The sequence below is a fragment of the Aptenodytes patagonicus genome, chromosome 5 (genome assembly GCF_965638725.1).
Source record: "Aptenodytes patagonicus chromosome 5, bAptPat1.pri.cur, whole genome shotgun sequence".
NCBI lineage: Eukaryota > Metazoa > Chordata > Aves > Sphenisciformes > Spheniscidae > Aptenodytes > Aptenodytes patagonicus.
The window spans coordinates 56305240-56449418 of NC_134953.1; the positions used below are offsets into that span (position 1 = coordinate 56305240).

The following is a 144179-nucleotide window of genomic DNA, read 5'->3' on the forward strand; positions in this document are numbered from 1 at the left end:
ATGGCCGCTCTGTGCACCACTCGCCGAAAGGTGAGCGAGGGGTTCTCCTTTACCGAGTTAAAAATATCAACCAAGGGATCCATTTTTGGTGGCCTCAATTATTGTTTATTTCTTGGTCTTTGTTTCATTCTGCTGTCACTCCATTACCGCCTCCACAGAGCTGTCCCGAATTGCCGGAGTGCAGGGGCGATGCCCATCACCCGTGGCCAGTGGATATTCTCGCTTCCCATTGATCTCACCAGGATCTGAGACCACTCAGGGACATACCATGAAGGTTCTCAAGTTTGCACCAGCTATGTGAGAGGGGCTTCTCAGACTAAACACCAAATACAGGGAAAGGACAATAACATCTCTGACCGCCAGTCCCCAGAGAAGCCCCAGCAGTGTTTAAATAATCTGAAGAATTAAGCACAAAATTGACATCAGCCTCAGCAATACTGACTATTCCCCAACAGCACATGTCGCCATATGATCTGCAGCATGTCATCACAACCATGAATAACACAATCAGCTTGGGCTCCTGGAAGGAAAATGAAGTCAGAGGCATTGGTCATGCATAAAGCATCCCCAGACTGTGGTTTGTCACACCTTAGATGTGCAGCATGGGAAGAAAAGAAAGCCTACCTAAAATCAGACATCAGTTTCAAAATTACATCATCAGAAAGACTGTCTTGGCTGCCTTTGAATTAAAATGTAAATGTAACGGGGCTGGGGGCTGCCCTTTATCAAAAGTAGTCCACTTGCATTCCAGTGTGTTGTTCTTAGCTGAAAATTTCTGTATGTTCTCAATGGACGCTAAAATTAAGCCAGGGTTGAGCTACTCTGGGGAAAAACAAACAAACAAACAAACAAACAAACAAACAAAAAACTCCTAAAGGTAGATACAAGTTTCTCAAAGGATATTACAAAAATATCCAGGTATTAATGGTGTACTACTGCAGAGTATCAGGCAGACAATTAATTGACCACAAAAGCCATCCAAAATGGACAAACACTGAGTAACCAAGTAACCATTAAAAAGAGCACTAGATATTTTTCATGCAGAATTCCCCAAAACTCACCAAAGTTCCCTGAAGTTTATGTACATTAAATTCCATATACAAGAAAGCTAGAAAGCTTTGTACTTTAACTCTTGACGAAATCACAATGTATCACCTGTGAAAGGAAGTATGACAGACATAGAAATGTTAAATGGATTCTTGTATCAGTACTATCAGAGTGATTACCAAATAAATATATAATTATGAGACACTTAAAGTATTATGAGAAATAAAAGATCAAACATACCTCATTATCAGGGAATATGAGCTGAAACGACAGACTATATCAACATGTCATGCTGAGAAGGTAAAGATCATGTTACCGCTGAATTTTTCATATCCCCCAAAGGTCAAAATCACTTCACCATAAAATTTTCAGTGTCACAAAGCTTATAAGTTGTAAATGTGTTTTTGTTCTAGTCTAGTCATGCACATAAATTATTGGAACCCTTAAATTGTTAGAACATCAAATAAAAAAATCAGGATGTGATAGTTGTCATCATGACATTAGAGTGAATATTTCTGAAAATCTAATCCATTGGAGATGGTCATAATTACTGTAAAATTGCTTCTGAAACTAATTTGTTCATGCACACGCAAATGAAAGAGAATTACATTTCCCTTTTCTCTTTTTCTTTTTTTTGTTGTACAAAGGAGAGAAAAGACACCAGCCTCCTTTAAATATTAGGGTTTTACTCAGGTTTTGATCCCTCTTTGAAATTTGCTAATCAAGGACCTTGTTAAGGAAGCAGACTTCATGCTTGAAATCTTATGGAGCTGTAGTGAAGACGTTAATTTTAACCACAGGTTCAGAGCAGCCCTGCTTTTCTGTGCCGATTACAGTAATGTAGCCTGCAGATGTGCCCTGCGATCATACCTAAACACGTAAGGTGCAGAGCAGAGGAGCGTGCAGTGGTCTTGCAATGGCTCTTTTCTGTTCAGTGATCGCATGCTGGAGGAGAGCTCATCGGCTTGGAACGATGAGCTGTTACAACGATCGCCTGCACCATACCTGATCAGCCTCTTGTCAACAAACAGAGTGACACATGCTGTTTTCTAAGAATAACCAGAAACTTTGCATGTCCTGTTAGTGCCTGCGTTGGCTTTGTTGATCTGATGCTTTTGCACGCAGCAGCAGACCCTCGGGATAAGGCTCAGAGGAGTACTTCGGGCTATCGGCAAAGAAAGATTGATTATTGGCTTTCTTTGTTCTTCCCTCGCTTCATGTGACTTACATATTTTTGCATTTTGTGTACCTTGCTTCTGCCAAGAATTGTCAGGAACGGCTTTTATTCAGTTTCAAAGTCATGGTGCAAAGTCAAGCCAAACAATTTCTCAGAAAGCCAGTACAATATATTGAGAATGATCCATTGGTATCTCTTAATTCTAGCACTGTTTGGCTACAGCAGTGAGACTTTGCAAGTGAGTGAACCTGCTGGCTTTCATGTCCTGCACTTCACGCTCACCGTCCAGCTCCCTGCCGCAGGCAGCTGTAGGCCAGGTGGGCAGCACGGGTGCAGGGGGGCTGGGGGGCTCGGCTCTATGGGGCAATGGACAGCCGCAGGCTGGGACTCAAATCTTCCAGACAAATTTCTGCAAGGTTGGTATTTCTGCCACCTTGGAATAGAAGATGAAACTACAAAATCTCACCGTACTGAGAGATTTGTATATTGCCCTCTCTTTTCATATGGTCTTCCTCACGAGCTAACCCTCAATTAGCAAGCCTCTTTGGTTATCTCATGTTGTTTAAGACTTTCTGGTTTCATTTTGAAAGCCACAGCTTTACCCCAGCTATTTGCAACAGGAAGAAAAACACATTCAGTGTCTAGGCCTGAGGTGTGATTTAAAAGCAATTCTAAAGCATGTAACGAGTCACCATATTAAGGAAAGTGGTTTTTTCTCTCAGAGGTATGAGTTTGTGCATTTGTATCTTAAATATTTATCCCATGTTTATTTGATAAACTGACTTCACAAATTGCAGATAAGGGAGTCAATTCTATTGTAATTTTGTTCTTTAATCATTACAAATTTTCCTTCTTTATTAATAATATTATCATTCCCTTGTCATTATTTCAATGTCTTCTTTCTCTGCTAGTGATAAATGAAACTTAATTGAATTTAATACTGTAAACCATAGGAGCAAGCCCATTAGCTAGCCTGAGCTACTTGAATTGTACTCATTGGTATAAGTTAACTAACCAGACAACAAGGGAGTTTACAACTTAGTTGCTGATTCAGTCGACAGAGACTAAGATCTCCTCCCCAGTTTTTTACCAGTGTCAGTCCCAGGATATGAAGTCTTCAGCACTGGCATATTATTTATGAAATTAATGAAGCCCTGTCATTGTAAGACAAGATAGAAATTTTTGGTACTCACTGTTAATGAGATATTTTGCTTCATGTTGTCGAGCACAAAGGTGCCATGAAGGTTACTGTGGACTAATGAATAGGTATGGAGTAAAAGGGATGAGTTTGGATTTTCTGCAATTACTGGGACTTAAAACTTCCATTTTAGCTGCACGGTACCTTCATGTGGGAGATCAGGTTTTCAAGAAGGGGAGAGGTGGGGGACCTGCTTCCACGATCTGCCCACAGTGCCTGTAGCCTGTAATGTTTTCATTGTCTCCACTAAAAAGGTGAAGCGGTTATGATACACAGAAAGTCTGCTAGATTTTTTTTTAGACTGGGAGTATTTTTTGAAACATTACCCTGAAAGGAATCAGCTCATGCTTAAAAACAAGGCTTTTGATTTCTTCCCTTACCGGTGGGTTGGAGAGTGACGGCACATGACAGGGTCCTTCATAGTAAAATCCTACAGAAAGAACACAGTTTCTTGAAAGTCATGCTCAGTCTCGACGAGAATAGCATTTGGGCAGGGTGTTTGGATTTGCAATTTCAAGGGTGAAAAAGAAGTGTTAAAATACTGAGCTAAAGTGTGTTTAGTCTTCCAGCATAAATTACACAGTTGCTTAATATTATTTACTAGTGTAAAAAATGTGCTTATAACATTCAGGCAAATATAGCAAACATCCAAATGCACATATTTGATAGATCTCTCAAAGAAAACAAGGTATGTACTGGTATCCATGACAACAAAGCCACTAAGATCCATGGGTATGTGAGCAAGATACTGTTTAGCATTATGTAAATTTAAAATAAACTGGTTCTGTTAAGGGCAGATTTTTTCATGCATACATATTAAGTTTATTATCTATCCCCAGTTAGGTGTCTTGATGTTTGGTGGCCACGATGCCGGGGGGTTTGTTAGGAGGTAGGAGCCCCCAGGCTCGCTGCGGGAGGGGGCAGCCCCAGCACCTCGGCTCTGCAGGCAGCCAGGAGAGCGGCTGGCAGCCCTCACCGAGCTGTGGGGATGTCAGCCGGGCTCTGCATCCTCTGCATCCTGTAGCGGCACGTCGGAGCAGGCTGAAAGAGAAGCAGAGGTGGTGCGCTGCTGGCATCGGCTGTCCTGCTAGCTGGGGCTGGCAGAAGGCTATGCACAAGGCTGACCAGCACTTGAAGTCAGGTCCAGTCCCAAACAACCTGACAGTCCTGCCCTTGTCCCCCTGCCGCAGCTTTCCTCCCCGTGGAGGCCACACACAGCTCCCATGGATGCTTCTCCCCTCTCCATCACCCAGCCCTGCACAGAGGCAGCGTTTGTCCCCAAGCACAGCCACATTTTATGTGAAATAAGCAGCAGGCAGACCCTGGATGAACAGGTTAAGGGGGGGGGGGGGGCTTCTAGGCACAGATCTAGGCTCGAGAGGAAATATTCATGTCAGAAATTAAACCCTGTGATGTGCTAAGAAGGGAATGGTGCCAGCAGAAAATCAAAGGCACTCCTCTGACCCGTTTCTCTGCCTCGTTTCAGGTGTCACCTTTTTGGATGTGGACACCTGCCATATAAAGAAGCACCAGTTCAGAGCTACCTTAAACTGATGTTAAAGTAAAAGTAAACTTGAAAATTCAGGGTAGCCCACCACAAGACCTGCAGCTCTCAAAGCACTGAGGAAAAGAATAAGGTTACCTGTGAAATTAGTGTCAGCCGGTCCTGTGAGCAAGGGCTGGCTCTCCTTGGATGGTTCTCGCCAAACTCAGGTCCTTTCTGGCCCATCAGTGCTTGCCAACAAACAAAACCAGTTAGTTACCTCTGGATTAATGCAGCCACAGCAGTGCCTCAGCAAACCTTCAATTTTAGATCCCGTAAGCCAGGAAACTCACATGGAGCTCTATCTGCAAGAATCAGAGGAAAAGAACAAAGACAACTGAAATATGGCCACATGTTGCTTTACTTGGGTTTCCATTGTGGTTCCACTGAGCTTTTTTCATTTCTGATGTGCTCTTATTCATGAATGGTAAGGGACCTCTTCAGGCATAATAGTGACGATAAAAATCTTTACACACCACTGGAAGTTATGGGTCTTCCCATGAAGTCTCCCCTTACAAACAGTGGCTTTCAAAAAAAACCATCATGGGTGTTTTTCTTTGCTTGTCAATATATGGGAGGAGGGCTGCTAGCCCAGCTGAGTGGCAGCCAGGGGACAGTCGCTGTGCTCTGACACAAGGAAACATTCAGGTGCAGCAAAAAGGATTTACAAGAAAGGTGGCCTTGCCATGGAGATATATATGGTTTCTGGCAGGTGGAGCCCTGTTCAGTGCCAGGGGCGATAAAAAGATCTGATAGCCTATTTAAAGCATGTGTCTGGGCCCTGCAAGAAAAAACTGGGTCTAAGTTTTTTCCCTCTACCACAGGTACAAGCCTAGTGGATTTGGAAGAGTCACATTTGGCATAAATCCAACCTCATTATGCCCAATCCTGTCCTACCCGATCTGCCAGGCCAACATCTGATATCACTGCTCGAGGAAAAGTAAATTCAGATTTCCCTCAACAATTTCAAGAGGCAGAATGCAAATGTGTGCAGATGTGAAGGTCAGCAGTAACACCGGGTCCTGCCCATGGTGCCTGAAACATGTCAGCACATCTTACCAACGCATTCCTGAACATGGAGCAGTCATGGTGGTGTCTCAGACGCCAAAGGGACCAAGCAGAGCTCTCGACATGGCTCTGTGGCTCTCACAGCCACCTGCCCCACCACGGATGTTTTTTTCTGGACATGCTTTAAAACATGAAGTCCTACACACTGCTGTTTCCGACGTTTGGTCTTGAGGATAGATTGAAGGTCAGCCTTAGCCAACAGCTTGGACCTGCTCTACATCAGCATGAAAAAGACTCGACAGACAGAATACACGCCATCTGTTATTCAAGCAAGAAACTTTAGATACTGCCGAATCTATTTTTAGGGTAAACAGTTTATTCTATTGCCTCAGTTTCATAACTCTTTATTTCTGACATAGCAAATTCTCAAGAGCAAAAGTGAGTAGAAAATGGGTAACTTTGGGACAGAAGTTATGATGTCCTTTGAAGTGAGGGTCACTGGATAATGCACATGAGTACAGCTTCTCTCTGAAAGGTTTTTTGGGTTTTGGTTGGTTTTTTTTTTCCACAAATAGCTTTTTTATTTCCTGAGAAAAAGGCTGTGTGAACCCAGAGTGCCCGTTGAAAAATCTGTTGTTATGTTTATGAACTGTACAACTGGCCAGATTTTGTGACATGAGTACCAATTTAGCAAAGGAACAAAACCAAAACAATTTATGCCTGGGTGAAAACGATGTATGCAAAATGTCAGCTCAGGGCAAATTTTTACAGATAAAATATAGTAATTATAACTCCTGAGAGCAAGTTCATAATGGAATCGTTGGCACGACCTTAACTACAGTAATAGGAACAAGATGCCATTAGGTGTTGACGAGGATGAATTAAGGAACACAAGGCTCTGTGCGATACCACCAGCTCTCCAGCATCCAAGAGATGAGGGCATTAATGCCAGCTGCCCATCAACAGCTGGCAGGGTGGAAGAGCCAGCTCTTGGATTGTGGGGACTGCACTCCCTGTGGCAGGGCTGGGCCAGGACCCCCACACCCCCACCCTGGGGAGGGGAGCAGCTCCCTGCCACAGCCCCACGGGGCTGGTGCTCCCACAGGGATGAGGGGAGGCAGAGATGTGGCTGTTTGCTTGGGTCATAGGCAGGGAGCCGGTAGCTCACTTATCTTCCTCCTCACCAATGTTTTTGTGTCTTCACACCGCGGGATTGATACGGGGCCATTGTATGACGTGGCCGTGAGTACCACGCCTCAGTGCCAAGCGGCAGCACCTTGGACCATGGACAGATTCATCAATATTTGCGTGCGTACATCACCTCGCCTTTGTGCTGCTACAGGAAAAAATCACTTATGGAAATTGTGGGCTGATGGGGATGCCCCAGTTACCTGCACACTCCCCTCTGCCACAGGATCAGTGAAGACTTACTGAATACCCACAACTACCTTTTTGATTGAACTGATTGCCTCCAGGATTTTTCTCCTGGCTCCCATCCAGTAATACGATTAACGTGAGCTGCAGCACGGCCCTGGTCAAACCCGCCGGTCTGTGGGACGGGATGTTTCGGGTCGCTCACAACCACACCAGCGTGAGCCCCTGCCCCGAACCCCCTCCATCCCCAGCATCGTCCTCCTCCCCGGTGCATCAGTCTGCAGCTCTTCCGTATGCTTACTCTGTTCAGCCCTTATGCAGTGGGAAGGGAAATCAACTGCTTCGCAGACTGCTTCACTGCCTGGACTAACACACCCTGTCCTTTTGTATCTGGTGGGGCTGCGAATTTTCAGCACGGTATAAATTAATTTAGCCTGCAGTAGTAAAGTGCATTACAGAGATGATTATATTCCTGTACTAAAGTGTATGCACCTTAATAAAAGCCCACCTAAACTACATATGGAAAAGGTAACACTGCAGACTTATCTTTTTTTCTGTATTCTTTTATAACCTCCATTTGCTTTTGTTCTCTTTTTTTATCCTTTTTGCTTTTATGTTTGCAAGTGATAAATTTTTCCATGTTTTACATTTTATATGTAGTTTATCTCTTTATTTTGTACTCATTTTGCATTGAAAATGGAATGAGTCTCTAGAATAATACAGCCGATATTGAATTTTTTAAATTGCTATTGGGTATATACTGCATGAGGTGGTTATCTGATCTCTAACTTAACCATGTGAAAATATTGCTATGGGGAAAGCTGGCTTGGTAACAATGAGACCCCTATGCTTTCATAAAATTTATTTAACTATAAACCCATTATAAAGCATTAATATAGATTTCTCTTACTTTCTGTCGCATTCAGGTCAGATTTATTGTATACCATTACTGAATTCACACCAAAAATGAATTCATAAATGTACAGTCTCTATGCAGGATGCTATTTAAGCTTATCAAGATATACTACTGCACTCAGGATTTCCTAGCTACCAAAGTCAGTAAAAATAAACAAAATGGTGGTTTTGCTGTAGTTCAAAAGTTGAGATTCAGGGGCAAGAGAGAACATTATGTATTTGTTCTGCTAGAAATAATGGTTGTCTAAAGCAGAAGGAAAGCCAGTAGATTGAAACCCTAAACATTTCCAGTACCTTGGACAACCCTTCCCACAGCGCTGGAATTTCAAACGCCACACCCACAACTCACTCATGTCTACCATAGCTGTAAAAATAAGCACAGCACTTTTTCACAATAATCATCTATTGCCAGTATACTATTAGTATTGTTTTAATGCTTTGTATAAATATTTGTCTCCTGTTCTTTAATGGCAGTTCTGCAATGTTAACTTAACACAGCACTACGCAGTGCACGGTCGTACTTGGCACAACAAGCAGCAATCCTGTTGATGGAAATCCTCCGCTCAGTGTCAGTCCGGATAGATCAGCCATTGCACAGGGAGAGTGGAACCATACATCTACTAAATGCTCTTCTGCCAACAGCCCTCATTACTGCCACAACCCACCAAATTACTTCTCAGTGCTGGATTTGAAATCCAAGTGCATCACGGTGATTGTAATGAGGAAAATCCAGACTCACCCTGCTGGCAGTAACGCATCCATGTGCACTCAAACCAGGGTGACTGGGCACAAAACTCTGCTCTATGGGCTGGACTCATGATCCCCAAAATTGTGTCAGCTCAAAGCAGAGATGCCTCATCTGGCTGCAGTAAGAGCAGGTCGGAAGGGTGGGTCCTGTGGGGTGATCCAGAGCCGAGGCTCCGCTCTGTCCCAGTCATGTCAGAGCTGTGCCGCGTAAAAGCCAACAGCAACTCAGGCACGAGGCATCAGGCCTGTGCTGGCTTGGGCACCCATTACTCATCAAGACGAGCTGCTGTTGAAGAGGGTTTCCTGCTGGACATGTTTCTGATTTTCATTGGACTGGATTTACCTACATAGCATTCAGCCTGCAGGACATTTTGATACAGATGACATGTCATGACAAGGCATGTCACCCTTGCTTAACGTCTGCAGGCGTGGGTGTTTCACGGGAAGCTTGGAAGTGGCAGTCTTGTAAAGTTCCTTGTGTCACAACTGTGTTTTTATTACTACACTAATTCAGTCTGTTAAGGGGTTCTAAATGAAATTATTTCTTCTGGAATTTTTACTGAATGCAGTATTGATCACAATGCAGAACAATCATAATGTTAAATTGTAATCTCCACCATAACCGACCCTCAGATCACACCGTCTGCAGAGAATCCTGACAAAACCAGATGGCTTTGGCCCCGTCTGACTCCAGTGGAAGTGAAGGAGAGGCAACAGCTTCCACTGGTAAGTGCCCAGATGGACAAATCCAAATATATATGGACACAGGGGAAAGGAGGGAGTTTGAAAGTAAACTGTCCCCTTTGAGACATTTTTATGTTGATTTCTTTTCATATTGCTCAATGTGAGATATTTTACCTTAAGGATGTTATATATGAAGTTAGAGAATTACATTTAAATAATGTGAATCTATAAAGCGCATTTTCCCATTCTTAACTCACCCTAAAAAGAATTTTGGAGGCATTTATGTCAGGCTGTAGAAGCAAGCGGGGAATCTTTATCTTCTGTGTAACCTAATCACTCCATTTTTCATCAGTTTATCTCTATAGGACCATCAGAATTGCCATGCTGTGTAAGCAAATCCAACGCATCTGCTCCAGCACCCACTTCCTTAAGTGTCCAACATCAGAGGTTTTACAGGGAAGGCGATAAACCCCCTCAGCTGATAGTTAACAAATACAAGACATACAACAAAGCTACTGTCATGCAATGATAATTTATGCTCTGATGCTTCTAGCTAATAATATTAAATATTATTAAATATTTTCTATATTTTCCACTGTTACAGTGTGTGGAAATTCTTAGTATTTTTGAATATTGGATGCTGATAATGACTCAGATGACAGCTTTCAGCAGTGAATTCAATAGATATTCATTCTTGATGTAAAGTAAGAGCTGTTTTAAATTGGTTGCCACCTCTTTTATGAGACATAAACTTGTGCCTGACCCTCCCTGGATCTTTGCATTTATTACTCTACCAAAAGAAAAGATGAATACTTTTCTTCCTTTTGATTTTGGGGGTCATTCCAATTACCAGTCGTTAAACCTCTGAAACCAAAGTCAACCACAGCATAAATCAATGGATGGATCTGGTCCGTTAGCTTCTTTATGTATCAAGGGGAAGTAGAGATCACGTTTGATTTTTCAGGCAGTTACCTGTCTTTGATTTCAAAGGTGTTTCTCTGGTATAAAACCAAGGTAACAGAGCGGAGAATTAGTCTACCTGAACATAACATCACTTTCCATATACTGATGTGAGGTACAGCTGTTTCAGCAGAGAGTAAAGGGTTAAAAAGGTAAGATGCTGAAGAAAGTGAGGTGAATACTTGCACAAATAAAAAGCAAGTATAGCAGAAGCCTTTGAATGTTAACCTTCCTTTGAGTGTAATTTTTCTTCCATTATGGAAATGGTTAATATAAAAGCATTTCGTATTTGTTTTTCCAGAAATTTTTGCTCGAGTACATTGCATATTCCCAATAGAGAAAAGTAATATCATACAATTGATGAAAGCGCTGCGCAGAGCCACGCTCGTTCAAGTCTCTGCAGTTGTGGTATACACTAGGATTTTCTGCATCTCATTTCCCTGCATGAGGTGAGATCCACAGCTAAAGTTACCTCCTGGATTCCTAGTTGGAAGCGTACTGATTTGAGTGAGTTACACTGATTATAGCTGGTATAGCCAGCCGTATTTTGGAATTAGATCTTAAGTCTTGCATGTTCAGCTGTATCCAATGAAGCTGATTTCCCTCACCACCGTGAAGTGAGGATTTGGCCCTTCATATTAATTCTAATTTGGTCATTCCCAGTTGACTCCAAAGGATCACCGAGTCCTTCTGGGAGGGATACAGTGATGTGAAATCCCAAACTTCACAATCAGGAACCTCACCATCAGAGCTGTAGGAAAGCCTGCCCAACGCCTTGCACACCTGATCTTTAAAGGAATGCATATTTTGACTCATTCTCTAATTTACCTCATCTCCAGGGTTTCTTGGGATTTCAAGCAAGCAGAAGTAACCATCATATCAAACTATAGGGCATTCAGCACAGGGTAGTTTTAATGTCACCCATCAGAAGAAACACAGTTCCTCAAAATCCAAACTTCTCTTTCAGGGTTGCTGAGAAAGGGTGCTGAGCAAAGTTTGTAAGGAGCTCTGCAGCAATGGATGGGAGGTAAAACACTTTTCCCCACTGTCACTCTGATGGCCTTCTCAGGATGTTGGGAACTCAGAAGGTTTAATGCAGATTTCTTTATTCTGTAACTGTTAAGGAACATCAGATAAGGCTGTGGGTGTCTGTAGACTGGCACACAGGCACCAGGAGTCACTGCAGACAGGACATGCTTCGTGGCAACATCAGCAAATTCAGACTGCACAGAGGCCTGATGGAGAGACGTAGTGTGTGTCAAACATGCTCACCGTGAGCCAACAACATGACCTTGTGGCAAAGGAGGCCAATGGTACCTGGGCTGCATCAGGAGGAATGTTGCCAGCAGGTCAAGATAGGTGGTCCTTCCCCTCCACCCAGCACTGGTGGGGCTACCCCTGGAGTGCTGTGTCCAGTTCTGGGCTCTCCAGTGCAAAAGAGATGTGGACATGTTAGAGAGAGTCCAGCAAAGGGCCACCAAGATGCTGAAGGGACTATGACGAGAGGCTGGGAGAGCTGGGACTGCTCAGCCTGGAGCAGAGCAGGCTCAGGGGGATCTTACCCATGTGTATAAACACCTGCAGGGAGATATGCCCTATAAATAAAAATAATTTCAGTTTACAAGATTAAATATAGATCATTATTTTATTATAATTGCAGGCTCTTTCTCATCAATATGCTTTCACTAATCCTATCACGGGCACTACCAGTACCCTTCATTCCAGATGATCTTTCCAGTAAGGCCTTTTTGGCCTTCTATATCTTGATTATATTAATTGGAGTCTAACTACTCAGTTTAAGAAAAGTAGCTAAATTGGTAAATCAGTTTTCCTTGACAGCCCAGACCTACAAGTCGCTGGGCATTGTCTGTACCTAGAGGCTAGGAATAAAATTAATAGAAATGTTCTGACAACGATTTAAAGGGGAGAAAAAAAACCTCAAGTGAAAAACTTTAAAGGTAATGGAAGTTTTGCCATTTTGTTTAGCAGGGTAAGGAGTTTGTCTGTGGTATTTCTCAGCTCGTTCAGCTAGGACTGAGCAGAATCTTGCTGAAAACCTTTACCGCTAATGCCACATTAAAGATGGTTGCTGAGGAGCCTGCCCCGTCCAACCGCATGTTTACCTTCCCCTCATGTGGGTTGTGATGATACTGGTACCCATATGGTGGGCATCACTGCCCCGCTCGGGACAGTCAGCCCCGATTGCCAAACAGGGCCCCCTCCCCAGGGCAGTGCCGCTCTCCCCTGGGGAATGCCAGGCTCCGTGCGGGGAACACAACAGCTCTGCTCTGCACAGAGAAAACTGACATTTCAGGCGTGGGTGCCTCGGACAGGGCTTTGGAAATCACGCTTATTCTCCTCCATAACAGCAGGCTGAATTTCAGAGGCACCAAGCAGCAATAGCTCCCACTGACAGCTAAAATGCTGCCAGTCTGTATAGTTTCTTAAAAATCGAGGTTTTGTTGTTTTTTGGGTCTTTTTAATAAAACTGCTTGCTACTTGGGGGTGGGAGAGAAAGGAAAGAACTTTCCCAGCTTTCAATCAATTTAAAAGTTAATGAAGATACTGACCTAGATCCTCTGGCCCTGCTAAGCATGCCTTGGCACAGATGTAGAATTCACCAAGGACTACTGATCCATGGACCAGTCTTAGTTAGAACAGTCTGAGTTTAAGCATTACCTCCATTAAGATAAGAGACTGCTCCATCTTCTGCCCACGCTCTCTGCCCTCGCTTGCCTTTGAGCGGCCGCCCTGAGAGCGGAGCTGGACACGAGACCACACGTTCTTCATGCATTTCGTTCCCTTTAGCTCCTCAATGCCCTTCATGAAGTCTGGATATTTTCAGTCACTTTTTGTTTAACATGTAGATTTTGCCAGGCTGTATGTAAATACAGTCATTTCTAGCACACTGGTTTTGGTTGTGGGTAGATACTGGAACTCTGTTTACCTATGCAACCACATGGTGTGACTGGCCTTAACGGCAGTTACCTCTCTGCATTAGGAAGGGGTATTCTCAAAGCCTATGATCAGATATTTCCCAAGTAAATCATACAAGACCAGAATTATATATTGGGTGTCAATGAATCAAGTGAGATGCAAATTGAAATATAAGATTTTTCTCTGTAATGTACAATAAAAATTCAATGGTTAGCAGTTGATACAAAGCATATAAATATGTTTTCAAATAAGTACAACAGCTATGAAATCAGGAATCAGTAAGTCATAATGCATTTCGGCACAATACTGATGAACTCATTTTTCTGGCACGTATGAAATAACTAGCTCATTTTAATTCTTTATAAATAACAGGTAACAGCTTGAGAGGCATGCTCCATGCAATTCATTTTTACGACTCTGTCTCCTCCACACTTGATGCTCCCATGACGTTGGGGTCAGGAGGAGAGGGTGTATTATGCATTCTTTCTTGCTTTCCTCCTCTTTGCTGCTTTATAATGTGGCTATCAGTTAAAAAAAAAAATAAAGACAGCAGTTTAGTGCATCAGAGTACCAGTTGACTGATGTGGCCAGAGATCATGTCATCAGTAACTTTTCTGCTATTCATTTCATTTATCCATGCTTCGTATCTCTGCTGCTGCTTTCTAATCATCACTCCCACTAGGCATTGTTTTCCTATTGAGGCAGCAACTAAATGAGCTGAGAATTACATCTATATTACATCAGCAGTGGGCATTGCAGATATTACCAACACATTAAAAGAGAAATTCAAATGAAACAAACAAGAACATGTTCTTTCCTATTCCAGAAATTGATCCTGATTCCACAGTTTAGTGGCTGAACAGTGTTCAGGAGAAAGAGATGGGTTTTGTCACAAACAAGTTATTATATGAGATCATTAACTGAAATAAGATTACTGTTACTCTATAATTTCATTTTTCTTTGTTCTTAGAAGTTTGACTAGGCTGGAAAAGGGTGGATACTTTGTTGTGGTAACACTTTAAGGCTCTAAAATGTAGAAGTCTTGGTTGTCAAGGGATTACACTTTTGCATATAAGGAAGGCCAGCAAAAATAAGCACTGACCTACTGCTGATGGAGGTAGTCCGTGTTTTTCTTGGAGACACAATGTTGTGCATGCCCCCAGCCATTCAAGAGGTAGCACCACTGTAGCGTGGGAAAGAGTCATTCCTCTGCCTCCTCCAGAAAGGCACTAGATGAAGGAGATGTCAGAACAGCTGCAGCCCTGGCTGCATCCACTGTGGTGCTTTCGCCATTTCTGCAATGCAAGTGAAAAAGCATGTTCTGCACCTCCTGAATCCTGCGGCTGTTTCAGAGGGAGCCTAATCAGAGGTGCCTCTGAGTGGCCTAATGTGGGTCTGATGAGGGTCTAAATGAAGGTGGTGAGCTGCACAGCTAAAAGCAGCAGCCAAGTTTCTTTTTTCCCACAAGGAAACTGGTATAATAATGATTAAATCAGGTCACCATTCAGAGAGAGCTGTCAAGTATCTCATCTCACCTGAATGGGCACCTCCTTCATCAGCAGCAGTGAACTCCCCCACGGACCCTGAGCAGCATGGGTGGGCAGCCCCCAGCCCCCCAGCTGGAGCCCTCCCTCCCAGGCAGTGCCGGGAGCATCCTCCTCCCCGCCAGCCGCTGGGCTGGCAGCAGCATCCTCCCAGGGGGCTGGTCCTCCCACCCGGTGCAGCCACGGCGCAGCTCTCCTGGAGCATCTCCATGGGGTCCAGTGGGCTCTTCCCACGTTCACTGGTTGTCTCGGTCCTTCCCCCCACGCCCCTACCAAAGCATTGTGCTCTTCAGTGTTTTTCTCTGTTGCTGTAGCTCCTCTCACCCTTGGCATATATCATTCCTTTCTGCCCACTCTGTGGTGTAATCACATCTTTCAGAAAGGTCATATTCCTGCAAACGCCTCTTCCCTCATCTCTCCATAACCCGAGGAGCAGAAATACGTGGCTACACTTAAAACCTGGAATGCAGTGAGCAGCACATGGGACAAAAGCAAGCAAAGCCACAGTGGTAAGATGTACAGTGCCATGCACCTTGCCCTGATGCCACTGGGGTGGCAACAGCCTCTCCCCCCCGCAGCCAGTTGCCCCGGCGGTTGCCGGACCGGCACTGGCCCCAGACCTGTGCTGCAGCTGCACAGCCAACACCACTGGCCCCAGACTGTGCCATGCAGCTGTGGGGACAAGGCCGAAGCTGGGCTGCGCTGCTCAGTGAGACGCAGGACAGCATAGGGATGAACAGCTCCTGTAAGGACAGAAACGTGGTCAGAGCGTCAGTGCCGGTGGCCTGAGTCCTGTCTCTCCATCGCGTCGGTCTCACAGGCTTGGGGAGGTCTGGATCCGGTGTTTGCCGAGGCTCTGTACGGACCCTTGATCACTGCTTAGTAAGTTTGAAAACAATTAGCTTTCCCCTGTTTCTTAGAGTCTTTAGCAGGAGGGGAATGCCTCGTCATTTGATATGCACAGCAATAGCAAAATAAATGCAAAATGACAGCAACCCACTGAAAACAAGGTGTGTGTACATTAAAAATCACAGCGTCATAGGAGACGTAAGTTTGTTGTGGGGTGGTTCTGTGTAGCTGCCAGATGGATAATGAATGATGAATGAATACATATTAAAAAATTGAGTGACATGGCAAAAGTAAGACATATAAGAGTCTCCTTTTTCACACTTGGGCATTGTTTGCTCTGTGACAAAGGCCACCTTGTAATGCTGAGACTGAACTCTTGTAATGCCAGGACTGATCCTCCACCCTTATATTGCGGTAGAGATAAGTGGTGTGAGCTGTGCAGTACCTGGGCTTAACATTCCTTAAGGCCTCTACCGCAGCAGTTACGGCTGTTCACCCTAATTTGGCAGAGCTGGTGCAAAAAAACGAACAATCGTACCAAAGTACCACCACCTCTATGCCACCAGGACTGCTTTTTGAACATGGAGAGAGATGCAGCAAAACCAGGCAATCGTCAAATGGATTTTCACAGCCTCAGGTCATGGCTGAACCTTCTGAAAAGAGGCAGAAAGAGGAGCCCCGAGCTGCAGTTATGAAGTGCAGATCCTCCGGAGAGGGGCCCGACAGGGGCCACCGCCCTGCTGGGCGTCATGCTCGGCTGGGTCTACAAAGTGCTCATTGAACCGGCATGCTTTGGATTTGCCTTGCTAACCAAACAGAATTTGAGGTAAAATTTACAGACAGTAAAATAAAGAAGATTGCATTTGTCAAGTGTAAATAAAAATGTTGAAAATATGGTTAGAATTTAAAAATTAAGAAAAAATGCAAATGAAAGCCTGAACAACTTTTCTACAGTACTCAGGGAGGAAATATTAACATCCAGGTGGTGCTGTAGCTATCCTCTCAACAGAATTGGGCCACTTACATGTTTTAAGAATCATATTTAGACAATTGTCAATGACTGTTCAACCGAAGCTAACTCTAAAGTAGCAAATGATAAAGCTGAATGGTTATTCAACTCCTGCAATGTCAGTTCAATCTAAAAATGCTTTCTGAGGTAAAGAAAATTTATACCCATGACCTTCCTTTCACGCATTTACATACAAATATTGCACAATAACCTCTAGTAAGCAGTCAAAAAACAGCTTCTGATTTCCTTTGCACTTCACCGGTTAAGTGTTAACAACGGTTATTTGTAACCCTATCTGCAGCTTATTGCATGCTCTAAAGTTACTTTAATTGAAAGTTAAAACAGTAGTAAATGCTTTACCTGACCATTTATAACTCATTAACTCAAGCTTCTCCCTGCTCACTGAAAAGCTGTCGATTTTGTATGGTGCTTCCCACCACGTGTGACCTTGAAAAATCGTTGGGGTGACCCTTGCCACACACCCACACACTCAGCTGTGCTTGCCATGCCCGTGAACACAGCCGTTGGTGCACCGCTCTGCTGCACTCCTCTGACACTCTCCCTCGTGCCTGTGCTCCTTCAGTTGTGTTTGCGTCCTGGGGGGTTTCTGCCCTGGGAAGATAAGGAATCAACGCGTACTTCCTTAAAGGGAAATACATGCAAAAAGTTGTGCTGGGAACATCCTGGTGCGCAATGGCTGCTCCCGGGGCTATGCCGCCGCTCCTGGAGGTGGGAAAGGAGGAGGTGGGTGCTGCTCCCAGGGGAGGACAACTGCCGGGGATGGCCAGGGAGGGGTGGGCAGAGGGCAGCCGCTTCACCAGCCTGGTACCACGTCCTTCTCAGGTTGTTCTTAGCTTGAGGGAAAAGAGCTGATGAATCCATTCAGGTTCTTGTGTTGTACTTGGATGGTCCATCCATTCACCGCTCCTGCTTCCGGCGCTGGTGAGATTCTGGTCCTCCAGAGACATGAACAGATCCAGGCAGGTGGGGGTCAGTAACAGAGTGGGTGTCTCCTCAATGGTTTCATATTTCTAATTCTTAGAATTTTGGTGCCAAAACCCAGCTCATTCAAATCTCCCTATACAATTTCCATTACAAGTCCAGTTGTAGGATGCACAGAAAGGCATTACTCTGCTGCCCGAGCTGTAGCTGTGCAAAGGTGATGAAAAAGAAGCATGGAGAATCTTTTCCTAAAACCTCTTATTTTATTGTTTAACAAAACTTCAGGTTCCCTCCTGATCAACTCTGAAGGCCTCCCTCTTTCTCTTTCACTTCATGAGGTTTTTCACTGATGCTAAAAATCATCTGAATCAGGCCAATAATGTTTATATACAGTTTTCAGCTGGACTGCAAGAGAATCCTCTCGTTTCTTATAATCTCTTAAAAACATAAGCACCACCTAATTGTCTATGATCTGTAACTTTCTTGGGCACTGAATATGCCCCATGCTTCTGAAAATGATGTCCTTTAAAAAAAAAAAAAATTCATGTATGACAGATATATTTGAAACTCTTGTTAATATCAACCAGTATTTTGACATCAAGCCTTATATTGTCCCTGGCGTTCATGTTTCTAATGGCAGCACATGTGCACCTGCTGCAAAGAGATAAAGCCTCCCATTTGTTACCTCTTTGCAAACAGGTGCATTGCACGTGTATGTATTTTAATAGAGTTTTTGGCAGATGGCACCATCCCAGCTGTTCTGCAGTAGTGAGAGGAGGCTGCTGCTCACCACTCTGACATGAGAAATCCTCTCCATCGAGGAACATGCGCGTGCCCCAAAATACAGGCTGGGTTTCGAGGTAACGCTAAGGATAGTGGAATATTACAGCCTTTGCCTTGTTGGTATTTTGGTCAATCATGGTATGATGCTTTTTTTTCCCCATGTGTTACCTAACCAAAGATTTTGAGACAATCTGAATAAATATTCCTGCAAATGTTTTCAAATCCAGCGATTAGAAGCCGAGGAAAAACACAACAAAGTATTTGGGATAATGTTGGCCATCATTCTTCTGTTTCAGAAGTTTCAGTCCTTCCATCAGAGCAGAAATAATATCACCTGACCAACTGCTGGCTGAAATAATGAATAGCAGCTGATTACCCGCTGATCCAACGTGTAAATATTAGACAATTAAATTTATACTTATCTGTGTACTTTTCAGCAGAGTTTAGTCTGTGTCCACATTTTCTCTTGACTCCTTTCCCTTTACCATTCCCCTTGCTCTCTCTTGCCTCTCCCCATCCACCGTCTCTCTCTGCCCCGGAGAGGAGCGGGGAGCCAGGACCGCCTGCCCCACCGGAGACTCAGCATCCCTTACCCTGCTCGTCAGATCTGCTTCATTTATCCTTTCACCAGACAGCTTATTTTTCCAAGCTTCGATGTATGAATTTCTATGTTGTAAATTGCTCCTGGTCTACTCCAACGGATGGTCTCCCGTTTGCAGCGAACAAGAAGCCGAGGGCTAAGGAGCGGTGACACATTGCTAGAGGTCTGTTCCCCAAGGAGGAGCAGAACCTCCTGCCACACTCCTCTGTCCCTTTGGCACTCAGACCGATTTTCTTCGTCTTGCCATTGCCAGCTGAACATGTGCCCATGTTCCATTACTATAATTCTGGAAACGTGTAAAGATTGCAAACCAAAATCTCTGCAAATATTTACTTTAATGTTTAATGAATTTGCTTCAGCTGTGTTTACCCTGCTTTTGTATTCACTTTCTCCAAACACTCATGCATGAAAGCCTCGCAAATATGATTCAAGGCTGAAACAGTATTCAGAACAAGAATTTCCTCCCCAGTTTCATGCACAGCACTGCCCCAGCAATGCCGACCCCTCCAGTCACAGAAAGACGCATTATTCAGACTTCAGAGGAGTGACTGTTCCTGCTGGGGAGGAAGAGAAAGGGACATGGGATGGATATATGGGAGCTAAAATCAGATTAAATGTAAACTGAAAGAGTCATGGCTACATTGTATGGACCCACTACACTTTTTATGATTAAATTTATCATCCCAAGGTTTGGGTTTAGGTGAAGCTAGAAATCTTGAAGACAGTGATTTGTGGGAGTCCTGGTTGGGAGAGCTTAAATTTTTTCTGTCCTAAAAACTGTTACCTGGTGAAATATGTGTTCCTCACTTGACTGTTCTTGCTCATATCTACAGCTCTAATATGGGCAAGTTATGCTTTTTTGTTGAGACCATCAATATTACTTGCATTTTCCCTTCATCATGTAAGCCATCGACAACTTTTTCATTTCTTTTTTTTCATATACTTTTCACTCTCCTGAATTTACTTGCATCAGTCAACATTTTGATAAATATCATGTAAGCATTGTTGTATCCACATTCGTACACTTTTATGTTGTAATTTGCTCAGCCCTTCAAAAGCCATGTGCCATGAAGGCGTAGTGACTGGTGTATGAAAACCTTGATCTTCAGAGTTACTGGAAGCTTTTGACCTAGCTAAAGCATTTTGTGAATCTTTCCCCACATTCCCAGTTTGTTTGAAAATCTGCGTTTGTGATGCTAATTTCTAAAAGCCTTGCTCTTTATTTATTGCATGCAACTGGCGTTTTTCTGCTTCCTCTTGTGTGTTCTTTGCTGAAAATGAAATCAATTGCAATAGCTTCCTTGAATCAGGAAATCAATTTTCAATAGATTCTATATACACTTTTCCTACTAAATGATATTTTGCAACAAGCAAAAGATATTTTGCCTGCATGATCATGTTCTATATTCTTGTACTGTATCTTGGATATATGTCTTTCACTAGCAAATATTTAAATAGCATGTATTTTGTCTTTGTCCCTAAGCTTGATTCTATCCAACTTTTATAGAGCTGTAAAAGATTGTAAACGTGGCAATAGCTCGCTTTTCCAGTTATTTTTAAAGGTTTCCTCTCCCGTCAAGTTTCCGTACCAAGTACAGAACCTCCTCTTTTCTCTAGAAAGTGTGACAGTAATTGAACAGTGTCTTGCTGTTTCAGCTAGATATCCAGCTAGACCTAGTTAAGCGTGGAAGTGGGGAGATGTTATTCCAGCTCTTTTCAGCTTTTCTGGTTGCTAGCATCTATGGCAGATGTCTCGTCCCTGCAGCAATATGGATTTGCATTCCGTGATAGTATCACAGTGGTTTGAAAAACAGACGAATTAGTGTGTAAAAACTCAGGATTTTCTTTTTCTCCTAGAAAAAGTGATACTCACCACACTTCAGCCTGTTTCTGAGCTGCCTGTAACAGTACAGCTGATTCCTAAATTGTGGCTCTGTTAGGATAAAAGACTAGTGCAGTCGCACTGTGCAGGATACGAGGGACCGCATCCCTGTGCAGAGCTGATCCTGCTCAGGGCAGCCTGTGTGCAAAAACGTGCTCACAGCAGCAGCTCTGTTGCGTGGCTCTCACTCTCCTAACCAGCCACATTTAAAGGTATTTTAACTCCTCTTAGGCATGTGGATCCTTCCCTGCTGATTAGCGTCACAGATACCGTCTAAATAATCCCAATTTGCGCTGCATTGCACCGCATCACTACCTCAGTGTTACTGACTTCACAGAATCTTGACATACTTGAGCTGACCTTTCCAAATTGGGGTGAATGTAATGTTTTGTTTAGAACACACACATTGAGTTCCTTTTTCACTTGGCTGCTGGCTGTGCTTCATCTTGATCAAACATAGAAACAAACAAAGAAAATAATCAAAGCTTCGGTTTTGTTAATTCCTGGTATCTGTTCTTCATAAGTTTGCCTTCCATTTTCCGTTTTATGTACTTACTACAAAGTCTCTCCCAGGAAACTGAGATCCATAAAGCTTTTTCAAAGTTTGAAAGAAAAGCTTACATCTCCAGACATCCTTCTAGCGTAATAATGAATTTCAATCCATTGTTACTGTTCTGTCACAATAAATGGATTTTACTGAGCCCTTTTAGAGAGCCCAGAAATAAATGTTAGCTGTACTGTACATCCTGAACTGTAACCACGCTCGCTCTTCACTGAGCATATGTTTACTTCTTTTCGTGGTGACTGATAGAGTGCTGCCTGCTTCTGCCTTTGTAATGGTTGTTTTAAAATCACAAATTCAGAAAGGCACACATCCCACCAAAACCAGTGTGCTTCAGCTTCCGTCGTCTGAGGAGATCGGTTCTCAGACTGTCTTCAGGTCGTTTATAAGACCCGCCTTCGTCCCTTGCACCCTGCCAGTCCTGGGGAACCCTCCAGCCAAGCAGCCTGATCAGGCCACGCCAGTGTCTTCTCCCCAGTGCATGAGACAGTCCTGTGTCTCCCTGCCTGATGAAGGGAGCGTTGGTGATGCCGAGTTTTGGAGCAGGGGAGGGCACAGCTGAGGAAAGCATCCCTTGTACGTACCTTTGACTTCGGGTCCCTGCTCAGTGGCACTGATTTGGCGGCACCAGGCTTCTCCTGCTCTCTGCTGTTCCCAGTGCCACCGTTTTTCCCCAGGAATCACCCTTCTCGTGAGCTGCACCTGGACAGGGGCCCAGGAGAGAGGCTGCTGCCTTATGTCACATCAAGATTTGAGAGAGTGCCCCAGCTTCAGGACAGTGTGAATGGGAGTCCCGACTGGGGCATCCTTCATGTTAGGAGGCTTTCTTTGGAGCGTTTCCTCTTAAAACAAAAACAAATACAAAAAAACCAGCCATGAAGTACCTGCGTCTTCATGTCAGCCACAGGCTCCTCTTCCTTTTGCTGTGTCTCCTTACATGAAAAAGGGTATGTAACCACCCATTAAAATGCTTCCTTCCAGGTTTGGTCACAGCCACATGTCTACCTGGAATAAAAATTAGTGAAGCCATCAGAAAAGTAGAAGAGGATAAAGAGGAGCAATCTCATTCCCTACAGCCACGCAAAGGAGAAGCAGCCTCTGTGTTTCTGGCCAGCGTATGATCCCAGGATCAGGCAGGGGAGCAGGCAGGAGGGAAAGGAAGAGAGGGAAGGCCAAGAGACAGTGTCCTGACCGGAGGAAAATATGACCCTGTTATGGATGGTAGGAAAGCAAAGAGCTGCTTTGGAAATGCATCATACATGCCTCCCCGCAGGTGTAGACAGGCATGACTTTCTCTGTCTCTGCGTTGAGGTTGCTGGAAATGAAGAATGCCCGTGGCGCTCTGTCTGAGCCAAGCGGTTTGCTCACAGGGCAGAGAGTACTGAACACAGCGTTGTACCGACACACACACAGCCCCAGCACCAGCCCGTCTCCCAAAGGGAAAATAACATCTGTCTGCATCTGCCCGGAGAGGCACTGCTCTGGAACAGACTGACAGAGGCGCTCGCCACGGGCTTCCCTCCATGGGTCCTCTTGAGCCACCCTGCCAGGGCATCCCCAATTCAGTCACATCCTCTGTCTCGAGTCCTGAACGCAGCTGAGAAATCATCACTCAGCTCAGGCCTTATCTCAGCATTTTGAGGAATTACATTTATGCTTATGGTGCACCAATCTTCTGGTTTGTATATTTCTATAAAGAGAAGAGAGAGCAGGGAATCATAGCAAGGGTTTTAAGTCAGGATGTGTTGTGTTAAACTATTAAATCTGTGTTTCTGCACCTGAGCAAGCACCACAGTTAGGAGAGGTGTTGAAAACCTCAATTTGCAGGAAGCTCGGTGGGACTCCTGTACATGAGTCAAAGCACAGGTACTGGCTCATGATTTATTTAGCCTGCTTTCTCTGCTACACACAGTCTGGTAACATGTCATTCAGAAACACTGCTCAGGGTTTGGAAGGGCAGCACAGAAATGTTTTTAACTGTTTTGAAAGCCGGAGTCTTTAATGTGAAGACTGTTCTGCTCACATGTATATGCTTTTGCAGAAAAAAGTCAATATTACAAGAAAAGTAATTTGGACGCTGACGAAATCAATTAAGTACTATGGCTCACATCAGAAGTTTGTACAGAGTAATATCCCCTGGAATCAATGCCCATTGCAGGATACAACCATTTATAATTTCGCGCTGATGTTGCAATAATCCGCTGCGAGGCTAAGAATGAAGGACCTCAGAAGCTGTAAATAGAGTGAAGTGAATCAGATCACCTTTTAGTCTAACTAGTAGCTATCCTTACTTGAAATCTATTACCCTTATTTTCTGCAATTTACTGATCTCAAACTATGGTTTCCCAAACCCTCATATCTTACAGTTCATCTTCTTTTCTAAAAAAACTTCAATTGAGAGTGTCATGTTGAACAAGACATGAACCTGAAATAATTCTGAAGACTGGAAAACAAACTTAAATTCAAAATAATCTCTTTCTACACAGCCAGGAATGAAAGCATATCATTTTTCTCATATGGGGGGTATTTTTCAAACACCGTGCTTAGTCTCTTGTTCATCCTGCTCCGCAAATAATAAAACCAAAAAGAATCATTTAAGTCATCACTCAGCTTAGGACTATGAGACATTATGTGAGTCAACAAGCCCAGTCCTCTGCTGTTAGAACCAACCATTTCAGAGTCTGGTATGTATAATGTGGGCCATAACTTTGGTTGACTAGTGCATAAATTTCAGCTGGAACGTCACTATGTATTCAAGACTTTAAGGAACAGATAATCTATCAATCTTTTTATAGCTTACCTTCACTTTAAAAGTGAAGTTAAACTTTTAAAAGTTGCAGGTGTCCCAGATCTACCAACATCTATCGACTGGCCTCTTCACCTTCTCTTGGATTATTATAGGACTTTTATTCTCTTAACGTAAAGTAGGTGCCTTCTAAAACCCCTGTGTTCTCTCTCTTTAGCCAAGCTTTGCATTTTTTGCCCTAGTGACGACAGTGTAGGTGCTCACCTTAGTTTTTAGCCACTGTAAACCCTGATTCCAATTCGAAGTCACAGTGTTGTGAGTATGGCTTATGTTCCTAACTCCTTAGTGACCTCAATTTTGTTATATTAAATAAAGGTTATGTGTTTGTGTTCAGTTTTCCAAATTATAAACAACTCCATCAAACCTTGTGAACATGAGTCGCACCAGGAGTTTTCCCAAGTGAAAGTCCTGTAGTTCAGGTGGATGGCAATGTGAAAATCCTAAGAATGCAACTGTCTTTCTTTATGGTGCATAAGAAAACTATGGTTATGGAATATCTCAAGCAGTAGTGCACAGACTGCACCAAGATTCTATTACACTGAATGCATCCTTTCAGTTTTGAGAAAAAACTCTGAAATCACTGGCCTGGCATTTCCAGCCTGCAGAACCGAGAGAGAGAAGCTGATTCTTTGTTGTTGGTTAGCTACCTTCTGCAAAAGTGCTCATATTTGCTACACTGGCATGAAAAGGAGAGTCTTTCTATAGCCAGTTCTGAGCATGAGTAGCTAAATTTCATTTGTGTATCAGGAGGGAACACTTCAGTTCTGATAACTATATGCTGTCAAATGTGTTGGCATTGCAGTAAAATGACACATCGTTTTGTATAGTCAATATAGTATGAAGAAGAGGAGCAGGAAATAAGTGCATTTGAAAGGCATTTATGGATCCACAGAAGGAAAAGCCCGTATGTGTATAAATATGCATATAGGTGTTTAATCAATGCTTGGGGAATTAATGAATTCCCTTAGCAAATCCCTAGTTTGTAGGGATGATGTAGTTTGTTGCATAAAGAGCTGCTTGCATGCTGAGAGATTAAAGGGAGGCCACTGGAAAGCTATGGTTAATAAAATCATGGAATAGTTAAGTTGGGAGGGACCTCCAAGATCATCTAGTCCAAAACCTTCCCCAAAGTTGGACTGACTTCAAAATGAAATGCCTGTATGAAATCTAGTAATAGTATAAAAAGCTGGCTTCAAACCTGGCTTCAAATCTTTGGCAGAAGAATATTTCATTTCATATGGCAAAACCTACCAGTAGATTAGACTGAGCCCCTTACAAAACACACAAGAGAAGACGTTTTGGACTAGATGCAATTTTGGTCATTTTGATTGACAGAGCTTCAATCCTTTGCTTCTCTATCCCTCCGTAAAGAAGTACCACGGAAGAGGAAGGACTGCTGCCAACAGCTTTAATTTCAAGTTCCACAGCCCAGTCAAAAGCCATGAAATGGGGACTGGTATTAGGAGAAAGGTAGATTTTCAAGATCAAGGTTTTGAAGATTCACTAAGCCACATTTGCAGTGTCACAGTGCTTGTAAAACCAGTAGTGTCTCCTAAATGGCCAGAGAACGTGTCTGTCTTGAGAGGTGTAACCAAGAATGTCAAAGAAACTGATTTGATTTAATGCTCACTGCCATTCACTGGGGATTAAAAGACTGTGAGAGGGGAAAAGGGATCTCTCCTTTTTTTCTGTCTTTCTTATTCCTTTTTTGGTCCATACGGATTGGGCACATAAAACATAAAGTAAGATTAAAAAAGGGATGTAGACCTGATAAAGCCTGTTACTCCCAAATGGTTTAGTTCCACAACGTATTGACAAGCACAAGAAACATACAAAACTATCTTAATTTGTAGTGCTATGTAAGATAACAGAGTCGGCAAAAGGAAGTATTATCGACTCCAACATTTCCCATGCTTTGTAACTGTTTGCTCTTTTCCTCTGTACTTTTGGCAAAGTAAATCTAATTTGAATTATCTCTCCAGAATTAACATGTGCATTTAAGCTAAAACGAGTGTTTCCAAAGGGTATAATTGATCCATATCACAGAGACCCACAATGAAAGAAAATGCAGAGATAATGTAGCATGCTTACAAACTGTGCATTGCATCCCCCTCTAGTGACCAGTCTCATATAAACCTTGGTAGGGCTGACTGGAAACTTTCTATCTATCTGAAGTATTTTCATATATATATCAGAGAAGTTATGGGTTTGGGTTTTTTTCAGTAAGGCATGAAGTTTGTGGAAACTCTCCTGGGGAATTATTAAAATTTTCCTTTTTACATGCAGCTGTTTGATAGTTGAGGAATGTAGGCTCCTAGGATTTATCGTAACTTATAATGCAGGCCAGCTTAGAGGATAAATTCAGAATGGGACACGTCAGTCAGGTTATTTAGTTACTTACAGGGGAAAAAAGTCATTTTCTTTGCACAGCACATTATGAAATGTCTGCTTTCCATCTTAATTCAGGACAAAATCAAAAGTTGCAATCTTGAAAATTTCCAGAAATACCTGGGCTTATGTCCAAACCGGCTCTCATAAATGAGTTTATTTCCAAGACCTTTGAGGCTTAATTTTTGGGGGACATTAACCTAGTCTCTGTTTCTATATTACTAATTTTCTGCAAATGCCTCCATCCCAGTGTCCTTTTGTTAATAATTCTAACACTTATGCATATGCATCTTATGGATAAATCTGAGTGAGTAGCAGAAAATCAGCAAGAAGTCCTTGAACTTCTTGTCATTCTTGTGCTGCTGTGTTCTTCTTAGGTAGTTGTGTTGAGATAACGGGGTTTGAGAAGATGATGCAAAACGTCTGGAGTCTTTATAAAATAGGTGTAGGTAGAAGATTGCCTGAAGGACTGTGTACGTATTCTGCATGAGCTTTTTCGACTTTCTGACCACAGTTGACTAGAGGAATTTTGTTTTGTAGATCATTGTGGTGACATGTCAGTTGCAGATTTATTATGCGTTACAAATTTAATGCATGCGCTGGGCACATGCAAGCTAAAAGCCTTCCAGAGAGGGCTACATTTTGGTAGTGTGGGTTATGTCATAACCGTTTAGAAGATTATGCCAGTACAGTCAAACAGCCTTTTGGCTCCTTCAGTGTCAGAGCAAAGTAACTGTCTCACCAATGAGGAACACGTCTTCTTTTTCCAAAACATATGATCTGGTTCAGCCACAATTCTTACCCTGAAGCAAGAATTTAAGGGAGTCGAATGTCCTGTGTTACGTGGGAGTTCAGGTCGGATCAATGCTGTAGTCCCTAAAGGCCATTGCAGATTTGTTCCCTGTTGTCTTTTTCTGAAATCCTCTTCTAGTCTTGTTTTAAATGTCACATTGTAAATTGGCTTCTGTCATTTCTCTTGGCAAACTTATTCTGGAGGAAAAACCCTGACTGAGTAAATAATTAATATTAGTTAGTTGCATTACATTAATTAAAATGATCAATAATTCTGTGGTTCTGAAGTTATATATTAACATTGATTATGCCACCATCACGACCAACAGGTATATTTATGTATATCATAGGCAGGCCAGGAGTAGAAATAAGAAGTGGTAGATTTTTGTTTAACTTCTCTTCATGTGGCTGGCCTTTGGCAAATCACAGCTCAGCCCAGATTTACATTTGCTACTGAGCTACAAACTGCTGAAATAGGAATACCAATGAGGTAACTGTTTCTTAACACTGCTACCACCGAAAGAAGCTATCTGAAGCTTCCAAATAAAGTTACTTGCTAGCTATTAAGTGCTACATCAAGCTGTTTTGCCAGAGGTTCGGACTCTGGCAAACAAGCCCCGCCAGGCTCATTTGGGAAAGCAGCGAGTGGGCTGCAATGTGCCCCTTAGATCTGAGCTCAGAAACAAGCAGAAACACTGCCAAGAATTACCCTGCCCTACTGCCGACCTTCAGAAGTCAAAATGCTTCCTAAGCTAAGAGACATGCAGCCGAAGCAAGACGTGTCTGTGCTCAAAGACACAATCCTCACCTCCAGATCTCATTAGTGGTCAGGTTTCTCGACTGGGGCAAGACTGTAGAGGACAGAGCGGGATGAACGGTGGTGGGAACTGGATTGCTTGGTGAAGCAAAGAGTAGGCAGTGCAAAGATTATCAATACAAATACTCCCTCAGCTAAAATGAAAACCAGAATTCCCATTATGGCCAATCATGTTTGTGTATTTTAGTGTTCCTTTTCTTAATTTTTCAGGAAATTAATGCTTAGCAAATCTTGTTTCACTGGTGAGTGGCACATAAAACTCTCTGGAATAATGGCACAGGATTCGCCTTCTGCAGTCTGCTCCACCAGTGAGCAGAGTTCGCTGCAGACCCAGCCAGACTCCCTAGACTTCTTTGCTCAAACTAGAGCAACACATATGACTGCACTTCAGAGGTGCCCAGCTCCGTCCCCATGTATTAACCACCCTGGAAGCCAATGCGTACACGCTGGTGAGCACGCAGGAAGCAGGTTGTGCTGTTGCAGCCTCTTGAATGCACTGTGAGAAATAGGTTCGTGCTGCTTCCCCATCCTGTCAGCCTGGGATCGTCTCCAGCGGTGAGGTACAGTGCTTGCAGGTGCAAGCGGTGCAGCTTCACACCACCCCAAATGAACTGAATCAAACCTTGTCTGTCCCCTTGCCTTCCTGAGACTCCTTCTTCATTCAGACAGGAACTCACCTTAGTGGTCACCCTGACTCAGAACCCCATCCTTCACATCTGGCCTCTGCCTCCAGAGAGATCAGGAACCGGAGGTAGCTGGCAGGAGGTTGGGTCATTCAGAAGTTAGGCAGAAAGTGGCAGGGCGGTGACATCGTTTTTCTGTGTACTTCACTGCCCTATTGCCCAGCTACCGCTTATGTCAAATGCCAGGACTCTCGTCGGGAGTGCTACGCCAGTGCTTCTGGATGGCTAGAAGCCAGATTTTGCCCGATGTATATCCCCCCTGTGTGGGGACACATTCCCCCCAACACTTCCTGGCTGCCCAGGCAGCTCTGGCTGGCTGTGCGAACAAGGGCAAAGCGTAGCCACTATCAGATGGCAGGAGGTTATTTCAGTCCTCAGCCTCAGGCGTTGGCTTCAGCCCACCCCAGCCAGCAGCCATGTTTTGTCCAGCTGCCTGTGGCACTCCTCACAGAGATAAAAAGAGGGAAAATGCTGCCGGGGAACTGCTCGGGTGGGTGGAGGGACAGATCCGGCAGCTGTGTGTGCTCCTCCGGGTGCTGCAGCTCACTCCCCACAGCCGCATGGAGCTGGGGGTGCGGGGGACAGGTACTGGTGGCTGAGGATTCATGAGTTCAGAGGAACTGCCACTTAAACCCAGTGTGCATTGAATCGTGATGACTTTACCTGAATGTCTCACCGCTTGGAGAGGAAGAAAGAAGCATCTGAAATTACACAAGTCCTCAGCGAAAGTACTGCAGAGCTCCTAAGCACTCAGTTCTCATTTCTTGATTACTTTTCTTTATGTATGTATCTATGTTTGCGACTGGCTTTCTTCATGACCTTACAGAGCTTTTGAAAGGAGTTTGCTTGTGAGCCAAATGCCTTTAAGCCACTTGGCTAGCTCTAGAAAGCCAGCAGCAGCACTCCAGCACAGCTGGGGGCTGCCCTGCCCAGCGCTTCTGCCCCACAAGCCTGGGGCAGCCCCAAGGCTGCGGCAGGGAAGAGGAGGGGGCGATCGCGCCTCTGCTGCTCGCTGCAGGGGGGTTATGGCCGAGGGTGAGCCCTGCAGCTGGTCAGAGGCATGTGAAGGTCAGTCTTTGTTGCTCCTCCTGTGAAAAGCAGTGGAGAACTGGGTCTACTCTCTCCTGTAAATGTGATCTTAAAAATGATGCAGCAGAGTGCTGTCCGTTCTGTCACATGGTTATAGAAAATCATTTGTGCAATTCTCACACGTTTCTCTTAGAAACAGAAATAGTGACAGAAGAGGTATACTATAGAGATAAAGATGACATAAAAACCTGTCAGTAATTAGACATTCACTTTGAAACTCTTCTGTAAATTTCAGTTGCTATCAATTGCTATTTACTTAAGAAATGAAATCTCATTTCTATTTTTTTCAGTTTGGGGTTTTTTTCTTAATGAAATTGAAAAATTATGACTAAGAGCTGAGGCAGAGCTGGAAAGGTTAAGTTTAGTTTGTTATAAACTGATGTGTGCTTAATTTGATGGCTATTTGTTTACTCTCAAACTATGGGGTATGGCAGAGACAAGAGATTACAGCTATTTGGGTTCTTGGCAATATCCTTTTAGTAACTATTAAGGAATGAGATATCTCTGAACAAGAGTTTTACCTTACCCTTTTTGGAGGGAAGTAAGTTCCAGCTGTCCTATAGCTCTGAATCTTTTCCTGTACAACGTTCATCAGGGAGACAGAGCCAAGAGCTTGGAAGTCACTTGGTTACGTATCGGTAGTACGTTGATAGCTTCAGGGAGAATACAGTGTCGTCTTCTTTTAGGGTTAGACATCATCATTAATAAATGAAAAGAAAATTAAATTCTCAGAGAAGAGAGAGTTCAGCAGTGCCTGGACAGGCAGAGAATCCAAAGTGTCCCCGATGTGTGCTATGGACTGTACATACGGGCATCTTTACAACACTGTTTCTAACTTGAATGCAGTCTGCAGAGTCTCAGAAGCTCTGCTCTTAAATGTGGATAAAATTCAGCCCAGCTCTGTTTCTCCTCCTTCGATGGAGCTGATGTTTGTGCTACACGTGCTGGCACACTCACTTCCTCCAAAGCCCTTCCTCTCGACAGGGGTCTCAACCTCAGAAATCCAGACTACCTTTCTATAGGCAATGGCCATCCAACTGCCAGGTGATGCTGGAGAAGTGAGGCTTTTGAGCCATGAGTTTCAATCAAGGTGCCATAATTGCAGCGACTTTAGAGGAGCCCTTGTTTTAAGCTCTATATATTGCTCTGAGAAAGAAATTCTTTCCTCCTCATTGAAAACATAAGCTGGGTACTCATTGTAAATGCCAGCCACCTTGGAGCACAGCTCGTGTATCCGCTTCCCCACCGCATGGGTTGGAATAGCACCACAGCTTTATATGCTGATATTCTCCAACTGTCGATGTATGTATAGACAGAGACCCGTTCATCCTGGGACTGGTTCCAAGTCCCCTGATATATTAGTTGAATTGAAGTCTCCCTGGAAATGCCAAATACATAGGGATGGGGTTTTCCCACCATAAGTTCCTACGCAGCCAGAATTTCTTCTTATTTCCATTCTGCTTAAGCAGTAAAGTTTATGGAGACTCACCCTCAATATTTTATTCCCTAGCAGCACATATTGTTTCAAACATTAATTTTCAAGTCAACAGAAGGCATTTCCAAATGCCAACCCCATGTGAAAGATTCCTGAGCTAGTTGCAGGTGAGCTGGTACAGCTATCCCAAACACATATCCATACTCCTGCACGAGAATACCAATCCTGAGCTAAAAACATTGGTATGCTGTCATGGCAGTCTGCCCAGAAGACTTACTCCTGCCCCTAAGGAGGGCTAATTAGTTCAGGTTATTATTATTATTATTATTATATTTTGCTTGCAAGGCTGAGAACTCCTCTCTTGTTCACTTACATTTGATCTACTCGAAATCTCCAGAATTCAGGAGTTGATACTTTTCTCACTTGTTTCATCTAGTCTTTTATCTGTTCAGTCCAAGTTCAAGGATAAAGTGCCCCCAAATGAGAATTCATTGTTTTCCAAGGGTAATGTTACTTTTTTCTCTTATTTGAAGCTATCAATGTGAAAATGTGCAACAAATGCCCATTTGCTTCTTACCTAATCTGACTATCTTCCTTTTTACAGTTTCAGTGTTAGAAATACTCTATTTTGATTTGGTTTGGTTTGGTTTGCAGCTCTCCTGCCGACCTGCTCACAAGATGACACCTTTATAAAATGGATAAGAAATATTTATAGTCTTACGTTGAAATCTTTGTGTAGTTGTTTTGTTCATACTTGGAAGCTTATTTTTTTAAATCCTCTAATTAATAGAAAGGATACATGCATAGGGTTAGATTTCCTCCCAGATGTTATCCATATCCCTCACTGTCTTTGAACAAATAATATGTAAATAAAGCTGAATTTTCTTCACATTACCTTCAATAAATGGGTTTAAACCACCACACAAATCCCACAATTCACCTCTTTGGTTCTAGTAGTTTTAGGACAAATCCAGTAGATTTAACTTTAAGCCTCCAAATATCTCTGCTGACAATCTAAGGTAAAGTCCTGGTTATCCAATCCTTTACATTCACTGAGCCCTGCAGTTGCTATGGTTTCAAAGATTTCACAGAAATCAAAACACTTTGATAGGTGTCAGTACAAGTAATTGTCTTTGATAAATGATTTCTCTGATCTCTAGATGTCCTGACAGAGATTGCCCCATACATGTGCTGACCAAACAAGAATTTTTCTGCATTTATTCCTTTCTTCCTAACTCCAGAAACTACCTGGGGCAAAGATGAAGACTTTATATTGAAATAAAAATCTAACATATATGTCTAACATGAATATCACATTTTCCTGGGATTTCTTGCTGTCTGCAGTTCAGTTAGAAGACGTGAACGTGAGCCTCACCCCGGCTGCAGTACACCTGAAATCCGGGGCATTTTCCACGGTGCACAGGCAGTTCTAGCTGTAGCACCTGGAGGCAGGGTGAGCAGGGGCAGGGAACAGACACAGGTCAGCTCTGCAGCCCTCACACGGTAACTCCAGCATTTCTCGGAAGCGTTCCTGTCTGCGAAATCCTGCTTGGTTAAACCACAGCTCCAGCCACAGTCCTGAGAAGCGTGGGCTCCGCTCTCCACAGGGCACCACCCATCTCCCCAAATCCTTCCCTGCTGCCGTTCATAGTTGCAACCACCAGTCTCCCGGGATGCTAATTTCATCGTATGGACCAGTTTGCCTAGAGAGCTTCGGAAAGAGATGCAACAAAGAGGATCCACTACCACAGTCAAAATGCACTGTAATTTTTGCAAGTATAATTTTTAAGGACAAATGCAAAATGTGGTTCTTTTGATGTCCAATAATGAACAATACTTTATGCTTGCGATTATGCCCATCAAACAATGACAAGGAATATACATTTCACAGACAATAAGGTGAAACAGTAAAAAATCACTAAGTGCTCCTGACTTATTAAGCAAATGGAAATCTGGCACTTTACCCGAGGCTCAGTTCAGGTCCAAAGTAACTTAGCACACATTATCAGTTGTACTCTGCTAGCTCTCAAAGGCGTTATAAAAAGGGACACTGTAGAACTGGAACACGAATGGAGGGCAGGACTGAAATCTTACCTCTAGCGACTGGCAAATCTCCATTAGTGCGAGCAGGGAGAAGCTTTCATCCTAGACGCTGAGATAAGCTACAGGATGAATGACGTCTTCTTTTCATAAACAAATGGAGATATTTTAAGAAATAAAGTACCTTTGTCTCATGAAAGTAACATTTGCATTATTAAGTGTGGTTATTAAATTAAATAGGACTTACCATTGTGTCATCTTTTTTTTTTCCCCAGCTTAATGGATTTCTTATGGCTTCTAGTGATCCATTCTATACGGACTCTTCAGATCTGTTCCTTCCCTTCTATACATAGGCATAAATTAGAAATTGCCACTATGAATTTACACTTATGTAACCCCTAAAAGAGAAAAGAATCAGTTGATGTAATTTTATTTAAAGGCCATCACTGTGTTTATATTCAAATATCATCTTTTTTTTCACTTCATCACTGCGATTCAGTGCACATAATGAACAAAGCTGCTATACTTGATCCATAACTAATTACAGAGATTGTTTTGCTCTAGTATTGATTAGAAACTGACATTCTTATTTCTGAAGCTATTGGGTTTGCCCTCTCAGAGTTAATGTGTACTTTACAACAACAAATATGAGATGTAGATAAAAGTCGTTTATCTATAGACATTTATCTACTTAAGCAGATGATTTGAACTCCTCAAGAGTTTAGCTATGAACCAAAAACTGTAAAATTTTCACCACCTTTAAGACACTATTAAACAGTTGCCTATAATAACATTTCCCCCCCCCCCCAGTCACAATATTCTCCTGTATGAGGATGGTCATGCAGTTGTTGCTGATTTTGGAGGTAAGGAGTTTTTATGAAACATTTATAAATTAACCTCAAATTCCCTAAAACTAAACATGTGCTGACTAAGAAAACGCTGAGGAGATTGCTCTTCATTTTGTTATTATGAGAGGACACAAAAGGCTTTTAGGGATGAGAATGCCCCTATTTTTTGTCTCATCTAAGTTAGCAGGTGCTGTGGAGTACCCCACTGTTTATCTGAGAAGGAAGCCCAGATGATAGTGAGATGGATGCATCTCAGTTTAAGTTCTAGCAGTAGGTTAGAGGAAGAAATTGAGTGAAAATTCCTGTCATAGAAGATGTGCCCTCCTCTTTCATGGCAAGTGCTCAGGATCTGAGGATGATGTTATTGTGCAAGTCTGACTGTTGGCAGCCAAGCCCCATGGCAATAGGACAGGTTTCTTTCATTTTAGTTAAAAGAGCAGAATGTAGCTTGTTATTTCAGTTATGGACCTTAGTAACTTTGTGTTCAAAATTAGACCAGGCTATACCTTATGAATCTGTATTTCGTGCATTGTCTTGGTGTTTATCAGTCAAGCTCCATCAGAATGCATTCTTGTTGGTGCAAAGGTGGAGTTTAGGGAGCTGGGTTTGACCTAACTCCTCAGGAACTACTTGATTTGAGACATGCCCATTGTCACTGTGCAATATCACCACAGATGTGATCAGTAGAGATGCATGAACATCAGCTTAATATAGGAGGAGGGTGGTGGCAGCACGACCATATCTGTGAGGGACCCAGTGCTGACCCAGACCTGTTGTTACCCAGCCTGCTGAAGCAAGGAGATAGCACAAGGCTTGGACCACATGGGAGCAGCTGCTTGTCTGGGGCATTGCTGACAGTACTCTTATTCATACAGATGCACGCTTACGTGTCTTTTTCTGATATGTCAAAGGCATCTAAGTCCTGCTTGGGGATTTATTTATGTATCACAAAATGTAGCATATACCATGTTCACTATATTCATGCAAGATCTTGTCATTTTTAGGCGGGCTGCTTTTCTGACGTTAAATAAGACTGACAGGCTTCTGTGGGATTGCATTTTAATGCAGGGCTCAGTGACTGTTGTAAATCTAGATACAGTTATATTAACCAGTGCAAATAACCATGAGGTCACAAATTCTGAGCTGGATCCTCAGCTGCTGTAAACCGCTATTAATGTCGATGGAGCTTTGTAGATTTATGCCAGTGCTGAATTTAGCATGCAGGTTTCAGAAGCCTCATTGTCTGTACACATCCTTGTTGAAAACCAGCTTTCACAGTTCTCCTGGACTCTCAAAACCATTATTATGGTTATTTAAAAAAAGCCAAACAAACCACCACTTTTTACCAAGACTTTTGTATAATGAGGTGGGTGTCTGTATTGGCTTGACAGTAATTTTTTTTTTGTTCTGTATGTTTCAGAATCTAGATTTTTGCAGTCCCTGGATGAAGACAATATGACAAAACAGCCTGGGGTTTGTTTCTTGTTTTGTTCCACATAATTAGTATAAAACATAGAGGCAAACTCAGTTTAGGAGAAAATGACATTGGAAATATTTTTGTTGGAAAAGATAAACTGGTATAGTATTTTATCTGTCTTAATATTTCTTTGTGGGTTTTTTTTTTCCTTTAAGCCTCTTTAATAGCAGAGATGAGTGAATATATAATATCTGCAACAGAAAATAATGCATTATAAGGTTGTCTTTGGAGCTCTATTGCCCCCCAAATCCTTAGTAAAGTGTCATTTTTTTAATCCACCCTTCCCGGCTCACATACACGTGTTGCTGGCAGGTGGTTCCTATTTCTAATAGGGAATTAGTTATTTGACACTGATTTTCTTTCAGAGTTCTTTTCTCCATTACAAGCCTATTGCTCACAGAGAGTTAGCTTTACAAGACAGTATTGTTGTCTTCATAAGTTTTAGTCCAGATGCATTCTGTGTGTCACTCCATGGTCATGAACGTTTGCATCATCATAATGACTAAATGTGGAATAGGATAGGTGATGCTAAAACCAGGGTTTGGCAATCATCTTTTTAACAAGTTGTAATATGCACTCACTGTCTGAGGAGTGAGTACTGCTGCTGCAGACCTGGATCCTGCCGGGGTTTGGTGACGTCTCACTGAGAAGGGCCGTCTTGTAAAGAATGTAGATTAAGTTACTGAGGTGCAAGGAATCTGCAAAAACACCCTGAACTCATCACTCCCGTGAGAGGCTGGTTGCTTGTGAAGCAGTCTCAGAATTGGGCTTCTGCAGAAAGCAGTGAGAGCCCAAAAGAGAAGGCACCAACCCAACGCAGTTGTCAGTTTTTCCATCTACCAGCTACCAGGAGTAGTAGTTAACTGGTATTATATGGCATGCTCTGACCTTATGATGTGGTCTCCAGACTTTGAGGCTGGGTGTTCTGCTTTTATTCTAGCACTACTCTCATGTTTAAAGCCTGATCAGTCTGGCTTTATGGGGTTGAGACAGCTACTATACTAATGCTGTTACGTATAATGTGCAATAATATGCTGCCTAGATTTTGCAAGCTAGGTGAGAATTTTTCCTGGCAAATTTACCAGTTATTTTATGAAGCAATGGAGGCAAGGAAATAAGAAAAGAAAGGAAAAGAAACATACAAATACAGGAAAATATGCGTATATGAGGAAGTAAACACCGTTAATGTATTATCGATGTTTCCTGATGCACAGAACCTACGCTGGATGGCCCCTGAGGTGTTCACCCAGTGTACAAGGTACACCATAAAAGCCGATGTTTTCAGCTATGCTTTGTGCCTCTGGGAGCTGTTAACAGGTGAAATTCCATTTGCTCACCTGAAACCAGGTAAGATGCTCAATGAATTAATATTTAAATTTCTCTGAACTAGAGAAATAGCTCCACTGCGTAATATTAACCAATATTTTACTGAAGTTTGTTATTAAGTGCTAAGATTATGCATTCAGTGAAAAGCATAGAACTATCCCACTATAATCGCATATATTACTCACTACAGATCTGCATAACTTAAAATTCCTTGTCCAGTTCTAGGATTATGAACAAGTGACTCTAATTGTAGGCCTTTTGCCTCTCACATTGGTGTTGGGATTGTAAAGCCATTCCTTAGAATCATGGAATCACAGAATCGTTTAGATTGGAAAAGACCTTTAAGATCATCAAAGAAGGGGCAAGAAAATGCTTCTCTTTAAAGCTGCAGAAACAAAAAGCCAGCAAGCCCATGGAAGTCAGGATAAAGGGACCTTATCATTCAGTTAATGTAATAAATTAAAAAAAAAAAAAAAAGGAGGGGGAGAAACAGTACTCCTATACCTTTTTTTATGCCTTTTATTTTATTTGTGATGCTCCAGTGAGCTTTAACTCCTCTGGAGTCTTCTAGTCCTATCTAGACCGTAATTTGAACAGAGTAAAATGGTTAATTCAGAAGTAACTGAGATTAATGTTAGAAATGGTAACCTTGTAGAAGGCTTTGATAATATGGATGATGGTGTACTAGAATTGCACCCAGGAATGTACAGTTTGATCTTCAGTTAAATGGCCATGGAACAAGGACCAGTGGAAAAGGAACACAAACACAAAAATGATTCAGAACTGAAACTCAGGTTCACGGCTAATGGTATTTTATTTCTAGAACCTGAAGTGGAATTGAGTCAGATGTTTGGCTTCTGCATCACTTTAGTAGTTAGAAATAAAGAGATATGAAAACCAGCTAATACAGCATAGAAGGTCATATACAAAGCTGGCGCACTAATTGCCAATGATATTCGTGACAGCTACCTTTTGCGTATGAGAGGCTGACCTTCTGAACATCACAGAGGCATCCAAAGGCGTTTAATGGAGGTATAATCCCAAAACAGCAGAAAAGTGAACCTTAATTTAATGATTCCCCCAACAGAAACAAAAAAGACCCCACCAAACCAAGGAAGGAATCAATAAGTAAAACTTTGCATGTATCAAAAATGACTTTGAAATATTTCACAAACACTGCATCATCTCAGCAGGGTTGTGCTTACGTAAGCAAAGAGAGTCGTTTTGCGGATCAGTGCAGGTGGATGATGTGTTTGATCTTTGTCTTTGTTGTCACTGTTTTCCTTTGGGGATTGCGTGGCTGGGATGCAGGTTCTTCAGCAGATGCACTGATGTGTTTGTTGCCCACTTGCTTGAGCTGTAGTTGAGATGACTGGGTCTGTCATCGAGTTAGAAACCCATGAACGGTTCCCAGGCTGATCCCACCCTGTTTGCCTGAGAACTGTGGCTCAGTTCTCTATTCGTGCATTGTGTATCTCTCATGTATGCTTGCACAAGGCATGACTGCAAAGGCATCCTTCTGTGCTCTAGGCACAGTCTGCATGTGGAAGTAGAAGTTGGCAGTTACCTGGTGTACAATCTTCCATTTAAAAGACGTTTTGGAAGGCCTGGGGGCAAGAGGACACCCTCTGATATCTGAAGATCCTCTTCCTTGGCTGTTTTCCACAGGTGGCATTCAATTCACACCTGTAAAACTGTCAGCATGTAAGCTTTGAGTAGCATTTTGTGGGGAAACACAGGGATATAGACGTCAGGAAATTATAGATGTGAAATTAGATTCAGAAACTGAACTCTTGCATCCCACATAGCAAAAATAATGCAAAGATGACACTTGCACGAGGAAATGGCATGTTATGATTATAAACATACAGGTATCCAGTATAGGAGATGTTGATTAACATTCTGCAGTTACTACAGTTGTTCCCCTGATCCACAAACAAGAACAAATTGAAATAACATTTTTGTAGGTCGGTTGTCATTGATTCCTCTCATGGCTTATAGTTGCTCTGACCCAGAAGAAAAGCAGGATCTGACCAACCAGTCAAACCAGAAAATGCTCAGAGGTTCAAGGATATCACACAGTAGAGCTGGAAAGTATCACTAAGTTCAGAGTTTTGGGGACCACCCAAACTCTTTTTTGGTTTACTCATTTTTGAGAAGAATGGATTCTTGTCATTTAATTCAGCCATTCTAAAGTACTTTTTAACAAATATGTTTCTTTAGCTGAAGAAAAAGCCTACTGACAGTGAAAGGAGAGCCCAAATAATAGTGGCACAAACAAACTTTGTAAAGTATCATAGAAGTACACAGAGGCACACAGTGTGTTTCTCCCTTTCTTTTTCTAATCCTGACCCCATTAAACTGATGGAATAAATCTTATTAACTTTGGTAAGATGAAATTTTGCCAATAGGTAATATATCACTTACATTACCTTTGGCAGAAAAAAATGGAGCATTTTTCATTGCTATCTTAATCTGATCTGCATTTGCCCTCTTTTCATGGTCTCTGCTAGGCAAAAGATGAATCCGGTAGTATGAGAGTCATGCCTTCAAAATGTTGTTAGAGTGGAATCAAAATTAGGCAAACTGTGTTTGCCCCTTCTGTCTACATATAGTTACAATATCACAGGATTTATCTGATATTAACATTCTAAAACATCATTATGCAGGCAAAAGCTGCAATGAGGACAGACAATGGCTGAAATTAATCTGTTCTTATGATGAATACTGTGATGAGAGTGGGGTATGGTTAAAAAAAATTAGACCGTTCTTGTTACAATCTCATGGTTGCAATCTTACAGTTCCCTGCATATCCCATATACTATGATCACATCATTTTAAAGTGTCAGGCAAAGAAAGGATTTTACTTAGCTTTTGATATGAGTTCAAAATACATTTTTTTTTACTTGAAAAAACCTTGCTCAAAAGGAATGAGAAGGATTAACAATGTATTTGGACTCACTAGACATGCAAACCCAATTAGGAAAACATTTTGGCAATTTTGTCTCAGTCAGTAGTGGTTTGCGCTTATAAAAAGGCACTCACTAGATTTTTATGAAAGCAACACTTAGAATTAATTTTTGTCTTAGACTGTAACAGAACTAGCTATGGGTTATTTTAAGAGATCTGAGTCTGTTACCAGTTTACCTGCAACTGGAGTATACCTGTCACCCTGTCTTAATAATGGAGATGATAATTTTCTTAAAAAGTGAGTTGAAGGTTAACTCATTTTTTCTCCCAAAGGCCTTTTTTTTTTAGGGTTTAAGCTAAATTAGGTTGTCTTCACCCATGCTCAGTCTTAACAGCAATGTGTTTCCATTCACGGTTATGGACTGCCTTAGCTATCTTTACAAACGCTATGGATTGGAAAGCCTCTTTTAAGCTGCAAGTCTTTACCTACAGGTTTGATGGTTTGGCATTTCTGTACCTGCTGGGGTGCATTTCAGTAGTAAATAGGTTGTGTTTTCCTGGGAACATGTGTGATTGCTGGGTGCTAACTGGTTTCTGCCGGGCTGTTCGCTTGCAGCGGCGGCGGCGGCGGACATGGCGTACCACCACATCCGCCCACCCATCGGATACTCCATCCCCAAGCCCATCTCCACCCTGCTGATGAGGGGCTGGAACGCCTGCCCCGAGGTGAGTGCCCCCGCCTCACACAGCTGGAAAGGCAGCAGGGAAACGGGTATTTCTGCTTTGGCCAACCATCTCTCTGACCTCACATGGCTTCCCCGAAGCCCCAGTTTCCGAGGCAAGTGCCATTGCAGAAAGCCCTGAGACAGATAATGGTGTACGTCAAGAAATGCAGAAGAGTTGGTGAATTGAGGAGGAAAGTAAATTAACATTTAGCCATTCAATGACACTTTAAGTGATTATGTAACTTTGATTATGACTTGAGTTATTATTGAGTGAGTAGAAAAATACTTGCTGCTCTCAGACTTTTGCAGGTATTTTCTACAAATTCTTGATTTTTTCCATGTGAAAATTAAAATCCGTACCATCACAAAGAGGAGCCAAGTTACCCTGGAAGTGTATAAAATTCTGGCTACTTTTATACCACGTCCTGAGGCTACTCCCTGATACGCTAATAGGATACAAGCACAGGAGGTGTGTAGGAGACAGAATGACCTGAAGACAATCGGAAGTCCTCTCCCTGGCATTTCTGGCACATTGCTGCAGTCCCTGTTCTGTGAACAGTTGGGGATAGGACACACAGTCAGAAGTTATGAGAAATCCTGTTCTGAGAGAAATAGGAATCAATCTGGGGCCTCTTGCTTCTTCACGGCAGCTGCTCTCAGTTCATAATGCCCAAAACGTCTCACTGTTTTGTGGTTTTTTTCTTAAGCTGCTATAAGATAAACTCTGCATGCTGATCTTGTGTATTTGTGTTCCATGAAAAATCACTTATATATACTTACTTATCACTGTGTTTCTTGCCTTTAAAGCAATATATTTTTCTCCGCTCAAACGCAGAGTAGATAAGACCAATGAGGACACGTTGCCTGGTCCAAGAGACTAGTCCTCATAAGGTGATCTTTTAGTGATAAATTTTGAGACCCACAGGTTTGGTAGTTAAGGAAATAAAGAGTTAAGAATATTTTGGATCTGCTCAGAACTCCTTCTGTGTTAAAATTTAGTTTCCTAGCAGCAGCTCTAACTAACTGTTTGGAGAGCACGCAGTGACTGGTTATGGGCTTGCCACCCAGGAATCTTAAAAGCAGTCTACCAGGCTGTGAATGGAAGGGCACCTGGCCTGGCGAGAGCCAAACGTCAGTCCCTACCACCAGGAACTTAGCGGGTACCTGTGCTTTATAAGGGAAAGAAGACCAGAAAACTTAGCGAGCGATGTGAATTTAAGATAGAATTTAATAGATGCAGGTATAAAAAAAGATGTTGTACTTTCCATCAAGCAAACAGTAATAAGCCAAGCACAGAAATGTTTTACGTACTGCAACTTGTACATCACAGAGAGCAGGCATGGTTTTGAGAGCTGTAAATGTAAATTTTTACATTAAATTAAATTCACGCTATACGTTCCAATTCATAAACACCACAGACTGCTCCGGTCAGTGAACTTTTCCTGGTTTATCTTCCTCTCACTTATATTCTATGTTGTTCTGTTTGGCTCTGACACAACCAGATGTGGTTCCTGCCTGATTCTTCCCATTACCAAAACCACTATTCAGTTAATTGAGTAAAATTACTTGAGCTGAATTACCTTTAATTTTTTCTGATGCTTTAAGCAAAAAATATTTTATGTTTTTGGACTACTTGAAATTTCCCACCACAATGATGCTAATAACTTTCAGGAAAGCTGGGGCAGTTTGTCTGTAGATTTGAAGAAAGAAAAAGAGCACTATCATGATGGGTTTTTTCCTCACTTTCTTTTGCCTCCAAAGGTGCTGCATTAGGTATTCCACAGATGGTGGGTACAATATAGCTTTTGCAGTGGAGTTTTCAGCTTCATTTATTCTGCAAGGAATTAAAGGCACCTCATTTTCTGCCTCAAAACTACCGTCTCCGAATTCTGGTAACAAAGCCTCTTCATGTTCTTCCAGTGGCATTTCAGCTTCTTCGAGTTCATTGTTGCCTTGATAAGGTTGACTGTTTTTAAAGTCTTGCAAGTCCTGCATGTCTTCTGTATGCACAGCACTATTAATTTAGAGACTGGCATCACTGCTCAGTAATATATTTCCATTTTCTGTAGGACTGAGGATACTGGCTGTGCTAGGTGTAACTTGGCACTTTTTTTATAGTGTTGGTATGTTTTGCTCTTCACATTATCCAAAACTTGTAGCATATTTTCTGTTTTGGCATCTGAGATTATTTGCATGTCTGAAAAATAATGTTTTCAACTTCAATTCATTTTCATTAAGTGGCACTGTATTTCCTCTTTTCTTTGTTCCATCCTCCTCCATTGTTCCGTCTTCTCCAGTGTTATCAGTCCTGTTCAGGTTGTCTACAATATCGATTTCTTCTTTTTACTTCCAGTTAACTGCCAGTTAACCAGAATACTCAAGTATAAACTTGGCAACTCTAACAGGGAACAGTGTTCATTTGTGTTGAAATTGTACGATTCTTTGCAGAAACCTGGGCCACAGCAGCTGAATTACAGGTTTTAGAACAGGCAGGCCTCCTTGTGTATGTTTTCATGTGCTTCCCAAACCCTTGACATTTCTACTATAGTTACATTTTGGCATTTCCTCCCTTTTTTAAATGTCTCTGCACATGTAATCCTGTGGCCTCCATCACATCACCTTCATTTCCCTCTGTGGGAAATAAATTCTGCAATTCAGGATTGAAAATAGGAGAGAGACTTCTTACAGTCCTAGGGGATGAGGACAAAGGCAAGGTGCTTTTGTTCTTTAGGACTTCTGCCTTCGGGCCCTTCATCCTTCTTATGTCAGAGATATTGTGGGAAGGATGATAAACATCCACTATGGAGACACTGCAGACTTCTGACAATTTTGTAGCATCTAGCACTATTTGTTATAATAACTGCACTTCCTGTGGTTTTGCTCCCAGGTGATGGCTGCTTGTCACAACATGCAGAGCAAAGCTTTTGGAGTAAATCTCTTTTTCTTCATGAGCCTTAGTGCGCTTATTGGTGATTGCACAAGATACCAGATTTTTTTTTTCTTTCTGCTTTCAACAGTTGTATTTTCAAAGCCACTGTCAGTTTTTTCAGGATTTCATTCAGCAATTCCTTGCACTGGTGGCTGATTTTCTATTCCAGCTGTTCACTACATGACAGTCCACCTGGTTGGATTCTAATCCTGGATGTAAATTAAATTTTATAGTCAACAAGTCATGTCCCCTTATTTTCATTTTACTTTTCCATTTGGCTTCATCTTTGCTCACCCAGTTTTGATTTCCAGGAAGAACCTGAATGGAGACCATTTACCTTTCCTATTTATTGTTTCTGAACTCCTGTGTCTTCTAGTTTCACAAGTGATCATTTTGGGTTTGATGCCAACGTTTTGCGTTCCTTTTCCTGTGATTCTGTCTCATAGGAGCCAGTTGTAACACCCATCCCCTTTGCTAGCTTAGGTACCATTTTTTGGCATTCATCTTCTCTTGACTCCAGCTGGTAAGGGTAGCTCTTTGTTATTAAGTACTCTTCTGTTATTCTGCTACTGATTTTTGTTCTTGTCTTTCTCCGCCTTTATGGGTTTTTCTCCTGTAGAATAATTCTGGAACTTATCATGGTTCCTGTGTTTGCAGGTAAGACTGCTTCCTAGTAGCAAAGAAACATTTTTGCCTTCTTCTGGCAGTCCACATTGATCGCCGCATTGTGATCTGCAAACTGGTAACATCTTTTGCACACCACATTCCTTTGATTTCGTTGCACCAGAGATACTGGTGGTGGCTTGCAATGAAATGCTTTTGCCGGTGAAGTTTTAAGCTGTCTTCTGGTTTTGATGGAGACTGCCATGCTTCAATTGTTAAACACTTTTGAAGTATCTCCTTTGCAAGAATTTCACATATCCTGCTAAATGTGTCATTCCCAATGTCTGCTAAACAATAACATGGAATTTAGCACAAGGAGGAGGAGGAGGAGTATTATTATACCGATTAAATAGCTCTTTGAGATGCTTATCTAGGTAGTACAAAAAAGCCTTTCTAGTTGCAGCATAGCATCAACCATTTAGCCAACATCTTAACCCAGGAAGGATAAGACGCTATCACCTTAGAGCACTATGGAGACAACACTCTCATGTTTCGGCCACATTTTATAATGCCCAATAAAATTAACGGATTGACTTTTAAAGCCTTTCCTGCAATACAGAGACATCAACATCACCAGGAGCCAGGCTTGGGAGTGAGGTGGGTACAGGAATGCAGCATTTTAATCCCATCGCTGCCCAATGTGTAGAGGACTGCATAAGGATGCATCATGATTCTGCTGGCTCATAATGGCTCTCACTAGGACTGTGAGAATATTAGGTGTTCTCCAACGGTCCTGGACAAAGGTAAGGCACAGGGAAACCTATGAAGATTCAAGCTCATGAGAAAGCTTTGGCTAAATCTTTGCTTTATGTAGTTATTTAAAGCAAATAATAAAATTTGATCCGTGAGATGGACTGAATGGAGGACAGATAAACTACGTCAGAGCAGGTACTGTTCTGTCTTCCATATAGCTCCTTTGGCATCTGTATTTGGGGGTTTTGGGGGGGTTGGGTTGTGGTTTTTTTCTCTGTAACTTTTTCCTACTTGCACCAGCCCGCAGTCTTGGGGTGATGGATTGGACCAACCTGGTATGGTCTTTGGAAAGAAAGGGAATGACGTCAAGGGCAACATTTTCAGGAAGGGCTGTGTCTCACCACAAAAAAAAAGATTTGGGAGCATAATCTGATTGAAAGGACTCGGACTCATAAGCACCAGATTTGTAAAAGACCTCTAGTCTGCAGCTGGATGGAGCAAGGCATTGACATTCTTTTTTAAAAATGTCACTGTAAATGTTAAGGATGTTTTCGACAAGATACTGCCACGTAAGTGCTTTTGGAAGTGCAGCTGTCATGGCAGATGAGTGGCCACTGGTGATTCAGGCAGGATGTAGCACTGGGTGCATTTCCCCTCTCCCTCTGCTGACGTAGCTCCAGGAGGGGGGGATGCCCTGTCCCCCTCCTCTGGCCTGCGCGCGGACTGGAATGCCGAGAGGAAAGAGCTGGTGGTGGTGGTGGTGGTGGTGGTGCCAAGGAAGTCACGGTCGTGGGCTGGATGCTGTTGTGCTGCTCTGGGAACCCAGAATGGATAATTTGGGAATGCTGAAGGATAACAGATGACAGTCAGCTTTATATGGCACTCAGAAAAAATGTGCAATGCAGTGAAAAGGCTGAAAGAACAGTCTGTCTAGCTGTCTTCTTTTTATGTGGTAGAAAGATACAAACTTTTAAGAATGGTTTCACATTGGTATGATTTTCTTGAGAAGGGAACTTTCAGGGGGGATTTGCTTAGAGAAGGCAGACCCTGTCTGGGGAGCAGGAGAGAACTAAGGAGGACCACAGGAAGAGGGATGTGGAATGGAAGAAGGTCTTGCCTCCAAGATGGTGATGCAAACCAGATTCTTTTCTCTAGCAGAAATTGTTTTCGCTAACATAAAACCTTGATTTCTAAACTGCCTTCAAATTCAAAGTAATGTGGTTCAGTGTATTATCTGGTTTCCTTTTAAAAACACTTAAAAAAAAAATTGCATCTCTCTGGCAGAAGTTTCCGATCTACTCCTTCATCCCAGTTACAAAACCAAGGCACCTTTCTTGCTTTCGTTCTTAAGAAGGTAGAGGATCCCCTTCATGATCCCTTCCACAAAGAGTATTGCAGAATGTTGTGATAGTATTGTATTATTCTGAAGGTAACACTTCTAGTGTTAAAGTTATTCAAATGCCACTGTCCTCAATGGCATACTGTTACTTCGGAGTACTGTGTGAGTAATTTGAGTGAGTGTGAGGAGTTTTTTAAAGCTAACTTTGTTGCTGATTAAAAATATCCCTCAGCTTTCTGAAGGATAGAGTAGGAAAATCTTGAGTTTTGTACTGTTCTTCGACCTGTCAGTCAAACCAAATATACTGCTTTCCTGTCCCTACCTCAAATTAGTCCAATATTATCCCCTATAGGTTTTACTTTTAACCTGACTGCAAGGTTAGGAAACCATGACAATCATCTCCTACATGGACCTGGTCATTACTACTTTGGTTTTTTTATAGCCACGTATACCAGCGTACAGGCTGTATAACATGTTCCTGAATTTTGCTTATGGCCACTGATTTACTCAGATATGTCCTCATCAAATGCATGATGATGGAAAATCAAACTATCTATTTTTCCTTCTGGATTTTGAATCTCATTCTGATTCTCACCTTACAGTCCTCTCTGTTCTCTTCTAAAAGAAAATCCACCTTCATCAATCTCTGAAAGGTCATGTAGTGCTGCAGTCTGTAAGTCTTCCCACTGGCCCAGACTGCTTGGGTTAGTAACAGCTCCGTAGAAATCCTCCTTCAGGGCCTCTGCTTCATCATTCACAGGCACGTTTCTATAAAGCTCTTGAGAGCACAAGTCTATCAACCTGTGCTCGAGACATGAGAATGAGCCACTCCTCTTGTGATCAGTGTCTCTCTGAATGCTCCCAAGTGATGTCTGTAGGCATATGGACATTCTATTTGCCTTTAGCATCACAGGAGGCCTATTTTCCTTCAGAAAGTGGCACATTTCTTTGTCAGACCCAACAATAGACATGCCTATTAACTCATTTTCCTGAGGTAAGCAGTGGCTACAAGATCCCATAGTGAGACAATTTCTTGGCTCCTGCATCTGGAGTTTTCTGATGCGTGTTCATTTGCTCTACCTTGTTCAAGTTTCCAGGTAAAGAAGGCCAAGACTAGACAAGAGAGACCAACAACTCCTCTAACAAATAACAAGTTTAAAAGACAAAATTGCATATTGCATAAGCATATTGTTAGGAAAATATAAATTTGAAAATACCGTGGTAGTTTTCTTGTACTCTACAGTGGTTGGAAATTGAGAGAGGATAATAAGATCAATTAAAGCCTTCTGCCATATCATCTCACAGGTAGTACAATGCGCACATATCATCTCGCAACACCGGATAAGATTTGGCAGAGCAGCCTGTTAGATGCAGAGTAGCGGCAGCTCTGCAGGTATATTCTCCAGCAGTGCAGAGATCCCCTTAGTCCCTACAGTTAATCACCCGATGATGACCCCTCAGACTTTCTCCAGATGATGATGCATTCTGAGTAACTGCATGTGAGAACAACTTTATTCACATGTAATTCAGGCCATGTAGACTTTACCAAGCTTCACACTTCTGCTGAGCTGAGTTTATCACTTATGCATCTCTGCCTCCCGGCAGGGCTGTTAGCATTGCAGATACCATAACAGCGGACCAGAATTTCCCTGCTGTTTTGAAGAATCGCTCCACCAGAAAATGTCTTCATTATCTTGTAAAGATGATAGTTTTGATTACTGATGCATGGCTTAGTAGAACTGGTCTAGCCAAAGACAGGGAAGCCACATCCACAGAAGATGGAGCTCCCTGGAAACAACATGATGGCAGTGTAGAAGATAAAAGATAAAATACCGTGCCTTTTGAAAACTCAGGACAGGTCCTGCAGTCTGTAGGGAGAGAGGGAACAAGCTTCAGGGGTCAAAGGCTGCATGAGCAGCAAAAACAAATGCAAAGTCATGGTTAACCCAGGCAATAAGAAGACTTAAAAGAAGCTAAGAAAACAACCATTAAGCTCCAAGATGGGCTGTCATGTTTGGTTTCACTTCCCAGCAGCCTTTGTCCAAGCACGGACTATGCCTAACCTTTCTGAGCCTGAGAGCTCACATGAGATCTCAGCCTTAGGTGATTTGACTGCAGGCAGTGGTATGGCTGCAGGCAAAATTTTAAGCTGTAAGATGAAAGAGAGTATGTTCAAGGATGGCTTTTGGCAGCTGTACAGAAATGAGGGTCAGCACACAGGAACAAGCGTACCTGCACTTCAGCAGGAGAGGGCAATGTAGGTGTCAAGTGTGAAGTGTTATATGGGATTTGAGGAGAGAAAACACTACAGCCACCTCAAGAAGCTAAAAGATGTGACAGTGACAGCTGTGCACGCTGCCTCGGGTGTCACATTCAAAACCAGCGCTGAATATTCACCAGTGGCTCAGATGGCCAGTGCACTGACCGGGCAGCCACACTGAGCTCCAAGCAGGGAAACCGCCTCTGCCAGGAATTCAGCCCTTTTTCTTCATCCCGTGGGGTCTTCCCATTTCCTGGAATTGCTCCTTTGTCTGGGGCACAGAACATCCTTGGAACACCTCTGACTTGTTGTAAGCGTCCCATAAGGGATGCTTAAGGTCTTTGTTTTTACAGGAGCAGCTGTAAAAGAGAAGCAGGAACATGATTTACAAGTTGTAGAAATATTCTGGCTCTTGATCTCCGTTTCCTATTGCAGCTTTAATCCTAAAAAGATCATATTTTTGATCTTTGGATCTGGCAAACCATGTTTTTCACTTGTTCCAATGCAAAGAAAGTGGTTCTTTTGGATTATTGGGGGGGAAAAAATTGCTTTTTAATTTCTGAAATCCCAGGAAGGTGTCTGTTCCTTTAATTAATATTGCTTTATTCAAGGAGAACTCATACTATGTTGACAGTTCTCTAAATATCCAATGGCAAATGTATTTTGGGTACTAAAACAGAACAAATACAGTCAGCTGTAAATCTTTCCCAAAGGCCTGGGGACATCTGTGCTTTGCAGAAGTCACAGTCTGGTGCGCTCTGGTTCAGTGTCTGCTGGGACAGGTGAGGGGTTACTTACAGGACCCTTCTCTATAGCAGGGCCATTCCAGCTGTGGCCTGGAGAATGGGGAACATCAGCACACGAGCTGTGTGACACGAGGGTCTCTCGGACAACCACGTGTCAAAGCATTAACAGCTCCAGAGGTTACACCAAGTCCTTGCATTTCCCCCCGAAACCTACCAATAGCTGTGATTGATAATGGTGTAGCCTGCTCCCACGATGAGACTTCAGGAATACATGGCAAGACTCCAAGCAATCATAAGGGCAGTCCCATGGAGAGGATACTGCAATGTGAGAAGGTGAGAAGGGGTAGCGGTGACAAAGTTCACACACACGCTTCTTTGCCAGCCTCAGGTGGCGAAAATGCTGTTTGCCACAGTCCCTGAGGGAGCAGTGCAGAAGTTAATGCTGTTCCCCAGTGGGTCCCTCTCTTCGTGCTGAGCTGCAATCTCTCCGTCAGTGGCCGGTTCTGTCAGTCTGTCCAGCTGCATCGCCCAGCTCACTGCCATAATCTCTGTCTTGCCCGGATTGAATTGTAGGGACCCAGCCCTCCTCCAGCCTCCCGCTTCATTCAGGCACTCGATCATTTATCAGAAGCATCATGTAGTTCTCCTGTGCATCTAACTATTAGATTATTTTTTTTGCTACACCATGACATGACATATTTGTTTGAAAAACTGAAAGCCATCTGTTCTATTATATTTCAAAATGACTACATTGCTTATTATTATCATTGCTGTTGTTTTGGGATGCATTTTTCATTGCTTAGGGAAGTGAGAAAGCAACAACACTTAGAGCCAGGCAGGGTACAAGCCAATGATGTATGCATTTCACACGCGCAGCTCGCCCAGAGTGGCTCATTCTCATCAGCTACATCACTGCTAATCCTAAAATGGGCCTCTCCTATTCCAGCTGTCTAAACTCTTTATGGGTCTTCCTATTATTTCAATTTCCCCCCTATATGATGTGGAATTTAATTTTCAGAGGCTTAAAATAGTAAACACGATGAATATTTTTTCCCCAGCTGATAGCCTGGGAATTTTCATGTGGGACTCGGATTAACGCTGATAAAGACAAACCTCAGATAAGTGTTACAATTAATAAACTCTTCTTAGGGATAGAAAGTGACTGTACTGTGAATTTCAAAACCATGTGTTGCATCTGCTGTAATTACTGTCTTTTGGAGTCCAGCAATGTCTGCAAGATAGGAGTCTGATTTAACAAGGAGTTATTGCAGTAAGGCTGTTGCTACGGCACCTTTCTCACATGCTGCAATTGTGACTGGCTTTTAATTAAGTCTGTCTGATTATCCCAATTAACTCAGCAACAGCATTAAAGAAAATAAAATACACAAGTGTTCCCTTCTGAGATGATAAAATGGTGGTTAAAGAAAGATTGTTTTATGTTGGCTTTTGCAGTCTGTTGCTATTTCTGCACTAAAGGGAACATGAACTAACTAAAGCAAGATGCGAAAACACCGTCATCCTCAAACTGGTAGCCTTTAGGGCCACAGCAGGATTTAACGGTGCTGAGACCATCCATGGTAGAGGGACAACAGTGACCTTCCCCTAACTAGTCTTTATATCTCTGTCCTTATATTGAGGGCCAAATCTTCCAAAGTAGGGTTGATAACCAGCACTTTTCTGATGACACGTCCCAGCTGTATCTCCTGACTGGATGGATTATGCACAGATCTGTGATGCAGATACTGGAGTGTGTGGGCACCTGTGCTGGCTCAGATGAGTCAGGGCTCTCTTACTGACAGTGTTACTGTTCTGGCATTTGTAGAGCATAAGAATGATGGGTTTGTTCATAACTTCTGGGCTTTGACAGTGTTCCTTGGTGACGGAAAATAGAAAGCAGCCAGATGAATGTCATCTCTATGAAGCATTTCCCACAGAGAGGACTATGGAGATGGGTAGGTCCTTTATATGCTTCTGTGTGTCAGCCAGGCAAGGGACCCTTTGTGCTCTACAGTGCTATCTTTGCATATGCCGCTGCAGCAATTGCATGGGTATTTTTGCACATGGCTCTAAACTGTCTGAAAAGTCAAGAAATATACTCCAGAGACTGGAAATTCAGCTTGCTTAGAAAATGTTCCACAAAGCGGGTTAGCTGCTTTAGGAAACACATTGCAGGGGTAGGTTTTGGGTTTGGAAACTTTGGTTGGTTGGTTTTCTGGTGCTATTCTGGCATTTGAGGTCTCCATTGAACAACACGGAAGTTCCATTTCTGATGAATGGGAGCGGATTTTGGAACCTGTGTAATTCTCTGGTGTTACAGGAGGCCTTGTTTCATATTACAGCTTCATATTACTGAACCAGATACTCTGACTTTGAATTTCCTACTGGAAACAGAGTCCTGGATTTGTGCCCTGGAGTCCCTTTTCTAGTTAGCCTAGCTTAGAAAGATGGGTTTTATCACGTGCCTAAACCTGTCCTTGTCCTGGATACTTGAGAGCTTTCTTACCTGGTTTAGTGAACTAAAGCACATTCTTAAGTTCTCTACCAAGACAGGGGAAGAGGGAGGTTTGTGTGACTTTGGGCAACCGATTGACTGCAGTGAGCTTTGCCCCCTTACTGTATTCCTTACTGGTTGTGTACATAATATATCAGTGTGAGAACTGTGGATGAAATGTATTTGCAGTGCAGGGTGGAGCTAGTTTATTTCATCGCTAGTTTATTTATTGTTATTAGTGTCTCCTGGATTCTTGAATATGCTCTTGTCTTTGCACTTTATGAGCTAATGTTAGGGCCGGGAGGGGGGGGGAGGAGTTTTGGTTTCCATGTAACTATAAAGTAGCTTCTAATAATCAGCAGCATGTAACTCACATTCTGTTTAAATTTATTAATAAGATGTCATATTAAATTGTTGACTTAAGCAAGCACTATGTAATGGATATAGTCACCGTATCTTGTTAGCATTTCCACAGCTCATTTAGCCCCAGTAAAAAGAAACCATCTTTTCAGAATCCTAATGCACTTTGTTACTCATCAGTATCACTCCAACATCACTTAATCTTGCTAATGTTTTAGAGGTGCACGATAGAATTATAAGGCAATTGATAGCCAAATCAGCCAGTGGATGGCTTGAACCTTGCACAAGATATGGGCAAAAACTTATTAAAATGAGCTTTATTAAAGGTGTTTTGCTATCATTCTCAGTAACAAAGGTTTTGAGTTGCTTCTGAGGGCCTCGGAATAGTTTCAGGAGGGCCACTGGCCAGAGAAAGGTAAAGCAGTGTTATCACCCTCTTGTCAGCATTTGCAAGGTTTGCTGTGCAGTCAACAGCCTATCCTAAAACTGTTAATACAAATCTACAGTACTGCTGTAAATTCACTGCAGAGATCAACAAGCAATTCTTTAAAAGTGTCTCACTTAGTTATCTAGTATGTATAATAATCCTTGACTCAGTGATGTCTCCTGAGCATACCACTCAAGAGGAGGGACTGAATGCTATTAGTGAAACACCAAAAGAAGCAGAATGAGCAAAACATCTAAAAGATAAAAAGCATTACCATATCGATATTCATTTTACAGCATTTCACTGTAGATGCATAAACAAATACATTTACTTAAAAAAGAGGTTATTTGCTAGGGAAAAATGGTGAATTTTGGGGCTCAACAAGTGTTCACAGGTCAGAATTCTCCAAGAGGTTTGTTCAGTTTAAAAAAAAAAAAAAAAGAGGCAGAAAATGGAGTATATCTGTACGGATTTTGCTGGATGTCTATGAAATTCCTCCAAATTTGAAAACTTATCCTTTTATTTGTCTTTAATTTCATTCAAGGTTCATCCCAACTGAAAGCTAGTTCCCATGTGTCATGTCACTGTTACTATTTATCAGGTACTTGAACAGCTGTTTTCCAGAAACTTCTGACAGTAGTTTTTTCCAAAGGCAAACTGATGACTAGAAAATTAGACAGTGTCTCTTAAGCAGCATTTTTCATTAGCTATTTTAATTTGTAAGCTTTAATTAGAGTCAAAGTATTTGCCATAGTACCTGGGGCTTAATTCTGTAAAGAAAATAAACATTGTTTTAGTTTTATTAAGTACAACTCTAACGTTACAGTCAGTTCTTCCACGGTCTCCGATGGTCTAATCCGACGGGCTTCGATGGGCTCCGATCGAGTTCCATTGAAGGTGATAGAGCTTATCACATGCAAAAAATGCAGTATTTCTTGAACACTGTGTAGTCTAGAGCTCAGGGATACTCTAATGTAGTTATATACTGCTTTATAACAGAATCCTTTATAAAAGGAACCACTGAAATCACCTCCCAATCAAGTTTCTGTCCCATCATCGCATGGCACCTCCCTTCTTCCCACCAGCCTTCACCCAGCTGAAGAAGAGCCAACTCTGAGGACTCCTTGTCCCTGTGAAGGACTCCGTGTTCAGAGGGTAGTTTTTGCCAGGGTAGTTTTCCCCAACACTTTCCTAGGCATAAGTTACTCATAGCAGTGCTTACTGGAGCCTGAGATTCTTGTGGGAACAGTGTTTTTCCAAAGTGTTTTTTCAAGTGGAGTATCTCAGTGCGGTGACTGACCTCGTGTGGCAGACCGATTGAAGTAGCCAGAAGAGCAGAAGGCTTTAAAGACTGGCTGAGGAAGGAAGCACCCATGGGACTGTCAAATGTCAGTGGAGAAATCCTGTCTCTCTGCCACAGCTTGTCACCCTCGTAGAAAGGCTGGTAGGAGAAGTCAGGAGAAATCGGCCAAGGTCCGCACCCCAGCTCTCCGCAGACCAGACCACCACAGCTCCTCTTCATCAGCCAGTGCGCTGCAGCTGGCCTGGAGGGACATGCAGGGGGAGCAATCCTGCTGCTCCGGGGAAGGGCTGGTGGCCAGAGGCAGGAGAAGGATGTGGACTGTCTCACTGCCTTAAGCCACTACCGCAAGGAGCACATACCAGGACACTGCTGTGGACACCAATAAACACACTTTTCTCCCTCCCTTTCCTATGTAACTGCAGACAAGGACGAGTCTATGGAACTTAAAATGGACTGGTCATTTTCTTTCTTACCCTTTCGAGAAAGAAAAGCATTTAACACCCATTTTGTTACTACACTTTCTCACAAAGTCACTTCTCACTGAAGTCTTATTTGTCTGTATTATCCCTCTGCTATCGCTCACGGATGTGAGGGCTGCAGGACTTTGTCCTAAAGCTCTTAAATTATGCCTACCTCTTGCAGGCAATTTTGTTGAGGAAGATGTGGTGATGGGAATGAGGAGCTTGTTTAACAGTTACTTAATTGAGGTATTCCCAGTCCTCCTCTGTCAAACACCATTGTATGCCATGCTTTAGTTAAGCCTGAACTTCCCTGGGAAGACTGTGCTGTAAACTGGAACAGGGTATTGATCAGCATTAACAAGAAGAAGGTATATTTGTCATTCCCCTCTGTTGCCTGATCCTGTCCCTAGCATGGCCTCCACAAACTCTTGTGCCACATAAAGCACACAGAGATGGAGACACGTGTCTGGGAATGGGGCAGGCAGGCAGCGGGGAGCAGCCGCGGAGACAGTGCACGTGGAGTGATGCAAGTACGCCAGCAAGGGAAAGAAGAGGGTGGCTGTAGGAGCAGTATTGGTCAGGAGCTTGTCCGCTGCTCTTCACAGCTGTTGCTGTGTTCAAAGTCTTGTTTATGGGCAAAGAGGAAGCATACCTAACATATAAGCAGAGCCAAGAATTTATTGTTAGTATTTTTGTAATCTTACGATCTAGTCATTATTAGCTCAAATCTAATTGTTATGGAAAAAGAGAAGAATAATGCAGTCAAAGTTGTTATACACACACCTCTTAGTTTCGTAGCTTAGTACTGAACTTGCAGTTCCCATCAGATTCCCAAGCAGACTGAAAGCAATGCCACGAAATTCAGAGAAAGGGAAATGGAGGGGAGCTGTGATTCATCATATATCTATGAGTCAGTTTAATCGCAGAAGATATGCCGCCCTTGTATTTTTAACACAGCTCTGCTTTTTCTGTTGTGTTCACAGGGGAGACCAGAGTTCTCAGAAGTAGTCACAAAATTAGAAGAATGTCTGTGCAATATTGAGGTGAGGATCTTATTTCCACTGCGGAGCGTCTGTGCGTGTGCTGCGTGGTCAGGAGTACAAGTGGGGAGAGCAGCAGCAGCAGCTGAGGAAAGTGGTGGCTTTGGAGCCTGCAGGCTGCTTGAGCTGCTTTGTCCTGTTGCTAGCCAACACACTGTATTTTTAAGGCACATTGTCAATAGTGGTTATACGGGTGCCAGGAGGAGGAGGCAGGGACCAGATACTGCTGTGAGTGTCAGGAGCTTACTCAGAGAGGTACGCTGAAGAGAGAGCGTGACCACTGCTGTGGGGATGCACTTCGCAGCAGTCCTGGGCAGAATTTTTTACTCCCATTCACCCCATTCAAGACTGCTTGGTTTAAAAAGAAGAAAAGACAAAGTGGCCAAGACCCTTGGGAGAAAGGTAAAAAGAGAAAACGTAAGAAGGATAAATGCAAAGGCAATTCCTGCTTTGGACTGTGGCTATAACACAGGTGGATGTATCAGCCTTCAGCCTGGTGTAAGATAAGTGGCCAAACAGAAAGTAAACGATTCAGGGCTGCAACTCCTGAAATTATATTTTCTCTGTGTGTTTGTGTGTGTATGCATGTAAGAGTTTAAAAAAAAAAAAAAAGAAAAAATCAACCTCCTTTTTAAAAGGGATCGCTGTTCTTGAGATAAGGACAGACCCATAATCTATTACATTTCTTCATGCTCTGACTGCAGCTGGTTGCTCTATGCGTAGGTGGAAGCTTTTAAGTGTAAAAATAAAAGTGAAGCACTATATCACAAGAAACTGTGTCATCTCATGGGAGACCTGACTTCTATGGTACATAGGCAGCAGTGCATGCAGGAATAAATCTGGGGCAAGAGCTTACGTACAAAAAGAAAAAAAGAAAGCATTATTTAGCTGAGGAGTTAGACCTAAGCTCCACTGTGTCTAGGGCAAAACCTTGTTTGAGAGGAGTTCTAAGGAACAAGATCTCTAGCAAGTTAAGTACTGCAGCCGATGAAGGATGAAGGTGGAGACTTTTCTCCCTCCACCTCCCTCTGTTTCCTCTCTTTTTTCTTCTCCTCTCTCAGCAAATCATTTCTGCTCCTTTTAAGTATCTCTGAAGCCAGGAGTGGCAGGGACCTTTTGTGCCAGCAAGTCTAGGTCCCTGCTGCTGCAGGTACCTGTGTTGTATGGTTGGTCCATATCTATAAACACATATATTGATATGCTAGCCCTGTATTTACATTGCCCCGTCAGTCTGAATGCCTGTTCTGGGACACTCAGACAGGACCGCTGTGATTAGGCAGCACCACCGTCTTTCTAGTACAGATGGGAAAGTCTCAGCTGGCGGCTCCCACCAGGAAGGCAGCGATATCTCCCAGCTGCAGAGCGGATGCTCACAAGCCAAATAACTCATGGCTGAACTAAAGCGTATCTTCTGGAAAGCCATCCAACCCCAGCTTGAAAACCCCAGGCGATGATGAATTGACCGCTTTATTTGGCAGGCAGCATCCAGTTCTCCTCAGCTGATCAAAGTCAGGAGGCACTGCTTTTGGCACAGCCAAACTACAAAGGAAATGTGGGGGACACAACTTAAGAGAAAGAGCTGAGGAAAGACTTGTAAATATGTAATAACAGTGCCTTCTTTTTTTTTTTTTAATCCAGTTAATGTCTCCAGCCTCCAGCAACAGCAGCGGTTCTCTGTCTCCCTCCTCATCTTCGGACTGTCTCGTTGCACGAGGAGGTCCTGGCCGTAGTCACGTTGCAGCGCTACGTAGTCGGTTTGAATTGGAATATGCCTTGAATGCACGAGCTTATGCTGTCTGGTCACAGAGGTACGTACCAGTCGTCGCAGGGCCAAGGAGAGCGCTTACTCTGAAAGGGATAGAAAGATTCCTCCCCAAGACTGCATGGCTCACGTGCCTAAAACGGGAGTTCCCTGCAGCAGGGGATGTGGCTGCCTGGGAAGCCAGCGGTAGAAACACACCCTGGGGCTGATTCACTGCCGGGGCCAGGTGGGGAAAGCACTTCTGCAGTCTTGTCTTCTCCTGTAACTGCTACAGCACAGGGTGTTTGGGTTACCTGAATGCTGTGGAAGCCACCCTGCTGCCAAGACAACAGCTAAGCATTTGCATTTTTCACTATGAGTAACATAAAAATAGTAGAAAATGAAGTCCTGCCGTGTATGGGCTCTACACACAGTACCACTGCTTTATCACATGAAACAAAAGACCAATGACTGCCCATCCAAGGGGATGGAGACGAGTGGTCATTAGATGGATGTACCTTCACTACCTGCCAGCAGGTCTGGGAAGGCCAGTGTCTATATCACAACATGTTTTCAATTTGAAAAATTTCACCAAAGAACAGCTAAAAGACACATTTTTCTTTGGAAAAAAATAAAGAAAAAAGTATTCCAGTGTGCGGCATCAGTGGCAAGATGGAAAACCCAGGTTAGACATCGGGCAGCATTTCATTACCAAATGACGTGGCTGGAGGCATCAGGTGGCCCTGTGGCACAGAGCCTTACAAAGCCTCCTTCACAGTGTGGGCACTGTTCACATTTCAGAGAACTGCTCATATAGTTTCTTCTGTGAAGTAGTGCCATTTAGGGGAGCCGACTCCTGCAGGAGCTTTTTTGTGGTTGACAGACCAGTTTGTTATACTGGAGGCAGTATAAACTCTATGTATTGTCTGAAAAATAGAGAAGGCTGTGTTAGTATGTCACATCAAAACAGGAGGGCAGGATTTGCTTTGCTACTCCTCGTAAGGGGCCAGAGTTATCCGGTGAGCTCACCTCTCGCAGCAGAAATCTAAGCCCTGTAGAAATGTGATATTTGCTGACTCATATCACAAGCATGGCTTGTTATCTCTGCCAAAATACAAGGCAGACACGTCCTTCTGATTAGGAGGAATAGGGCACACTTAGGAAAACCCAGCTGAAAATCCTAGAAATAAGGAAATTTGGGAAGAAGGGTCACACTGAAATGCCATTATGATTATAATGTATGAGAAAGTTTGTTTCCTGTTACATTTATACGCATATGTCCCCTTTATGGAGTGCATAGCTTGTGTCTGACCAGGTGTCTGAAAATTATTTTCTAACATGCCTTCACCTCTATTAGATTCTTAGTATTAGTGGAGTTTATTTAACGAGAGGGAGTTTTATGGGCAGGAAGAACACCCAGTTCCCTGACCATAAGAGCCTGCGATGAAGATAAAACATGGGGAGAGACTAGTGATCCCAGAGAGCAGCTGCGGTAGAAAATGAAAGTAATTGAAGAGGTGCCATTTTTTGATGTTGTGTTTCTCAGGTCTGGATTTTAGCTTTTGGTTTTTTCATCTCGATCTCAAATTGTGATATGATTAAATGAATGAAGTGGGCTGTGCTACTGGAAGATGGTGTTGCAGTACCAGGAGAGAGCACCACCAGACTGGTGCTGTCACCTGCGCTTATTACAAACCCCAGGATGCTGTCTGGGGAGAGCAGCAGGTGAAGGTGACCACGTGACAGGGCAGGGACAGACAGACAGAAACCAGACTGTCCCAGCAGGTACAGAGGCAGGAGATACAAATGCCAAGTCCCTTTTCCTTAAGGAAGAGGAAAAGGATCTCAGCCTTACAGAGATTTGTGGGAGTCAGCATTGCTGGGGCTGTTCCTACCAAAGTACATCCTAAAAATTGCGTATCATTCAATTTATGACCATAGAAGGATAAGAACTCCCAATTTTTTTAAGACAAAGTCACATGTGGGTTCTCTATATTATTGTACCATTAAGTTAATATCTGAGGCAGTCTACTTGGGAGACCTGGTTTTGAGGGCAAATTTAGCAATCTTCCGTCTCTATCCCACGGGGAGTGAGAGTACTGTGAAAATGAAATGGTCCGCTTAATCTCTGCCAGAAGAGCGGTGCACGTAGTTTAAACTTTACCCTTTAGCACCACTTAGCAGTCAGAAACAGTAATAGCAGAGCAAGCCCTGCCTTCGTGGTACATTCCTGTTAACCGGGGTGTGGAGAGTCAGAAATACAATCAGCTAAAATGGGGAGCAGGAATAGAGGAGCAAAATGAATCAATCCTTTGCCTGTTCGGGGGCTCGTATGGAGAGGCAGAAGGCAAACCGCTGCAGACAGACACGGAAATCTTTTACAGGAATATGTAGATCAGACCTGAAATGTTCATCTGGCAAAATGTGACATCCTATAAATTGCATTGCTTTTGTCATACGCTGCTGGAGCAGGACATGGAGGTGGGCACTGAGGTCAGGCTGAAGGCAATGTCTGCTAGACTTTTATTTTCCGTAAAGGACCAGATTTTGCTGTTGAGTGTAATAGATTTGCATGAAAGGAGTAAGAAAGTGACATATCTAGGTTAGTGTAGACACGAGAGAGAGAGAGAGAGAGGGGGCACTTGCAAGTGCCCCTCTTGTCCTGTCATTCAGTGTTCCCAGTGCAGCGCTGAGGCTCGTTAGCACACCAAAATGGGCTCCTCTGTAACCCCAGTGGTTATTTAAAGGTGGATTCTTTTATCAAATGCTCTGCCGTACAAATTAACAACATTCAAATCTATAAATAGCACCCAGAAAGATTCACCCAGAGGCACAACACTCGATGAAAAGGGAATGGTTTCCACAGTTTCAGTACTTTTTCAATTATACTACACACTGAGATGATTAATGACTTCACTTCCTAACGACAATTGTTTCTTAGGGTTTCATTTTTGTAAGCGTAGGCATTTTTAGAGGGAAGGGGTCACACTGTTTTTTTCCCCAGCTGGAATATATTTCCTACACTGCCTCCTGTTTCCATCTGCTCCGACGACTTCATGTCCTACGAAACACCGCAGCGTGCAACTACATACCACGGCAGAAACGGTTCGTCTGATGAAATCTCCGTGTACCATGCATGGAGTTAAACAGCCGTGGCACTGAAGTTATTTGTTTGTTTGTTGCCCTGTAACTTTAGCATCTGTTTAGCAGATCGCTCTCCGGCATGACGGGATGCAGGAGTCTCGTAATGAATTGGATGCAATAGCAGTGCATTTTAATTGTCTGTCTGACAGGACAGCTTAACATGTCAACTCATCACCTTATAGAAGCTTTAACTATTGATTTTCTACTTTGTTACACCTTTAGCATTTCCCACAGAGTCCAAGGACAACATCTGCAAAAGAATAGTCTGTTCTTGTTTAAGTAGCTCTCAGTTAACCCAAGTCAGAAACATCTGGGGTGTCCTTTCTTTGTATCTGTGCACCATGATATTAACGTGTCTGATGGGCTTGGCAGGGGCTGCTCTTTAGCCTATACTACAGGCTGCCTCAAATAGCAAATACATGACTGCATGGTGTGGTATGTCGTAATATTCTGAAAGAATTCCCTGCCTGTGCCGAATAGAGTAATCACGCAGCAAACATGTTGCTCTGTCTGCCGTGAAACAGTTGTTGGGTGCGTGCAGGCAGAGCCTCGCTCACCAGCTGGACATACCTCTGCATGCCGCTGTCAGGAGCTCTGTGCACACCTGTCCTGCACACAGAAGTAACGTCTTGCTGAGCAGCACTTGCTGTAGGTGCCCTGGCTTGGCTGCATTGCACAGACCTCCACCACGCCGACAGCTCAGGTCCCCTTCCTCCAGTGCGTGCCAGCTCCTGTCCCGGGTGAGCGGCAGAGGGAGGAGCAGGGAGATCACCCGTCCATCCTGCTGGCTGGCAGCCCGTAAGTCCGCGGCTCTTCACAGGCAGGCCCTCAAGGGGACGGTCCCCAGCGGCAGTGCCACCCAGCATCTTCTCCCGCTCTCCACGAGCAGGTTGCAGACTGAGGCAGCAGCACCTGCAGGCAGGAGAGGGCCCTGGGGCAGCACTGCAGAGGCGGCTGGGGCTGAGGCAGGGGCTTTGAAGCTGCAGCCAGGTGGGTGAGATTTCACAGCTCAGCCTGGAACCACAAGCAGTGCCACAGGTCTGCACTGGAAAGGCACCGTCCTGAGCTGGGCACCATCCCTCCAGGCCAGCAGAAGAGATGGTTCCTGCCTTGGATCGCTCCCATGTCGGGTCTCATCCTGCGGAGACTGACACGCTCAGATCTCTGTCGCTAGGTGCTGGTCTGTAATTAGCAACAGGCAGGATTGCAGAGCTCTGCTGTGCTCTGGCTCTGGGGCTTAGGTGCAAAGCCTATGTAAGCAGCACTGCCATTGCTGAACCGAGAAGCTTTTGTGTCACGTGTGGATCAGTTCTCACTGATGTGCATACATGCATGGGTGGGATCACGGGATGCAGCATCCTGCTTTGCTTAAATCTTGCCTTAGCACAGATTTGCAAGGGAAACTTGGTCTGTTCAGGAAGCAGCTGCGGAAAATCTAGGCATTTTGATGGGCTTATTTCGTCTAGCTGAAAGACATCCTGTTCTTCTCCCCTGCTAACAGCTCTCTTTCTCCAGGCTAAGCAATAGTCCTGCAGACACTCGCAGCAGACACTATCACCTGTGTGGTTTCTCTCCACCTTTCACGCTAGTGTACTTTCTGCTGGGCAGCCGTCCTTTTGGATCGATGACAAGTGCCTGGTCCCTTACAAACCACCTTTTCTCACAGAACAGAGGACAAGAAGAGAAAAGCCAAGTTATCCCTTACACAAAAGTTTTAAATTTGTTGTCAAGGGAAAGTTTACTCTTTCCAAGCTTTTTTCAGGTTCTTTCCAAGCAGCTATTTCTTCCCCTTCCAGACTTAATGCCTAGAGAGGCTGCTGAACAATTTACTGCAGATGGTTTCAGCTCTTCTGGTTAGTTAACATAAACCGTTACCCAACTGACAAGAAATTTAAAGAAAAAACATATAGCAAAGTGACTGACTGAATGGGGTTCAGTTAGCTGTTCTGCGAATAATCAGATTTCAAGATTTTCTGCCCTCTCCTGAAGTCAGGGTCACGGCAGAGTGAGTGTGTTATTTATCACAGATTTGTATTGTAGTTCTCCTCCCGACAGCTGTTCGTTAGCAGCAATTCTCTCCTTTTTTTTTTTCTTTTTATGTTTACAAAAACAGAGGATTCCTGTCTGCTGTTTTTGCTCTGAGCTGCTCCAAAGGCAAAGAGGCCAAATAACTCACTTAAAAGTTTCTCCTTTCTGCGGAAATCCTTGCGTAGGACAGACCATGGCTGTGGTTCCTCTGTAGCGCCAGGCAGGCATCCCTGGCACAGCTGGCACTGCCAGCCTCCTGTTCGGCAGCACGGCTGGCCTCAGGCCCATCTGTCTTGGCTAACAGTCAGGAGTTACTCTGTGAATGCTGCGTTAAGAAATCAAGCAAAGTGTATGTTTTATTTCTTCCCCTGGAGACCTCCTGGTTCTTCCCACAGCCTGCAGATGCTGCACTAGCTTTCTGCAGTCCTTTCAGATGCAGATTTGCCAGCCAGTCATTCACGGGCTTTTTGCTTCAGCCTCTGACTGGGCAGTGTTTTCCCAAAATAGACCTCCTTATTGTTTTCCTCTGCCCAGCTTCTTGTCCTTAATTATGAATGAGCTTCAATAATGCAAGTGATATAGTATATGTATATACATTCCATACCGTTGCGGGTCAGCCTTCAAAGTGCTTTCCATTCCCAGGCAAGCAAGCAAGGGATTGGAGGAGAAGGCGGCTGTGCTGACAGCAGGCCGAGCAGCTGGGCGGGTGGGTGGGTGGGTGGTGCAGGAGCTGTGCGGCGCAGAGGAGGAACAGCTCTTTGGGATGGCAGGGAGCAGAGTGGGGAAAGAGGTGAATGGTCCAGCAAGAGGGAAGTCAGAAGCAGCACAGAGAAGGATGGGATGGTGAAAAGGTGGGTAGAAACAATATTCCTGAGGTACCGGCTGAACTGGGGTGAGCTTTCCCTGCTCCTTCAGGTTACACCTGGTCCTCATTAAACTCTACCTACAGCCTGCCAGGCAGCTGCCTCGCCTCCTCCCGTGGGGCACGGTGCCTCTCCAGGCATCGACAACCAGTGTCACTATAGGGAACCCGCATCCGTCCATCCTTCTTAAAGATGTGTCTTAAAGAAGCTGGGAAAGCCAGAGCTGCAGGACCTGCCCTGAGCCTCCCAGCACTTGCATCAATTGTAGAGTAATAGTTGTCTACAGGGTAGAAAAGCAGACAAGCCCCAAGGAAACCTGAAACAACCAGCCTGCGTCCTGCCGTTGCCAGCTGGTGTCAACGTTTCACGTTCTGCCACTTGGACGATTCACTGAGTCGCCCTTTCCGTTTCATGACCTCACGATTTAGAGGTTGAAAAGCTAGATTGATCAGTTTTGCCAGCAAAAATATTTGAAGAGTAAGTTAAGCTGATGTGACGTTACTTTGCAGTTAGTGGAAGTCGGCAAACCTAATCCTATTATCCTGTCAAAACTGCCCAAAGAGATCACCAGAAAGAGTATCTTAATGACTCCTCGATAGAAGCCAGAAGCCACGAATACACTGTTAAGTTTAGATAGTCTAGTGGTGACAGACCTTTGCTTTTTTTATATATTGTGAGATAAATAATAACCACAGCGTCTAATTAAGTTGATATGAAGTTCTGTTTAGTACTGTGCCTTCTGCCTGCACCGTGAAGTGTCAAAGCCCGAGAACTGTGGCTGATGATGGTATTTTCAATTAAAAGGCTTCTCAAGGTTTACATAAGCATACTCAGTGAAGGCAGGCCAAATGAAAGAGCCTCTTTCTAAAGTATAACACTCAGGTGTTATTTTCATGGAGCTCTTAAATCCAGTAGGTCTTCTTTAGTCCCCTAATCAAGCATCAGATATGGTCAGATAGACGGGGGCTCTCCATCATACCTAAACTGTTCTGAAGCACCTCCATGCATTACTCTGCTCCCCCGTGCCATCGACTGTGTCACTGTAACCATTATCCCTTCTTTATTCTTTTGGCAGCTCCTTGGGCTAAATGAGAACGGGTTGGGCTTCTTGTTTTTGTGTGCGCTTGGTTTCTGTCTGCCTGTAATCTGAGAAGAGCTGGCAGGGGACGGTGCTGTACGTGATACCTCCTTAGGGTCAGGGATAAACAACCTGTTGGCAGAACAGCAGTTTTGGTCAATGACTGGAAGATAATTCAGTGATCTTCCTTGCCAGAGAAACTTATTTGCAGGAATCTGTTAGCAGTGATGCATAAAATACATTACAATGATCCTGGACTGATGCCTAGAATTGCTTCCAAAGTAGCAACATACAAACAGTTGTGACACCCCAGACAGTGTATTTGAGGGAAGTTACTCTGAGAACGAATGAAATGTGAGCGTGCGTGTGATTCATGTTCTTGCTTCATAACGTTTTTCTTGCTTTTTGTTTACTGCAAATGACAGTGGCTGGGCATCAGGCTGATGTATTTCATGTTACTGTCTTTTACTTCCAACTCTGTAGAAAAAGATCTCATGGTCTGGAGATGTGACTTTATCGGTCTTACGTAAACTGACACCTATCTAATTTGCAGCACTGGGCAACACCCTTCTCAGGGTCTGTCTTTGGATGACATGAGAAGAAACTTCCAGTATCCACCAATCGACAAAAATGGTGAGTTAATGTAGAATACTCCTCTGAGCATCTTGGTGTGGTTAACCAGGGCAGAGCTACAGTCTCCTGAGGTACCAGAAAGTCTCATGAGAAAACTAACGTACAGTGGAGGCTGCTGGTTACAGTCAGCCAGAGCTGGCGAGGCCTCACCCTGTGCTGCTTGCAGCTCGTGGCTGTTTTCACTGCATGCGCGCCCCAAGCACTTCAGAGCTGGGATGGTCCTTTCTGTCTACATGCATGGATCTCTGAATAAGGAGAAGATGTGGCATTATATCCTCAAGGCTGCTTCTGCAAAAAGTGGGCAAGACAGTCCTATTTCTGGAGTACCACGGGAGCATAAAATGACACAACATATTCTTTTCACTATTCGCACTCCTCTCTCAGAGGGCATCCCGTCGTTCTGCTCCCCTCCAGAACAGAGATGCCCTGACTGCTTCTTCCTCTTGCCTTCCTGGCTTTCTGTCCTACCACATTCGAGTGTGTGTTCATGCATTGCCACACAAACAGCTGTCCAGCATTTCCTAGCCCCTGCGTTTGCAATCATCCCCAGTAAACCTCTCTTGCTAAACAGCCTTTGCTCTGGTCTTGTCTTGCAGGCAGCTCCTTGGGAGTCTGTTTCTCGCCCACCCTTTCTAAACGGCTCATAAACTCATTGCCTGGTTCTTTACAGTTTCCCAAGAATAGAATGGTTATCAGCTTAGAGCAGTTTTTAGCCCAGCAGCATAATGTATAAATAAATCCTTAAAATAAAGAGCATATGAAAATGTAGTTGGCATTAGGGTGGTATCAAGCAGACTGGATTCAGACATCGTGGGTAAATCTTTCTCTCTTGGTGTGGATCTGAAGGTCAGACTCTTAATCACCTTCGTGCCAATCTTCGTTCACACTAGGCTCAGCTGCTGCGTCCTAGAAAGACCTGCCACTGGTGTGAAACCGCTTTCAGTACATGCTGTCGGGGTCGTACGTGTTTTATGCTCAGGTGTGAAACAACAGCACCTCCCAGCTCAGTAACTTTCTGTGCAGCAATACTGAAGAGGGACTATACCTACTGAGTGCATGATTTTGGAAAACCTCCAGCTGCTGTCCAACGGTGCTGCTCCTTCCACCAGCGCCAGCTGATCTGTTTACCTGAACATCCTAAGCTGCTCCAGGGCCATGTCAATAGGACAGCCCCGCCCCATTTCAGTGCTGACACACAGCCAGGGCCCGTCCACTGCGGCTGCTGTGTTTGCTGAGCAAATGTCAGCACAGCATCCGCAGTTACCTTTGCCTGACAACACCACCACAGACCGTGCTTCCATCATCTGCCCGGAGCCATGCAGATATTCTGGATCTTGTCACCCCCAGGACAGGTGTCCTGTCCAGGGAGCCCTGGAGACAGAGCAAAGCAAGAAGGTGTCTTCTGAAACCATTACTAGAGGGATCACCATACCAGAGCACGGCAGTACACCCGGCGACACCAAATGCAAAACCAGGCTCTGATACACTCTTACAACAGCACGACAGACCCGGCAGAGAACAAGGCTTTAGCACTGCCCGTGCCAGCCACGTCTGTTCTGAAAGCTGGGTAGAGGTTTTTTTCATCAGTACTCGTATCAGATTTTAGCATGTGATGGACAAAGGAGGCAAACAAAAATGGCAGGAGCCGTGAGGCTGACATGGCAGAGAATGACAGTGACATCCTCAGTACCAAGGAGTGGGGCTGGGCTTTGATGGACAACACAGACTTCTAAGGAATCATAGAATCATAGAATCATTGAGGTTGGAAAAGACCTCCAAGATCATCGAGTCCAACCGTCAACCCAACACCACCATGCCCACTAAACCATGTCCCTAAGCGCCTCATCTACACGTCTTTTAAATACCTCCAGGGATGGGGACTCCACCACTTCCCGGGGCAGCCTGTTCCAATGTTTCACCACTCTTTCAGTAAAGAAATTTTTCCTTACATCCAATCTAAACCTCCCCTGCCGCAACTTGAGGCCATTTCCTCTCGTCCTATCGCTTGTTACTTCAGAGAAAAGACCAACACCCACCTCGCTACAACCTCCTTTCAGGTAGTTGTAGAGAGCGATGAGGTCTCCCCTCAGCCTCCTTTTCTCCAGGCTAAACAGTCCCAGTTCCCTCAGCCGCTCCTCATAAGACTTGTTCTCCAGACCCCTCACCAGCCTCGTTGCCCTTCTCTGGACACGCTCCAGCACCTCGACGTCCTTCTTGTAGTGAGGGGCCCAAAACTGAACACAGTATTCGAGGTGCGGCCTCACCAGTGCCGAGTACAGGGGCACGATCACTTCCCTACTCCTGCTGGCCACACTAGTTCTGATACAGGCCAGGATGCCATTGGCCTTCTTGGCCGCCTGGGCACACTGCCGGCTCATGTTCAGCCGGCTGTCGACCAGCACCCCCAGGTCCTTCTCTGCTGGGCAGCTTTCCAGCCACTCTTCCCCAAGCCTGTAGCGCTGCATGGGGTTGTTGTGGCCAAAGTGCAGGACCCGGCACTTGGCCTTGTTGAATCTCATACGGTTGGCCTGGGCCCATCGATCCAGCCTGTCCAGGTCCCTCTGCAGAGCCTTCCTACCCTCGAGCAGATCAACGCTCCCGCCCAACTTGGTGTCGTCTGCAAACTTAGTGAGGGTGCACTCAATCCCCTCATCCAGATCATCAATAAAGATATTAAACAAGACCAGCCCCAGTACTGAGCCCTGGGGAACACCGCTCGTGACAGGCCGCCAACTGGATGTAACTCCATTCACCACAACTCTCTGGGCCCGGCCGTCCAGCCAGTTTTTGACCCAGCGCAGAGTCCACCTGTCTAAGCCGTGAGCCGCCAGCTTCTCTAGGAGAATGCTGTGGGAGACGGTGTCAAAGGCCTTGCTGAAGTCCAGGTAGACCACATCCACAGCCTTTCCCTCGTCCACTAGGCGGGTCACCTGGTCATAGAAGGAGATCAGGTTGGTCAGGCAGGACCTGCCTTTCATGAATCCGTGCTGGCTAGGCCGGATCCCCTGGTTGTCCTGCTCATGCCTTGTGAGCGCCCTCAAGATGAACCGCTCCATAATCTTCCCCGGCACCGAGGTCAGGCTGACAGGCCTGTAGTTCCCCGGATCCTCCTTCCGGCCCTTCTTGTGGATGGGCGTCACATTGGCAAGCCTCCAGTCTTCCGGGACCTCCCCCGTTAACCAGGACTGCTGATAAATGATGGAGAGCGGCTTGGCGAGCACCTCCGCCAGCTCCCTCAGCACTCTCGGGTGGATCCCATCCGGCCCCATAGACTTGTGAGTGTCCAGGTGGCATAGCAGGTCATTGACTGCTTCCTCTTGGATTATGGGGGGTTCATCCTGCTCGCCGTCCCCGTCTTCCAGCTCGGGGGGCCGAGTACCCTGAGGATAACTGGTCTGCCTGTTAAAGACTGAGGCAAAGAAGGCATTGAGTACCTCAGCCTTTTCCTCATCCTCGGTGGCAACGTTCCCCCCCGCATCCAATAAGGGATGGAGATTCTCCTTAGCTCTCTTCTTGTCATTAATCTATTTGTAAAAACTTTTTTTGTTGTCTTTAACGACAGCGGCCAGATTGCGTTCTAGCTGGGCTTTTGCCTTTCTCATTTCCTCTCTGCACGACCTAACGAGATCCCTGTACTCTTCCTGAGTCGCCTGCCCCTTCTTCCACAAGCGGTAAACTCTCCTTTTTTTCCTGAGTCCCAGCAAGAGCTCCCCGTTCAGCCAGGCCGGTCGTCTTCCCCGCCTGTTCTTCTTACGGCGTACAGGGACAGCCTGCTCCTGCGCCTTTAAGACTTCCTTCTTGAAGATTGTCCAGCCTTCCTGGACCCGTTTGCCCTTCAGGACCGTCTCCCATGGGACTCTCTCAACCAACGTCCTGAACAGGCCAAAGTCCGCCCTCCGGAAGTCCATGGTTGTGGTTTTGCTGCCCCCCCTCCTTACTTCACCAAGAAGCGAGAATTCTATCATTTCATGGTCGCTAAGCCCAAGACGGCCTCCGACCACCACATCTCCCACCAGTCCTTCTCTGTTTGTAAACAGCAGGTCGAGCGAGGCACCTCCCCTGGTAGGCTCACTTACGAGCTGTGTCAGGAAGTTGTCTTCCACACACTCCAGGAACCTCCTAGACTGCTTCCTCTCTGCCGTGTTGTATTTCCAGCAGATGTCCGGGAAGTTGAAGTCCCCCACGAGAACAAGGGCTAGCGATTGAGAGACTTCTGCCAGCCGCTTATAGAACGCTTCATCCGCCCCTTCATCCTGGTTGGGTGGTCTATAACAGACTCCCAGCAGGATATCTGCCTCGTTGGCCTTCCCCCTCATCCTTACCCATAGACACTCAACCGTACCATCATCACAATCGTTGAGCTCTATACAATCAAAACACTCCCTAACATACAGGGCCACCCCACCGCCTCTCCTTCCTCGCCTGTCCCTTCTGAAGAGTCTATAGCCATCCATTGCAGCACTCCAGTCATGAGAGTCACCCCACCATGTTTCTGTGATGGCGACTAAGTCATATCTCTCCCGCTGCACAATGGCTTCCAGCTCCTCCTGCTTGCCGCCCATGCTGCGTGCATTGGTGTAGATGCACTTGAGCTGGGCTATCGATTTCGCCCCCGGCATCGGCACGCCACCCCTCGGCTCATCTCTAGCGAGCCTGGTTTTATCCCCTTCCCCCTTCGAACCTAGTTTAAAGCCCTCTCAATGAGCCCTGCCAATTCATGAGCCATGATCCTTTTTCCCTTGTGAGACAGCTGGACTCCGTCTGTCACCAGCAGGCCCGGTGCCATGTAAACCTCCCCATGATCAAAAAAGCCAAAATTCCTCCGATGGCACCAGCCCCTGAGCCACGCGTTGATCAGGTGTGTTTTCCTGCTCCTTTCAGTATCCTTCCCTGCCACTGTAGGGATAGAGGAAAACACTACCTGTGCTCCCGATCCTTGAACCAGTCGCCCCAGTGCCCTGAAGTCCCTTTTGATCGCTGCAGGACTTCTCTCTGCAACCTCATCACTGCCAGCCTGTATAACCAGCAGCGGGTAGTAATCAGAAGGCCGTACCAGCCCAGGGAGCTTCCTAGTGATGTCTCTGACCCGGGCCCCAGGGAGGCAGCAGACTTCCCTGTGGGACGGGTCCGGTCGGCATATCGGGCCCTCTGTTCCCCTCAGAAGGGAATCGCCTATGACAATTACCCTCCTTTTTTTCTTAGCAGCGGCAGTCATAATGCGTGGGGCTGACTGCCTCACCCTAGGCGACCCCCCGGATGGACCTTCGTCTACATCCTCGCTTGCCTGGCCCTCAAGTTCCAGGGCTCCATATCTGTTGTGTAAAGGCAACCGGGAAGGTGAGGGAGGCCGGGCGGGGGTTTGCCTGGCACGCCGAGCAGGGACCCGTTTCCATCCCCCCCCGTCGCTTAGGTCCCCTCTTTCTACCTGGTGGCAAGAAGGCAGGGGATCCTCTGCTTCTCGCGGAGCCTCCTTCTGCTGCCTCTGCCTCAGGGACGATAGGGTGCAGCTCCACCAATCTATCTCCCTCTCACACTCCCGGATACTCCTCAACCTTTCCACCTCCTCCTTCAGCTCTGCCACCAGGCCGAGCAGATCATCCACCTGGTCACACCGCACACAGGTGGTGTCTCTGCCGCCCTCCGGTAGAGCTGACAGGCTCAGGCACTCCCTGCAGCCAGAGACCTGGACAGCTGTATGCTTGCGTGTGAGCTCCGTCTGGGTCGCCACATTCCTTCTGGCGACGGCTTTCGGCCGAGTGGAAACCATAGCCGGTCCTCTTCTCGGAAGCCTACGATAACCAGTTGAGTTGGCCTCTGGAGCCGGGAGCGGGGCTGTGCCTTGCCCGCTCGCCTTCCCTGCACGCCCTGCCCGTGCAAACTGCCGCGCAAACTGCCGCGCCACGTCCTGTTTGCCCGCCCTGTTCGCCGCGCTCCGGGTCGCTCGCGCTCCCTGGGGCTGCTCTTCTAAGTGAGGGGGTTTGGCCGCCGCCCCTCTTGTCCCCGCCCACGCTGAGTCAGAGCTGCCGCTCGTCAGGAACGCCCTCCTCCAGCTCGGGGAATGGCGGGGCTGGGGCTCCCTCTCGCTCCCTGCGCTTTTGCTTTTCGCGGGTTTGGCCACGGTTTTGCCGCTTCAGGAAGGGTCCCCCGTCGCGATCCTCCGCTCCGGAGCCCTTCGCCTCGGTGGCTTCGCTGAAATGGCGGGTACAGTGTACAGAATACACGTGTACACCACAGTCGCTGCCACCCAGGAGTGCCCAGCGGGAAGGTGTCTCTGTGTTTGCTGTGAGCAGAGTTGTTTTGTGCTGTGTAGTCTCTGTTTCTCTGAGGCACAGCTGCTGAGTACGTACAAGGAAAACATGTTTTCCTCTATGCTTTATGTTTACATGTGTTTTTCTGTATGTTCAAATGACAACCGTGTTGAGTGGACCCATTGACTTTACAGTGTTGCCATCTTCATTCAGAGTTTGCTGCTGTCCCCTGCCCTGGGGCCTTCTCACTCCTCTCCTGGCATCTGCTCCCTTTCCTGCCACTTCCCAACCTGTTTTGTCACCAGGAGAATTCAGTGTTCTGTTCTGCCCAAAGCATATATCAGAAGCTCATCAACTCATCGTCTTTGCTGTTTTTCACTGGCCTCAGCACTCCTTCCTCTTGCACTCCTTCCTCTCCTCTGAACTGAGCACATTGGGTGAGAAAAAGAGAAAACCTGGTCATATAAATATTTACTGAGTACAAGCCTAACAGCAGCGTTGCTGTCATAACGAGTAGTGAGGTAATGACCTTCGAAACTGAAAAAAGAACAAAAACTTCGTTATTACTTGCTCTATGCGGATTCCACAGCTGCAGAGAGCAGTTCCTCGGGGCACAGCTTTCATCAGGTACCTGGCAACTGGAAAACTTGAGGAGGAAGAAAACAAGAATGAAAAAGAACGTTTAGTGAACTCCTAGAGTGAGACCATCCAGGCAAGACTGGAGAGGGTTTCTCAAGCCTGTATTAAAAAGGGACACAAGGGAATGAAGGGCTGGTGGAGAAGAGACTCTCCATGGCTGCATTTAAGCTGTGGGATTAAGGAGTGATTTCAGACTCCACTCATGAGACCTCAAGATTTATTTTCAAATATACCTGTTCCTTGAATTAGTTTCCACAGCAGGGAACCAAAGCATGCGAGTGGGAAAGGAGGTGGCCCCAGCCAGACCTCCACATTGCTGGTCAGGATACCAGGACCATGGTGCAGCACAGCTTGATCACAGCCAAGAGCTGGCCAAGCTGAGCCTTGCGCTAACTCAGGTAACAATGGAAAAAGCCAGGGTGGCACAGAGGAAAGTGAAGATCCTGGCTGCTAGACACAACAGGACTGGAAAAGCTACTTCTTGCCACATACTTCATTTCAGCAGGCTTAGGCAGCTCGAAGTTCAGTCCTGCAGTGTCACCAGGATATGTATCTCGAGGAACAGCAGAATCACTGTCCCTTGTTGCAAAGCACCCCAGCTGCTCTGGAAGCCCACCATAGCACTCTGCAGCCCAGCCACCCCTTGCTCTGACTGCATCCCATGCTTTGAGATCCTGGTAGAGTGATCAAGCCATTGCTTGATCATAGCGGCACACCAGAAGACAGAAAGCCCTGAGCCCTTTTTTATTAGAGTGCTTGGTCTAATGACTGCAAATATTTGCACTCTTTATTTATGCCACATAAACCAATTTCACTGCTGTCTCTCCCCATTCATGTCCATTTTGATCTTTTTTCTGTTTGCTTTTTGCCTAATGTTTCCATTATCCTCATTTGCACTTGCAGTCTATAAACAATAAAGAATACATTCACTGTTTTTCTTTCTCAGTAAAAGCCCCAAAAGCACCCTGCTCCCATTCCTGCAAGAGCCTTTCTGATAGTGAACAATTTTCTTCATTGAGTGTATTTGAAAATAGGAATTCTGCAAATAAACACAGCCCTGTCTTCTTCAGTGAAAGCAAAGGGCCAGCTCTTCACGGGAAGTTTCACAAATTGTGAGTTAAACAGTACATTGAAAGCAGTGAAATCACACAAGGCAGATATACAATGCCCAAAGAAAACTGTATATCCTCTAAAATTTAAGATAGGTGTAAACATGGAGTTTAACTTTGCCTTTGGCTTCTCCTTGCTCACTACAGCTCTCAGACACTGGCAGACAAGCTCATGATGCTGCTGCAACAGTCACCAAAGTTTCCCAACTGCAAAGGCCCTGGCAAGGCTTGAAGCACAAGGAAGTGCATGCACCCACTGAGTAGTTACACGACAGTGCAAGCCCAGGCTGTGGCGTAGCATAGCGTCATCCCTCTTGGCACTTGGAAAGGGCACCATCCATCTGAGAAGAGATGCACCAGTGGCAGGCAAGAAAGGACCCCTGGGAGTGAGGCAAGCCAAGCATCCTCATGGTCTTAATCCTGGCTGGTATGAAACTCACAGGCACTACAAGGAAAAGGAAAAAACGTAGGATGTGGTCGAGGGTGTTGGAAACATGAAAGCATTTATTAAAGTGAAGGTTCCCCACTGTGAGGCAGCAGTAAGGCAAATGGAAGTGATGGTGGAGCATGTGGACAGTCTCCCACCCAGCGTGAACAGTGCAAAGTATTGCCACCACGGCTGGAGAGGTCCTCAAAAGTACGTCCTGCTCTTGTAATGTGCCCCATTGCAGACCGTCGTTCCTCACATACACAGTGACGCACCGTGGCTTTGGCTTCAGCGAGGACACATGCTACCTTCACCTCACAGGACACATTCAGCACGCACAAGAACAGTCGCAGCATTAAGGCCCAGCATATTTAGGATATGAGTGAGATTCCCTTAAGGAAAGCTTTGCTGCCAGCTTTCAAAGCATAGTGTGTCATGATTAGGAGATAAACCAAGGTTGCTTATGGATTACAGCTTAGGGATGCCATGGTCAGTACTGTTGTAATTACCAGAGTCTTAATCTTGTGCAGCTGTGTGTCTTTTATGCGTGGCAACAGGAATTTGGCACACAGGAGCCTTAGCAATGTTTTCTAACCCTTCTCCCACCCCTGCGCCCCAGAAAGTTTTCATGTTCTAGTTTCTCCGCTCTCCTGTTTCCCAGGCATCTGAGTATCTCTATACAATGCCTAGTTATCAAGAAATTTGAGTTGGCTCCACTGGATTTTTAATGTTAGTACAGTAAAATAAGAAGCGTGGGAGCAGCTGACCCCTGACACCGTGTAAAGAAACAATGCCACAGTTTCTCTGGCATTGTTGGAGCACCTCATTGGAAATACAGTGCTGGCAAGAGCAGTTGCTTTCTGTTTTGCAGTGTCAAGAATTAAAGTATTTTAAAAACACTTATCAGAATGCTTATTTTGAGCCCTCCGAAGATCTAGTTGAAAGGGAAAAGGGTATTTTTTTTAATGGCAAACTTCCACTGTGCTATTAGAACATCGAGATTCATGTTTTTATGTCAGTCACCAAAGATTCTTTGTGCTTGATTACTGTGAATTCATTGCATGAATGACAGGGTCTGTTTACTTCCTATTTAAATTTTTCCTCAGCAGATGATACTGAATGGAGATTTGGAGACAGCAAAAAGGTATCAGCATGGTCTGTGCCTATTTATCTCAAAATGATATGCACATTATTTTGTTGACATTGTCACTGCAGGGAAAGGTCGGGGAGAACTGCTGCTATGTTGAGCCACACACGAACTTCTCTCTGCATCTTGCAGGCTACGTGTCGGATCCCATGAGTACCATGAGGTTTCATTCCTGCAGCAGCAGTGGCAGCTTTGAAGAAAGCAGCTGACAACATGAACCGTCCGCCTGCAGAGAGACACGCCATCAACCGGCAACAACAGTTCTCACCACATCAGCCTAACTAACTCCCAGGCATCGTGTGTTACACTGAAGATCCCTAAACTGAACAGCTTTATTTGTTGATGGCAAATGTCCCTGTCATAAGTTCTGCTCTAGCATCTTTCTCTGCTGACCCGCTCGAGGGTTAGGTTTTTTTGGTGGTGTGCATCTATTCTTTAACGAAGTGAATGTCCACAAGGAACGCTGCGCTTCCATCTTGAGCATTAACAATTTGAGGAGATGAAAGTAAAAATGCATCTGTTACAGTTTCAGAGCTCCAAGGCAAGTTGTTGTTACCTTGGACTGCACTAAGGCATGGGGCTATCAGCCCTCCCTGACCGGTAGGTGCCAGGGAGCTGCCAGCCCAGTCCCCATCAAGAAAAAGAGCAGCCTGTTACTCCCCACCACCATCCAGGCCACCGTGGAGGCAAAGTTGTTCCTGCTCCCAGCTTCTGAACCAGGTCGTTTCTTTTTTGAGTTCCCCGCAGTCCCAGTCACGTCCCGTGTCTCATTTTCATCACCATGGGCTCACGCAGGTCTCCAGCAGAGCAGCCCCATGTCTGCAGCTCTTCAGAGCCCTGATCTTTGGATGCTTTCCTGCTCGCTGAGAATAAAGAGGTATTTCTGTGGCCATCTTAATTGTACTCTTCCAGACATTTGTGTTTTCTTATCCACTTTCTTGTTTTGGTTTGAGTGATTGTTTTTCCCAAAGAGTGTAAGCTTTTGTTCAGACATTTGCTTACAAAAAGCAACACAGACACTCCAAAACAAACTTTAAACCAGAAGGAAAATATGCAAAATTGCGTCATCTTAACACAGTGCAAAGTCGCATTTTTGACTTGAAGCAAAACTGCAGCAGAGTGCCATCTAGCGCCTGCTGAGCTAGATGAGCTGAATGAGTGCCATGGCTGGGCTTTGCAACAGCAACTCTGATCACTGGAAATTAAAAAAAAAAAAAAAAAAAAAAGAGGTAGGGCAGGAGAACTTGAACTCTTCTTCTAGAAGCAATTACAGAGTTAATTATGCTGCTATTTTCTGGGGTCTTTTTTCAAATTAGCAAAATTTAGCTGCAAGCGATCCTGCTGTAATATTATTCCTTAACTGGATTCAAAGACACAACTCTCTTATCGGCTGAGTAGAAATCAGTGTTCACAATTGCTGTGTGTTGCTTTGTGGATATTATTCAGGATGTTGGTTTCTTCTGACTATGATCCCTGCACCAAGGTCTGTGATGAGGTATCGTGCAGTGCAACACACATGAACTGTAAATGTATAGTAGGCTCTACCGACTCACATCTTCCATGCACGTCATTAATTTCACAGTCCTGAAGCAATAAAAATGGGGAAGATTTCACTTAGCAAGGTTTACAGGTGTTTTGTCATTGTTTTGTTTCACTTTCTGAAAAATTCAATGGGGAAGAAAGGGAAATAAAGCTGAACATCACGTGTTGCAGATCCGCTGTCAGCCCCTGGTACCACTCAGTGGTTACTTTCTGTTCTGTTTGGTTCATGTTTCAGTTGCAGTCTCATTCACACCAACAGTCTGCTGGGCTAATGTCAACGTTAGAAGAAATACACAGAAAGGTCTTGGATGCAGCTCACTACAGGACTTGTCAGACCCTATATGAAACCCTCCAACCCCTGTATGAAGTACAGCTGGGAAAACCATCCCATCGCCACGAGCGGCTGCTCAGTGAGCATCCTGTCCCACTCTGCCCCGGCAGGAGCAGAAGAGCGGGCTGCCTCAGCGCCTGGCCAGGAAGGACTGATGACTGTCAGCACCAGCTCCTCTGGTCCAGCGCCAGCCTCTGTGCCTTCGCTGCAGTCTGTGGGCTAACGCAGTGCCACCTCTTCCAACCTACTGAGAGAAACACATTTTTACATTGAGTTTCATGTGAGGAGGCCTTGCAAGGCACTGCTCTTGCTTTCAGCTCTTTCTCTCTGACTCACACTTCTTCCTTTTTGTGGCAGAACTCAGAAAGCTCTGACACTCACATTCACAAAATATTGTCATTACCTCTGAATCGCACCAACAGACATCATGGCAGCCTCTTCCTCATTGAGGCTGAGCCAGTTTTTGTGACCAGCTAGCCCTCTCAGTTTAACGCCTAAATGTCGTGAAACTGAGGAATTCAGTGCAGCAAAAAAAAGAAAGCATCAGTGCAGCGTCCTGGCTGCAGACCAGCGTTTCAGGGGACTAAACACTGCTTACCACTGGAAAGGAGCTGCTGACAGCCTGTTGTACTTCCCTGGATACCGTCACAACTTTCAGAGACGATGAGCATTTGCTCTGAGCATGCCTCTGGAAAAATCCACAGAGAACTCTCCACTCCATCTTTGCAAAGCTTTAGCAATAAGTCAGTGTCACAACATGGGCAATGCTATGTCAAATCACCAAGAGCTTTAATAAAAACAAGCAAAAGGAAGCTTCAGTCTTTCCCATGGATCAAAGGAGATCATCAACCATCATCGTAACTTTTCAAACCAATGATTAGCTTTGTTATTTTGCAAATGCCTTGTCTGGCAGGAATATTTCCCACTATGGCTATAGAATTTACGGAGCTTATGGCTTGAAACAGGATTAGCCAATGAGACAGGAGATACCCCTGCACAAGGACTCCACTAACCCTGCAGCATCCGAGCTGAGGGGCAGGCACATCTGCATGACAAAATGCAAACAGCCAGAATTTGTTCAGGTTAAAAACACCCTCCTTGATCATTTCCCATTTTTGGTTCCTGAAAGCAGAAAAAGAGCGTAAAACACAAATTAGTATTCTGCCCTCTCGGATAAATCACTGGGGGGGGGAGGGAAGGAGGTGTCCCCTGAACAAATTCCAGTTCTTTGCTAACAAACAGTTCTGACCTTGGTGCTAACACCCTCCAGGTCAAACACGACATAACCAACACACACTGAACTCAGCCATTCTGTTGTGTTTCCACTGTAACAATCCACTGTCCACACTGCAAACCCAACAAAACAACATCCAGATTTCTTTGCAACTGGAGGAAATATGTTGTATTCTTTCTAGAAGTAAAAGTGACACTGGAAATTGGCATGCTTTGAGGAATACGTGCAGAGCGGACGGGAGAAGGTGCATTTGGGATGCTGATGAAAATTCCCTACCTGACTAGCTAACTGACCAGATGTTTCATACGGTAAAGCTACTGAAGCACAGGTAGGGAATAAGCTGAAGAAGGGAGGGGTGGACAGAGCTTAGATCTCATTCCTTGGTTTTTGCACTGGCCAGTGTATGACACGCTAACAGGGCAGAAAGGATCCATTGTCATATCTGAAAAATCAGTTCCAGCATTAAGCTTCCTTTTCAACAGGAATTTTTTCTTACAAATACCTCTGCTCTATGTCTTTTTCCCTTGCTTAAAACAATCACACAATGACTCTTCATTAATACAGCAGCTGTACCTGAAAACCAGAACCTAAACTGGATTAGAGAAGAGAAAATAGAGCAAGGAAAGTAGAGCTCATTTGCATTAATGCCTCTATGTACTCACTTATACCTGAGCTGCTTGGTATGACCTCTGAGCACTTCCTTGGAAAGTGTCAGAAGTGGACACACGGAAACAACAAAAAAAAAAATCAGAAAGCTTTTGAAGGCAAAACTTTTGTAGTTTAGAAAGCTCTTTACAAGGCCAACTGCTTGCAAATAAATTTCCCAGTAATTTAAATTACTGGCTCCTTGAAGAAAACAATGTATTAGTTAATTGGTCTCTAGGAGAAACATCAGGCTTAGGGGGAAAGCGCGCGTCATAGGAGTGATCAGTTATTAATACAAATGAAAACTCTGAAAAATGTAAATTACTGAACAGAACATGCTCTAAAGTTGTTTGCAGGAATGAAACTAGTTTGTGCCGTTCCCAGAGAAGCCCAAGGAGCCCAGCACACTGAAATATTTATAAAGAATGAGACACTCCAAGGATTCTTACCCTGCTTTTAAGACCCGCCAGTGCCTGGTAGCTATGGCAATATTTTGAATTGTTTAACGTATCAGTAATAGATGATCTAGATTAAAATAAACTGGTGTCCAACCAAACAAGTGCATGCACCGCAACCAGGAGCGAGTCTGGCGTCGCCGCAGCAGAGGCTGTGCTGCCCTGGCCGCACGGCAGGGCTGTGCCAGCAGAGGCCTGGCCTGGGGGCAGCCCACGGGGCTGGAGGTGTTTTCCTGCGGGGTGGCCCCTGCCAGCTTCCCGGGCGGCTTCAGAGAGCCCAAGGCACGGCGGGGCCACCTGGGAGGCTCGGCTGGCACAGCCCCGCCAGGCAGGCAGAGGGGTCGGTCGCACTTGATTTGTACGGCTGAGCCCACAAAACACTACAGAAAATTCCCAGCCAGAGAAACCCACCTTGTAGCATGAGCGCTTGTTTAAGACAGATGCACGCACCACCTGCAAGGCGCTCCCCACTGCAAACTTTCCAGGCGATGGCTGTGAAGATCACCACCTTGCATCCCTGCTAGGGATGCCAGAGGCTTGGTACCTGGTTCCAGGAGCTGGACTCGGAACAAACTTTCTCATACCGTGTCCATAGTACACAGCTGGCATTCTTTTTCAGCTGGTGAAATGCATCTATTTAGCCTGTGTAATGTCACAAGGTATGATTTCAGCTGTGTAAGCCAGTAATGATACATCCGAGGCACAATCATCAGCATCCAGTGACAAGCCACTGAGAATACCTGACAGTTTGGGGAGTTAAAAAAAGCCTTTGTGATGAGCCAAAAATGAGTTTTGCCAGTGGCAACGCTATTAGATCGTTTGCTTTTCTCACATATGTTCAGTTTAACAATGTCTCCTTTTTTTCTTTTATTTGGTGCGCATCTTGTTTTTCCCTAAGTGCCACCTACATTTTTTCACTCTGAAGTTAATTACTAACTAACAATGGATAGGAGAGCAGAAATTACCACGGGTAGCATATCCAAAACCATAAAATTATCCATTTTGATGGTTTTGCTTCTTACCAAAATTCCACCTGCTCAGATTACAGGCATGCCCATGTTTTGAAAGTTGTTTTTTTTTTTCAACAACATTTCAAAGTCCCAAGAACGCCCTGAAGCGTAGCCAGCAACAAGCCTGGATCCCCAAGGAGAGAGAAGCCCCCCCTGCATGCCACCCACCCGGCAGCACAGGGCACCTGTGCACGCTGGAGGGCTCGCTTGCCTGTAACATGGGGTGGAGGCAGCCCTCCAAGCTAAAAACCCCTGTGTGAGGCCACTATTCCCCCCATGATCCTGCTGTTCCACATCTCTGCTGAATGCCCCCAGATGCTCTTCTCAGAACCAAAGCGTTAATGCGTGCAAGTGTCCTATGCACAGCAATGAAGACACAGCCCTGACTCACAATGAAGAGTCTGCAGTTCAGAAAAGCAAATGACACGCAGAAAAATGCAGTCGGTACATAGACACAGATACAGTCAAACATGGGCACTCTGTAAGACAAACTTCTTGTTCTACGGAAACACATACAGAACATCTATCCTCAGCCCTCCCTCCTGCCAGCCAGCAGAAGCAAGCGGTGCCTGGGGGAGGAGGGGAGATTCAGCCAGTCCAATATTTCTCTGTGTTTTAGGAAAAACAAGCATGACAGCTGTGGAGCAATCCTTGTCATTATTGTCTTCATAATTACGAAGGAGTGCTGTTTCCTGGGCTGGCATATACAGGCTTATTTCAGTTGTCTGCTGCACACTGAGAAGCTGTTCTAGTAAAACATGACAGATGGTTGTGGTACTTGTGGAGTAAAATAAAGGAGGAGTGAACATCCCAACCAGCACAAATCTACAGCAATTTGTGTAAATGTTGCAGGACACAGCACTGAAGGAGCTGCAGAAAAAGCTTAGAGGAGAGTTTCTTCCCCATCCTGGGGCTGTACCGAGTGCACGACGACTGCATCTGGGTTTACAACATCCTACAAAACAACAAGAAAAACATTAGCTTTACAGAAAACATGCTAAACTTTGAGCTACTGAGATACTGCTGTAACAGATTTCCTACAAGCAGATGCCAGAGTAACCAGAGAAGCTGAGTGCTGCCATTGACCTGGAGCATCAGAGCAGCGGGTGCTGCCGAGGCTCACCCACTGCCACCAGTGCCGGGCAGAGGAGCGGCACGCTGGGTGGCAGGAGCTGCTCTGCGCAGCCGGAGGGGCAAGACGACTGAGGGGCTGCGAGCATTAGCACCAGAGCAAAGATATTTGCAATGAGATTTTGGGAACGGGAAAGAATGCAGAAGCTGCCACCCAAAAGGATTTATCATCCCTTATCCCAGCTACCAGCAGCAGATTCTTAAGGAAAGTATAGGAAACGGGACGAAGTGGTGCACCCTCTGCTTCTGACAGGGACCAGTCTGGGGACTTGAATGGGCACGGGGGGCAGCGGCTAACCCACGCAGGACTCACCTCACAGGGACTGCGGCTCCTCTCGCCCGTATCATCGGCTCCCAGGGCATCTGGGCTCCCTCCTACGGGACTGTCCTTCCTCTGCTCCCTGACCCCAGAAGCGCTCCATGCACTCTCCAAGACACCTGCTAGCTCGCTCTCGCTCATGTTTTCACGGAGGCCTGGCTGTTCCCCCTCAGCTTTCACTCCTGCCTGCTCTGTCCCCTCCTGCAGCCTGTCCTTGCCCCGCACTGCCCCTGTCCCAGGAGCTGCCAGCTGCAGCTGGGTGCCCGGGCACAGCCCCTCGCCTCCTGCGGACCCTCTCCCCCTCAGCTCCCCTCCCCCATCCCCACGTGCAGGAGTGCTCAGGGAGGTTCCTGCAATCAGCTGCTCCCCAAGGGACGTTGCTCCACACGGTTCTCCATGCCATGGGGACACGAGACATGCTGTGTCCCACCCCCACTCTGCCTCGCCCCGGCCCTCAGCCCCCACCAGTGCTGGCCCCCTTCCCTCGCACCCCAGTGCTGCTTCCTGGTTCACTCCTCGCTCGCAGGTCACAGCTCCATCAGCCGCCCCTTCCCTGTCCCTCCCAGACTGCCCGGCTGCCCCCCTTCCCTCGGCTGACTCCCCCTCTGCTGCTGCCGCCCCCATCTCACTCTGTTCCCCCCACACTGCTCCTGTCACCCCCTCCCTGCCATCCCCAGCCACCATCACCTCCTGCCCTGCCGCCTCCCCCACCAGCACCGGCTCCCCTGCTGCTCCCTCAGCCAGAGCCCCTCGCCCCACCTGGCCGCCCACCACAGCACCAGCCACCACCCCTGCCTCCCTCACCCTGCTCACACACAGCCCTGGGGCAGGCAGTGCTGCTTCATCCCCCACCCCCTCACCAGGAGGCCTCTCCTTCCTTCTCTTTTTAGCACGCTCCAGTGATCCCTCCATCCCAGCTCCCAGCTCCCTGGGACCTGCTGCTCCACCCATGACCTCCTCTCCACCTCCTGACTCTGCTCTGGCTATCTCCACAGATACTCCTATCACCCCTCCATCAGGTTTTTCTTCCATTGCAGTCTCTGTCTTTGCTTTGCTGCCTAGATATGGGGTTTCACTCAAAAGTGCTTCTGCTGAGCCCTCCTCCTCCTCTGCTGTTGTGGTCTCCTCCAACTGAGATAACCCGTCACTTATGGGATCCATTAGAGGCACCAGTGCCTCCAATCCAGGTGCTACTTGCAACACGGGATCCTTGCCAGGCTCCACAGACTCCACTGCACCCTCTGCTCTCAGGAGAGAGCTCCCTTCTACCTCTGATGCCTTGCCAGTCTCAGATGTTGCTGCTCCTATGGCAGCTTTCCCTATCTCCATCCGCTCTTCCCCTGATGCTTTCAGCTGGGAAAACTCATTTGGCTTTAAAAAGTCTTCTCCTCCAGGCATTGCTTCTCCTGTGCAAATGTTCATATCCCCTAATGTTTCCAGGAGAGCCCCAGGCTTCTCCACAGCCTCCTCCCCTTCAGAAATGGCTTCCTCTACAGACTCTTCTCCTTCAGGGCCAACTACCTCAGCAATCCCTTCTTCTGCCAAGTTGGCATCCTCCACAGCCTCCTCTCCCTCAGACACAGCACCTGCCACAACACCCTTCCCTGTGAAACCTCCCTCCTCCACGGCCTCCTCTGCCTCAGACATTGTCTCACCCACCACCTCCTTCACTGGAAGCCCTGTCGCTCCCACAGCCTCCTTTGCCTTGGAGGCCTCCTCCGCAGCCTGTCTTCCCTCAGAGACCTCCCCAGCCGCCTCCTCCCCCTTGGACACTGCTCCATCTGCCTCCCTGCCTAGCAGTGCTCCTGCCCCTGCCGGCTCCTCTCCCCCAGGTGCCTGGTCTCCCAGTGCTGCCTCGCTCTCCGTCCCCTCCATCAGAACTTCCTGCTCCCCGGGTGCCACCTCTGCACTAGACTCCATTCTCTTCCCTGTCCCGTTTGCTTTGGGATCTTCTTCTGCCATGGTGCTCTCCTCAGGTGCAGATTCCTCCACTGCCAGCGGACCCTCTGCCTGCAGCACAGCCACTGTGTCTTCCTTGGGCAGCAAATCTCCCGCCCATGCCATTTCTTCTCCTGCCTCTTCGGTGCAAGCATCACCTCCCTCAGCAACAAAATCTTCCTTCTCAAGTGCTTGTCTCTCCCCTACCATCTGCCCTTCTCGTACCACTTGTTCTGCTGCCGTCTGCACATGAAGTGTTCTTGTTCCTTCTGCCAAGAAAACTCTATCTGGTGCTATTAAGAAATAATCAAAACATTAGTTTTATGGAGAACTGTGTTAGCGTTAAGGCTGTTTTACAGGGTTATTATTAAAGATGCTATCTCTCCCAAGCAATGAAGGGACATCAGCATGGTGACAAGAAGAAAACTTGCTGTGCTGCTTCTCATCACGCACCTGTGCTCTGACTACGTTTCTAGTGCTGCTGTTGTGGCATCTGGCATAACTACTTTAAGCACAAATGCTGATGCATGACCAGCTTTCAACTCTGACAGTTCTGCCTGCCCTGCCTGCTCTCCATCCTTCCCTAACCTGCCTAGCAGGGAGCTCAGGTGTGTATATGAAATAGCTATAAGCTTGACAGTAACATTCAAAAATTCAGAAAGAGATGGTAAATTGCTCATGTAAAATACACACGCAGAGGAAGAAGAGTACTCAGCCGTCCATGTAAAACGGGTAATTGCTTCCCATGGATTCTGTAATTACACCAGGGGAATAATACACGGTTGATTCCTGCCCCCCTGGGAATTTAACAGCAATGCCCTCATTGAATTTGGTGCTCCAGGATCTGTCCCTGGGCAGGCACCCCCAGCAGTCTGTGCTGCTGCATCGGTGTTTTGTACAAACGTGGCAGGTTCCTATTCTTTAGAAAATGAGAAGTTTTGTGCCACTGCACGGAGCACAGAGCAATGTCTTTCCCAAGCTACCCTTTCTCAAACCGGGCAAAGGCTGTCTTGCCCCAAATCATCTCCCACTGTTTTTGACTTATTTTACCTTCTTGCACTACTGCTGCACTCCACAATCACTGCTTTTTGCTGCCTGCTTGGGCAACCGCCTGTGCAACTAGACCCCATCTCTGGAACGGCAGCCAGAGAAGACACCAGGTGACAAACAGGCCTGGAGGACACTGTTTGTCCGGCCCATCTCTGCCAGCAGAGTGGAGCTTGTGTCCGGTTTCCCACAACCCTTCCACTGGCCTTGCTGCTCCCCACTGTCACTCTGCCCTTCCTGCCCTTCAGAGCTGGACCTGATTCACTCACGGGGCAGGTCTGCTGCAGAGGAAAGCAGAAGGTGCACAAGGCAGCTCAAGCAGCTGCAGACAGTCAAGGAACCAGAAGAAGAAAGGACAGGCTGAGAAGAGAGTTTCCAGAGAGAGAATGGAGGTTGGCGAAGGAGAGGAGAGAGCCAGCAGGTTGTTTCCTCCCACCAGACCACACATCGCCTGAACCCTAGACCACACTTTAAAATTAAAAGCTCTACATTTTGCAATACGAGAAATCATGCCTTCATCCAAGACGCATCTTGCACCAGGTTTGTTGCTTATGTTTACTACTAGCTTTCTGTCCCTTATATTTCTAAAATTTTTCTTCTTTTATACAGTTATCAATCACTATCCTATTTTTACAGCACTCACACTGAAAATCCTACTTCCTGAATCTAGGAGAGCTCAGGCCCACTATCAAAATCAGTAACATGTAATCATTTAAAAAATTTCTAATGGAAGTTTTGGTACGAAATGAAAAAAAAAATCCCAAACTGTCATCCCAACTCAGAGTTAAATACTACTGTCTCCACAAAAGTATAGTGTCTGAACTGTCAAGGCGCTAATATTGGACTGAGTCTAATGTAATGGATTTTGCCAGTCCCTTTAAAATAGATGCTTTGTTCACTTGGTCTAAAAGAAACCAAATGCTGTGTTGTGCGTGGTATAGTCTACGTGTTCACCTGCTTCATTAGCAGAGAGAGGAGTTAATTTACTCTGGCTGCTGCTTACAAAGTATTCCCTTCTGTAAAGTGAGGTCTTGCATTGGGCAGGAATGATAACGGCAACTGTGAAGTTGCTTCAGCATTAAAGTATTCAAAATGAGGCACCGTGCAAACCTCAGAAGTTAACAACTAGGAGATTCCAGGCTTTCCAAAGACCACCTGCCAGGGAAGCAAACATGTTTCAACCCTAATTTGGAGGGACAATTGACACAGAAGTCAGGCTGCCCAGGAACTACATACTTTCTGTCCTGGTCTATGCATCAGAAACATAGATCCTTGTGAAGATCAACACATGAAGACTATTGGACTTTGAAATTAAATGTTATAGACAGTTGTTTGCGGTCGGCTGATGAGACCAAGGCAGAAACAATCTCATCTGAGAAAGAATTACCGAGAAAAAGACAATTACTGACAGACCAGAGATGAGAAGGAACCTCCAGCCTCCTGTATACACCTTCTGGATGAAAGACGACAACAAACCTTAAAAGACTATGTTCTTAGGCTACATAGAGGAAGACGATCAAAAGGCTCCCAGCTGACCAGAAAAAAAAACTTAGAACACCCTGGATTAATGTGCCAAAGTACAAGACAGTGCACAACTAGCAATTTAAAAACAACGTATACGACCTGTTCCTGCCAGCTGTTAGACTCTTAGAGGATAGAAGAAGAAAATGTAAGAGCAACAGTGCAGACTGAGGTCAGTTTTAACCTATAGTTTTCTCCTTTTTTCAGACTCATTGCTACTGTGGAGTAGACTCAACATTTACTTTCACTATGGCTCATTGCTGCAGCAGGATGGCTGGCTTTAATACCCCCTGTATAATATGCAAGGCTCTTCTGCCAGGCAGATCAAGTCTCCAGCAATAAACTGCTAGGGTTGCAAGGACCAGAAACATTCTTGGAGGGAACCAAGATCAAGCTGAAATTTCTTCACTGACAATTATGCCAACTGCTAACAGGGAGATGAGTTTGGGAGACGAACGGTACAGCACGGAGATCAAGTCTGCAGTTCAGCTTCATACCTAGTCTGTCAGTCCCATCCTGCCTGTCTTGACAATGCATTTCCCAAGGAGGCCCTGCACTACCTGGAAGCAAAAGGAAACTCACTAGATTCCTGCTTTCCACAGCTATTTTCTTGACTGGCAGCCAGTTTTTTCATGGCCTGGATTCTTTACCTAGGACCATTGTAACTGCCAAAAAAGCATTACTTATACATGACTACAGAAGACAGCTAGTCATCACCCAATTTTATACAAGTTAGGAAAGAAAAGAGCACAAGGAGGGCTTGATAGCCTAGAAAGGAAAGGCAAAGGGAAAACACTTCTATAAAAAGACTTCAGATGAATAAGATTTAATCCATGCCCCTGATCAACGGCCAACCTCACCTTCATTGGCATCACACTCTGTACTTATTACGTTCTCTTCTTCCTCATCTGCACAGGAATCACTAGCTTCAGGTTCAGAATTCACATGATGATCATTTCCAATTGCCTTTGCTATTTCTTCCTGGACTGGTTTCCAATCTTCAAAAACTATCACAAAGTTACAAAAGAGGAAGCAAGAAAGAGAAACCATTAAAAAGCAAAAGGGGAATAGAAGTCATCCAGCTATCTCAGCTTGGATTAAAATTTGAAATGTTAGGGCAGACCCGATTGGAGTCATATAAATCTTCACCAGCCATAAATTTTAAAGTAGATTAAAACCAAATGGAGACAACCATTAAAAATCCAAGGGAAAATTCATGCAGGAGCATCTATTGAAACATAGAGCGGCAATCTTCCACAACATTTTCACAAAACAGTGAGATTGCTTTTGTTAGGCAGTCTGAGGGGGGTTCAACGTACAAGCAACAACACTGTTTTATAGACATAAAATTGTTACTGTTCTTTGAATACTTTAAAAAAAAAAAAATTCTATGTTAAGCTCCCAACTACAGTTCTGATGATTCCGCAATTCCCCAAAGTAGCATAAGTGACTGAAGACATATGCTTATCTATAAATAAGTGGGGAAGTATTTTCTGCTCTTGTAAATGCAATGATTATGATGCTTCACAGTCAAGTCATACATTTGACATTATTGTTAAAATTGTGCTATCTGTTCCATTTTTGCTTTATGACTTGCCGGATGATTACGTGAATGGCTTTCAAGCTAGTAATACTAAACAACTTCTTTATGAGCAGTATTCCAGCCATGTACACAGTCCGATCCCTTCAGCATCTCCTCTGAGAGCTCTTCCCTCCAGTGACCCAGGTTTATCCCTTCAAGTTCCATCAGTTTTCTATATCTTTCCTTTTCTGATACACTTATTGGCTTAGTCTGTTACACAAAGAGCTTGCTAGTTTGCCACTGGTATGGATTGACAGCATAAAGTCAAATCTCGCACTTGGTTTTACTGCCAAATGGCCTCTGTTGCCAGTATACTGTGTCCATTAGGAACCACAGCCCTTCAGGTACATCTCTGAAACAGCTGCCCACTTTTGTTTGTGTTATGACTGTTAGTGTGAGACTTGATTAATTCCTGTTGCTGCTTGGATGGTGCCAGTGGTCAGATGTTTCAGACTGCTCCTCTGCAGTTTGGAACAATCATGTCTTTGACCGAAAGGGAGTAACTCAGTCAATTGCTTGTACTCGATACTTATGTCAAGAATAACTTTCAGATCATAAAGGAGACAATCACAACATTTCTAGATCTTATTACTGTATGTGACATGAAGCAGTACACTGGTCAGCTTCATCGTATGCAGTGGAAGTGCTGCAGAGACTCTTGTGCCAAGTTTCAGTTTCTAGATGTCTACAGACAAGTTCTACGTCAAGGCTCAGTGAGAACATGCACACTTTTCAATACCTTCACCAATGATCTTCCCAGAATCAGCCTATGGCATTTTATTTAGACAAAGTATTTTGTTTGAGAGTAAAGGAGCAGGGTTTCAGCCAGCGAGGAAAAAAGATCTGAATCCTGACTTGGCCTTCTGTTACAAAAATACAGAGCCTGAAACCAATTGCCACAACAAACCACTCAGCATGCTTCTGGCTAAATCATGACTCACAGCCTAGATAAAGAGATGTTATATGGTAGGATATCTTGACTTTCAAGCAACACCTTATTTCGATTTCTCTGAAAATAAAAATAAGGAGCCATGAGTAAAAAGCTAATGCTGCCACACTAAGGAACTGGCTGACTTTGGGCCACTCTGCAGTAGAGGATGTAATAAAGGTACCCAAAATTTTGGGCTTCATAAAGAATGGACAGGACAGAAGCAGTGAACCTGCTGTGACAGGAGCCTGAAGGGCTGGCAGTATCAGCAGATTCAAAACAGACTAGACAAACTCATGGACATCAGATGCATAAATGGATACCAAAGGATTGGCAGGCATTTTTTTCTAACAGCTACTATACAACAGATTGGAGTGCAGGAGAGCTACAAAATGAGTGAAGTTCAGAAAACAGAGGCTCTCGTGTTTGTGAATAGCATCTTCTCTTGCCACTGCGAGACACAGACTACTGTGAGAGATGTGCCTCTGGGCTGATCTGTCGGGCACTTCTGAAGTTACTAGGAGCTCTGCCAGAAGAAAATCAGTTGCATAAAAATAAGCACAATAAGACTAACCGACCTGGCCACTAGTCTTACCCAAATTGCCCACTTAACCCACAGAAATACTGTCTTGCCTCAAAACGTTTGTACAGGTCTTCTATGGATCGCTGTCACTTCTGGGCGTCATGTATTGAAATCACATGTACTTGCATGTGGCAGAATGTTCCCTCCAGCAATTTATTAAGAAAAATGGCTATCAATTCTTATGAGACTGATTTCTTTATACATGTAGCTGTGTGTATGGGATTTAATCTGCCTGCTGCTTCAGAGTCAGACAGGGCACTGAAAAGTCCAGGAGTGGGAGAGGTGTTGTTGCCACTAGCTTGCAGTGAGGAGAAGACTTAACACTGTCTTCCCCCGCCACAACCTTGCACTCTTCCCAAATCCCTCCCTCTCTCTTGCCAATGCACACCCTGTGCTCGCTCACCTTTTTCCTATGAGGTTGTTTTTTTCTACACTGTTGATTCTGTCTTGCTACTTGCCCTCGTATATGTTATTTTTCTTCTTTTTTTCACTTGTGTTTTTATTTTTTCTTCTTCTTCCTCCTACTTTATGCTTACACCCATCCTTCCTACCCCGTCAGTACCCTGCACCCACACAGCTCTGAAAAGAAATGTGAGAACATTTTTAAAAGACCATTTCAGTCTACAGTACAAAAGGCACTTGCTCAGCATGAATGCCTTTTTGCCTATACCATAGGTCCTAAAGGGCAGTGATGGCTTCACTCCTTGCTCTCACATTTCACCTGGGTGAAGCACTAAGATCTGCTCTGCAAGGAACCATGAAAGTTGAGCATTTATAAGGTTCCTCCTGGGACCCAGGAGATCCTGACAAAAGTCTCTGCGCAGTAGCGCACAACCTGCTTGAGTCATTCTGACATTTCAGCTCTGCAGAGAAGACAAGAAGCTTTCTGCTCCAGGACATCCCTTGGCTGCCTCACACAGAGGTACAGGCAGCACTTCCTTCGACTTGCTGAAATACCAAGTGCTTTGCTACGTATGGTGCATATATTTTCCTTTGACCTGGTTATAGGCCTGAAGTCTGACTAGCTGGCAGTTCCCATTCTTCACAGTTTACTGCCTGCGTAACATTTGACAAAAGGGAATTGACAGTCTATCAAAACAAGAGCCCAGGGAAGGATGACAAATACTGCTCACAATAATCCTCTCTCTTGAGATCAGCAATATGTCCTTGTCGCAAAGAGCACAGCAAGATCAGAAAACGCGCAGCAGGAGCCCATCCCAGGTACTTCCATACTTCTGACAGATCCTGTCACACCACCAGTTGTGATTTGCCCAGACTCAGCCTGCAACTGAACAACCCCAGAGGAGTGTTTTGCACCTTTTGCTTTCTTCAGCATATACAATCTTCTCTGATAAATTAGTTCTGCGCTGTTAGTGACAGCACTGGTTAGAAGAAATCCTGTCACGAGCAGAGCATGATGGGTCTCATTGGGGCAAAACCAAAACAGTGCTGTATCAGTCTCATCTAAACGCAGGCTGGACGGCTGATGAGAATGACCAGCCCTACAGAGAAGTTCATGTGAAAAAATCAGGGAGGCCCAAGAACAGACTGAGAACCAATTCTGCAATCGCAGTAAAGGACTGAGCTCTTTCAGCCCCCTGGGTGTCTCTGGAGGCTTTTAGCCCTCAGCCTTTTGGAGGACTGGAGTTGTAACCATCTGGCATTTCTTTTAAGACTATAGACATCCTTAAATTTTTTAATTAGAATTTTTATCATGGCAGCAACTGTGCTAAGTGCCTAGAGGAAGCTAAGATTCCCATGTGACCTTTGTTACCCCACAATATTTCTTTAGCAGCTCAGTATATCTCAGAAAGGGTATTATCTTTTTCTGTCATTGCTCTACACGCAGTTCCTTGGCAATTCTTCATTTACTATAAAATTTACCTAGACGACTCCCATGTAGACAGGGAAAAATCTGTATGCAATTTAGGAAGTCGTTCCTATCTGTAATTTTTATGATTCGATGATTTTTCTTGTCCTTCCTTGATCTGCACTGTCCCTGAATCTCAGGTAGTCTCCTGGCAGCAGAGATGATGCAGGACTTGATTAAGATGTAAACGCTGTTACCTACATAACATTTGGACAATCTGTCTATATTTGATAGAGGATCTCTGTTCAAACCTAGAGCCATGAAACCATGTGTGTTGAATGTAAGCACGCAGGAATTTATGCTAATAAAGAACAATGCTATTGTCTTAGGCTAACTCGGTATCAGATTGATACCGGCTTGACACATTTGATTGGTCTTTCCTTGGTTTTGTATTACAGCGTAATATTCTGTCCTCTAGGTTTTTAAAGTCCTGTCTTCTTCAGTAGTTCTTACTCGACTCATCTGAACCTAGTGGTGAAGGTGCTTAAATTGAAGTTTCTTTCACACAAGTGAAGAGAGGGGTTTCAGAAGCAAACATCTTTGAAGACTTCAGCACTATTCCATGAATAGTATGTTACTGTCTTTACTGTCTCAATTCTGAATGCATAACAAAGCAAAAGCAATGCACAACACAGTCAAAGTAACCCAGCAGCAACAGACTTGCAAAGCATTAAGCACCAGCATTCAAATTGTTTATTCCACACATGGCTATCTTAGATAGATGCACTACAGTGAACAGAAAGCAATAGAAACAGAACCAAAAATTTCTATTGAGGTAAAGGAAAAGCATTCTACATTCCACTGCAAATCCAGCATACAGAAGGACAACTGGAAATTTCATCTACGATGGCTTGCGGCTCTCCTTTATGTCAGCACCAGTGCAGACGACTATTCTTTTACACTGCCTGAAACAATTAACCAAGGTTACATTCTGGGTGACTATTTAGCTCACAGCAGTACAAGAGTATTCTAGTAGCTTGAAAACAGTCCAGCAACTGCATTCCCCATGCTGCACCACGACTTAGTATAAAGGCAAATACAGTAACACTTGCATGCACTAGTCACTCACAGTTGTGCAGAGGGACTGTACTCACCACCTCCTTCATCGCTCTGAGGAGACTCTTCATTGCTATCTTCCACTTCTGTCATATTGCTTTCCAAAGGCACTGGAAGACTTTCCTCCCCATCATCCCTCCTGGTGCTGGCATTTTTCTCCCCATCTTCCTCTATGTTACTTTCTACTGACCCAGCCTGTTTGAGTTCCCCATTAACTTCAGGACTTTGATGCTGTATTGCCATTATATTGTCATGAAAAATTCCAGTATCTTCCCTTGCTGTTAGATCTTCTCGTTTTGCCTTTTCTGCTTCATCTATTCCTTCCTTTTCCAGTGCAAAAGTTTCCTGATCTTCCTCCAGTCTGAGCAGTTTGTTCTCCCCGTTCTCATTTCCATATTGTGCATGTGGTGCATCATCAGATGCTCTTTTGATATTATACTCCTCTTTGCCTTTAACGTTGTCTTTCATCATTTCAGCAAGAGAGTCATCTTCACTGCTACACTGAGTACTGACGGATGAGAGGGAGTGTGCAGGCCTCCTACCTAGAAATAGCAAACATAATTTTGTTTTAGTATTTGTCACTAAAACGTCTGCATTCATTGGCCACGAGTTCCCTTTGCTATGCACAAAGGGACAGACGCTCATCTGATATCAATCTCTGAATTACACCATCTGAGGATGTCATGACAAAATTCCAGTAAGTGTAATAGAAGAACATTGCCCAGAGGTATCAGTGTTAAAATCAAAGCCATTTAACGTTTTTTTTTCTGAAAATGGAAATTAACCAGATTAGCTCCATCAATCACACAGAAATACACCTCCAAAAACACCTCTACATATGACTCAGACAGGTTTTAGAATAGTTTCTTGAGCTCCATTTGATAAAAGATTTCAACCATAGCAACAGTCCGTTAGTGCACTCCTGTTATCTCAGTAAGTATGATAAAGATCTCCAAAATCATGTGTAAGCTATTCAAGTTGAACTGGAGATGAAGTTCACTGTCCTCTCTAAAAAAACATACAGGGACCATGGTATGAAATTCATAAATGGAAAATTTGAGGGGGAAAAAAAAAAAGCAATAATCCTTCATCTAACATTTAGCTGAACAGTAGAGCTTACTGCTACACAGCATTGCTGGTGTCCAAAGTTCATATGGGTTCAAGAAGAGATTAGTCAAACTCAAGGAAAAAAAATCCAGTTAGGCCTAATAAGTAAAAGGGACCACCCTTGACACCAGCTAATTACAGCTGTGGGAAGAAACGGTGGGGAAGCAGCACAGTATTCTTGCCCTTTTCTTCTATTTTTCCTAGGCATTTGCTGCTGGCCAAAGGCCAGAGGTAGAATTTGGACCCACAGTCTGTCCCTGAACAGCTAATCTCAGAGCCACGGGAGCCAATCTGTGACGCATTATTTCTTCCTGCAGCCACAGTCTTCCAGCAGCCTCTATGCCTCTTCTTCCTCTGTGGATCTGAGGAAGGCTCATTGCAATCTTTTTGTAATATCTAAATTATCCTTTTCATCTGCAATGTATTACAAAAACTTTGCAGGACTGCTTTTAAAAGAACCTCAAAAATGGAAGCTAAAACTTCCCTAAAATACGTCAACTGCTCCCATTAATTTTAAAACAAGAACAAAAGAAAGTGTGTTTGAATGGAAACTGCAATTCTAAATTAATGGACTGCCTTGTATAGATGCCAGACTATCAATTCAAGAAAACTCCTCAATTTTCCTTAAAAGTAGCCAAGGAAAAGGAACAGAATGCAACTCCACCTCCCAGCATGCTTGAGCGGTGGTGTGAGGAAGCTGCCTGCATCTCTGGGGAAGTTATTCAGGCGTACGCTCATTCTAACTCCGACACGTTCACAGAGACTGGCAGCAAGGATAATGAGTGGTACCAAATGTGAGGTGGGCGTCCACCCTCTAGGATCTCTACTGCAACGGATTTCAGGCACAAATTACTGGACAGCCACCACCTGGTAATGACTCTCAGTTCCTTCCAGTCTTCACTGGACTTGCACCTGTGTTCTAACGGTAGGTACGTTTAGACTCCCAGAAAACATCATCACTCCTAAAGACACTTATAAGAATATAAACAAGCAAGTTCAGAGACAGAACAACTTAAATGTGCAGTTTACATATTGTACTATGGGAATTGCCCGTGATTCTCTCCAATTTATTCACAGGGTTATGGTCCACAAGGATTTGAATGCCAAGGTCTCTCCTACATGCTCTTTATTTATGTCCGATTCATAATATTGTATGCAAAAGTAACACCTTTGGCACCTCAGTTATCTGGATATTACTCTAAAACTCTATATGCTGGCTGAACTGACCGAAGAGGCCTAATGAATTCAGACACTCTTGAACAAGTGTAATGATATACTGAACTAAGATGAGACAAAATCTGTCCACAGCATGTACTCATAACAATCCAGATCCCATTGCTATCAGCATGTTAGTTCTGCTATAGCCGCACTCATAGGTTACAAGTGGATTAGTGTACTGAATACTGAAACACAAACACATTCCCCAGATATAATAATGCAAAGCCTTGCTCACGTGGCCAACCTTTTATAAATTGCCCGTTATCCATAAAGGTAAGGTTGAAACTGCAAGATGCCCATTTTATCAACAGTAAAAACAAGGTGTCACACAGCGAACTGATTTGCTCTTTGCCAGCAAATCCATGACAGAGTGAAGCAACACAACCATGGATCAACTGACGTAGTTCTGATCTTCATCTGCTGCACCATGATTCACATGGTAATTTTTGGTGTTCTTTTTGAATCCAGTATTTCGACATTATAAACAGAGTCCCCTAATCTGGCATACAGATTCTCCTATAGGTAATAAATCATGTTTGGATTTTATAATAATTGCATGATGTGTGAAACCCAACTACTGGAGTAAAAAAGAATAGCCAAAGCCTTACACCGGAAACACTGGAAAAGAAACAATTAACCAAGGTTACATTCTGGGTGACTATTTAGCTCACAGCAGTACAAGAGTATTCTAGTAGCTTGAAAACAGTCCAGCAACTGCATTCCCCATGCTGCACCACGACTTAGTATAAAGGCAAATACAGTAACACTTGCATGCACTAGTCACTCACAGTTGTGCAGAGGGACTGTACTCACCACCTCCTTCATCGCTCTGAGGAGACTCTTCATTGCTATCTTCCACTTCTGTCATATTGCTTTCCAAAGGCACTGGAAGACTTTCCTCCCCATCATCCCTCCTGGTGCTTGCATTTTTCTCCCCATCTTCCTCTATGTTACTTTCTACTGACCCAGCCTGTTTGAGTTCCCCATTAACTTCAGGACTTTGATGCTGTATTGCCATTATATTGTCATGAAAAATTCCAGTATCTTCCCTTGCTGTTAGATCTTCTCGTTTTGCCTTTTCTGCTTCATCTATTCCTTCCTTTTCCAGTGCAAAAGTTTCCTGATCTTCCTCCAGTCTGAGCAGTTTGTTCTCCCCGTTCTCATTTCCATATTGTGCATGTGGTGCATCATCAGATGCTCTTTTGATATTATACTCCTCTTTGCCTTTAACGTTGTCTTTCATCATTTCAGCAAGAGAGTCATCTTCACTGCTACACTGAGTACTGACGGATGAGAGGGAGTGTGCAGGCCTCCTACCTAGAAATAGCAAACATAATTTTGTTTTAGTATTTGTCACTAAAACGTCTGCATTCATTGGCCACGAGTTCCCTTTGCTATGCACAAAGGGACAGACGCTCATCTGATATCAATCTCTGAATTACACCATCTGAGGATGTCATGACAAAATTCCAGTAAGTGTAATAGAAGAACATTGCCCAGAGGTATCAGTGTTAAAATCAAAGCCATTTAACGTTTTTTTTTCTGAAAATGGAAATTAACCAGATTAGCTCCATCAATCACACAGAAATACACCTCCAAAAACACCTCTACATATGACTCAGACAGGTTTTAGAATAGTTTCTTGAGCTCCATTTGATAAAAGATTTCAACCATAGCAACAGTCCGTTAGTGCACTCCTGTTATCTCAGTAAGTATGATAAAGATCTCCAAAATCATGTGTAAGCTATTCAAGTTGAACTGGAGATGAAGTTCACTGTCCTCTCTAAAAAAACATACAGGGACCATGGTATGAAATTCATAAATGGAAAATTTGAGGGGGAAAAAAAAAAAGCAATAATCCTTCATCTAACATTTAGCTGAACAGTAGAGCTTACTGCTACACAGCATTGCTGGTGTCCAAAGTTCATATGGGTTCAAGAAGAGATTAGTCAAACTCAAGGAAAAAAAATCCAGTTAGGCCTAATAAGTAAAAGGGACCACCCTTGACACCAGCTAATTACAGCTGTGGGAAGAAACGGTGGGGAAGCAGCACAGTATTCTTGCCCTTTTCTTCTATTTTTCCTAGGCATTTGCTGCTGGCCAAAGGCCAGAGGTAGAATTTGGACCCACAGTCTGTCCCTGAACAGCTAATCTCAGAGCCACGGGAGCCAATCTGTGACGCATTATTTCTTCCTGCAGCCACAGTCTTCCAGCAGCCTCTATGCCTCTTCTTCCTCTGTGGATCTGAGGAAGGCTCATTGCAATCTTTTTGTAATATCTAAATTATCCTTTTCATCTGCAATGTATTACAAAAACTTTGCAGGACTGCTTTTAAAAGAACCTCAAAAATGGAAGCTAAAACTTCCCTAAAATACGTCAACTACTCCCATTAATTTTAAAACAAGAACAAAGAAAGTGTGTTTGAATGGAAACTGCAATTCTAAATTAATGGACTGCCTTGTATAGATGCCAGACTATCAATTCAAGAAAACTCCTCAATTTTCCTTAAAAGTAGCCAAGGAAAAGGAACAGAATGCAACTCCACCTCCCAGCATGCTTGAGCGGTGGTGTGAGGAAGCTGCCTGCATCTCTGGGGAAGTTATTCAGGCGTACGCTCATTCTAACTCCGACACGTTCACAGAGACTGGCAGCAAGGATAATGAGTGGTACCAAATGTGAGGTGGGCGTCCACCCTCTAGGATCTCTACTGCAACGGATTTCAGGCACAAATTACTGGACAGCCACCACCTGGTAATGACTCTCAGTTCCTTCCAGTCTTCACTGGACTTGCACCTGTGTTCTAACGGTAGGTACGTTTAGACTCCCAGAAAACATCATCACTCCTAAAGACACTTATAAGAATATAAACAAGCAAGTTCAGAGACAGAACAACTTAAATGTGCAGTTTACATATTGTACTATGGGAATTGCCCGTGATTCTCTCCAATTTATTCACAGGGTTATGGTCCACAAGGATTTGAATGCCAAGGTCTCTCTTACATGCTCTTTATTTATGTCCGATTCATAATATTGTATGCAAAAGTAACACCTTTGGCACCTCAGTTATCTGGATATTACTCTAAAACTCTATATGCTGGCTGAACTGACCCAAGAGGCCTAATGAATTCAGACACTCTTGAACAAGTGTAATGATATACTGAACTAAGATGAGACAAAATCTGTCCACAGCATGTACTCATAACAATCCAGATCCCATTGCTATCAGCATGTTAGTTCTGCTATAGCCGCACTCATAGGTTACAAGTGGATTAGTGTACTGAATACTGAAACACAAACACATTCCCCAGATATAATAATGCAAAGCCTTGCTCACGTGGCCAACCTTTTATAAATTGCCCGTTATCCATAAAGGTAAGGTTGAAACTGCAAGATGCCCATTTTATCAACAGTAAAAACAAGGTGTCACACAGCGAACTGATTTGCTCTTTGCCAGCAAATCCATGACAGAGTGAAGCAACACAACCATGGATCAACTGACGTAGTTCTGATCTTCATCTGCTGCACCATGATTCACATGGTAATTTTTGGTGTTCTTTTTGAATCCAGTATTTCGACATTATAAACAGAGTCCCCTAATCTGGCATACAGATTCTCCTATAGGTAATAAATCATGTTTGGATTTTATAATAATTGCATGATGTGTGAAACCCAACTACTGGAGTAAAAAAGAATAGCCAAAGCCTTACACCGGAAACACTGGAAAAGAAACAATTAACCAAGGTTACATTCTGGGTGACTATTTAGCTCACAGCAGTACAAGAGTATTCTAGTAGCTTGAAAACAGTCCAGCAACTGCATTCCCCATGCTGCACCACGACTTAGTATAAAGGCAAATACAGTAACACTTGCATGCACTAGTCACTCACAGTTGTGCAGAGGGACTGTACTCACCACCTCCTTCATCGCTCTGAGGAGACTCTTCATTGCTATCTTCCACTTCTGTCATATTGCTTTCCAAAGGCACTGGAAGACTTTCCTCCCCATCATCCCTCCTGGTGCTTGCATTTTTCTCCCCATCTTCCTCTATGTTACTTTCTACTGACCCAGCCTGTTTGAGTTCCCCATTAACTTCAGGACTTTGATGCTGTATTGCCATTATATTGTCATGAAAAATTCCAGTATCTTCCCTTGCTGTTAGATCTTCTCGTTTTGCCTTTTCTGCTTCATCTATTCCTTCCTTTTCCAGTGCAAAAGTTTCCTGATCTTCCTCCAGTCTGAGCAGTTTGTTCTCCCCGTTCTCATTTCCATATTGTGCATGTGGTGCATCATCAGATGCTCTTTTGATATTATACTCCTCTTTGCCTTTAACGTTGTCTTTCATCATTTCAGCAAGAGAGTCATCTTCACTGCTACACTGAGTACTGACGGATGAGAGGGAGTGTGCAGGCCTCCTACCTAGAAATAGCAAACATAATTTTGTTTTAGTATTTGTCACTAAAACGTCTGCATTCATTGGCCACGAGTTCCCTTTGCTATGCACAAAGGGACAGACGCTCATCTGATATCAATCTCTGAATTACACCATCTGAGGATGTCATGACAAAATTCCAGTAAGTGTAATAGAAGAACATTGCCCAGAGGTATCAGTGTTAAAATCAAAGCCATTTAACGTTTTTTTTTCTGAAAATGGAAATTAACCAGATTAGCTCCATCAATCACACAGAAATACACCTCCAAAAACACCTCTACATATGACTCAGACAGGTTTTAGAATAGTTTCTTGAGCTCCATTTGATAAAAGATTTCAACCATAGCAACAGTCCGTTAGTGCACTCCTGTTATCTCAGTAAGTATGATAAAGATCTCCAAAATCATGTGTAAGCTATTCAAGTTGAACTGGAGATGAAGTTCACTGTCCTCTCTAAAAAAACATACAGGGACCATGGTATGAAATTCATAAATGGAAAATTTGAGGGGGAAAAAAAAAAAGCAATAATCCTTCATCTAACATTTAGCTGAACAGTAGAGCTTACTGCTACACAGCATTGCTGGTGTCCAAAGTTCATATGGGTTCAAGAAGAGATTAGTCAAACTCAAGGAAAAAAAATCCAGTTAGGCCTAATAAGTAAAAGGGACCACCCTTGACACCAGCTAATTACAGCTGTGGGAAGAAACGGTGGGGAAGCAGCACAGTATTCTTGCCCTTTTCTTCTATTTTTCCTAGGCATTTGCTGCTGGCCAAAGGCCAGAGGTAGAATTTGGACCCACAGTCTGTCCCTGAACAGCTAATCTCAGAGCCACGGGAGCCAATCTGTGACGCATTATTTCTTCCTGCAGCCACAGTCTTCCAGCAGCCTCTATGCCTCTTCTTCCTCTGTGGATCTGAGGAAGGCTCATTGCAATCTTTTTGTAATATCTAAATTATCCTTTTCATCTGCAATGTATTACAAAAACTTTGCAGGACTGCTTTTAAAAGAACCTCAAAAATGGAAGCTAAAACTTCCCTAAAATACGTCAACTACTCCCATTAATTTTAAAACAAGAACAAAAGAAAGTGTGTTTGAATGGAAACTGCAATTCTAAATTAATGGACTGCCTTGTATAGATGCCAGACTATCAATTCAAGAAAACTCCTCAATTTTCCTTAAAAGTAGCCAAGGAAAAGGAACAGAATGCAACTCCACCTCCCAGCATGCTTGAGCGGTGGTGTGAGGAAGCTGCCTGCATCTCTGGGGAAGTTATTCAGGCGTACGCTCATTCTAACTCCGACACGTTCACAGAGACTGGCAGCAAGGATAATGAGTGGTACCAAATGTGAGGTGGGCGTCCACCCTCTAGGATCTCTACTGCAACGGATTTCAGGCACAAATTACTGGACAGCCACCACCTGGTAATGACTCTCAGTTCCTTCCAGTCTTCACTGGACTTGCACCTGTGTTCTAACGGTAGGTACGTTTAGACTCCCAGAAAACATCATCACTCCTAAAGACACTTATAAGAATATAAACAAGCAAGTTCAGAGACAGAACAACTTAAATGTGCAGTTTACATATTGTACTATGGGAATTGCCCGTGATTCTCTCCAATTTATTCACAGGGTTATGGTCCACAAGGATTTGAATGCCAAGGTCTCTCTTACATGCTCTTTATTTATGTCCGATTCATAATATTGTATGCAAAAGTAACACCTTTGGCACCTCAGTTATCTGGATATTACTCTCAAACTCTATATGCTGGCTGAACTGACCCAAGAGGCCTAATGAATTCAGACACTCTTGAACAAGTGTAATGATATACTGAACTAAGATGAGACAAAATCTGTCCACAGCATGTACTCATAACAATCCAGATCCCATTGCTATCAGCATGTTAGTTCTGCTATAGCCGCACTCATAGGTTACAAGTGGATTAGTGTACTGAATACTGAAACACAAACACATTCCCCAGATATAATAATGCAAAGCCTTGCTCACGTGGCCAACCTTTTATAAATTGCCCGTTATCCATAAAGGTAAGGTTGAAACTGCAAGATGCCCATTTTATCAACAGTAAAAACAAGGTGTCACACAGCGAACTGATTTGCTCTTTGCCAGCAAATCCATGACAGAGTGAAGCAACACAACCATGGATCAACTGACGTAGTTCTGATCTTCATCTGCTGCACCATGATTCACATGGTAATTTTTGGTGTTCTTTTTGAATCCAGTATTTCGACATTATAAACAGAGTCCCCTAATCTGGCATACAGATTCTCCTATAGGTAATAAATCATGTTTGGATTTTATAATAATTGCATGATGTGTGAAACCCAACTACTGGAGTAAAAAAGAATAGCCAAAGCCTTACACCGGAAACACTGGAAAAGAAACAATTAACCAAGGTTACATTCTGGGTGACTATTTAGCTCACAGCAGTACAAGAGTATTCTAGTAGCTTGAAAACAGTCCAGCAACTGCATTCCCCATGCTGCACCACGACTTAGTATAAAGGCAAATACAGTAACACTTGCATGCACTAGTCACTCACAGTTGTGCAGAGGGACTGTACTCACCACCTCCTTCATCGCTCTGAGGAGACTCTTCATTGCTATCTTCCACTTCTGTCATATTGCTTTCCAAAGGCACTGGAAGACTTTCCTCCCCATCATCCCTCCTGGTGCTTGCATTTTTCTCCCCATCTTCCTCTATGTTACTTTCTACTGACCCAGCCTGTTTGAGTTCCCCATTAACTTCAGGACTTTGATGCTGTATTGCCATTATATTGTCATGAAAAATTCCAGTATCTTCCCTTGCTGTTAGATCTTCTCGTTTTGCCTTTTCTGCTTCATCTATTCCTTCCTTTTCCAGTGCAAAAGTTTCCTGATCTTCCTCCAGTCTGAGCAGTTTGTTCTCCCCGTTCTCATTTCCATATTGTGCATGTGGTGCATCATCAGATGCTCTTTTGATATTATACTCCTCTTTGCCTTTAACGTTGTCTTTCATCATTTCAGCAAGAGAGTCATCTTCACTGCTACACTGAGTACTGACGGATGAGAGGGAGTGTGCAGGCCTCCTACCTAGAAATAGCAAACATAATTTTGTTTTAGTATTTGTCACTAAAACGTCTGCATTCATTGGCCACGAGTTCCCTTTGCTATGCACAAAGGGACAGACGCTCATCTGATATCAATCTCTGAATTACACCATCTGAGGATGTCATGACAAAATTCCAGTAAGTGTAATAGAAGAACATTGCCCAGAGGTATCAGTGTTAAAATCAAAGCCATTTAACGTTTTTTTTTCTGAAAATGGAAATTAACCAGATTAGCTCCATCAATCACACAGAAATACACCTCCAAAAACACCTCTACATATGACTCAGACAGGTTTTAGAATAGTTTCTTGAGCTCCATTTGATAAAAGATTTCAACCATAGCAACAGTCCGTTAGTGCACTCCTGTTATCTCAGTAAGTATGATAAAGATCTCCAAAATCATGTGTAAGCTATTCAAGTTGAACTGGAGATGAAGTTCACTGTCCTCTCTAAAAAAACATACAGGGACCATGGTATGAAATTCATAAATGGAAAATTTGAGGGGGGAAAAAAAAAAAGCAATAATCCTTCATCTAACATTTAGCTGAACAGTAGAGCTTACTGCTACACAGCATTGCTGGTGTCCAAAGTTCATATGGGTTCAAGAAGAGATTAGTCAAACTCAAGGAAAAAAAATCCAGTTAGGCCTAATAAGTAAAAGGGACCACCCTTGACACCAGCTAATTACAGCTGTGGGAAGAAACGGTGGGGAAGCAGCACAGTATTCTTGCCCTTTTCTTCTATTTTTCCTAGGCATTTGCTGCTGGCCAAAGGCCAGAGGTAGAATTTGGACCCACAGTCTGTCCCTGAACAGCTAATCTCAGAGCCACGGGAGCCAATCTGTGACGCATTATTTCTTCCTGCAGCCACAGTCTTCCAGCAGCCTCTATGCCTCTTCTTCCTCTGTGGATCCGAGGAAGGCTCATTGCAATCTTTTTGTAATATCTAAATTATCCTTTTCATCTGCAATGTATTACAAAAACTTTGCAGGACTGCTTTTAAAAGAACCTCAAAAATGGAAGCTAAAACTTCCCTAAAATACGTCAACTACTCCCATTAATTTTAAAACAAGAACAAAGAAAGTGTGTTTGAATGGAAACTGCAATTCTAAATTAATGGACTGCCTTGTATAGATGCCAGACTATCAATTCAAGAAAACTCCTCAATTTTCCTTAAAAGTAGCCAAGGAAAAGGAACAGAATGCAACTCCACCTCCCAGCATGCTTGAGCGGTGGTGTGAGGAAGCTGCCTGCATCTCTGGGGAAGTTATTCAGGCGTACGCTCATTCTAACTCCGACACGTTCACAGAGACTGGCAGCAAGGATAATGAGTGGTACCAAATGTGAGGTGGGCGTCCACCCTCTAGGATCTCTACTGCAACGGATTTCAGGCACAAATTACTGGACAGCCACCACCTGGTAATGACTCTCAGTTCCTTCCAGTCTTCACTGGACTTGCACCTGTGTTCTAACGGTAGGTACGTTTAGACTCCCAGAAAACATCATCACTCCTAAAGACACTTATAAGAATATAAACAAGCAAGTTCAGAGACAGAACAACTTAAATGTGCAGTTTACATATTGTACTATGGGAATTGCCCGTGATTCTCTCCAATTTATTCACAGGGTTATGGTCCACAAGGATTTGAATGCCAAGGTCTCTCCTACATGCTCTTTATTTATGTCCGATTCATAATATTGTATGCAAAAGTAACACCTTTGGCACCTCAGTTATCTGGATATTACTCTCAAACTCTATATGCTGGCTGAACTGACCCAAGAGGCCTAATGAATTCAGACACTCTTGAACAAGTGTAATGATATACTGAACTAAGATGAGACAAAATCTGTCCACAGCATGTACTCATAACAATCCAGATCCCATTGCTATCAGCATGTTAGTTCTGCTATAGCCGCACTCATAGGTTACAAGTGGATTAGTGTACTGAATACTGAAACACAAACACATTCCCCAGATATAATAATGCAAAGCCTTGCTCACGTGGCCAACCTTTTATAAATTGCCCGTTATCCATAAAGGTAAGGTTGAAACTGCAAGATGCCCATTTTATCAACAGTAAAAACAAGGTGTCACACAGCGAACTGATTTGCTCTTTGCCAGCAAATCCATGACAGAGTGAAGCAACACAACCATGGATCAACTGACGTAGTTCTGATCTTCATCTGCTGCACCATGATTCACATGGTAATTTTTGGTGTTCTTTTTGAATCCAGTATTTCGACATTATAAACAGAGTCCCCTAATCTGGCATACAGATTCTCCTATAGGTAATAAATCATGTTTGGATTTTATAATAATTGCATGATGTGTGAAACCCAACTACTGGAGTAAAAAAGAATAGCCAAAGCCTTACACCGGAAACACTGGAAAAGAAACAATTAACCAAGGTTACATTCTGGGTGACTATTTAGCTCACAGCAGTACAAGAGTATTCTAGTAGCTTGAAAACAGTCCAGCAACTGCATTCCCCATGCTGCACCACGACTTAGTATAAAGGCAAATACAGTAACACTTGCATGCACTAGTCACTCACAGTTGTGCAGAGGGACTGTACTCACCACCTCCTTCATCGCTCTGAGGAGACTCTTCATTGCTATCTTCCACTTCTGTCATATTGCTTTCCAAAGGCACTGGAAGACTTTCCTCCCCATCATCCCTCCTGGTGCTTGCATTTTTCTCCCCATCTTCCTCTATGTTACTTTCTACTGACCCAGCCTGTTTGAGTTCCCCATTAACTTCAGGACTTTGATGCTGTATTGCCATTATATTGTCATGAAAAATTCCAGTATCTTCCCTTGCTGTTAGATCTTCTCGTTTTGCCTTTTCTGCTTCATCTATTCCTTCCTTTTCCAGTGCAAAAGTTTCCTGATCTTCCTCCAGTCTGAGCAGTTTGTTCTCCCCGTTCTCATTTCCATATTGTGCATGTGGTGCATCATCAGATGCTCTTTTGATATTATACTCCTCTTTGCCTTTAACGTTGTCTTTCATCATTTCAGCAAGAGAGTCATCTTCACTGCTACACTGAGTACTGACGGATGAGAGGGAGTGTGCAGGCCTCCTACCTAGAAATAGCAAACATAATTTTGTTTTAGTATTTGTCACTAAAACGTCTGCATTCATTGGCCACGAGTTCCCTTTGCTATGCACAAAGGGACAGACGCTCATCTGATATCAATCTCTGAATTACACCATCTGAGGATGTCATGACAAAATTCCAGTAAGTGTAATAGAAGAACATTGCCCAGAGGTATCAGTGTTAAAATCAAAGCCATTTAACGTTTTTTTTTCTGAAAATGGAAATTAACCAGATTAGCTCCATCAATCACACAGAAATACACCTCCAAAAACACCTCTACATATGACTCAGACAGGTTTTAGAATAGTTTCTTGAGCTCCATTTGATAAAAGATTTCAACCATAGCAACAGTCCGTTAGTGCACTCCTGTTATCTCAGTAAGTATGATAAAGATCTCCAAAATCATGTGTAAGCTATTCAAGTTGAACTGGAGATGAAGTTCACTGTCCTCTCTAAAAAAACATACAGGGACCATGGTATGAAATTCATAAATGGAAAATTTGAGGGGGGAAAAAAAAAAAGCAATAATCCTTCATCTAACATTTAGCTGAACAGTAGAGCTTACTGCTACACAGCATTGCTGGTGTCCAAAGTTCATATGGGTTCAAGAAGAGATTAGTCAAACTCAAGGAAAAAAAATCCAGTTAGGCCTAATAAGTAAAAGGGACCACCCTTGACACCAGCTAATTACAGCTGTGGGAAGAAACGGTGGGGAAGCAGCACAGTATTCTTGCCCTTTTCTTCTATTTTTCCTAGGCATTTGCTGCTGGCCAAAGGCCAGAGGTAGAATTTGGACCCACAGTCTGTCCCTGAACAGCTAATCTCAGAGCCACGGGAGCCAATCTGTGACGCATTATTTCTTCCTGCAGCCACAGTCTTCCAGCAGCCTCTATGCCTCTTCTTCCTCTGTGGATCTGAGGAAGGCTCATTGCAATCTTTTTGTAATATCTAAATTATCCTTTTCATCTGCAATGTATTACAAAAACTTTGCAGGACTGCTTTTAAAAGAACCTCAAAAATGGAAGCTAAAACTTCCCTAAAATACGTCAACTACTCCCATTAATTTTAAAACAAGAACAAAAGAAAGTGTGTTTGAATGGAAACTGCAATTCTAAATTAATGGACTGCCTTGTATAGATGCCAGACTATCAATTCAAGAAAACTCCTCAATTTTCCTTAAAAGTAGCCAAGGAAAAGGAACAGAATGCAACTCCACCTCCCAGCATGCTTGAGCGGTGGTGTGAGGAAGCTGCCTGCATCTCTGGGGAAGTTATTCAGGCGTACGCTCATTCTAACTCCGACACGTTCACAGAGACTGGCAGCAAGGATAATGAGTGGTACCAAATGTGAGGTGGGCGTCCACCCTCTAGGATCTCTACTGCAACGGATTTCAGGCACAAATTACTGGACAGCCACCACCTGGTAATGACTCTCAGTTCCTTCCAGTCTTCACTGGACTTGCACCTGTGTTCTAACGGTAGGTACGTTTAGACTCCCAGAAAACATCATCACTCCTAAAGACACTTATAAGAATATAAACAAGCAAGTTCAGAGACAGAACAACTTAAATGTGCAGTTTACATATTGTACTATGGGAATTGCCCGTGATTCTCTCCAATTTATTCACAGGGTTATGGTCCACAAGGATTTGAATGCCAAGGTCTCTCCTACATGCTCTTTATTTATGTCCGATTCATAATATTGTATGCAAAAGTAACACCTTTGGCACCTCACTTATCTGGATATTACTCTCAAACTCTATATGCTGGCTGAACTGACCCAAGAGGCCTAATGAATTCAGACACTCTTGAACAAGTGTAATGATATACTGAACTAAGATGAGACAAAATCTGTCCACAGCATGTACTCATAACAATCCAGATCCCATTGCTATCAGCATGTTAGTTCTGCTATAGCCGCACTCATAGGTTACAAGTGGATTAGTGTACTGAATACTGAAACACAAACACATTCCCCAGATATAATAATGCAAAGCCTTGCTCACGTGGCCAACCTTTTATAAATTGCCCGTTATCCATAAAGGTAAGGTTGAAACTGCAAGATGCCCATTTTATCAACAGTAAAAACAAGGTGTCACACAGCGAACTGATTTGCTCTTTGCCAGCAAATCCATGACAGAGTGAAGCAACACAACCATGGATCAACTGACGTAGTTCTGATCTTCATCTGCTGCACCATGATTCACATGGTAATTTTTGGTGTTCTTTTTGAATCCAGTATTTCGACATTATAAACAGAGTCCCCTAATCTGGCATACAGATTCTCCTATAGGTAATAAATCATGTTTGGATTTTATAATAATTGCATGATGTGTGAAACCCAACTACTGGAGTAAAAAAGAATAGCCAAAGCCTTACACCGGAAACACTGGAAAAGAAACAATTAACCAAGGTTACATTCTGGGTGACTATTTAGCTCACAGCAGTACAAGAGTATTCTAGTAGCTTGAAAACAGTCCAGCAACTGCATTCCCCATGCTGCACCACGACTTAGTATAAAGGCAAATACAGTAACACTTGCATGCACTAGTCACTCACAGTTGTGCAGAGGGACTGTACTCACCACCTCCTTCATCGCTCTGAGGAGACTCTTCATTGCTATCTTCCACTTCTGTCATATTGCTTTCCAAAGGCACTGGAAGACTTTCCTCCCCATCATCCCTCCTGGTGCTTGCATTTTTCTCCCCATCTTCCTCTATGTTACTTTCTACTGACCCAGCCTGTTTGAGTTCCCCATTAACTTCAGGACTTTGATGCTGTATTGCCATTATATTGTCATGAAAAATTCCAGTATCTTCCCTTGCTGTTAGATCTTCTCGTTTTGCCTTTTCTGCTTCATCTATTCCTTCCTTTTCCAGTGCAAAAGTTTCCTGATCTTCCTCCAGTCTGAGCAGTTTGTTCTCCCCGTTCTCATTTCCATATTGTGCATGTGGTGCATCATCAGATGCTCTTTTGATATTATACTCCTCTTTGCCTTTAACGTTGTCTTTCATCATTTCAGCAAGAGAGTCATCTTCACTGCTACACTGAGTACTGACGGATGAGAGGGAGTGTGCAGGCCTCCTACCTAGAAATAGCAAACATAATTTTGTTTTAGTATTTGTCACTAAAACGTCTGCATTCATTGGCCACGAGTTCCCTTTGCTATGCACAAAGGGACAGACGCTCATCTGATATCAATCTCTGAATTACACCATCTGAGGATGTCATGACAAAATTCCAGTAAGTGTAATAGAAGAACATTGCCCAGAGGTATCAGTGTTAAAATCAAAGCCATTTAACGTTTTTTTTTCTGAAAATGGAAATTAACCAGATTAGCTCCATCAATCACACAGAAATACACCTCCAAAAACACCTCTACATATGACTCAGACAGGTTTTAGAATAGTTTCTTGAGCTCCATTTGATAAAAGATTTCAACCATAGCAACAGTCCGTTAGTGCACTCCTGTTATCTCAGTAAGTATGATAAAGATCTCCAAAATCATGTGTAAGCTATTCAAGTTGAACTGGAGATGAAGTTCACTGTCCTCTCTAAAAAAACATACAGGGACCATGGTATGAAATTCATAAATGGAAAATTTGAGGGGGGAAAAAAAAAAAGCAATAATCCTTCATCTAACATTTAGCTGAACAGTAGAGCTTACTGCTACACAGCATTGCTGGTGTCCAAAGTTCATATGGGTTCAAGAAGAGATTAGTCAAACTCAAGGAAAAAAAATCCAGTTAGGCCTAATAAGTAAAAGGGACCACCCTTGACACCAGCTAATTACAGCTGTGGGAAGAAACGGTGGGGAAGCAGCACAGTATTCTTGCCCTTTTCTTCTATTTTTCCTAGGCATTTGCTGCTGGCCAAAGGCCAGAGGTAGAATTTGGACCCACAGTCTGTCCCTGAACAGCTAATCTCAGAGCCACGGGAGCCAATCTGTGACGCATTATTTCTTCCTGCAGCCACAGTCTTCCAGCAGCCTCTATGCCTCTTCTTCCTCTGTGGATCCGAGGAAGGCTCATTGCAATCTTTTTGTAATATCTAAATTATCCTTTTCATCTGCAATGTATTACAAAAACTTTGCAGGACTGCTTTTAAAAGAACCTCAAAAATGGAAGCTAAAACTTCCCTAAAATACGTCAACTACTCCCATTAATTTTAAAACAAGAACAAAGAAAGTGTGTTTGAATGGAAACTGCAATTCTAAATTAATGGACTGCCTTGTATAGATGCCAGACTATCAATTCAAGAAAACTCCTCAATTTTCCTTAAAAGTAGCCAAGGAAAAGGAACAGAATGCAACTCCACCTCCCAGCACGCTTGAGCGGTGGTGTGAGGAAGCTGCCTGCATCTCTGGGGAAGTTATTCAGGCGTACGCTCATTCTAACTCCGACACGTTCACAGAGACTGGCAGCAAGGATAATGAGTGGTACCAAATGTGAGGTGGGCGTCCACCCTCTAGGATCTCTACTGCAACGGATTTCAGGCACAAATTACTGGACAGCCACCACCTGGTAATGACTCTCAGTTCCTTCCAGTCTTCACTGGACTTGCACCTGTGTTCTAACGGTAGGTACGTTTAGACTCCCAGAAAACATCATCACTCCTAAAGACACTTATAAGAATATAAACAAGCAAGTTCAGAGACAGAACAACTTAAATGTGCAGTTTACATATTGTACTATGGGAATTGCCCGTGATTCTCTCCAATTTATTCACAGGGTTATGGTCCACAAGGATTTGAATGCCAAGGTCTCTCTTACATGCTCTTTATTTATGTCCGATTCATAATATTGTATGCAAAAGTAACACCTTTGGCACCTCAGTTATCTGGATATTACTCTCAAACTCTATACGCTGGCTGAACTGACCCAAGAGGCCTAATGAATTCAGACACTCTTGAACAAGTGTAATGATATACTGAACTAAGATGAGACAAAATCTGTCCACAGCATGTACTCATAACAATCCAGATCCCATTGCTATCAGCATGTTAGTTCTACTATAGCCGCACTCATAGGTTACAAGTGGATTAGTGTACTGAATACTGAAACACAAACACATTCCCCAGATATAATAATGCAAAGCCTTGCTCACGTGGCCAACCTTTTATAAATTGCCCGTTATCCATAAAGGTAAGGTTGAAACTGCAAGATGCCCATTTTATCAACAGTAAAAACAAGGTGTCACACAGCGAACTGATTTGCTCTTTGCCAGCAAATCCATGACAGAGTGAAGCAACACAACCATGGATCAACTGACGTAGTTCTGATCTTCATCTGCTGCACCATGATTCACATGGTAATTTTTGGTGTTCTTTTTGAATCCAGTATTTCGACATTATAAACAGAGTCCCCTAATCTGGCATACAGATTCTCCTATAGGTAATAAATCATGTTTGGATTTTATAATAATTGCATGATGTGTGAAACCCAACTACTGGAGTAAAAAAGAATAGCCAAAGCCTTACACCGGAAACACTGGAAAAGAAACAATTAACCAAGGTTACATTCTGGGTGACTATTTAGCTCACAGCAGTACAAGAGTATTCTAGTAGCTTGAAAACAGTCCAGCAACTGCATTCCCCATGCTGCACCACGACTTAGTATAAAGGCAAATACAGTAACACTTGCATGCACTAGTCACTCACAGTTGTGCAGAGGGACTGTACTCACCACCTCCTTCATCGCTCTGAGGAGACTCTTCATTGCTATCTTCCACTTCTGTCATATTGCTTTCCAAAGGCACTGGAAGACTTTCCTCCCCATCATCCCTCCTGGTGCTTGCATTTTTCTCCCCATCTTCCTCTATGTTACTTTCTACTGACCCAGCCTGTTTGAGTTCCCCATTAACTTCAGGACTTTGATGCTGTATTGCCATTATATTGTCATGAAAAATTCCAGTATCTTCCCTTGCTGTTAGATCTTCTCGTTTTGCCTTTTCTGCTTCATCTATTCCTTCCTTTTCCAGTGCAAAAGTTTCCTGATCTTCCTCCAGTCTGAGCAGTTTGTTCTCCCCGTTCTCATTTCCATATTGTGCATGTGGTGCATCATCAGATGCTCTTTTGATATTATACTCCTCTTTGCCTTTAACGTTGTCTTTCATCATTTCAGCAAGAGAGTCATCTTCACTGCTACACTGAGTACTGACGGATGAGAGGGAGTGTGCAGGCCTCCTACCTAGAAATAGCAAACATAATTTTGTTTTAGTATTTGTCACTAAAACGTCTGCATTCATTGGCCACGAGTTCCCTTTGCTATGCACAAAGGGACAGACGCTCATCTGATATCAATCTCTGAATTACACCATCTGAGGATGTCATGACAAAATTCCAGTAAGTGTAATAGAAGAACATTGCCCAGAGGTATCAGTGTTAAAATCAAAGCCATTTAACGTTTTTTTTTCTGAAAATGGAAATTAACCAGATTAGCTCCATCAATCACACAGAAATACACCTCCAAAAACACCTCTACATATGACTCAGACAGGTTTTAGAATAGTTTCTTGAGCTCCATTTGATAAAAGATTTCAACCATAGCAACAGTCCGTTAGTGCACTCCTGTTATCTCAGTAAGTATGATAAAGATCTCCAAAATCATGTGTAAGCTATTCAAGTTGAACTGGAGATGAAGTTCACTGTCCTCTCTAAAAAAACATACAGGGACCATGGTATGAAATTCATAAATGGAAAATTTGAGGGGGGAAAAAAAAAAAGCAATAATCCTTCATCTAACATTTAGCTGAACAGTAGAGCTTACTGCTACACAGCATTGCTGGTGTCCAAAGTTCATATGGGTTCAAGAAGAGATTAGTCAAACTCAAGGAAAAAAAATCCAGTTAGGCCTAATAAGTAAAAGGGACCACCCTTGACACCAGCTAATTACAGCTGTGGGAAGAAACGGTGGGGAAGCAGCACAGTATTCTTGCCCTTTTCTTCTATTTTTCCTAGGCATTTGCTGCTGGCCAAAGGCCAGAGGTAGAATTTGGACCCACAGTCTGTCCCTGAACAGCTAATCTCAGAGCCACGGGAGCCAATCTGTGACGCATTATTTCTTCCTGCAGCCACAGTCTTCCAGCAGCCTCTATGCCTCTTCTTCCTCTGTGGATCCGAGGAAGGCTCATTGCAATCTTTTTGTAATATCTAAATTATCCTTTTCATCTGCAATGTATTACAAAAACTTTGCAGGACTGCTTTTAAAAGAACCTCAAAAATGGAAGCTAAAACTTCCCTAAAATACGTCAACTACTCCCATTAATTTTAAAACAAGAACAAAGAAAGTGTGTTTGAATGGAAACTGCAATTCTAAATTAATGGACTGCCTTGTATAGATGCCAGACTATCAATTCAAGAAAACTCCTCAATTTTCCTTAAAAGTAGCCAAGGAAAAGGAACAGAATGCAACTCCACCTCCCAGCACGCTTGAGCGGTGGTGTGAGGAAGCTGCCTGCATCTCTGGGGAAGTTATTCAGGCGTACGCTCATTCTAACTCCGACACGTTCACAGAGACTGGCAGCAAGGATAATGAGTGGTACCAAATGTGAGGTGGGCGTCCACCCTCTAGGATCTCTACTGCAACGGATTTCAGGCACAAATTACTGGACAGCCACCACCTGGTAATGACTCTCAGTTCCTTCCAGTCTTCACTGGACTTGCACCTGTGTTCTAACGGTAGGTACGTTTAGACTCCCAGAAAACATCATCACTCCTAAAGACACTTATAAGAATATAAACAAGCAAGTTCAGAGACAGAACAACTTAAATGTGCAGTTTACATATTGTACTATGGGAATTGCCCGTGATTCTCTCCAATTTATTCACAGGGTTATGGTCCACAAGGATTTGAATGCCAAGGTCTCTCTTACATGCTCTTTATTTATGTCCGATTCATAATATTGTATGCAAAAGTAACACCTTTGGCACCTCAGTTATCTGGATATTACTCTCAAACTCTATACGCTGGCTGAACTGACCCAAGAGGCCTAATGAATTCAGACACTCTTGAACAAGTGTAATGATATACTGAACTAAGATGAGACAAAATCTGTCCACAGCATGTACTCATAACAATCCAGATCCCATTGCTATCAGCATGTTAGTTCTACTATAGCCGCACTCATAGGTTACAAGTGGATTAGTGTACTGAATACTGAAACACAAACACATTCCCCAGATATAATAATGCAAAGCCTTGCTCACGTGGCCAACCTTTTATAAATTGCCCGTTATCCATAAAGGTAAGGTTGAAACTGCAAGATGCCCATTTTATCAACAGTAAAAACAAGGTGTCACACAGCGAACTGATTTGCTCTTTGCCAGCAAATCCATGACAGAGTGAAGCAACACAACCATGGATCAACTGACGTAGTTCTGATCTTCATCTGCTGCACCATGATTCACATGGTAATTTTTGGTGTTCTTTTTGAATCCAGTATTTCGACATTATAAACAGAGTCCCCTAATCTGGCATACAGATTCTCCTATAGGTAATAAATCATGTTTGGATTTTATAATAATTGCATGATGTGTGAAACCCAACTACTGGAGTAAAAAAGAATAGCCAAAGCCTTACACCGGAAACACTGGAAAAGAAACAATTAACCAAGGTTACATTCTGGGTGACTATTTAGCTCACAGCAGTACAAGAGTATTCTAGTAGCTTGAAAACAGTCCAGCAACTGCATTCCCCATGCTGCACCACGACTTAGTATAAAGGCAAATACAGTAACACTTGCATGCACTAGTCACTCACAGTTGTGCAGAGGGACTGTACTCACCACCTCCTTCATCGCTCTGAGGAGACTCTTCATTGCTATCTTCCACTTCTGTCATATTGCTTTCCAAAGGCACTGGAAGACTTTCCTCCCCATCATCCCTCCTGGTGCTTGCATTTTTCTCCCCATCTTCCTCTATGTTACTTTCTACTGACCCAGCCTGTTTGAGTTCCCCATTAACTTCAGGACTTTGATGCTGTATTGCCATTATATTGTCATGAAAAATTCCAGTATCTTCCCTTGCTGTTAGATCTTCTCGTTTTGCCTTTTCTGCTTCATCTACTCCTTCCTTTTCCAGTGCAAAAGTTTCCTGATCTTCCTCCAGTCTGAGCAGTTTGTTCTCCCCGTTCTCATTTCCATATTGTGCATGTGGTGCATCATCAGATGCTCTTTTGATATTATACTCCTCTTTGCCTTTAACGTTGTCTTTCATCATTTCAGCAAGAGAGTCATCTTCACTGCTACACTGAGTACTGACGGATGAGAGGGAGTGTGCAGGCCTCCTACCTAGAAATAGCAAACATAATTTTGTTTTAGTATTTGTCACTAAAACGTCTGCATTCATTGGCCACGAGTTCCCTTTGCTATGCACAAAGGGACAGACGCTCATCTGATATCAATCTCTGAATTACACCATCTGAGGATGTCATGACAAAATTCCAGTAAGTGTAATAGAAGAACATTGCCCAGAGGTATCAGTGTTAAAATCAAAGCCATTTAACGTTTTTTTTTCTGAAAATGGAAATTAACCAGATTAGCTCCATCAATCACACAGAAATACACCTCCAAAAACACCTCTACATATGACTCAGACAGGTTTTAGAATAGTTTCTTGAGCTCCATTTGATAAAAGATTTCAACCATAGCAACAGTCCGTTAGTGCACTCCTGTTATCTCAGTAAGTATGATAAAGATCTCCAAAATCATGTGTAAGCTATTCAAGTTGAACTGGAGATGAAGTTCACTGTCCTCTCTAAAAAAACATACAGGGACCATGGTATGAAATTCATAAATGGAAAATTTGAGGGGGGAAAAAAAAAAAGCAATAATCCTTCATCTAACATTTAGCTGAACAGTAGAGCTTACTGCTACACAGCATTGCTGGTGTCCAAAGTTCATATGGGTTCAAGAAGAGATTAGTCAAACTCAAGGAAAAAAAATCCAGTTAGGCCTAATAAGTAAAAGGGACCACCCTTGACACCAGCTAATTACAGCTGTGGGAAGAAACGGTGGGGAAGCAGCACAGTATTCTTGCCCTTTTCTTCTATTTTTCCTAGGCATTTGCTGCTGGCCAAAGGCCAGAGGTAGAATTTGGACCCACAGTCTGTCCCTGAACAGCTAATCTCAGAGCCACGGGAGCCAATCTGTGACGCATTATTTCTTCCTGCAGCCACAGTCTTCCAGCAGCCTCTATGCCTCTTCTTCCTCTGTGGATCCGAGGAAGGCTCATTGCAATCTTTTTGTAATATCTAAATTATCCTTTTCATCTGCAATGTATTACAAAAACTTTGCAGGACTGCTTTTAAAAGAACCTCAAAAATGGAAGCTAAAACTTCCCTAAAATACGTCAACTACTCCCATTAATTTTAAAACAAGAACAAAGAAAGTGTGTTTGAATGGAAACTGCAATTCTAAATTAATGGACTGCCTTGTATAGATGCCAGACTATCAATTCAAGAAAACTCCTCAATTTTCCTTAAAAGTAGCCAAGGAAAAGGAACAGAATGCAACTCCACCTCCCAGCACGCTTGAGCGGTGGTGTGAGGAAGCTGCCTGCATCTCTGGGGAAGTTATTCAGGCGTACGCTCATTCTAACTCCGACACGTTCACAGAGACTGGCAGCAAGGATAATGAGTGGTACCAAATGTGAGGTGGGCGTCCACCCTCTAGGATCTCTACTGCAACGGATTTCAGGCACAAATTACTGGACAGCCACCACCTGGTAATGACTCTCAGTTCCTTCCAGTCTTCACTGGACTTGCACCTGTGTTCTAACGGTAGGTACGTTTAGACTCCCAGAAAACATCATCACTCCTAAAGACACTTATAAGAATATAAACAAGCAAGTTCAGAGACAGAACAACTTAAATGTGCAGTTTACATATTGTACTATGGGAATTGCCCGTGATTCTCTCCAATTTATTCACAGGGTTATGGTCCACAAGGATTTGAATGCCAAGGTCTCTCTTACATGCTCTTTATTTATGTCCGATTCATAATATTGTATGCAAAAGTAACACCTTTGGCACCTCAGTTATCTGGATATTACTCTAAAACTCTATATGCTGGCTGAACTGACCCAAGAGGCCTAATGAATTCAGACACTCTTGAACAAGTGTAATGATATACTGAACTAAGATGAGACAAAATCTGTCCACAGCATGTACTCATAACAATCCAGATCCCATTGCTATCAGCATGTTAGTTCTACTATAGCCGCACTCATAGGTTACAAGTGGATTAGTGTACTGAATACTGAAACACAAACACATTCCCCAGATATAATAATGCAAAGCCTTGCTCACGTGGCCAACCTTTTATAAATTGCCCGTTATCCATAAAGGTAAGGTTGAAACTGCAAGATGCCCATTTTATCAACAGTAAAAACAAGGTGTCACACAGCGAACTGATTTGCTCTTTGCCAGCAAATCCATGACAGAGTGAAGCAACACAACCATGGATCAACTGACGTAGTTCTGATCTTCATCTGCTGCACCATGATTCACATGGTAATTTTTGGTGTTCTTTTTGAATCCAGTATTTCGACATTATAAACAGAGTCCCCTAATCTGGCATACAGATTCTCCTATAGGTAATAAATCATGTTTGGATTTTATAATAATTGCATGATGTGTGAAACCCAACTACTGGAGTAAAAAAGAATAGCCAAAGCCTTACACCGGAAACACTGGAAAAGAAACAATTAACCAAGGTTACATTCTGGGTGACTATTTAGCTCACAGCAGTACAAGAGTATTCTAGTAGCTTGAAAACAGTCCAGCAACTGCATTCCCCATGCTGCACCACGACTTAGTATAAAGGCAAATACAGTAACACTTGCATGCACTAGTCACTCACAGTTGTGCAGAGGGACTGTACTCACCACCTCCTTCATCGCTCTGAGGAGACTCTTCATTGCTATCTTCCACTTCTGTCATATTGCTTTCCAAAGGCACTGGAAGACTTTCCTCCCCATCATCCCTCCTGGTGCTTGCATTTTTCTCCCCATCTTCCTCTATGTTACTTTCTACTGACCCAGCCTGTTTGAGTTCCCCATTAACTTCAGGACTTTGATGCTGTATTGCCATTATATTGTCATGAAAAATTCCAGTATCTTCCCTTGCTGTTAGATCTTCTCGTTTTGCCTTTTCTGCTTCATCTATTCCTTCCTTTTCCAGTGCAAAAGTTTCCTGATCTTCCTCCAGTCTGAGCAGTTTGTTCTCCCCGTTCTCATTTCCATATTGTGCATGTGGTGCATCATCAGATGCTCTTTTGATATTATACTCCTCTTTGCCTTTAACGTTGTCTTTCATCATTTCAGCAAGAGAGTCATCTTCACTGCTACACTGAGTACTGACGGATGAGAGGGAGTGTGCAGGCCTCCTACCTAGAAATAGCAAACATAATTTTGTTTTAGTATTTGTCACTAAAACGTCTGCATTCATTGGCCACGAGTTCCCTTTGCTATGCACAAAGGGACAGACGCTCATCTGATATCAATCTCTGAATTACACCATCTGAGGATGTCATGACAAAATTCCAGTAAGTGTAATAGAAGAACATTGCCCAGAGGTATCAGTGTTAAAATCAAAGCCATTTAACGTTTTTTTTTCTGAAAATGGAAATTAACCAGATTAGCTCCATCAATCACACAGAAATACACCTCCAAAAACACCTCTACATATGACTCAGACAGGTTTTAGAATAGTTTCTTGAGCTCCATTTGATAAAAGATTTCAACCATAGCAACAGTCCGTTAGTGCACTCCTGTTATCTCAGTAAGTATGATAAAGATCTCCAAAATCATGTGTAAGCTATTCAAGTTGAACTGGAGATGAAGTTCACTGTCCTCTCTAAAAAAACATACAGGGACCATGGTATGAAATTCATAAATGGAAAATTTGAGGGGGAAAAAAAAAAAAGCAATAATCCTTCATCTAACATTTAGCTGAACAGTAGAGCTTACTGCTACACAGCATTGCTGGTGTCCAAAGTTCATATGGGTTCAAGAAGAGATTAGTCAAACTCAAGGAAAAAAAATCCAGTTAGGCCTAATAAGTAAAAGGGACCACCCTTGACACCAGCTAATTACAGCTGTGGGAAGAAACGGTGGGGAAGCAGCACAGTATTCTTGCCCTTTTCTTCTATTTTTCCTAGGCATTTGCTGCTGGCCAAAGGCCAGAGGTAGAATTTGGACCCACAGTCTGTCCCTGAACAGCTAATCTCAGAGCCACGGGAGCCAATCTGTGACGCATTATTTCTTCCTGCAGCCACAGTCTTCCAGCAGCCTCTATGCCTCTTCTTCCTCTGTGGATCTGAGGAAGGCTCATTGCAATCTTTTTGTAATATCTAAATTATCCTTTTCATCTGCAATGTATTACAAAAACTTTGCAGGACTGCTTTTAAAAGAACCTCAAAAATGGAAGCTAAAACTTCCCTAAAATACGTCAACTACTCCCATTAATTTTAAAACAAGAACAAAGAAAGTGTGTTTGAATGGAAACTGCAATTCTAAATTAATGGACTGCCTTGTATAGATGCCAGACTATCAATTCAAGAAAACTCCTCAATTTTCCTTAAAAGTAGCCAAGGAAAAGGAACAGAATGCAACTCCACCTCCCAGCATGCTTGAGCGGTGGTGTGAGGAAGCTGCCTGCATCTCTGGGGAAGTTATTCAGGCGTACGCTCATTCTAACTCCGACACGTTCACAGAGACTGGCAGCAAGGATAATGAGTGGTACCAAATGTGAGGTGGGCGTCCACCCTCTAGGATCTCTACTGCAACGGATTTCAGGCACAAATTACTGGACAGCCACCACCTGGTAATGACTCTCAGTTCCTTCCAGTCTTCACTGGACTTGCACCTGTGTTCTAACGGTAGGTACGTTTAGACTCCCAGAAAACATCATCACTCCTAAAGACACTTATAAGAATATAAACAAGCAAGTTCAGAGACAGAACAACTTAAATGTGCAGTTTACATATTGTACTATGGGAATTGCCCGTGATTCTCTCCAATTTATTCACAGGGTTATGGTCCACAAGGATTTGAATGCCAAGGTCTCTCCTACATGCTCTTTATTTATGTCCGATTCATAATATTGTATGCAAAAGTAACACCTTTGGCACCTCACTTATCTGGATATTACTCTCAAACTCTATATGCTGGCTGAACTGACCGAAGAGGCCTAATGAATTCAGACACTCTTGAACAAGTGTAATGATATACTGAACTAAGATGAGACAAAATCTGTCCACAGCATGTACTCATAACAATCCAGATCCCATTGCTATCAGCATGTTAGTTCTGCTATAGCCGCACTCATAGGTTACAAGTGGATTAGTGTACTGAATACTGAAACACAAACACATTCCCCAGATATAATAATGCAAAGCCTTGCTCACGTGGCCAACCTTTTATAAATTGCCCGTTATCCATAAAGGTAAGGTTGAAACTGCAAGATGCCCATTTTATCAACAGTAAAAACAAGGTGTCACACAGCGAACTGATTTGCTCTTTGCCAGCAAATCCATGACAGAGTGAAGCAACACAACCATGGATCAACTGACGTAGTTCTGATCTTCATCTGCTGCACCATGATTCACATGGTAATTTTTGGTGTTCTTTTTGAATCCAGTATTTCGACATTATAAACAGAGTCCCCTAATCTGGCATACAGATTCTCCTATAGGTAATAAATCATGTTTGGATTTTATAATAATTGCATGATGTGTGAAACCCAACTACTGGAGTAAAAAAGAATAGCCAAAGCCTTACACCGGAAACACTGGAAAAGAAACAATTAACCAAGGTTACATTCTGGGTGACTATTTAGCTCACAGCAGTACAAGAGTATTCTAGTAGCTTGAAAACAGTCCAGCAACTGCATTCCCCATGCTGCACCACGACTTAGTATAAAGGCAAATACAGTAACACTTGCATGCACTAGTCACTCACAGTTGTGCAGAGGGACTGTACTCACCACCTCCTTCATCGCTCTGAGGAGACTCTTCATTGCTATCTTCCACTTCTGTCATATTGCTTTCCAAAGGCACTGGAAGACTTTCCTCCCCATCATCCCTCCTGGTGCTTGCATTTTTCTCCCCATCTTCCTCTATGTTACTTTCTACTGACCCAGCCTGTTTGAGTTCCCCATTAACTTCAGGACTTTGATGCTGTATTGCCATTATATTGTCATGAAAAATTCCAGTATCTTCCCTTGCTGTTAGATCTTCTCGTTTTGCCTTTTCTGCTTCATCTATTCCTTCCTTTTCCAGTGCAAAAGTTTCCTGATCTTCCTCCAGTCTGAGCAGTTTGTTCTCCCCGTTCTCATTTCCATATTGTGCATGTGGTGCATCATCAGATGCTCTTTTGATATTATACTCCTCTTTGCCTTTAACGTTGTCTTTCATCATTTCAGCAAGAGAGTCATCTTCACTGCTACACTGAGTACTGACGGATGAGAGGGAGTGTGCAGGCCTCCTACCTAGAAATAGCAAACATAATTTTGTTTTAGTATTTGTCACTAAAACGTCTGCATTCATTGGCCACGAGTTCCCTTTGCTATGCACAAAGGGACAGACGCTCATCTGATATCAATCTCTGAATTACACCATCTGAGGATGTCATGACAAAATTCCAGTAAGTGTAATAGAAGAACATTGCCCAGAGGTATCAGTGTTAAAATCAAAGCCATTTAACGTTTTTTTTTCTGAAAATGGAAATTAACCAGATTAGCTCCATCAATCACACAGAAATACACCTCCAAAAACACCTCTACATATGACTCAGACAGGTTTTAGAATAGTTTCTTGAGCTCCATTTGATAAAAGATTTCAACCATAGCAACAGTCCGTTAGTGCACTCCTGTTATCTCAGTAAGTATGATAAAGATCTCCAAAATCATGTGTAAGCTATTCAAGTTGAACTGGAGATGAAGTTCACTGTCCTCTCTAAAAAAACATACAGGGACCATGGTATGAAATTCATAAATGGAAAATTTGAGGGGGGAAAAAAAAAAAGCAATAATCCTTCATCTAACATTTAGCTGAACAGTAGAGCTTACTGCTACACAGCATTGCTGGTGTCCAAAGTTCATATGGGTTCAAGAAGAGATTAGTCAAACTCAAGGAAAAAAAATCCAGTTAGGCCTAATAAGTAAAAGGGACCACCCTTGACACCAGCTAATTACAGCTGTGGGAAGAAACGGTGGGGAAGCAGCACAGTATTCTTGCCCTTTTCTTCTATTTTTCCTAGGCATTTGCTGCTGGCCAAAGGCCAGAGGTAGAATTTGGACCCACAGTCTGTCCCTGAACAGCTAATCTCAGAGCCACGGGAGCCAATCTGTGACGCATTATTTCTTCCTGCAGCCACAGTCTTCCAGCAGCCTCTATGCCTCTTCTTCCTCTGTGGATCCGAGGAAGGCTCATTGCAATCTTTTTGTAATATCTAAATTATCCTTTTCATCTGCAATGTATTACAAAAACTTTGCAGGACTGCTTTTAAAAGAACCTCAAAAATGGAAGCTAAAACTTCCCTAAAATACGTCAACTACTCCCATTAATTTTAAAACAAGAACAAAGAAAGTGTGTTTGAATGGAAACTGCAATTCTAAATTAATGGACTGCCTTGTATAGATGCCAGACTATCAATTCAAGAAAACTCCTCAATTTTCCTTAAAAGTAGCCAAGGAAAAGGAACAGAATGCAACTCCACCTCCCAGCATGCTTGAGCGGTGGTGTGAGGAAGCTGCCTGCATCTCTGGGGAAGTTATTCAGGCGTACGCTCATTCTAACTCCGACACGTTCACAGAGACTGGCAGCAAGGATAATGAGTGGTACCAAATGTGAGGTGGGCGTCCACCCTCTAGGATCTCTACTGCAACGGATTTCAGGCACAAATTACTGGACAGCCACCACCTGGTAATGACTCTCAGTTCCTTCCAGTCTTCACTGGACTTGCACCTGTGTTCTAACGGTAGGTACGTTTAGACTCCCAGAAAACATCATCACTCCTAAAGACACTTATAAGAATATAAACAAGCAAGTTCAGAGACAGAACAACTTAAATGTGCAGTTTACATATTGTACTATGGGAATTGCCCGTGATTCTCTCCAATTTATTCACAGGGTTATGGTCCACAAGGATTTGAATGCCAAGGTCTCTCCTACATGCTCTTTATTTATGTCCGATTCATAATATTGTATGCAAAAGTAACACCTTTGGCACCTCAGTTATCTGGATATTACTCTCAAACTCTATATGCTGGCTGAACTGACCCAAGAGGCCTAATGAATTCAGACACTCTTGAACAAGTGTAATGATATACTGAACTAAGATGAGACAAAATCTGTCCACAGCATGTACTCATAACAATCCAGATCCCATTGCTATCAGCATGTTAGTTCTGCTATAGCCGCACTCATAGGTTACAAGTGGATTAGTGTACTGAATACTGAAACACAAACACATTCCCCAGATATAATAATGCAAAGCCTTGCTCACGTGGCCAACCTTTTATAAATTGCCCGTTATCCATAAAGGTAAGGTTGAAACTGCAAGATGCCCATTTTATCAACAGTAAAAACAAGGTGTCACACAGCGAACTGATTTGCTCTTTGCCAGCAAATCCATGACAGAGTGAAGCAACACAACCATGGATCAACTGACGTAGTTCTGATCTTCATCTGCTGCACCATGATTCACATGGTAATTTTTGGTGTTCTTTTTGAATCCAGTATTTCGACATTATAAACAGAGTCCCCTAATCTGGCATACAGATTCTCCTATAGGTAATAAATCATGTTTGGATTTTATAATAATTGCATGATGTGTGAAACCCAACTACTGGAGTAAAAAAGAATAGCCAAAGCCTTACACCGGAAACACTGGAAAAGAAACAATTAACCAAGGTTACATTCTGGGTGACTATTTAGCTCACAGCAGTACAAGAGTATTCTAGTAGCTTGAAAACAGTCCAGCAACTGCATTCCCCATGCTGCACCACGACTTAGTATAAAGGCAAATACAGTAACACTTGCATGCACTAGTCACTCACAGTTGTGCAGAGGGACTGTACTCACCACCTCCTTCATCGCTCTGAGGAGACTCTTCATTGCTATCTTCCACTTCTGTCATATTGCTTTCCAAAGGCACTGGAAGACTTTCCTCCCCATCATCCCTCCTGGTGCTTGCATTTTTCTCCCCATCTTCCTCTATGTTACTTTCTACTGACCCAGCCTGTTTGAGTTCCCCATTAACTTCAGGACTTTGATGCTGTATTGCCATTATATTGTCATGAAAAATTCCAGTATCTTCCCTTGCTGTTAGATCTTCTCGTTTTGCCTTTTCTGCTTCATCTATTCCTTCCTTTTCCAGTGCAAAAGTTTCCTGATCTTCCTCCAGTCTGAGCAGTTTGTTCTCCCCGTTCTCATTTCCATATTGTGCATGTGGTGCATCATCAGATGCTCTTTTGATATTATACTCCTCTTTGCCTTTAACGTTGTCTTTCATCATTTCAGCAAGAGAGTCATCTTCACTGCTACACTGAGTACTGACGGATGAGAGGGAGTGTGCAGGCCTCCTACCTAGAAATAGCAAACATAATTTTGTTTTAGTATTTGTCACTAAAACGTCTGCATTCATTGGCCACGAGTTCCCTTTGCTATGCACAAAGGGACAGACGCTCATCTGATATCAATCTCTGAATTACACCATCTGAGGATGTCATGACAAAATTCCAGTAAGTGTAATAGAAGAACATTGCCCAGAGGTATCAGTGTTAAAATCAAAGCCATTTAACGTTTTTTTTTCTGAAAATGGAAATTAACCAGATTAGCTCCATCAATCACACAGAAATACACCTCCAAAAACACCTCTACATATGACTCAGACAGGTTTTAGAATAGTTTCTTGAGCTCCATTTGATAAAAGATTTCAACCATAGCAACAGTCCGTTAGTGCACTCCTGTTATCTCAGTAAGTATGATAAAGATCTCCAAAATCATGTGTAAGCTATTCAAGTTGAACTGGAGATGAAGTTCACTGTCCTCTCTAAAAAAACATACAGGGACCATGGTATGAAATTCATAAATGGAAAATTTGAGGGGGGAAAAAAAAAAAGCAATAATCCTTCATCTAACATTTAGCTGAACAGTAGAGCTTACTGCTACACAGCATTGCTGGTGTCCAAAGTTCATATGGGTTCAAGAAGAGATTAGTCAAACTCAAGGAAAAAAAATCCAGTTAGGCCTAATAAGTAAAAGGGACCACCCTTGACACCAGCTAATTACAGCTGTGGGAAGAAACGGTGGGGAAGCAGCACAGTATTCTTGCCCTTTTCTTCTATTTTTCCTAGGCATTTGCTGCTGGCCAAAGGCCAGAGGTAGAATTTGGACCCACAGTCTGTCCCTGAACAGCTAATCTCAGAGCCACGGGAGCCAATCTGTGACGCATTATTTCTTCCTGCAGCCACAGTCTTCCAGCAGCCTCTATGCCTCTTCTTCCTCTGTGGATCCGAGGAAGGCTCATTGCAATCTTTTTGTAATATCTAAATTATCCTTTTCATCTGCAATGTATTACAAAAACTTTGCAGGACTGCTTTTAAAAGAACCTCAAAAATGGAAGCTAAAACTTCCCTAAAATACGTCAACTACTCCCATTAATTTTAAAACAAGAACAAAGAAAGTGTGTTTGAATGGAAACTGCAATTCTAAATTAATGGACTGCCTTGTATAGATGCCAGACTATCAATTCAAGAAAACTCCTCAATTTTCCTTAAAAGTAGCCAAGGAAAAGGAACAGAATGCAACTCCACCTCCCAGCACGCTTGAGCGGTGGTGTGAGGAAGCTGCCTGCATCTCTGGGGAAGTTATTCAGGCGTACGCTCATTCTAACTCCGACACGTTCACAGAGACTGGCAGCAAGGATAATGAGTGGTACCAAATGTGAGGTGGGCGTCCACCCTCTAGGATCTCTACTGCAACGGATTTCAGGCACAAATTACTGGACAGCCACCACCTGGTAATGACTCTCAGTTCCTTCCAGTCTTCACTGGACTTGCACCTGTGTTCTAACGGTAGGTACGTTTAGACTCCCAGAAAACATCATCACTCCTAAAGACACTTATAAGAATATAAACAAGCAAGTTCAGAGACAGAACAACTTAAATGTGCAGTTTACATATTGTACTATGGGAATTGCCCGTGATTCTCTCCAATTTATTCACAGGGTTATGGTCCACAAGGATTTGAATGCCAAGGTCTCTCTTACATGCTCTTTATTTATGTCCGATTCATAATATTGTATGCAAAAGTAACACCTTTGGCACCTCAGTTATCTGGATATTACTCTAAAACTCTATATGCTGGCTGAACTGACCCAAGAGGCCTAATGAATTCAGACACTCTTGAACAAGTGTAATGATATACTGAACTAAGATGAGACAAAATCTGTCCACAGCATGTACTCATAACAATCCAGATCCCATTGCTATCAGCATGTTAGTTCTACTATAGCCGCACTCATAGGTTACAAGTGGATTAGTGTACTGAATACTGAAACACAAACACATTCCCCAGATATAATAATGCAAAGCCTTGCTCACGTGGCCAACCTTTTATAAATTGCCCGTTATCCATAAAGGTAAGGTTGAAACTGCAAGATGCCCATTTTATCAACAGTAAAAACAAGGTGTCACACAGCGAACTGATTTGCTCTTTGCCAGCAAATCCATGACAGAGTGAAGCAACACAACCATGGATCAACTGACGTAGTTCTGATCTTCATCTGCTGCACCATGATTCACATGGTAATTTTTGGTGTTCTTTTTGAATCCAGTATTTCGACATTATAAACAGAGTCCCCTAATCTGGCATACAGATTCTCCTATAGGTAATAAATCATGTTTGGATTTTATAATAATTGCATGATGTGTGAAACCCAACTACTGGAGTAAAAAAGAATAGCCAAAGCCTTACACCGGAAACACTGGAAAAGAAACAATTAACCAAGGTTACATTCTGGGTGACTATTTAGCTCACAGCAGTACAAGAGTATTCTAGTAGCTTGAAAACAGTCCAGCAACTGCATTCCCCATGCTGCACCACGACTTAGTATAAAGGCAAATACAGTAACACTTGCATGCACTAGTCACTCACAGTTGTGCAGAGGGACTGTACTCACCACCTCCTTCATCGCTCTGAGGAGACTCTTCATTGCTATCTTCCACTTCTGTCATATTGCTTTCCAAAGGCACTGGAAGACTTTCCTCCCCATCATCCCTCCTGGTGCTTGCATTTTTCTCCCCATCTTCCTCTATGTTACTTTCTACTGACCCAGCCTGTTTGAGTTCCCCATTAACTTCAGGACTTTGATGCTGTATTGCCATTATATTGTCATGAAAAATTCCAGTATCTTCCCTTGCTGTTAGATCTTCTCGTTTTGCCTTTTCTGCTTCATCTATTCCTTCCTTTTCCAGTGCAAAAGTTTCCTGATCTTCCTCCAGTCTGAGCAGTTTGTTCTCCCCGTTCTCATTTCCATATTGTGCATGTGGTGCATCATCAGATGCTCTTTTGATATTATACTCCTCTTTGCCTTTAACGTTGTCTTTCATCATTTCAGCAAGAGAGTCATCTTCACTGCTACACTGAGTACTGACGGATGAGAGGGAGTGTGCAGGCCTCCTACCTAGAAATAGCAAACATAATTTTGTTTTAGTATTTGTCACTAAAACGTCTGCATTCATTGGCCACGAGTTCCCTTTGCTATGCACAAAGGGACAGACGCTCATCTGATATCAATCTCTGAATTACACCATCTGAGGATGTCATGACAAAATTCCAGTAAGTGTAATAGAAGAACATTGCCCAGAGGTATCAGTGTTAAAATCAAAGCCATTTAACGTTTTTTTTTCTGAAAATGGAAATTAACCAGATTAGCTCCATCAATCACACAGAAATACACCTCCAAAAACACCTCTACATATGACTCAGACAGGTTTTAGAATAGTTTCTTGAGCTCCATTTGATAAAAGATTTCAACCATAGCAACAGTCCGTTAGTGCACTCCTGTTATCTCAGTAAGTATGATAAAGATCTCCAAAATCATGTGTAAGCTATTCAAGTTGAACTGGAGATGAAGTTCACTGTCCTCTCTAAAAAAACATACAGGGACCATGGTATGAAATTCATAAATGGAAAATTTGAGGGGGAAAAAAAAAAAAGCAATAATCCTTCATCTAACATTTAGCTGAACAGTAGAGCTTACTGCTACACAGCATTGCTGGTGTCCAAAGTTCATATGGGTTCAAGAAGAGATTAGTCAAACTCAAGGAAAAAAAATCCAGTTAGGCCTAATAAGTAAAAGGGACCACCCTTGACACCAGCTAATTACAGCTGTGGGAAGAAACGGTGGGGAAGCAGCACAGTATTCTTGCCCTTTTCTTCTATTTTTCCTAGGCATTTGCTGCTGGCCAAAGGCCAGAGGTAGAATTTGGACCCACAGTCTGTCCCTGAACAGCTAATCTCAGAGCCACGGGAGCCAATCTGTGACGCATTATTTCTTCCTGCAGCCACAGTCTTCCAGCAGCCTCTATGCCTCTTCTTCCTCTGTGGATCTGAGGAAGGCTCATTGCAATCTTTTTGTAATATCTAAATTATCCTTTTCATCTGCAATGTATTACAAAAACTTTGCAGGACTGCTTTTAAAAGAACCTCAAAAATGGAAGCTAAAACTTCCCTAAAATACGTCAACTACTCCCATTAATTTTAAAACAAGAACAAAGAAAGTGTGTTTGAATGGAAACTGCAATTCTAAATTAATGGACTGCCTTGTATAGATGCCAGACTATCAATTCAAGAAAACTCCTCAATTTTCCTTAAAAGTAGCCAAGGAAAAGGAACAGAATGCAACTCCACCTCCCAGCATGCTTGAGCGGTGGTGTGAGGAAGCTGCCTGCATCTCTGGGGAAGTTATTCAGGCGTACGCTCATTCTAACTCCGACACGTTCACAGAGACTGGCAGCAAGGATAATGAGTGGTACCAAATGTGAGGTGGGCGTCCACCCTCTAGGATCTCTACTGCAACGGATTTCAGGCACAAATTACTGGACAGCCACCACCTGGTAATGACTCTCAGTTCCTTCCAGTCTTCACTGGACTTGCACCTGTGTTCTAACGGTAGGTACGTTTAGACTCCCAGAAAACATCATCACTCCTAAAGACACTTATAAGAATATAAACAAGCAAGTTCAGAGACAGAACAACTTAAATGTGCAGTTTACATATTGTACTATGGGAATTGCCCGTGATTCTCTCCAATTTATTCACAGGGTTATGGTCCACAAGGATTTGAATGCCAAGGTCTCTCCTACATGCTCTTTATTTATGTCCGATTCATAATATTGTATGCAAAAGTAACACCTTTGGCACCTCACTTATCTGGATATTACTCTCAAACTCTATATGCTGGCTGAACTGACCGAAGAGGCCTAATGAATTCAGACACTCTTGAACAAGTGTAATGATATACTGAACTAAGATGAGACAAAATCTGTCCACAGCATGTACTCATAACAATCCAGATCCCATTGCTATCAGCATGTTAGTTCTGCTATAGCCGCACTCATAGGTTACAAGTGGATTAGTGTACTGAATACTGAAACACAAACACATTCCCCAGATATAATAATGCAAAGCCTTGCTCACGTGGCCAACCTTTTATAAATTGCCCGTTATCCATAAAGGTAAGGTTGAAACTGCAAGATGCCCATTTTATCAACAGTAAAAACAAGGTGTCACACAGCGAACTGATTTGCTCTTTGCCAGCAAATCCATGACAGAGTGAAGCAACACAACCATGGATCAACTGACGTAGTTCTGATCTTCATCTGCTGCACCATGATTCACATGGTAATTTTTGGTGTTCTTTTTGAATCCAGTATTTCGACATTATAAACAGAGTCCCCTAATCTGGCATACAGATTCTCCTATAGGTAATAAATCATGTTTGGATTTTATAATAATTGCATGATGTGTGAAACCCAACTACTGGAGTAAAAAAGAATAGCCAAAGCCTTACACCGGAAACACTGGAAAAGAAACAATTAACCAAGGTTACATTCTGGGTGACTATTTAGCTCACAGCAGTACAAGAGTATTCTAGTAGCTTGAAAACAGTCCAGCAACTGCATTCCCCATGCTGCACCACGACTTAGTATAAAGGCAAATACAGTAACACTTGCATGCACTAGTCACTCACAGTTGTGCAGAGGGACTGTACTCACCACCTCCTTCATCGCTCTGAGGAGACTCTTCATTGCTATCTTCCACTTCTGTCATATTGCTTTCCAAAGGCACTGGAAGACTTTCCTCCCCATCATCCCTCCTGGTGCTTGCATTTTTCTCCCCATCTTCCTCTATGTTACTTTCTACTGACCCAGCCTGTTTGAGTTCCCCATTAACTTCAGGACTTTGATGCTGTATTGCCATTATATTGTCATGAAAAATTCCAGTATCTTCCCTTGCTGTTAGATCTTCTCGTTTTGCCTTTTCTGCTTCATCTATTCCTTCCTTTTCCAGTGCAAAAGTTTCCTGATCTTCCTCCAGTCTGAGCAGTTTGTTCTCCCCGTTCTCATTTCCATATTGTGCATGTGGTGCATCATCAGATGCTCTTTTGATATTATACTCCTCTTTGCCTTTAACGTTGTCTTTCATCATTTCAGCAAGAGAGTCATCTTCACTGCTACACTGAGTACTGACGGATGAGAGGGAGTGTGCAGGCCTCCTACCTAGAAATAGCAAACATAATTTTGTTTTAGTATTTGTCACTAAAACGTCTGCATTCATTGGCCACGAGTTCCCTTTGCTATGCACAAAGGGACAGACGCTCATCTGATATCAATCTCTGAATTACACCATCTGAGGATGTCATGACAAAATTCCAGTAAGTGTAATAGAAGAACATTGCCCAGAGGTATCAGTGTTAAAATCAAAGCCATTTAACGTTTTTTTTTCTGAAAATGGAAATTAACCAGATTAGCTCCATCAATCACACAGAAATACACCTCCAAAAACACCTCTACATATGACTCAGACAGGTTTTAGAATAGTTTCTTGAGCTCCATTTGATAAAAGATTTCAACCATAGCAACAGTCCGTTAGTGCACTCCTGTTATCTCAGTAAGTATGATAAAGATCTCCAAAATCATGTGTAAGCTATTCAAGTTGAACTGGAGATGAAGTTCACTGTCCTCTCTAAAAAAACATACAGGGACCATGGTATGAAATTCATAAATGGAAAATTTGAGGGGGGAAAAAAAAAAAGCAATAATCCTTCATCTAACATTTAGCTGAACAGTAGAGCTTACTGCTACACAGCATTGCTGGTGTCCAAAGTTCATATGGGTTCAAGAAGAGATTAGTCAAACTCAAGGAAAAAAAATCCAGTTAGGCCTAATAAGTAAAAGGGACCACCCTTGACACCAGCTAATTACAGCTGTGGGAAGAAACGGTGGGGAAGCAGCACAGTATTCTTGCCCTTTTCTTCTATTTTTCCTAGGCATTTGCTGCTGGCCAAAGGCCAGAGGTAGAATTTGGACCCACAGTCTGTCCCTGAACAGCTAATCTCAGAGCCACGGGAGCCAATCTGTGACGCATTATTTCTTCCTGCAGCCACAGTCTTCCAGCAGCCTCTATGCCTCTTCTTCCTCTGTGGATCCGAGGAAGGCTCATTGCAATCTTTTTGTAATATCTAAATTATCCTTTTCATCTGCAATGTATTACAAAAACTTTGCAGGACTGCTTTTAAAAGAACCTCAAAAATGGAAGCTAAAACTTCCCTAAAATACGTCAACTACTCCCATTAATTTTAAAACAAGAACAAAGAAAGTGTGTTTGAATGGAAACTGCAATTCTAAATTAATGGACTGCCTTGTATAGATGCCAGACTATCAATTCAAGAAAACTCCTCAATTTTCCTTAAAAGTAGCCAAGGAAAAGGAACAGAATGCAACTCCACCTCCCAGCATGCTTGAGCGGTGGTGTGAGGAAGCTGCCTGCATCTCTGGGGAAGTTATTCAGGCGTACGCTCATTCTAACTCCGACACGTTCACAGAGACTGGCAGCAAGGATAATGAGTGGTACCAAATGTGAGGTGGGCGTCCACCCTCTAGGATCTCTACTGCAACGGATTTCAGGCACAAATTACTGGACAGCCACCACCTGGTAATGACTCTCAGTTCCTTCCAGTCTTCACTGGACTTGCACCTGTGTTCTAACGGTAGGTACGTTTAGACTCCCAGAAAACATCATCACTCCTAAAGACACTTATAAGAATATAAACAAGCAAGTTCAGAGACAGAACAACTTAAATGTGCAGTTTACATATTGTACTATGGGAATTGCCCGTGATTCTCTCCAATTTATTCACAGGGTTATGGTCCACAAGGATTTGAATGCCAAGGTCTCTCCTACATGCTCTTTATTTATGTCCGATTCATAATATTGTATGCAAAAGTAACACCTTTGGCACCTCAGTTATCTGGATATTACTCTCAAACTCTATATGCTGGCTGAACTGACCCAAGAGGCCTAATGAATTCAGACACTCTTGAACAAGTGTAATGATATACTGAACTAAGATGAGACAAAATCTGTCCACAGCATGTACTCATAACAATCCAGATCCCATTGCTATCAGCATGTTAGTTCTGCTATAGCCGCACTCATAGGTTACAAGTGGATTAGTGTACTGAATACTGAAACACAAACACATTCCCCAGATATAATAATGCAAAGCCTTGCTCACGTGGCCAACCTTTTATAAATTGCCCGTTATCCATAAAGGTAAGGTTGAAACTGCAAGATGCCCATTTTATCAACAGTAAAAACAAGGTGTCACACAGCGAACTGATTTGCTCTTTGCCAGCAAATCCATGACAGAGTGAAGCAACACAACCATGGATCAACTGACGTAGTTCTGATCTTCATCTGCTGCACCATGATTCACATGGTAATTTTTGGTGTTCTTTTTGAATCCAGTATTTCGACATTATAAACAGAGTCCCCTAATCTGGCATACAGATTCTCCTATAGGTAATAAATCATGTTTGGATTTTATAATAATTGCATGATGTGTGAAACCCAACTACTGGAGTAAAAAAGAATAGCCAAAGCCTTACACCGGAAACACTGGAAAAGAAACAATTAACCAAGGTTACATTCTGGGTGACTATTTAGCTCACAGCAGTACAAGAGTATTCTAGTAGCTTGAAAACAGTCCAGCAACTGCATTCCCCATGCTGCACCACGACTTAGTATAAAGGCAAATACAGTAACACTTGCATGCACTAGTCACTCACAGTTGTGCAGAGGGACTGTACTCACCACCTCCTTCATCGCTCTGAGGAGACTCTTCATTGCTATCTTCCACTTCTGTCATATTGCTTTCCAAAGGCACTGGAAGACTTTCCTCCCCATCATCCCTCCTGGTGCTTGCATTTTTCTCCCCATCTTCCTCTATGTTACTTTCTACTGACCCAGCCTGTTTGAGTTCCCCATTAACTTCAGGACTTTGATGCTGTATTGCCATTATATTGTCATGAAAAATTCCAGTATCTTCCCTTGCTGTTAGATCTTCTCGTTTTGCCTTTTCTGCTTCATCTATTCCTTCCTTTTCCAGTGCAAAAGTTTCCTGATCTTCCTCCAGTCTGAGCAGTTTGTTCTCCCCGTTCTCATTTCCATATTGTGCATGTGGTGCATCATCAGATGCTCTTTTGATATTATACTCCTCTTTGCCTTTAACGTTGGGATGACATCGTCTGCCTCTGGGCATCCCATTTCTTACTGCATTTATGTTCTTATCTCCTTTTTGCCTGGGGGGAGGTGGCACTGGTATCACATTCTTCTTAATGATGGGGAGCTGATAAGGGGATATACCAGTCACATACTCCATTGAATTCATAAGTCTTAACCCCCTCCTCTCCCCCTGGAAAAACATTTTAACCAGGTTAAACAGGTCATGCAAAAATAGCTACCAAGCATATTGAACTAACCGTGGTTTGACTGCTCTTTACATTTAGTAACACACATACTTCTAGAACAATTCCTTAACTTGGTGCTTGCAATTTTCTTCATGAAAACACTTCTGTGCTAAAACCCTTTCTTTTCATTTGCAAAGCAACAGGCAGCTTGCTTGAAAATGTCACCCTCATAGATACACACAACATTGTAAACCATGCACTACTTGTAACCATGCAGCGTTCTGATCACAAGCAGACAGAATACTGCACAACCCCGCAGCCCTGCTGCGTTCTCTCAGCTGGCAAGCAAATGCCAAAGCAGCCAGAATCTTCCAACAGTAACATCATTTGGCATCGATTATACGAGGTGCGGTTCAGAACACTTCTTTCCCATTTGCAGTGGAGGTTTAGTCCTCCTTCAGGATGAAATGCAAACAGAGCACCAGGGCCCCGCAAAGCAAGACATCTCTAGAGAATAAATTCTGCAAACGTTGCATGCTCGGGATCTGATTTAGCTGTTTTGTCAGTAGTGAGCGTTAAAGAAACAATTTAAATGACCTGTGATTTGAATAGACAGAGAGAGTGCCAGCAAATTCTTGGAGAAAGGATCGTGACCATCACAATACAGAGCAAATGCACAGCAGAAGGGAGCTATCCATACGGTGTCTGCCAGTCAGGAGTAGCAGGTCACAGTCCCCTTCCAAAATCCTCCAGTCCCATGGAACTCCTAACACAAAGCCAATTACATAATGGTTTCCTAGAACAGAAGACAAGTCCAAATCTCACCTGAAAGTAACTGCGTACATATCAAGATCATGTTTGGCTACTCCAAAAAGCTCTCATTCTCTGAACCCACCAGTGTGACTTAGTAGGAGGAATGGTAAAAAAAAAAAATGTATTTTTTTGCTACTTTGCTGCTGTAGATGAAGATGAAAACTTGTAAGACTGTGTGAAAATATTCCCGAGTTATTCGTGTTAACCAAGTGGCTGCCACCCTCTCTACATAACAGAAAATCTATGCAGAGGCAGAAAATTTTGCATGCAGAGAGATGTTATACTATGAAAGAGGAGTCACCACATTTTTCCTGGCTGTGATCAAGAACTGAGCATTCGACCAGTAAGAAAATGTCTTGAAAATTAAGGAGAGGTTAAAAAGGAGAGTTTAAATAAAAGCTGATAACCATTTGGTAGGCATGTTGCCTGCAGCACACAGTTCTGGGAACTACAGTACTAAAGCAGTATTATAAAGCTGTCTCTAAAATTGTATTATTTTCAGAATGAACTATGGCCTCACCCCACTGGCAAACTGCTCATCGTTTTCAATGGCGTGGCACTTTTCTTTAGATGTTGAAGTCTCTGGTAGAGACCCTACTGCAGCACCGCTGCGAAGTGGTGGGAGGCGAACCGGGTACCGCATATTTCCTGGAGCTCTATTTGGTTGCCAGGAGGTCTAGAAAAGGAAAAAGCAAACAGCTACAAAATCTCAGTGTATAGTTTCCAGTGCAGAGCAGCATCATAAAGAAAAAAAAATAGCACTGATTGAGGTATTTTGAAGTGATGAGTGATTCTCAGGTACCTTCAGGAAATTAAATTTTCTAGTCTGCCTCTGAAGAACCAGACTCCTTTAGGCATCTCTAATTGAGCATCCAAAAACAGGAGCATCCAAAATAATGCTTGGGCATTAAACCTAGGTTTTGCTACTCGGTCTTCACAGTGCAGCCTTGAAGTAAACAAGTAAGACCTGCTATGTTTTTTCTGTTCCAGCACCTTTTTTTCCCCCAACTGATGAAAAACACCAAATGTTTTAGTATATAGAGAGATGGGTGGCAGTTACATATTTTAATAGTTATAAATATCCTTTCTTTCAAAAATTTAGTGAATCTTTATACAAACTGGGTATACACATCTTTCAGCATCAGGCGAATACATCAATAAGGAAGGTAACATACCTACACATGAACTGAGAAGTAGACAGAGATAACTTACCTTTGTTAAAAGTTGCTCCAAGCCATTTGGTGCAGTGATGGGACGAAATCCTCTGCCTCTGGGCATCCCATTTCTTACTGCATTTATGTTCTTATCTCCTTTTTGCCTGGGGGGAGGTGGCACTGGTATCACATTCTTCTTAATGATGGGGAGCTGATAAGGGGATATACCAGTCACATACTCCATTGAATTCATAAGTCTTAACCCCCTCCTCTCCCCCTGGAAAAACATTTTAACCAGGTTAAACAGGTCATGCAAAAATAGCTACCAAGCATATTGAACTAACCGTGGTTTGACTGCTCTTTACATTTAGTAACACACATACTTCTAGAACAATTCCTTAACTTGGTGCTTGCAATTTTCTTCATGAAAACACTTCTGTGCTAAAACCCTTTCTTTTCATTTGCAAAGCAACAGGCAGCTTGCTTGAAAATGTCACCCTCATAGATACACACAACATTGTAAACCATGCACTACTTGTAACCATGCAGCGTTCTGATCACAAGCAGACAGAATACTGCACAACCCCGCAGCCCTGCTGCGTTCTCTCAGCTGGCAAGCAAATGCCAAAGCAGCCAGAATCTTCCAACAGTAACATCATTTGGCATCGATTATACGAGGTGCGGTTCAGAACACTTCTTTCCCATTTGCAGTGGAGGTTTAGTCCTCCTTCAGGATGAAATGCAAACAGAGCACCAGGGCCCCGCAAAGCAAGACATCTCTAGAGAATAAATTCTGCAAACGTTGCATGCTCTGGATCTGATTTAGCTGTTTTGTCAGTAGTGAGCATTAAAGAAACAATTTAAATGACCTGTGATTTGAATAGACAGAGAGAGTGCCAGCAAATTCTTGGAGAAAGGATCGTGACCATCACAATACAGAGCAAATGCACAGCAGAAGGGAGCTATCCATACGGTGTCTGCCAGTCAGGAGTAGCAGGTCACAGTCCCCTTCCAAAATCCTCCAGTCCCATGGAACTCCTAACACAAAGCCAATTACATAATGGTTTCCTAGAACAGAAGACAAGTCCAAATCTCACCTGAAAGTAACTGCGTACATATCAAGATCATGTTTGGCTACTCCAAAAAGCTCTCATTCTCTGAACCCACCAGTGTGACTTAGTAGGAGGAATGGTAAAAAAAAAAAATGTATTTTTTTGCTACTTTGCTGCTGTAGATGAAGATGAAAACTTGTAAGACTGTGTGAAAATATTCCCGAGTTATTCGTGTTAACCAAGTGGCTGCCACCCTCTCTACATAACAGAAAATCTATGCAGAGGCAGAAAATTTTGCATGCAGAGAGATGTTATACTATGAAAGAGAAGTCACCACATTTTTCCTGGCTGTGATCAAGAACTGAGCATTAGACCAGTAAGAAAATGTCTTGAAAATTAAGGAGAGGTTAAAAAGGAGAGTTTAAATAAAAGCTGATAACCATTTGGTAGGCATGTTGCCTGCAGCACACAGTTCTGGGAACTACAGTACTAAAGCAGTATTATAAAGCTGTCTCTAAAATTGTATTATTTTCAGAATGAACTATGGCCTCACCCCACTGGCAAACTGCTCATCGTTTTCAATGGCGTGGCACTTTTCTTTAGATGTTGAAGTCTCTGGTAGAGACCCTACTGCAGCACCGCTGCGAAGTGGTGGGAGGCGAACTGGGTACCGCATATTTCCTGGAGCTCTATTTGGTTGCCAGGAGGTCTAGAAAAGGAAAAAGCAAACAGCTACAAAATCTCAGTGTATAGTTTCCAGTGCAGAGCAGCATCATAAAGAAAAAAAAATAGCACTGATTGAGGTATTTTGAAGTGATGAGTGATTCTCAGGTACCTTCAGGAAATGAAATTTTCTAGTCTGCCTCTGAAGAACCAGACCCCTTCAGGCATCTCTAATTGAGCATCCAAAAACGGGAGCATCCAAAATAACGCTTGGGCATTAAACCTAGGTTTTGCTACTCGGTCTTCACAGTGCAATCTTGAAGCAAACATAATGAACTCATAGAAACTGTAGCAACATGCTGTGTTTTGGTGACTTCAGCACATGGACACTGAGAGAATGCATGACAAAAGCATGCCTATTTTTCTTCAATACTCAGCATTTTTCTGACTTTTTTATTTCATTTTTTCCTCGTATATCCTTCAGAATACCACGTCAAAATGTTAAAACCTAAAAAACTTTTTAACTGAGTTAACTCACCATCTTAGAAAAGGCAGGCTCCTTGGATCGGTCTCGATGAGAAGGATGTCCACCATAGTAATCAACTACAGGTCCAGGTGCCCTCTGTATGGGATGGAGAGGAAAAGGTCATTCAGGACTGAAAATCTCTCTTCAACCTGCACCAAGTATCATTATTGAAATGGAGAACCAGTTAAAACTGGACTATATATTTGACCTTTGACCTTAGACTTTAGTATCATTATATTTCAAGAGTATATTAACATTCCTTCTCTGCCTGTTAACAGAGACTAAGAGGCTTCTGAGCCAGAGCTCCAAAGCACAGCCTTCTGGAAAGAGCTTTAGTCTTACTGCACCCCTTCAACTCTGTTTTCTAAAAGACCTCCATTGCTTGCAGGATTTTACAACATCTGTAAACTTGCCTACAGCCATAGTATTCATTGACAATACTTAATGTACTGATACTGGCCTAACCTTGGGTAATAAGGCAGATAAAAGGGAAAGATTAAAGCAGGTTTATCACAAGCAAAGCTATTTTTTTCTAAGTTCTGATGTGCCATTCCTGCAACATCGGCTTCTCAAGATTTCTCTTTAATGACACAACCCTGCAAACAGGAAATCAGCCTCAAGTGATGAAGGATGAGGCCCTAATCTAGAACAACCAGGGCAATCAATGCTCTAGACTAAGCACAGATGTCATAGGTATACGTGCACGCTTTCAGCTGTGTGTGCTTACATTATAGGATATGGAGTATTTGGTGAAACTCACCAGTTGTGAGTGACCAGCTGGTTCGCGAGCCACTAAAGGATGGAGCCCATAATGATTTCTTGGACCAAGTGGTGGATGTGGGCAGCGCATGAGGCTAGCACCTTCCACGTATCTTCTGGATTGTTCCACCTAAAAGAATAGAAATTTACATCTCTGAGGTACTAAATAGTCTTAACAGCAATGTTTCAGCTTGCCTTCCGTCTGTCTTTCATTGGACAGCTATGACGATCAAATTGCCTAGACCCGATGGAACACCTGGTTAAGGAAGGAAAGGAAATCAAGGGGAGAATGAGAGAGGGACGAGGGAAAAGACTTGTTCCCGTCTCCGATTCATTTCCCTGCAGCCCTCTCCAGCTGCAGATCCCCCCAAATTCAAATCATCTGCCTGTTTCTGTGTATCTCCCAATTCTTGGTTTGGTTGAAGGTCTCTTTCTTTTTTAAATTTGAGTGCATCTGCCACTTCCTTGCTCTGACTGCTGCCCCTCCCTATCTTTTCTCTCAAAAGCTCCACACTGGGCTGACTACCCTTCTGGAAATAGATAGCTATGTTTCTCATCCTCCCTTGCCCAGCCATGTTTCTCCTTTCCTTTTAGATTAGCTACTCAGCCGAATTCACTGAATGTATGAGGTGAGAATTAAATTACACTGCTAATTCCACCCAGGTTCCTGTGCCCCCGTGTGGCATCACAGCAAAGACACAGATCACATATCTGCAGGCATCTCCCTCACACTTCTCACTGAAGGAAGCCGTTTTGGTTTATGTTCCAAAATTATCCAAGTCCAGAATTCCTTGATAGGGTGCCTTAGTCGCTGCTTCCACTGTGGCAACTTTCTACCAGCAGGAGTTCAGTCAGTAAAGAATGCCTTTGCAATTACCATAGTGATCAGTGTTTTTCATTAAAATCTCCTCCCTTCTTTACCTGATGAATTGCTCATAAATGTATTATTTAAAATTAAAAAGATTTGACATTGTTCTTCAACTGCTCAAAGAAGCAGCTAGCTTCTCAATGCATTCTTCTCGATGTATGCAGGCTCCTAATAAAGAAATAAGATGTTGAGATATTTCAGCCAAAATGAGAACTTTTCCCATACGAGTCCAAGTGACTTCATGGGGAGAAGAACCATTGACTTCTGTGGGATTTCCATGACTAACAACTACAGGATCAAGCTCTACCTACGTGACAGCAGAGTGAAGACTTCTGAAACCTCTTTTCATTACTTACATGCTGTTCTGCTGAACATCATGTGGAGAGGCAAACGACTGAAAATGGGAGCTCAGTGCTCAGAAGCAGTCAAAAGCAGATAGTGTCTAGAATTACAAGGAGAAGAACTGCAACATGTATCTTGAATTATTCATCCAGTTCTGGCTCCCCATTTCAAAACAGAAATAGTAGAACTAGAAAAGGTAAAAAAATGGCAACAGTAATGAGAAGCCTGGAATGGCTCATGTATGAAAGATTCAATAGACTGAGGGTCTTCAGCTTGGAAAACTGAGAAGGAATATGAAAACGGTATGTAAAACCACATGTGCCTTGGAAAAGGGGAACAGTTAATAACTTCTTTCATAACGAGAACAATGGAGCATCAAACAGAATTATCAGACAGCAGATACATTAATTATTGTGCAGAAATGCAAGGAAGTAGCATTTCATACAACTCATAATTCAATTCCACAACCAAGAACACTTCAGAACCAAAATAACAAGTAGATTCAAAAGGAATCATGTGCATGAATGGAAGTTCCTGAACTGCTGGACAGAGGAAGAAGGAGAGGTAACCTGGGGCAGGATCATCCTTTACTTGCCTGTTTCTTGTACTTTTTCCATAAACATCAGAGACAGGACACTTGGCTCAATGAGTCTCTGGCCTGACTCATGGCTGTTATTTAACACGGGGCAAAACTGCCATGTCCCATCAGTACTCAGTAGCACTCAAGCCTTACCTTGATATTCTGCACCCTCTTCTTCCTCACAAAATTTTCAAGTTTCTCTTTTATTTCCAGCTGATGACGATGCTATCAATGTAAGAGAAAGAGAAATCTCATTAATGGACATTATGAGATGTCAATGAATGTAAGAACATTTGCTTCTGTTCTGCTTATCACTTGCCTGCTCCCTGGTCGTTACCCTCATTGAGCCCTATTATGAAACTACTATCGATTCAATACATTTGCATTACACCTGTCTATATTAACATTGGCAAGGGAACAACTGAGTATTTGTAAAGTTGTAGGGACCAACTCCATTCTTGATACGTAACAGGAATGTGCCCAAATTTTGTACTCAGATAAGATATGTAACCATGTTCAAACTATTTTGTTTTGATTAGAATTTTTTTAAGCAAACTAGCCCTGTGAATATCATCCCATAATCTGATGACTGCCAAAGTGCAGTAAGTGAGCCAGGACAGTGTATGTTCTAATGACAGTATGGTTTAACAACTAGAGGCCAGTGGAGGTTTCATGTGGAGGACATCAAGCACAAAGACTGTCCTTTTTCCCAGCAGGAGAGAGCCTTTCAGGGGAGCATGAGGGCACAGCTACGGAAAACAGTCCAGTACGAGTTAACAGCCACCGGCTGTCAGTAGGGAAGTATCCGAAAAGGCTTACACATTACTAGTAAATGCATACCTCCATATCAAGGACCTTATGAAATATGGCCCGAGCCAGGCACTCCTGTACGTATCTTTGGTGATCCCTCCTCCTGGCATTTAGCCGATATTCTTTCTCAGATATTATTCTTCCACTCCTTGAGATCTGCCATAAAGAAATATAATGTAACTAAAAAGAAGAGGAGAAGACAGAATAAAGTATGTTTTTAAACAGAGTGCAATTTCCCAGAAAGACTACTTTTTCTTCCCGGTTAGCTACCACCTCTGCTTCTGCCATGGTGCTGGAACTCACCTTCCCAGCACAGAATTGTAGTTTCTTTGACCCCATGGACCCCATCAGCCAAATGAAGAGAGCAGGAGAGCAGCAGTCACATTTTCTAACAGTTGAGGGCTCAGCCTTACTCTTCATGGGCCATTGCCCAAGTCAGTGGAGGGGCATTAAATACTTGCCTTCCTACTGTGTAAGGGTTGCCTCTGCCTGTGCTAAACAGAGTCACACCTAGGAGTGCATAAGTATTTTTAAAATATTCAGCACATTCACCTTTACCAAATCCTTCAGTTTTCCTTAAACACTTTTGAGAAATAACACTGAAGCTATTTAAAAAGCTAGTAGAGTCAAAGATGCTTAGATTTCACAGTTTAAAAAACCTAAGAGAATCAACATGATTCTGTATATTTGCAAACTGAAGGATTTTGCAGAGGCAAACTCCAATGAGCAAAAAGAAATATGGAGCAAAAACATAAAAACATTCCGAATTTACCAAAACCCCTCCATGAAATATCTTCTTCTGCCTGGATGTGAAATACAAGCAGACTGACAAACATTCTCACATCACTGTAATTGTGCAGTAATACAGTGCCATATGTAACAACTTACTGAAACTCCATTACTGAGCAGAAGCTCAGGGCTAAGCCAAGGCTCTCCAATATTTACATACATCATGAATCCATGTCAGCCACTGTTACCAGTTTCACGCAGATAAGCATTATGACGGTTGCATTACAGAAGGTGCAGTAAGCTTCATATTCTGTGCAGTATGGCCTCCATACTGACTGTCAGCACACCACTTCTAGTGTGGAATCATCATCCACCAGCAGCCCCCATGCTAGCATCTTCATAGCCCCAGGTGGCCCTTGGACCTTGACGTCCTGGAACATGCTCAATGCCAGCTGCAGTATTTCCTCAGCTGTCACCGGTGTTGTCAAAACTACTTAGCACGTGGAGCTAAGCTCCAAGCTCAGTTTGACTTGTATTTCTGTCATTCTGATTTCAGTAGCGCGGCCTTACACACCACAGCCCTGTGTCCCTGCGATATCTAGCTGACCAACGGTAGAAAATAATGCAGTGGGAAATGCTTGGATTAAACAAACCCGCCCTCAGTCTCAGTGTGATCGTGTGGCTTTGATCTGGCACAGCATAATTTCACGTGTTTGGCTAGCTGGTCAAATTCTTACCAATGACAACACATACCTCTAACAAATAAACAACAGAACCATCAGTGGTTTGACTTGTGCAATATTAAAAGAAACAAAGAATTCTTTTCTTTTTTTCTCAGAAAAGGAAACTTTTCAGTCTCACCAGTCCTGATCTCTGAAGATGTCGTCTTATCCTGGTATTGCTGAAATATCCAACCAGGTGTTTGTCTGTAAGGCTATTGTAGGTTGCAAGAAATCTGAAATAAAATGAATACAGATGTATATAATCCCCTTGACAGCCAAGTTATTACATCTTAAGTTATAAATCACGCCCAGCATTTTGTCAGATAAATGCCCATTAGATTATGTAAAAGCAACATCTTACTGCCTCCGGAAGATGCATATCAGAAACCAGTGACATCTACATAAGATACAGCAGCTCAGCATCGAACGGCGTACCACCACCGAGGCGGTGATCCTGACCGCCCAACCCTGAAAGTCTCCTCCAAGACCAGCTCCGACAACAGCCTCCTCAGACAATAAACTCTGACCTTTGGCAGGTTAGTATCATGCCATACAACATCTGGAGCCAAATTCCTGGCTGAGTCCGGCAGGCACGGACCCCAGCTCCCTCACCGCCCTGCCATGGGCCCTATTGGAAGTGCATGAGTATACGGTACATCACCAGGGAGAGATGTCCCAGAACTCCTGCACCACTGCATGCCTTCTACTGCCCCACCACGCACCCCATGCTCCCCTTCCTTCTGCCACCTCCTAACTGGTGATAGATATGGCAGCGACAGAGTTTCTGGCAGCTTTTGCAGAGACCTGTAAGAATAACTTGGGTTGGGAGGGACCTCCAGAGGCCATCTAGTCCAACCTCCGGCCCCAGGCATATCACTTATCAGACTTTGCCTACACAGAAGAATTTTCCTGTGGTCTTCATTGCCAGCTCTCAGCCATTATTGTCTGGTATCTAACACAAAAAAATTGCTTTCTTCAGTCTACTTAGGTTAGCAGAAACTGCTAGCACCAAAACATATTTTTAAGACAGGACACTGTTCCCATAGTGTTTTCACTGGCTTGAAAGTTAGCATACACGTTATTCACTTGGGTGCAAATCTTTGCTCTGATGAAGACTACTTATTTGTGGTTTCAGCCAAAGCCTCCTTCAGTTTCCACATTTCCATCCATTTTTTTATGGCAATTTCCTCCTCTTTAATGTTCCCACCATCAGAGGGACTGCATATCAAATTCATCACTTGGAACACCTACACAGAAAACTAAGTGGCTTCAATTTCAGGCGTCAAAAAATACCCTTAAGTCTTCCCTCCTGTTTTGAACCATTTGGGATTCAGCTACGTGTCTGTTAAAATGTTGCCTGTCCAACCACTAATTTGTTCATGAACAAAAAACCCTGTTTCAAAACAAAAGTTCTCCCTTTGGCCTTTATACCAACAGAACTCACAAACCACCTGGGAAAACTAATCCATGACAGCAAGATTAGGAACTGTCCTGTCTATTTCGGGGACCATTTATTCGAACACAACGGTGACTCTAGAATATTATTTACATGAACAGCCAAGAATGCTTATCCCACAAACCTACTCGTAAATTCAATTGCACAAAACTTATGCAGGGCAAGATTCATAACTTTTGTGGTATTTACAGGCTAGAAAGCATATGTTACTGTAGTATGTTTTTGCTAGCTGTCACTATATGGCAGCAGTTTGTCCGAAGTGCAACTTGCATTGATGAGAATACTTCTTTTTTTCCCTCTCTAAATGCAGCTACTACGTTTTACCAAAAATCATCGGATCTACTCTGTGTGACTGATTTGCTCAAGCTAAACAAAAAACAAATGTACTCTGCAGGAAACCGAAGAGTTTGCACAAAAGGCCAGCAAGCACACTCATCTGGCTGCATGAGTCCTGACACACTATTGCTCTGGCACTCGGCAAGCTGCCACCTCTTCACCACCCTGGTCTTTCTGTGGAGAGTATGCTTTGTGCTGGAAGGACAGGAACAAGTCCTTATCCAAACTAGGGCATCAGAAGACAGCTGAGTGGTGAGAGACAGTGCCTCTCTCTCAAGAACCCAGCCCCTCCTGGGTTAGAAAGCACAGACACTGGGCAACTCATCGCTCAGTTCAGTATCAGCCTGCGCAGGCCAAAGCTAAAGACCTGAATCTC

General features: G+C 43.4%; 2 protein-coding genes across 2 annotated transcripts; one reads left to right on the forward strand and one right to left on the reverse strand.

Moving 5' to 3' along the window:
• Window positions 1–34625: 34625 nt before the first annotated feature.
• Window positions 34626–75775, forward strand: LOC143161189 (serine/threonine-protein kinase TNNI3K-like). Its single transcript, XM_076339896.1, has 8 exons — window positions 34626–34675; window positions 36081–36133; window positions 37352–37484; window positions 40990–41099; window positions 55754–55813; window positions 57449–57618; window positions 65218–65297; window positions 75000–75775. The coding sequence occupies exons 2-8, from the start codon at window positions 36116–36118 to the stop codon at window positions 75074–75076; spliced, it is 648 nt and encodes a 215-aa protein (XP_076196011.1). The 5' UTR covers window positions 34626–34675; window positions 36081–36115; the 3' UTR covers window positions 75077–75775.
• Window positions 75776–82334: 6559 nt separating this feature from the next.
• On the reverse strand, window positions 82335–92530 carry LOC143160317 (uncharacterized). The gene is made up of 4 exons (XM_076338043.1): window positions 92098–92530; window positions 86901–87047; window positions 82470–83765; window positions 82335–82339 (listed from the first exon to the last, which is right to left on the reverse strand). Exons 1-4 carry the CDS (start codon window positions 92528–92530, stop codon window positions 82335–82337), a joined length of 1881 nt encoding a protein of 626 aa, XP_076194158.1.
• Between the last annotated feature and the right edge of the window lie 51649 nt (window positions 92531–144179).

What these genes read in the sequence shown, in the direction of transcription:
- LOC143160317 (XM_076338043.1), bottom strand. Translation starts at nt 92,530, where the DNA reads ATGATGAAAGACAACGTTAAAGGCAAAGAGGAGTATAATATCAAAAGA. An exon ending in TCAGAGCGATGAAGGAGGTG is followed by an intron (nt 87,048 to 92,097) that starts GTGAGTACAGTC and finishes ACTTTGTGATAG; the next exon opens with TTTTTGAAGATTGGAAACCA. An exon ending in AGAGTGTGATGCCAATGAAG is followed by an intron (nt 83,766 to 86,900) that starts GTGAGGTTGGCC and finishes ATTTCTTAATAG; the next exon opens with CACCAGATAGAGTTTTCTTG.
- LOC143161189 (XM_076339896.1), top strand. An exon ending in ATTTGCTCACCTGAAACCAG is followed by an intron (nt 37,485 to 40,989) that starts GTAAGATGCTCA and finishes GTTCGCTTGCAG; the next exon opens with CGGCGGCGGCGGCGGACATG. An exon ending in AATGTCTGTGCAATATTGAG is followed by an intron (nt 55,814 to 57,448) that starts GTGAGGATCTTA and finishes TTTTTAATCCAG; the next exon opens with TTAATGTCTCCAGCCTCCAG.